General features: G+C 42.5%; 1 protein-coding gene, 1 non-coding gene and 1 pseudogene across 4 annotated transcripts; all 3 read right to left on the bottom strand.

The window, feature by feature from the left end:
• Window positions 1–32,000: 32,000 nt before the first annotated feature.
• LOC121486039 lies at window positions 32,001–32,139 on the bottom strand. Its single transcript, XR_005986514.1, has one exon. It is a non-coding gene; the product is annotated as a U4 spliceosomal RNA (small nuclear RNA).
• Window positions 32,140–44,127: 11,988 nt separating this feature from the next.
• Window positions 44,128–86,780, bottom strand: PPP2R1A (protein phosphatase 2 scaffold subunit Aalpha). 3 transcript variants are annotated; one of them, XR_005986038.1, is made up of 16 exons: window positions 86,605–86,780; window positions 73,262–73,352; window positions 69,298–69,398; window positions 64,948–65,180; window positions 63,875–64,022; window positions 63,598–63,753; window positions 60,820–60,934; window positions 60,641–60,711; window positions 60,069–60,203; window positions 54,775–54,948; window positions 54,452–54,512; window positions 53,660–53,814; window positions 52,524–52,666; window positions 49,915–50,006; window positions 48,237–48,308; window positions 44,128–44,322 (listed from the first exon to the last, which is right to left on the bottom strand). XR_005986038.1 is itself a non-coding variant. In XM_041743725.1 (15 exons), exons 1-15 carry the CDS (start codon window positions 86,680–86,682, stop codon window positions 48,289–48,291), a joined length of 1,773 nt encoding a protein of 590 aa, XP_041599659.1. In that variant the 5' UTR covers window positions 86,683–86,780; the 3' UTR covers window positions 47,216–48,288. The 3 variants fall into 3 exon arrangements, 2 of the variants coding, with proteins under 2 accessions (XP_041599659.1, XP_041599660.1); XM_041743725.1 differs by lacking the exon at window positions 44,128–44,322 and having other exon boundaries at window positions 47,216–48,308; XM_041743726.1 differs by lacking the exons at window positions 44,128–44,322; window positions 48,237–48,308 and adding an exon at window positions 48,684–49,758 and having other exon boundaries at window positions 86,605–86,779.
• A 6,513-nt stretch (window positions 86,781–93,293) lies between these two features.
• On the bottom strand, window positions 93,294–95,436 carry LOC121484474 (annotated as a pseudogene).
• Between the last annotated feature and the right edge of the window lie 48,743 nt (window positions 95,437–144,179).

Below are 144,179 nucleotides of genomic sequence, written 5' to 3' on the forward strand. Positions count from 1 at the left end.
GCCAACATACAGAATAACACCCAGTGCTCATCCCATCAAATGCCCCCCTCAGTGCCCATCACCCAGTCACCCCACCCCCCACCCACCTCCCCTTCCCCCACCCCTAGTTCATTTCCCAGAGTTAGAAGTCTCTCATGTTCTCTCTCCCATTCTGATATTTCCCACTCATTTTTTCTCCTTTCCCCTTTATTCCCTTTCACTATTTTTTATATTCCCCAAATGAATGAGACCATATAATGTTTGTCCTTCTCTGATTGGCTTATTTCACTCAGCATAATACCCTCCAGTTCCATCCACATCGAAGCAAATGGTGGGTATTTGTCATTTCTAATGGCTGAGTAATATTCCATTGTATACATGAACCACATCCTCTTTATCCATTCGTCTTTCGATGGACAACGAGGCTCCTTCCACAATTTAGCTATTGTGGACATTGCTGCTAGAAACATCGGGGTGCAGGTGTCCCGGCATTTCATTGCATCTGTATCTCAACTAATATTCGACAAAGAAGGAAAGACTACCCACTGGAAAAAAGACAGTCTCTTCAATAAATGGTGCTGGGAAAACTGGACATCCACATGCAGAAGAATGAAACTAGACCACTTCTTGCACCATACACAAAGATTAACTCAATATGGATGAAAGATCTCAATGTGAGACAAGATTCCATCAAAATCCTAGAGGAGAACACAGGCAACACCCTTTTTTGAACTCGGCCACAGTAACTTCTTGCAAGATACATCCACGAAGGCAAGAGAAACAAAAGCAAAAATGAACTATTGGGACTTCATCAAGATAAGAGGCTTTTGCACAGCAAAAGATACCATCAAAAAACTCAAAGACAACCTACAGAATGGGAGAAGATATTTGCAAATGACATATCAGATAAAGGGCTAGTTTCCAAGAACTATAAAGAACTTATTAAACTCAACAGCAAAGAAACAAACAATCCAATAATGAAATGGGCAAAAGATATGAACAGAAATCTCACAGAGGAAGACATAGACATGGCCAACAAGCACATGAGGAAATGCTCCGCATCACTTGCCATCAGGGAAATACAAATCAAAACCACAATGAGATACCACCTCACACCAGTGAGAATGGGGAAAATTAACAAGGCAGGAAACCACAAATGTTGGAGAGGATGCGGAGAAAAGGGAACCCTCCTGCACTGTTGGTGGGAATGTGACATGGTGCAGCCACTCTGGAAAACTGTGTGGAGGTTCCTCAAAGAGTTAAAAATAGATCTGCCCTACGACCCAGCAATTGCACTGCTGGGGATTTACCCCAAAGATGCAGATGCAATGAAACGCTGGGACACCTGCACCCCGATGTTTCTAGCAGCAATGTCCATAATAGCCAAACTGTGGAAGGAGCCTCAGTGCCCATCGAAAGACGAATGGATAAAGAAGATGTGGTTCATGTATACAATGGAATATTACTCAGCCATTAGAAACGACAAATACCCACCATTTGCTTCAACGTGGATGGAACTGGAGGGTATTATGCTGAGTGAAATAAGTCAATCGGAGAAGGACAAACAATATATGGTCTCATTCATTTGGGGAATATAAATAATAGTGAAAGGGAATAGAGGGGAAGGGAGAAGAAATGGGTAGGAAATATCAGAAAGGGAGACAGAACACGGAAGACTCCTAACTCTGAGAAATGAACTAGGGGTGGTGTAAGGGGAGGAGGGTGGGGGGTAGGGGTGACTGGGTGGCGGGCACTGATGGGGGCACTTGACGGGATGAGCACTGGGTGTTATTCTGTATGTTGGCAAATTGAACATCAGTAAAAAATAAATTTATTATTTAAAAAAGGATAAAAAAATAAAAAATAAAAATAAATAAATTAAAACAAAAAACAAATATCAGTCTACATAAAAACACTCAGGACTCCTTGAAGAAGTGGCCTAATATAGGCTAGGGAAGGAAGAATTTGAGGAAAGGGCAAGATGGTGGAGGAGTCGCGTCCTCAACTCACCTGGCCCCACCAACTTACCTACATTACTTTCAAATAATCCTGAAAACCTATGAATCTGACCTGAGATTTAAAGAGAGAATAGCTGGAATGCTACAGAGAGAAGGGTTTTTGCTTCTAACAAGGTAGGAAGGTGGAAAAAAAATAAAAAAGAATCAAGTGGGGGAGAGGCCCCACGAGGAGCAGGGCTAAAGCCCAGTGACAGGAAAACCCAGTCCCGGAGAAGCAGGAACTCTAAAAAATCCACACTGGATTCTTCCCAGATGGAAAGGCGCTTAGCAGGGAAATCGGGCAGAATCGCAGGAGGGGCAGTGGAGCCTCCAGTCTCCGGGGGTCACTAATACAGGAAGTGCACCCGGAGGAGAGCGCGCCAAACACCGCAGGCTGATCTTGGTAAAGGGCTGGAGCACCCACCCGGCGGGTCCTCGGGGAGAAGCCGGTTGGCCAGGCGGGGGCTGTGGTGGGAGGGGTCTGCGCCCTGCTGCCTTTGGGAGCTGCGGCCCAGGAGCACGTTCCAGGAGTACAGGCTCCAGATCCCAGGGCCTCGATCAGACACTGCCCAGGATCCTGCGTTCCCCCCACCCCCAGGAGAGGGGGAGGCAGGGAGGGCACAGGAGAGTGAGGACTCTCCTGCCGCTAGGGGCCCCCAAGCTGTGTAGATCAGCGCCCTCCCCCCCTCACCACCCGTGGAGCATCTAGGCCACTGCGGACTGGGAGACTGTGGTAGTTATGGCGGAAAGCTGACTCCAGAGCTGGAGACCTGGCCACCGCCAGTGTTGTTGTTCCTCCTTGTGTCACCCTGTGCCTGGGAGGGGGGGCCTCCAGGGAACAGAGGTCTCACGGGGTCAACAGCTCCCACTGAGCTCAGCACCCAGCAGGGGTGGGGGGCAGCTCCCCCAGGTGCACACATCTGAGAATCAGCACAGCAGGCTCTTCCCATAGAGGGTCCACTGGAAGAACAGGGAAAGAGCAAGTTCTGGACGAAGCAGCGCTGGAAAGCTCCAGGGGAAGTTGAGAGATTTACAGTATATAGAACCACAGGGTACCCCTCCTATTCTTTTTTCTTCCATTTCCAGTACAACTCGTAAGTCCCCAATTTTTTTCTTTTTTTTCCCACCTTAACTACAATATTTTACCACCTTTTCATTTTTAAGATTCTTCCTTTTTGACTTTCATATTTCTACAATTACAGGTCCTAGATATATTTTCCACTTCTAGATTCCCTTCAACATACTCAACTTAATTTTAGGAGATATACAAGGTATGTTTTCTTGTGTTTTGTTTTGTGTTTTTGGTTTTCTTTGCCTCATTTTGTTCTACAATGGCCAAAGTTAATACCTTCTAAAAAGGACCAGCACGCACCCAGAACCAAGTGGTAGACCATATGGTTCATTCAATGAGATTCCTTATTCCCATTCTGCCCCCCTCTTTTATCTCATTTATGTTTTGTGGTCAATGTTGGGACCTTCTACAAGTATTTGTGGTTTATATAAATTTGGGACTGAGTATCTTCTAACATACAGAACTTAATATACTCAGAAACAAGAGGATCACCCTCTAGAACCCCTCAGGTAGACTACATTCTCCCTCCACTACAACTTCGTCACCACCACCGTTATCTCCCAGTCTCACCCCCATTTTTATTCTCCTTTTTTATTCTTTTATTCTTTTTTTCTCTTCTTCTTTAGGATTCTTGGCCTTTTATTTTTTAGTACTTTGTTTTAAAATTTGTTTTTCACTTTAGTGGTCTTTTTGTTTTATTTCATTCTGATCTTTGTTTTGAATTTCTGGTCTCTGACCTTGGCAGAATTATCGAGGATGAAATTTACTTAGGTCATGGTTGATATTCTTGACTCAGCCGGCTCATACAGCCACTCTGCACTGAGCAAAATGACTAAAAAGAAGAACTCACCACAAAAGAAAGAATCAGAAACAGTACTCTCTGCCAAAGAGTTACAGAATTTGGGTTACAATTTGATGCTAGAATGCCAATTCAGAAGCACAACTATAAAGCTACTTATGGCTCTGGAAAAAAACCTAAAAGATTCAAGAGACTTCATGACACAGAATTTAGATCTAATTAGGCCAAAATTAAAAATCAAAACTGGAGGTCCAAACGATGAGGGTTAATGAGATAGAAGAAAGAGTGAGTGACATAGAAGACAAGTTGATGGCAAGGAAGGAAGCTGAGGAAAAAAGAGAAAAACAATGAAAAGATCATGAGGAAAGGTTAAGGGAAATAAATGACAGCCTCAGAAAGAAAAATCTACATATAATTGGGGTCCCAGAGAACACTGAAAGGGTTGGAGGGCCAGAAAGCATATTTAAATAAAACATAGCTGAGAACTTCCCTAATTTGAGGAGGAAATAGGCATTCAGAACCAGGAGATAGAGAGGTACCCCTCCAAATCAATAAAAATCATTCAACACTCCAACATTTAATAGTGAAACTGCAAATTCCAAAGACAAAGAGAAAATCCTTATGGCAGTGAGAAACAAGAGATTCTTTTTTTTTTTTTTAACTTATATGGGGAGAAATATCAGATTAACAGCAGACCTCTCCACAGAGACCTGGCAGGCCAGAAAGGAGTGGCAGGATATATTCAGGGTCCTAAATGAGAAGAATATGCAGCCAAGAATACTTTATCCAGCAAGGCTCTCATTCAGAATAGAAGGAGAGATAAAGAGCTTCCAAGATAGGCAGAAACTGAAAGAATATGTGACCATCAAACCAGCTCTGCAAGAAATGTTAAGGGGGGCTCTGTAAAAGAAAGAGGAAGCCCAAAGAAATAATCCACAAAAAGAAGGACTGGAAAGGTATTATGATGACACTAAATTCATATCTTTCAATAGTTACTTTGAACATGAATGGGCTAAATGATCCCATCAAAAAACCCAGGGTATTGGACTAGATAAAAAAGCAATACCCATCTATTTGCTGTCTACAAGAGATTAATTTTAGACCTAAGGACAACCCCAGCATGAAAATGAAAGGTTGGGGAAAATTTTACCATTCAAATGGTCCTCAAAAGAGAGCTGGGGTAGCAATCCTCATATGAGATAAATTTAAGTTTATCCCAAAGACTGTAGTAAGAGAGGAAGAGGGACACTATATCATAATTAAAGGATCTATCCAGCAAGAGGACCTAACAATCATGAATATCTATCCACCTAATGTGGGATCTGCCAAGTATACCAATCAATTAATAACCAAAGTAAAGACATTTAGATAATAATACACTAATAGTAGGAGACTTCAACACAACACTTTCTGCAAATGACAGATTTTCTAAGCACAACATCTCCAAAGAAACAAGAGCTTTAAATGATACACTGGGCCAGATGGATTTCACAGACATACACAGAACTTTGCATCTGAATGCAACTGAATACACATTCTTCCCAAGGGCACATGAAACTTTCTCCAGAATAGACCACATACTGGGTCACAAATCAGGTCTCAACCGATACCAAAAGATTGGGATTGTCCCCTGCATATTTTCAGACCGCAATATTTTGAAACTTGAACTCAAGCACAAGAAGAAACTTGGAAGAAACTCAAACACATGGAGGTTAAAGAGCATCCTGCTAAAAGATGAATGGGTCAACCAGGAATTAGAGAAGAATTTAAAAGATTCCTAGAAACTAATGAAAATGAAGATACAACCGTTCAAAATCTTTGGGACAGCAAAAGCAGTCCTAAGAGGGAAATACATAACAATACAAGTATCTCTCAAAAAATTGGAAAAAACTCAAGCACACAAGCTAAGCTAACACCTAAAGTAACTGGAGATAGAACAGGAAATAAAATCCACATCAAGCAGAAGACAATTAATAAAGATTTGAGCAGAACTAAATGAAATAGAGACCAGAAGAACTGTAGAACAGATCAACAAAACCAGGAGTTGGTTCTTTGTAAGAATTAATAAGATAAACCATTAGCCAGCCTTATTAAAAAGAAAAGAAAAAGACTCAAATTAATAAAATCATGAAATGAAAGAGGAGAGATCACAACCAAGACCAAGGAAATACAAATGATTTTAAAAACATTATGAGCAGCTATATGCTGATAAATTAGGCAATCTAGAAGAAATGGGTACATTTCTGGAAAACCACAAACTACCAAAACTGGAACTGGAAGAAATAGAAAACCTGAACTGGCCAATAACCAGGGAGGAAATTGAAGCAGTCATCAAAAACTTCCCAAGACACAAAAGTCCAGGGCCAGATGGCTTTTCAGAGGAATTCTACCAAACATTTAAAGAAAAAACAATACGTATTCTACTAAAGCTATTCTGAAAGAAAGAAAGAGATTGAATATTTCCAAACTCATACTATGAGGCCAGCATCACCTTAATTCCAAAACCAGAAAAAACCCCACCAGAAAGAATTATAGACCAATATCCCTGATGAACACAGATGCAAAAATTCTCAACAAGATATTAGCCAATAGGATCCAACAGTACATTAAGATTATTCACCAAGACCATGTGGGATTTAACCCCAGGATACAAGGCTGGTTCAACACTCATAAAGCAATCAATGTGATAGATCGTATCAACCAGCAAAAAAACAAGAACCATATGATCCTCTTCAATAGATACAGAGAAAGCATTTGACAAAATACAGCATCCATTCCTGATCAAAACTCTTCAGAGTGTAGGGATGGAGGGAACATTCCTCAGTATCTTAAAAGCCATCTATGAAAAGCCCACAGCAAATATCATTCTCAGTGGGGAAACACTGGGAGCCTTTCCCCTAAGATCAGGAACAAGACAGGGATGTGCACTCTCACCACTGCTATTCAACATAGTACTAGAAGTCCTAGTCTCAGCAATCAGACAACAAAAAGAAACAAAAGGCACTCAAATTGGCAAAGAAGAAGTCAAACCCTCCCTCTTTGCAGATGACATAATACTGTACAGAGAAAACCCAAAAGACTCCACCCCAAGATTGCTAGAACTCATACAGCAATTCGGCAGTGTGGCAGGTTACAAAATCAATGCCCAGAAATCAGTGGCATTTCTATACACTAACAATGAGACTGAAGAAAGAGAAATTAAGGAGTCAATCCCATTTACAATTGTACCCCAGAGCATAAGATACCTAGGAATAAACCTAACCAAAGAGGTAAAGGATCTATGCCCTACAAACTCCAGAACACTTCTGAAAGAAATGGAGGAAGACAGAAAGAGATGGAAAAATATTCCATGCTCATGGATTGGAAGAATTAATATTGTGAAAATGTCCATTTTACCCAGGGCAATTTACACGTTTAATGCAATCCTTATCAAAATACCATGGACTTTCTTCAGAGAGCTGGAACAAATTATTTTAAGATTTGTGTGGAATCAGAAAAGACCCCGAATAGCCAGGGGAATATTAAAAAAGAAAACCATAGCTGGGGCATCACAATGCCAGATTTCAGGTTGTAGTACAAAGCTGTGGTCATCAAGACCATGTGGTACTGGCACAAAAACAGACACATAGATCAATGGAACAGAATAGAGAATCCAGAAGTGGACCCTGAACTTTATGGTCAACTAATATTCGACAAAGGAGGAAAGACTATCCACTCTTCAATAAATGGTGCTGGGAAAACTGGACATCCACATGCAGAAGAATGAAACTAGACCATTCTCTTATACCATACTCAAAGATAAACACCATATGGATAAAAGATCTCAATGTGAGACAAGATTCCATCAAAATCTTAGAGGACACCACAGGCAATATCCTTTTTGAACTTGGCCACAGTAACTTCTTGCAAGAGTCATCCATGAAGGCAAAAGAAACAAAAGCAAAAATGAACTATTGGGACTTCATCAAGATACGAAGCTTTTGCCCAGCAAAAGATACAGTCAACAAAACTAAAAGACAACCTACAGAATGGGAGAAGATATTTGCAAATGACGTATCAGATAAAGGGCTAATATCCAAGATCTATAAAGAACTTATTAAACTTAACAGCAAAGAAACAAACAATCCAATCATGAGTTGGGCAAAAGACATGAACAGAAATCTCACAGAGGAAGACATAGACATGGCCAACAAGCACATGAGAAAATGCTCCGCATCACTTGCCATCAGGAAATACAAATCAAAACCACAATGAGATACCACCTCACACCAGTGAGAATGGGGAAAATTAACAAGACAGGAAACAACAAATGTTGGAGAGGATGTGGAGAAAGGGGAACCCTCGTGCACTGTTGGTGGGAGTGTGAACTGGTACAGCCATTCTGGAAAACTGTGTGGAAGTTCCTCAAAGAGTTAAAAATAGAGCTACCCTATGACCCAGCATTTGCACTGTTGGGGATTTACCCCAAAGATACAGATGCAGTAAAACACTGGGACACCTGCACTGCAATGTTTCTAGCAGCAATGTCCACAATAGCCAAACTGTGGAAGGAGCCTCGGTGCCCATCGAAAGATGAATGGATAAAGAAGCTGTGGTCTATATATACAATGGAATATTCCTCAGCCATTAGAAATGACAAATACCCACCATTCGCTTCAATGTGGATGGAACTGGAGGGTATTATGCTGAGCGAAGTAAGTCAATTGGAGAAGGACAATCATATGGTCTCATTCATTTGGAATATAAAAAATAGTGAAAGGTATTATAGGGAAAAGGAGAGAAAATGAGTGGGAAAAAATCAGAGAGGGTGACAAAGCATGAGAGACTCCTAACTCTGGGAAACAAACAAGGGGTAGTGGAAAGGGAGGTGGGTGAGGGGTTGGGGTGACTGGGTGATGGGCACTGAGGGGAGCACTTGATGAGATGAGCCCTGGCTGTTATATTATATGTTGGCAAATCAAACTCCAATAAAAAATACACAAAAATTAAAAAATAAAAATAAACAAAATAAACAATAAATCATAATGAAACAGCATTATCTTGTCAATACTTTTATAATTGAAGTTTTCTTAATACTGCCAGAAAAGGAGTTCAGAATTTATGCAAGAATAAACACCAGGTCTTGTTACAATCTGGCTATTACAGAGAAGTCTTTGAGTGTGTGGCTTTCAATCTAATGCAATAAATTTCCAAGAAATGAAACCAGCATTACATTTTAGGAAAAAGTACATGAACATGAGTTGGAGCATGGTCTTGTCATTCCTCTAACTAAGAAATAATGTCCCCACTATATACAGAATAGCCTGGGCGGACTGGAGGAAACATTCTTGGGCAGCAGCATCTCTTGGAGCCAGTTTTGTAGGTAAGTCATATCCTTACAGAGTGGCACTGATTTGTTTTAAATATTATGTGATGAAGGGAGATGAGCATGTTTATCATATTTTCATGTAGAAATGGCCCAATTAGGGATCCCTGGGTGGCGCAGCGGTTTGGCGCCTGCCTTTGGCCCAGGGCGTGATCCTGGAGACCCAGGATCGAATCCCACATCAGGCTCCCGGTGTATGGAGCCTGCTTCGCCCTCTGCCTATGTCTCTGCCTCTCTTTCTCTCTGTGACTATCATAAATAAATAAAAAATTTAAAAAAAAAGAAATGGCCCAATTAAAGAGAAACAGGGGAAAGGAAAGCACAAAAACAAAAATATATTTCTGCTGATATTTAAGGACAAGTGAATGTTGATAATGTAATCAGACATGTGTTGAGATTCTGGAGAAAGAGTTTTCTCTATTATGTTAAGATGACTTGGGCATATTGGCAAGAACAGGCACATTCATGCCTCTGAAGTAATTAAGTTCATTTCTGGAGGAGATTTCCATAAAACCTGGAATACTCAGCCAAAGAAAGGAAAAGATATAAATCCATTCTGTTTACATAGAGTATGTAGATTTAGATTTCCAAGAAGTACAGTTCATATTTCCTGAATTTTAGGGGAGATCAAATATAGCTCTCTGATGCAAAGTATGCATTAGCTTCATATTTTGCATATGTGTGTACACATGCATCTGTATACACATACATCTATATGCCTTTGCTTCTTTCTTTTGATCTAATATGTACTAAATAATTTAAATTTCTGATGTGAGCTAAAGCTATGGGTTTCTCTTTATGGCACAAGAATTTATAAATATATACACACACAATAAATCATGATAATTCTTTTGTGTTTCACATTGCTGATTTCTTCATACTTTATAAAGTAAATTATATTGTTTCCCCTCAATCAATATGCTGAAAAGCTGTTCATTAAGAAATTTTTAAAAATACTACTACTAATAATAAGAACAAACCTTCAAGTTTATGCTACCTGAAATGTCTACGGTTGTGCTAAATTATTTAATTTCAATAAAATCTATTTTCACTTTTCTATTTCAATTCTTACTTTTGACTTTATTCTTATTTTCTACCTCAATTCCTGCATGTCTTGAAAAAACTTTCATTTTTTACTTTTTTAAAAGATTTTATTTATTTATTCATGATAGACACACAGAGAGAGGCAGAGACATAGATAGAGGAAGAAGCAGGCTCCCGGTGGGGAGTCCAATGTGGGACTCAATTCCAGGACCCTGGGATCAGAACCTGACCCGAAGGCAGATGCTCAACCCCCAAGCCACCCAGGTGCCCCTGGAAAAAACTTTTAAAAACAAGTATATATTTGACCTTTTTTCTCTGTTTTATACTTAGTATTTATTAGTTTTGTTAACTTAGAAATTTCAGTATGATTTGATAACTAAGCAGAGTCTTTTTATTTAATGCATTTAAACTCCTTTTTTTTTTAAAATTGTTATTTATTTATGATAGTCACACGGAGAGAGAGAGAGAGAGGCAGAGACATAGGCAGAGGGAGAAGCAAGCTCCATGCACTGGGAGCCCGACGTGGGATTCGATCCCGGGTCTCCAGGATCGCGCCCTGGGCCAAAGACAGGCGCTAAACCGCTGCGCCACCCAGGGATCCCCTAAACTCCTTCTTGACAATATAAGACATTCTGTATAAATCTACTCACACTATCTCATGTTTTTTATTGGTGATACGTATTTTTAAAATTTAAAAATACAGATATAGTACAGCTATACAATATTCAGATTAATGAAACTGTATACACTGATCACATTTTTCTGTATGCAGCACTTTTATCAATGCACAGAATATCATCAGACCCCTGGAAGCCCCCATCTGTGGTCCCTCTCAGTCATCACTCGTAGGGTAAACACTGCTGTGACCTCTACCAGCGTATGTTATTTTTGCCTCTTTGGTATTCCATGTAAAGGGAATAATAGAGCATTAACTCTTTTGTATTTGACTTTTTCACTTCTTATGGTTTGTGTATGTGTGTGTGTGTGTGTGTGTGTGTGTGTGTGTGGTTGCATATTGCTGTGTCTCATCTACTGGCATTGCTGTATAGGATTCCATTTTAGGAATATCAAACAACTAACCATTCCACTGTTACCAAGAGTGGCTTTAGAGAAACAAAATTTTGAGGATGAGTTTTTCTGAATTGGTTTTGGGTTTCTGGAATTGGCCTTCTAATCTGATTAGATTTTAAAATGCTAAAGAGAGGACTGCTAGCCCAAGCAGAAGATCTTTCCCTGACACTCCTAATCACCCACTTATAAGAGTCAAATATTTGGGTGAGTATATATTTGATACTTGCAAACAGTTTTGGAGAACTAATCAACATGAGAACATTGGCTGATTGCTCTTTATGTTGCTGGACAAAGAAGTCAAAGAAAAGGATGAGCTCAGGGATTTGAATTTCCAGCTCAAGCTCTGTTTAAGTGACCCAGAGACCTGTGTGTGCCCCAAAGGAGACCCTCATCTCCATAGCCGTGGCTGAGATTGCCAGAGAAAAAGGCAAAAGTTCAACCCACCAGTCTGAACTACAAGGCAACCTGTACACCCAGCCCTGCAGGGATCTTCTGTTACAGAGAGGGCACTGACTGGGAAGAATGGGATTCTCTGACACAGAATGAGGTGTGTGGGAAGATCCTGATGAAGCTGGGGACACTGAAACCCTAAATTCTGATTAGTCTTCCTTACCAGTGCAAGTGGCCTCTCACGTTCAGCAGAGGGACAGCCTCACCCACAGTGGTACTGGCTTTTCAATTTTTGTCTGAAGGGGTTAACCATGCATAACCTGAGGAAGCTCACTGCCCCCCACCCCCAAAGCAGTTGCCATGTCATAGATTCTGCTTCTTCTCAAGACCTATCCCCACCCCCTTCTTTGCTTCTAGGCCTATAATTAGGCTCAAATCATAGCAGGATCCTAAAGGTGAGGTACAAAGTGTGACCAAAGAGGAGGTGCACTACCCTCCAAAAAGCTACTTGAGTTTTCTAATTTAGACAATCGGAAATCCTGGGGACATGGGTGGGAATATTATGGCTATGGGATAATAGTGGAAGGAACATAAAGTTGAGTAAGGATGAATTCATCGATCTCTGCTCACTAAGCAGAGATTGATTCTGCATTTAATATCACAGTTGACAGAGTTGAAGAGGGCTCTAACAGTTTGGTTGGTCCACTGAACTACAGACCAAAAGATGGTTTGCTGTGAGCTAACTGGAAGTGCCTAACATGCTTTACTGAGGAGGAATGGATTCAAAGGCAGAGGGAGTGAGAAAAGCAGCCAAAATGTGGGGCAGGTATAATGGTGATGGCAGGGGGACAGTGGTGCCACTCATTGCACTGCTAATAAGCATGTGGGTGGTTTTCAGTTCATGGCTATTAGGGATAATGCTGACATTCCAATTCTAGAACATGTTCTGATGACACACAATGTCTGTTGGCTACAGAGAGAGGGTAGAGTAACTGCTGGGCCACAGGTTTACATCTTCTTAGTTTGAAGACATAGAGCCAAATAGACTGGGAAAAGTTTGTACTGATTTTTCCACCTACCAGCAGAGTGTGAGACTTGGAGTTTATCCATAGCCTTGTCAACATCAACACTGTAATTTTTTAAAAGATTTTATTTATTTATTCATGAGAGATAGATATATGATAGATAGATGATAGATAGATGGATAGATAGATAGATACATAGATAGATAGATAGATAGATAGATAGATAGATAGAGGTGCAGAGACACAGGCAGAGGGAGAAGCAGGCTCCATGCAGGGAGCCCGACATAGGACTCAATCCCAGATCTCCAGGATCAGGCCCTGGGCTGAAGGTGACGCTAAACTGCTGAGCCACCTGGGCTGCCCCAACATTTGTAATTTTATTTCATTTTCACTTTAGCCTGCTGGTTGGTGTGTCATGTAATAAGTCATGATTTTATTTTATTTATTTTTTTAAGATTTGAGAGAGAGCGAATATGTACACTTGAGAGAATGGGGAAAGAACAGAGGGAGAGAATCTTAAGCAGACTTCCCATTGAGCACAGAGCCTGGTGGAAGTAGGGCTCAATCCCAAGACCTTGAGATGATGACCTCAGCCAAAACCAAGAGCCCAAAGGTCAACTGAATGAGCCACTCAGGTACCCCCTAAGTAGTGATTTTATTTCCATTTCTTTAATTACCAAGGAACTTTGGATTTTTTTCTCATGTTTACTAGACAGAAGGTAAACGCTTTTTGATGTATATGTATTTTGTTCATTGTCCCTGTTCTGTTGTGTTTCTTTTTTCTTTATGGATTTGTAGGTCTGTGTATCTGCTATGTATTATGCTTTTCTTGTTTCTCTCTCCTTGTCCCTCCCTCCCTTTCTCCCTTCTCTCCCTCCTTCTAGGTTTCTCTCTTCCTCCCTCTTTCTGTGTGTTTATCTTTTAATGAAAAGAAGTTTCTTAATTTTAATTTAATTGATCTGACTTTTTCCTGTTGTACATAATCATTATTGTTCTGTATCAGAAATATATTCCCATTCTAAGACCACTAAAACGCTAAAATGTGTTATTATTATTTAGCTTCAAAATTTAGATCAGCAACCATTCAGTATTTATTTATTCTGTATGTGGTCAGTTGAATATTCTTTCCAATAAACTAATGACCTTCAGTTTATTCTAAAAATGTGGTATTATTCCTTCTTTTCATTTGTTTTCACCTCTCACTGCTCACAAGATTGACATCACTGGCCTTGGCTCTGTCTTTCCCATGAGACGCCTGGTAAATGTGTGTGCCTTCCTGTTCCTTTCATCTTTCATAGTCCAACACCACATAACCAAGGGAAGTCTCAATATCTAACATCTTCAGCAGACTCTCTTATTCCCACATTTGAAAGAGGAAGATGCACTTTATTAAGAAACAATTCTCCATGGTCATAGCAAACTTGTCACATTTTTAAAAAGACTTTATTTATTTATTCATGATAGACACAGAGAGGCAGAGACACTAGGCAGAGGGAGAAGAAGGCTCCCTGCAGGGATCCCGATGTGGGACTAGATCCTGGATTCCAGGATCACACCCTGAGCTGAAGGCAGACGCTCAATGACTGAGCCACCCAGGCATCCCAGTTTGTACACATTTTATATAAGTCTCTGTTCTGGACTCTCTTTGAAGAGCCTCTGAAAAGGGCAATACTGTCTCTCTCAGGATTAGAGCCAATTCGCCCCTGACCAGTATTAAAAAAAAAAAAAGAGTACCTTAATGACAAAAGTTGGGCATGTGCATTGTTAACTGGAATTTTATTTCTAAAGATTACTTATTTGAGAGAGAGCAAGAGGGAGCAGAGCAGCACGACCTAGTGAGGGGAGGCAGAGAGAGAAAGAGAGAAGCAGACTCCCTACTGAGCAGGGAGCCTGATGCAGAGCTCAGTCCCAGGACCCTAAGATCATGACCTGAGGCATCTGTTTAATCCACTAAACTGCCCAGGCACCCCTTAACAGGGATTTTAAAAGACTGGGATTTCTTCAACAGGCATTAGCAAGGATGTGGAGAAAAAGGAACACTCATGCACTGTTGGTGGGAATATAAACTAGTGTAGTCATTATGGAAAACAGCATGGAGGTTCTCTAAAAAGTTAAAAATAGAATTATCTAATGATCCAGCAATCACACTACTAGGTACTTACTCAAAGTCTATAAGAACACTAATGCAAAGGAATATATGCACCCCTATGTTTATAGCAGCATTATACACAACAGCCAAGATCTGGAAACAGCACAAGTATCCACTGACTGATGTACACACACACACACACACACACACACACACACACACACACACACTGGAATATTATTCAGCCATAAAAAATGAAATCTTGCCATTTGCAATGACATGAATGGAGCTAGAAAGTATAATCCTAGGCAAAATAAGTCAGAGAAAGTCAAATACCATATGACTTTACTCATATGTGAAATTTAAGAAACAAAACAAACAAGGAAAGGGAAGAAATACATAGAGACAAAGCAAAAACAGGCTCTTAATTATAGAGAATGATCTGATCCTTATCAGAGGAGAGGGGTGTAGGGGGCATGGGTTAAACAGGTGATGGGGAATAAGGAGTGCAGTTGTGATGAGCACCGGATGATGTATGAAAGTGATGAGTTACTATATTGTACACCTGAAACTAATATACACTGTGTTAACTAACTGGAATGAAAATAAAAACCTAAAATAATGAAATGACATGACATGACAAGACATGAAATGAAATGACTAGAATTTCTTAACTTGACAGTTCTCCAGCTGTGACATGAATCTACTGTGTGTGCAGCATCTACCTAGACTTCTTCGCATGGCCCTCGTGGGGCTAGTGTAGCAAGTGGAACAGATGTAAACATGAAGCTCTTGCTGCCTGTTTATATGAACAATAATGCCTTTTGTCTCCATCTCAGGAGTCTTAGGTTTCCAACAAGCATTCATGATACTGGAACCTAATTTCTTTACTTGCAAGTAGGATAAAATCTTGCACCTTTCCCATTTCTTGAGTCTTAATTACAGGATGGGGTCATAAGAGAGCCATACAACTCATAGTTTTCATGCATTGTCACAGTAGTGGAGAGAAGCTAACTCAATGAGGTAATTGGGGTCCTCTGGAAGAGTTCAAGAACCGGTTATTGTTTCTAGATCAGAATGTGTTAAGAATTGTTGTGTTATAGGCTTGTGCTTCCCCAGAAATATGAGGGGATCATCCACATGAGAGTGAGATGCAGGTAGAGTAGTGTTAGTGGGACACACTGCCAATCATTTGCCACCAGAGGGGGTATAAGGAATTAGGTCAACCTCTGATGTAACGGGTTTTCATTACACACATGATGTTCTCTCTGTTGTCAAGTTAGAGGCCTCAATCTCAATTGCCCTAATGTGTTATCATCTTTCTGCCAGTAGGGATGACTGATATAACCCAACCCAATTCAGAGTCCTGTTTCCCAGGGAAAGTCCAATGGAACCCTGTGCACAGGTACATAGTGCTCAATCCCTCCAGTGGTGAAGAAAAAACCCTTGTATCTTTGGCTTCCCATCACCTAACAGGAGGCCCAGTCCCTACTGAACTCCTGGCAAATGGAAGATGGCACAAGTCTCTGTGAGAATCAGTCTATATTTGGAGCCTCTGGCAAAGACAGGCAGCCTCCACCTGGAAGCTCTACTGGTGTAGGAATCTGGGGCCTCGAGGACACAACTACAAGTTGTGCTTTTTAAAAAAGCAGTGATTAGGTTGTTGGTGAGCTCTCCTCAAAATGACCCTTAAGAAGCCTTGAGTATCTGGCTGGATATTCCAATTTTGGATGTGTCAACATGGACTCCACTTCTAGCAAGAAGAGTACCAAAATTCCATGTCCCGTGTAACATGCGTATTCACAAATGAAGGCAGATGGGCCCCAACAACATGTCAACTGGAGAAGACTAAGTGGTACCTATCCCTTTAGAGGAAAGTTTAAGCCCCACACTGTAGCCAAAGCCAATGGTACTAGGAACCCTCAGTCTGAGAGTGCCCCAAGTGCATGGCTCTGATCACTGATGGTTTAGGTCAGCTGAAACCTAATGGTGTTCCCTGCGCAACTGGGTCCAGTTAGTCTCAGGGCCAGCTCTGCAGAACTGAATCAGAGGCAAGTTCTTCCTTCATTGGTCAAATGTCAGATTCCTGGACTGCTGCCAAGGGTCTAGCTGTTTAGTGTGTGTCACTTGGAAACTATGAACTGGAAAATTAAGGACCGCCCCTGACTTTCCTGGGCTGTGAACTGTGGAAACCAACTGCAGTGCTGAAATACTTATCTGGGTCACTCTTTTGGATGCCCACGGTAAGGGCCTGTTCTTCGTAGAGACTGAACAGAATCAAGTTGCTGATTGGGCCTATTTGTGAAGCAGAAGCGTCTGTGCATGGCACACTTGTGACTCCTGCTAAAAGTTGACCTGTCTCATGACTACTGAGGCCCCAACCTGTTTGTGAGACCACTGATACCACTCCCCTCAGAGTTAATGCTGGTGCCTTATCACAGATGATGCTTTCAATACACTGTCAACTGGCACAGGCCTCACCACCCATGCTCTTAAAAATAAACTGTGTCATTCCAAACTTTCTGGGGCATTTTGCACTATGAGCAAGATGTGCCTTTTAAGGTAAAACCAGCTCCAAAAAGTGGACCAGTAGTCTGCCACCACCTCCTAACATCCATAATGTTGCTATTTAAATTCCAATTAGTTGACATACAGCATCAATATGATGTGTACAATGTAGTGATCTGACACTTCCATCCAGCACCCACTGCTCATCACAACAAGTGCTCTTCTTAATTCCCATGCCCTACTTAACCACTCCCTCCACCCACTTCCCCTCTGGTAGCCATCAGTTTGTTCTCTATTGTTAAGACTCTGTTTTGTGGTTTGCCTCTCTTTTTTTTGTTGTTGTTCCTCTTGCTCATTGGCTTTGTTTCTTAAATTCCACACGTGAGTGAAATCATATGGTATTTGTCTTTCTCTGACTTATTTCACTTAGCATAATCATCTCTAGCTCCACCCATGTCCTTGAAAATGGCAAGATTTCATTCTTTTTGTTGGTGGAGTAATAGTCCATTGTGCATATATATCACATCTTTATTTATTCAACAGTTGATGGACATTCGGGCTGTTTCTGTAACTTGGCTATTGTAGATAATGCTGCTTATAAACACTGGGATGCATGTTTCCCTTTGAATTAGTATTTTTTTTGTGTTCTTTGAATAAATGTCTACTAGTGCCATTGCTGGATCATAGGGTAGCTCTATTTTTAAGTTTTTTGAGCAACCTCCATACTATTTTTCAGCTTGGCTGCACCTGTTTGCATTCCCATCAATAGTGCGTGAGGGTTCCCCTTTCTCCACATCCTCACCAACACCTGTTATTTCTTGTGTTGATTTTAGCCATCCTAACAGATGTGAGGTGATATCCCATTGTAGTTTTCATTTGCATTTCCTTGATGATAAGTGATGTTGAGCATCTTTTCATGTGTCTGTTGGCCTTCTGGATATCTCTTTTGAGAATATGTTTCTTCATGTCTTCTGCCCACATTTTAATTACATCATTCACTTTTAGGGTGTTGAGTTTTAGAATTTATTTATATATTTTATCTGATATAAAGGGATACTAACCTATCTTTGGCTCAGGTCATGATCCCATGGTCCTGGGATTCCTGCAGGGAGCCTGCTTCTCCCTCTGTGTAGGCCTCTGCCTCTCTGTCTCTGTCTCTCACGAATAAATAAATACGAATAAATAAATACAATATTTTTTTTTAAATAAAGGGAGGGACTCCTGAGTGGCTCAGTGGTTGAGCGCCTGCCTTCGGCTCAGGGCGTGATCCTGGAGTCCCGGGGTCGAGTCCCATATTGGGCTCCTTGCAGGAGCCTGCTTCTCCCTCTGCCTCTCTGTCTGTGTCTCTCATGAATGATTAAATAAAATCTTAAAAAAAAAGGGATGCTAACCCTTTATCAGATACTTAACATCCATCTTAATTAGAACCTTTGGTGAGGGGCACCTGGGTGGCTCAGGGTTTGAGTATTTGCTTTTGGCTCAGGTCATGATCCAGGGGTCCTGGGATCGAGTCCTGCATCAGGCTCCCTGCTCAGCGGGGAGCCTGCTTCTCCCTTGCCCTATGTCTCTACCTCTATCTTTGTGTCTCTCATGAATAAGTAAATAAAATCTTAAAAAAGAAAGAGGCTTTGGTGATTAAATGCCTTTCCTCAGAATTGCAGGTCTCCTCTCAGTTTCTTCTAGGATTAATGAACAGATTAAGAAACTAGGATGTTATACTAATATATTTTGAAAATCTAAGGGCTGATTTGACCATTTCTTGGGAGGCTATGCCTTTCTTTTCTCCTAACAGCAACCATAGGGCATCCTAATTGGTTCATGTTCTGAAGGGTATCACAGAACAAGGAAGCCTACGGGGTTCATTCAATTATGTATTAAGAATTGTTATTTTGTTTGAGTGTTTTCTTAAATATACTTTATTTCAGAACAGCTTTAAGCATGCCAAGATTTCAAAGACCATACAGGTTTCCCACAGTTCCCAAACTTCATTTCACTGATTACTAATATCTTACATCAGTATATACACTTGTTATAACAATGAACCAATATTGATGCATTTTTATTACCTAAAGTCAAAACTGTATTCAGATGTGCTTAGTCTTTACCTAATGTCATTTTTCTGTTCCAAGCACCCACTCAGGCACCGAATCAGGTTTAGTACTCATGTCTCCTCTGGCTTCTCGTTGTTGTGACAATTTATCAGATTTTCCGCATTTTTAACCATCCTGACTAACCATCCTGACTAACCATCTTGACTAATACCCCTCAAATCGAGGGGTATTAGTCAAGTATCTTGTAGAAGAGCCCACAGCTGGGATTAATGTGATCATTTTCTCGATTGTCATGGGATTCTGTGTACTGGGGAGGAGGGATGCAGGGTATAAGGAAGGCACCATTTTCAGTATGTCATACCAAGGGTACAGCCCACCAACATGACTTATCACTGTTCACATCAACCTAGGTCACCTGGATGAGGTCATGTACATGAGTACCAGTCACTAAAACTTATGTGACCCCTTTTCACACATACCAATTGCAAGGAAGTCACTGTGTACAACCTAGTTTTACAATAAGGATGATATGTCCTACCTCCTTAAGAACAAAGTTTCTTAGATTATGTAGAATTCTTCTAAAAAGGAGATCTCATTTCTCAGTGCATTATTTATTGTGATTTCTTCATATTAGTGTATACTCATGCACATTTCTTTTCTACTCTGAATTACAATCCAACACTGTTTCTTATGTTCTTTTTTAAAATCAAATTGTCCAGCTTGACTACTGGGAGCTCTTTCACATGACTCCTGTATCCCTCTGACATAGCTCTTTATTTAATTGTTTTTTGTTAGCACTTCCTGGCTTCATGGCACCGTGGCTCTCCAGGCTGATTTCATAAACATCCCATTCTAGTCCTGGATGCACCCATCTCTCTTAAGCAGTCTTGGTTGCTATTGTGAGAGAACGGTGTCATGATCAAAGATATGGATGGTAGGTATGCTCATTGCTCCTGGGTGTCATGGTTTTCATGCCTCCTTACCTCAATCACCAAGAAAATACATGTGTGTGTGTTGGACCATTCATATATGTGTATGTATGAACATGTCTGTATGTAATCATTTGTGTCCACATTGAGCTTACATAACTTCATGCTAGTGTCTCCAATTCTCCCTCATTCCACATGGGTCATTCTAACTTCCTGCCCTTGCTTATCTGTAACCGGTCTCTCTGTGAGAACTGTGGATCTCACTATCTGCCCATGTATTCAAGCTCATTTGTGGCTCAATTTGTCTAAGTACACTGGCCCTCTTGCACCTGGTGCTTTCAGACAAAACATTTGAGTGAAACTATGGGATGACTGTAAGAAAGCTGAAGTGCAGGGATTTGCATGGAACAGTCTGAGGTGAGGATGAGGAAAAACTAGATGGCAGGAGATACCAGGAGAGAGTATCAAGGATCATATGTCTTCCAGGATTTCCCTCTGACAATGGCATTGAAGGGGAGCTGCACAGCAGGGATACCAGCCCATAGGACCCAGACGACAACACATGCAGCCAAAGAGGATAACCCTCAAGCTTTGAAATCTAGGAGAGTTTGCCCTCCTAGGTTTTCTTACTCACTTGTGACAGGTGATCTGTTTCTTCTTTCCAATTTCTCCTTTTGGAATGGGAATGTCTATGCTGTTCCCATCCTACCATTGTATTTTACAAACAGAAAACTTGTCTGCATTCACAGGTTGACAGCTGGAGAAGACAGCTTTTCCTCAGGATGAATCGAATCTCAAGTCTCAACCACACTTGGCTTAGATGATATTTAGATGAGATTTAGGACTCAGAGTTGTTTATAGAATGAGTTAACACTTTGGGGCTAATGGAAGGGGGAGAGAGGTGAATGTATTTTCCCTGTTGCAACATGAATTTTGGGGTCCAGAGGGCTGAGTGTTATGAACTGACCTGTTGTCCTCAAATTGATAGGTTGAATCCTAAATCTCAGGATCTCAGAAGGTGACTATATTTAAAGATAGAGCTTTGAAAGAAATGACAGAATTAAAAAGAGGCCATTAGGGTAAGCCTCAATCCACTCTAAGTGGTGTCATTATAAGAGGGAATGTGAGACACAGACAGACCTCTGCATACACAGATGACACTATAATTAAGCACTGCTCATATGTAAGCCTTAATGTTATGTTCACAGAACTTCCGACTTTGTACCCTAATTTTCTGATGCTTTCAGATCTTAAAGTTAGGGGACTCCAGCCAAGTGGAGTATTCTCCTCAACTCCCTCGAAAACCCTGGTCTTGTATTTTCACCACCTCTACACTAGGTACCTATCTCCTTTCTTGGAGAGTATTTTGCGCCTAGTTGACAACACAGAGAACGTAATGTCAACTGAAAGAAGATTTTCAGTCTCTTCAATAAGTGGTGCTGGGAAAATTGGACAGCCACGTGCAGAATGAAACTGGACCATTTCCTTACACCATAGACAAAGATAAACTCAAAATGGATGAAAGATCTAAATGTGAAACAAGATTCCATCAAAATCCTAGAGCAGAACACACCCATTTTGAACTTGGCCACAGCAACGTCTTGCAAGATACATCTATGAAGGCAAGGGACACAAAAGCAAAAATGAACTATTGGGACTTAAGATAAAAAGCTTTGCACAGCAAAAGAAACAGTCAACAAAACTAAAAGACAACCTACAAAATGGGAGAAGATATTTGCAAATGACATATCAGATAAAGGGCTAGTATCTAAGATCTATAAAGAACTTATTAAACTCAACAGCAAAGAAACAAACAATCCAATCATGAAATGGGCAAAAGGCATGAACAGAAATTTCACCAAAGAAGACATACACATGGCAAACAAGCACATGAGAAAATGCTCCACATCACTTGCCATCAGGGAAATACAAATTAAAACCACAATGAGATACTACCTCACACCAGTGAGAATGGTGAAAATTAACAAGACAAGAAACAACAAATGTTGAGAGGATGTGAAGAAAGGGGAACACTCTTGCACTCTTGGTGGGAATGCAGACTAGTACAGCTACTCTGGAAAATGGTGTGGAGGTTCCTCAAACAGTTAAAACTAGAGCTACCCTATGACCCAGCAATTGCACTTCTGGGGATTTACCCCAAAGATACAGATGCAGTGAAAAGCTGAGACACCTGCACCCCAAAGTTTATAGCAGCAATGTCCACAATAGCCAAACTGTGGAAAGAGCCATGTTGTCCTTTGACAGATGAATGGATAAAGAATATGTGGTATATATATATATACCATGGAATATTACTCATCCACTAAAAAGTATGAATACCCACCATTTGCTTCCATGTGGATGGAACTGGAGGGTATTGTGCTGAGTGAGGTAAGTCAATCAGAGGACAATCACCACATGATTTCACTCATACGGGGAATATAAAAAATAGTGAAAGGGATCATAGGGGAAAGGAGAGAAAATGAGTGGGAAAAATCAGAGAGGGTGACAAAACATGAGAGACTCCTAACTGGGAAATGAACAAGGGGTAGTGGAAGGGGAAGTAGGTGAGGGGATGGGGTGACTGGGTGATGGGGACTGAGGAGAGCACTTGACGGGATGAGCACTAAGTGTTATACTATATGTTGGCAAATTGAACTCCAATAAAAAAAAATACAAAAAAAGGAGATTTTCAGAGTACACTTCCTTAAGGGGGGTTGACAGCATCTCCCACAGGCACATGGGGAAACTGTAGCCAGAGCCTTTATTAGGGTTTCCTGGGGAAAGGGAAGGCAGGGCAGGATATACAGTTTAGAATTAGCTAGTTTGTCCTGAGGTGTAGGGGCTGTCCCTAATTATCTGGTAGCTGGTCAGGGTGTGATTTAGTGTAGTGGAAATAAAAGGTTTGGTGTGCTAGAGCTTGATAAAAAGATGGTTGGGGGAGTGAAATCTCTACTGGCTAGTTGGCATAAGAAGGGGTGTCATGTAAAGCCCTTCCCTATTTGTATGAATTAGTTAGCCATGGATCAAGCAGTCTCTCCCTCAACAGGAAGGTCAGGAAATTCAGAGCCTGAAGACCACAGAAACCAAGAAAACGCTGTCAATATAACAGGCCCTGTAATGGATTCCAAATGCAGACATGCAAAGTCTAATCAAACTCAATTACAAGAGAGAATTTAACAGAAAATAAATCAGATACTGTAGGATCTTCTTCCTTTTACAGAACTTCATGCTTTCTCTCTTTCCTGTATCTGTGTTGTCAGGCTAGATGAGATTCCCAGAATCTCTATTTCGCAGTGATGTTCTGGGTTGACACGAGACAGAGAGAACCTATATGGAGGGGGAAATCTCTGGCTTTTAGGGGTGGCTTTTTGGATGCTGGAGGTAGCACTCAACATTGTCCTTGGCTCGAGGTAAGAGAGAGGCTTCTGGTCACTAACAAGTCCATCCATGGTCTCCCCCTTGTCCTGGAACCACTACTGAGCAGACCCCCTTGGATGTTTGCACTTCATGTGTGCACTCACTTCTTCCCTAGGACCAGGCCAAGGACTGTCTGGCTCTCCTGAGTTTCACTGTCCCTACTGTTCACCAAGAAAGATCTACTACTTTGAGTGAGGTTGGACTTTGTCTGAGGCTCTATGTGGCTTTTTGAAAAGACATTCCAGTCATTGCTTTCCTGGGCTCAAGTTACTGATACAGATGCCTGACCCTTTCTTAAATTTTAAATTCTAAAAGGGCTTGCTATTTCCATGGCAGGAATAGATTATTTTGTGCTCACTGTTTGCTTTGTGTTTGAATGAATCCCCTGACATCTTCCCTCTGAAACAGGAGTTCCTACTTCTACATTCTGTCCTCAATATTATCCTGAGTTTCAATCCCCTAAAATCATCTATCCCTTCGGCTGAATTCTTATCCAACATCCTTAGGGTCTGCATCTTAGCAGTACAAGGGATCCAATAACACCTGGCCCTTCACATGGCTCTAACGGTACCTGGAAAGTGACCTGATTTCTACCAAGAACAGTCTGGAGAGGAGCCAATGACACAGTAAAATCCAAGGTGGCTGAAGAGGACACTTTAGTGGAAAAACACTGAAACTGGCCCTGGGGCTCTACCTCCAATTTTACCTTCAACTCACTAGCAAGACAGATTGTAAGGAATTACTTCCTTGGTACATTGGCAACGTGCCTTCAGGGTGGAGGACAGCATGGTGTGGTAACTGGAGCTCCTGGTGGCTTCCAATCCCATTTAACTTCTGAAGGGAGTCTACTCCATTTCAGGTCTTCTCTTAGCCAAGGAGTGGGGAACATCTCAGCCTTATACCTACATGCATCTCAAAATTTGTCACATTGGACTTTAATTTTCTTAGCTGGTGTCTCTTTTTCCTTGTACAGCAAAAAAATAAAAATAAAAATAAAAAATCTATCCTCTGCCTCAAAAGCTCAGACCACCTCTACATTATAAACATCTTTTTAAAAAAATACATATATATCTATAAACTACAGTCCAGAATAAAGTTGCTCATGCCTCTGCCCATAAGACCTGCACATACAAAGGAAACTATGCAGAACTGCCTTCCAACAGTATCCACCCCTCACTACCTGATTGTCTTCACTTCTACTGATATGCGCATGAGTACACTCCTGGGAAACCACTCTGATTCATCTCACTCTGGAGTCAAGACAAAATCCAAGCATATTTATTCACCTCCATTCTACCCACGTGTGTCCATCTTGAACCATCTGATGAAATGCCAACACGCAGCTGTGTCCATCTTACAAAGTCCTGTGTTTTCTTCTTAGAATTTCCATTGACTTTCCCCAGAAGGGTAGTAAATTAGGAACTGGACACTGTGCAAAAAAGTATTTTATTTTAGTTTATTTTTTAATAAAAATTTTATTTTTTATTGGTGTTCAATTTGCCAACATACAGAATAACACCCAGTGCTCATCCTGTCAAGTGCCCCCCCCCGTGCCCGTCACCCATTCACCCCCATCCCCTGCCCTCCTCCCCTTCCACCACCCCTAGTTCATTTCCCAGAGTTCGGAGTCTTCATGTTCTGTCTCCCTTTCTGATATTTCCTACCCATTTCTTCTCCCTTCCCTTCTATTCCCTTTCACTATTATTTATATTCCCCAAATGAATGAGACCATATAATGTTTGTCCTTCTCCAATTGACTTACTTCACTCAGCATAATACCCTCCAGTTCCATCCACGTCGAAGCAAATGGTGGGTATTTGTCATTACTAATGGCTGAGTAATATTCCATTGTATACATGAACCACATCTTCTTTATCCATTCATCTTTCGATGGACACCGAGGCTCCTTCCACAGTTTGCCTATTGTGGACATTGCTGCTAGAAACATTGGGGTGCAGGTGTCCCAGCATTTCATTGCATCTGTATCTTTGGGGTAAATCCCCAGCAGTGCAATTGCTGGATCCTAGGGCAGGTCTATTTTTAACTCTTTGAGGAACCTCCACCCAGTTTTCCAGAGTGGCTGCACCATTTCACATTCCCACCAACAGTGAAGGAGGGTTCCCTTTTCTCCGCATCCTCTCCAACATTTGTGGTTTCCTGCCTTGTTAATTTTCCCCATTCTCACTGGTGTGAGGTGGTATCTATGGAAACTAATGAGAATGAAGATACAACCGTTCAAAATCTTTGGGATGCAGCAAAAGCAGTCCTGAGGGGGGGAAATACATTGCAATACAAGCATCCATCCAAAAACTGGAAAGAACTCAAATACAAAAGCTAACCTTACACCTAAAGGAGCTAGAGGAAAAAACAACAAATAGATCCTACACCCAGCAGAAGAAGAGAGTTAATAAAGATTCGAGCAGAACTCAACAAAATCGAGACCAGAACTGTGGAACAGATCAACAAAACCAGGAGTCGGTTCTTTGAAAGAATTTTTTTTTTGAAAGAATTAATAAGACAGAGAAACCATTAGCTAGCCTTATTAAAAAGAAGAGAGAGAAGACTCAAATTAATAAAATCATGAATGAGAAAGGAGAGATCACTACCAACACCAAGGAAATACAAACGATTTTAAAAACATATTATGAACAGCTATACGCCAATAAATTAGGCAATCTAGAAGAAATGGACGCATTTCTGGAAAGCCACAAATTACCAAAACTGGAACAGGAAGAAATAGAAAACCTGAACAGGCCAATAACCAGGGAGGAAATTGAAGCAGTCATCAAAAACCTCCCAAGACACAAAAGTCCAGGGCCAGATGGCTTCCCTGGGGAATTCTATCAAACGTTTAAAGAAGAAACCATACCTATTCTACTAAAGCTGTTTAGAAAGATAGAAAGAGATGGAATACTTCCAAATTCGTTCTATGAGGCCAGCATCACCTTAATTCTAAAACCAGACAAAGACCCCACCAAAAAGGAGAATTATAGACCAATATCCCTGATGAACATGGATGCAAAAATTCTCAACAAGATACTAGCCAATAGGACAGCCAGTACATGTGAGCGGGAGGCAGCTAGACTCAGAGAAAGGTTTGTCAATCTGTGATCTCACCTCTTCTCAGAACTGACATTTCTCCTGTAGGTGTAATGTCATTGAAAAAGAAGGAAGGGCTGAATTCACAGGACAAAGCATGAAGTTGGACCCTTTCCTAACACCACATGCAAAAATTAACCCAAGAGGGGAGAATCTCAAGCCGACTTCCCCTGACCACGAGGCCCCTCAAGGGCTTGATCTCAGGACCCTGAGACCCTGACCTGAGCCAGAACCAAGAGTCAGACTCTTAACGGACTGCGCCACCCAGGCGCCCCTACTGGCTGTTATTTTTATCCTACTGTTCCAGCAGAAGGGTTCCAATTTCTCCACATCCTTGCTGTCCTTGCTATTTTCTGGTTTTGTTTGTTTGTTGTATAGTAGTCATACTAATGAATGTGAGGTGGTATCGCATTGTGGTTTTGATTTGCATTTCCCTAATGAATTGCGATGTTTCATGCGCTTAATGGCCATTTGTATGTATATCTTTGGAGAAATGTCTGTTCAAATCGTTTGCCAATTACTGAATTGGGTTTTCCCCCCCTTTTATACTGTTCAGTAGAGTTCTCTCTATATTCTGTATACAACCCTTAACGGATATATGAATTATAAATATCGATTCCCATTTTGTTGGTGGCCCTTTCACTTCATTGATAGTGACTTTGATGCTCAAAAGTTTTCAATTCTCATGTAGCCCGCTTTTTTTTTATGTTTCCTTTTGTCACTCGTTCCTTTGGTGTCACACCCAAAAAATCATTGTCAAATCTAATGTCATGAAGATTTTGACCAATGTTTTCTTCTAAGACTTTTATTGTTTTAGGTCTTACATTTAGACCACAATGCAATACCACTTCACATTCATTAGTATGACTATTATACAACAAACAAAATCAGAAAATAGCAAGGACAGCAAGGATGTGGAGAAATTGGAACCCTTCTGCTGGAACAGTAGGAATAAAAATAACAGCCACTAGGGGCGCCTGGGTGGCGCAGTCTGTTAAGAGTCTGACTCTTGGTTCTGGCTCAGGTCAGGGTCTCAGGGTCCTGAGATTAAGCCCTTGAGGGGCCTCCGTGGTCAGGGGAAGTCGGCTTGAGATTCTCTCCCTCTGCCCCTCCACCAGCTTGCACGCACACACTTTCTCTCTCAAAATAAATAAATAAATAAATAAATAAATAAATAAATAAATAAATAAAAATAATAGCCATTGTAGAAAACTTTGGCAATTCCATAAAATATTAAAAATAGAATTACCACAGGATCCTGCAATCCCACTTCCAGGTATGTATTGAAAAGGATTGGAGGCATGGTCTTGAAGAGGTATTTGTGCACTCATGTTCATAGCATTATTCACAATAGGTAAAACATGTAAGTGACCCAAAAGTCCAACACCAGATGAATGGATAAGCAAACAGTGGAATACTGTTCAGCCTTAAAAAGGACATCCTGTCATAGGCTACAACATGTATGAACCTTGAGGATATTATGATAAGTAAAACGAGCCAGTCAAAAGAAGACAAATCCTGTATGATCCCACTTATATGAGGTGCTTACAATAGAAAATCATAGAGAAAGTAGAATGGTGGGTCCCAGGGTCCTGGGGGGAGGAGAGATGGGGAATTTGTGTTTAATGGGTATAGTGTTTCAGAATTGCAAAATGAAAAGAGTTCTGGGGATGGACAGTGGTGATAAGGTTGCATAAAAAAATATAAATATACTTAACCACTGAATTGTACACTTAAAACAGCTGAGATGGTAAAATTTATGTTACATTTAGATTTGCTACAATTTTAAAAATTAGAAAAAGTTCTATGAGCTCTGCCATATGAGATGAAGTTGGAGAGTGAGTGTGACTGAGTATGGTGGTGATGGAGAGGACAGAGGGACAGGGGACAGAAGGGTAAGATGGCAGGGTTCATGATGATAGGGTTTGGGGGGATATAGAATGCGGAAGGAGAGGGTACATACACACAGAGGTTCAGAGGTGGTGTGCACCTAAAGTGCATCGAAGTATCTGAGGGCACACAGAGGGTAAGTGTGCAAAGCAGTGAAGGTGGAACACATATTGGGCTCTGTGTGCTAAGGGCTACAGCAATCATGAAGACAAAGGGGCTATCTGGGAGGGGACAGTGTAGAGGAATGAGGAAGGGCAGGGCTGGGCAAAAAGGCACAGGCAAGTTCATGTCCACAGAGGTAAAGAACACAGGGGAGGAGAGGTCTCTGTTATATAAGATTTAAAGACTCATTTGATGGGATAAAAGAGTAACACACACAAAAATTGAAGGCAGAACTCTATTACTTATGGCTCTGCACAAGAGAAGGACAGACAGGCTACACAGGGGACTGCCACCTAGGAACAGGTACCGTAAGCTGAGGCTGTAGGGACAGCTTCTGCATGGCAAGTGATATGGGGTTAGTTAGGGTTAGAGGGCACCCTTTGCATTGGCTAATTTAAATCATCTTACAGGTTCCAAACTAGAAGGCTGTCCCTAGTTGTCTGGTACCTGACCCTGGGTGGGCACAGCTGCTACAAAATGGCCCAGTGTTGGAGACCCCAGTTAGGGAAGTGGCTGAAGTATAGAATTGGTCAGCTGCTTAAGAGAGGAGCCAGAGCCCCAAAACTAGGTCAAGACATCTGCAACACAAAACAAACTATAGTGTGTTGTCAGGGTATGGCTGTGGCTGTGGTCCAAGAGAGAAATAGAGGGTCGAAGGAAAACTGGAGCCTTGCATGGGGGGTAATGGGCTCAGGAAAAATGGGTGGGTGATGAAATCAGCTGGGGAGATAGTGGGCATGAGGAAGCTAAGGACAAATGTGGGGGTGTGTATGGGGTACACAGAGAGCTGAGAGTGCCCCATGTTTCACAGCTGGAATTTTGAGGGATGCACCATAGGGGACACAGAAAATAGACTGAGGTCACTGGGATGGGGGCAAATATAGCTTGAGGAGGAAGGCAGATATGGAGGTGATAGGAGGCAAGGAATATTGGGTTGAGCTCTCTGGAAGGGTTGGAGAGAAAAGTGGAAGGAAGGATGAGGCAGGGGCAAGTCAAGAGATGGAAGCCTAGGGGATCGATAAAGATATGAGGGGTTGTGAGGTGCAGGTCTTGGGGGCTAGAGAGGTGGGAAGAGGGGCAGCATAAAGATTGAGGAAATGGAGATATACCTACTATGACCTTATTTCCAAATACATTCTGAGGTACTAGGGGTTAGGACTTCAATATATGAATTTGGGGAAACACAATTCAAACAGATGCTATGATTTGAACTGTATGTTAACTCCATATACAAGGCATAGTTAGTTTCAAAATGCAGCTGTGATTTTTCAAGACAATGAAAAAGAGGGCAAGAGAAGAAAAGGGAATGTCTTTCTCAGGTAAGTGCTGAGTTCCAGGATGGATGCTGTGCCCTCTCTTCCTTCTAAAATGGCATACCATTTTTTTGGTTTATTTATTTATTTTTTTAGTAATCTCTGCACTCAATGTGGCACTTAAACTCATGACCCTGAGGATGGAGAGTCATCTACTCTTTCAACTGTGCCAGCCAGGCGCCCCAGCCATACCTCTTTTTATACAACTTGAAAAACATTACTTTTCTACCATGGAGATATTGACCCAAACAAAATATGGTGTGTGTGTGTGTGTGTGTGTGTGTGTGTGTGTGTGTGCAGTGTGATTTTGATACAAGTTCTGACATGTTCTGAAACTTCGTAAGGAGGGTACAGCTCAGTGATAAAAGAAAATGTTACACCTGGAGATCATGGGTAATTCAGGAATATTTTTACTCTATTGCTTAAATATTTTACAATTAAAATTGTTTCCATGTGTATTACTTTTATATTACTGATATAACAATTTACCACAAACTTAAGCATTTTTTAAAAAAAAGATTTTATTTATTCACAAGAGACACAATGAGAGAGAGGCAGAGACACAGGCAGAGGGAGGAGAAGCAGGCTCCACGCGGAGAGCCCTATGAGGGACTCAATCCCGGGACTCCAGGATCACACCCTGGGCCAAAGGCAGACGCTCAACCACTGAGCCACCCAGGTGTCCCCAAACTTAAGCATCTTATCACATCTATTTTCTTCTCCTCCTCCCAGCTTTGTTCAGGTATAACTGACAAATAGAACTTATACAAGTTCAAAGCAGATGTGATGTTTTCATATACCTATTTATTTTCTTACAGATCTTAGATCGGAAATCTGTGGGATCTGGCTGAGCAACCTGATTAGGGTGTCACAAGTCAACATTAAGGGGTTACCAGTTTGGGTTGTATTCTTGAGATGCTGGGGAAGGATCCACTTTCAGAATCTTTTAGGTCGTTTGCAGAATTCATTTCCTCCTGAATGTTTGTGTGCCCACCTACACTCTACCTTCAATGCCAGCAACCGTGTGTGTTCAATCCTCATGCTTCAACTAATTTTCTCTTCTATTCCATCTCTCTGGCTTCTTTCTCTTTTAAGTACTCTCATTCCATTACACTGGATCCACCCAATAAGCCAGGACAATCTCTCTCTTTGGAGATCATCTGATTAGTAATCTTAACTGCACCTACAAAATCCCTTTTATCATGTACTATACAACATAACCACCCAGTCTCTATTACATCCAGGGTTGGAAAAAAATGCCTATTATTTTTTAAAAATTAAGAATGTACCTACAACTCTTTCACCACTGGTTACCACTTGTGATGGTTTCTCAGAAGGAAAAAACAATGAGAAAAAGGTCCCTACAATTTTTAGTTGTCTTATTTTCTTACAGTAAAGTTTACAAATAAAAGCTCATGAAAGCTCATGTAGCTTAAAGTGTTAGACCTTAGAAATACCACAACACACATATACACAGAGCTTGGGACAGGACAGTTCTTCTCAACACTTCCAACTGGCTAGATACCAGTCAATCGCCTCTCCAACCTGACCCATCCAGGTCACGTCCTACATCTGATTTCCCAATGAACTGTTGAGTATTGTTACCCCAAACTGCATTTTTTCCTCTCATATTGTAATTTCTATTTCATGATATGGAAGAAGTTTTACATGAGTAAAAGTTTGCCTCCTAAGCTGAAGTTAGAAACTGTACATGACGCTTGTAATTGGACTATAAATTGGGAATAAATGAGGGTAAAACAGTGGCCTCCAATCTGCCCTGTGTCATCCATCCCTCCCATCTCCGTTGATCCTTTACCTTACCATACACCCCTCTTTTTCAAGTCGTCACGGCGGGGTATTGGGAAAAGTTTTCAATTAGCAATAATCGCGCCTCGGATAAACCTCATTGGCTACGATACTGCCACTGCGCAAAGCTACACCCCTCTTTTTAAAAAAAGATTTTATTTATTTGAGAGAGAGAGAGCATGAGCAAGGGGGAGGGGCAGAGGGAGAAACAGACTCCCTGCTGAGCAGGGAGCTGGAAGTGGGACTCCATCCCTGGGATCATGACCTGAGCTGAAGGCAGACATTTAACCAACTGAGCCACCAAGGTGCCCATCACACATCCCTCTTCTATTGGCATCCTCCACATCTCCACCCCAGGAGCCCAAACTACCTGCTAAACCTCCACACACCCCTCATCCACATGCAACCCTGTTAGACATCTGCATTGTACCCCAACCTCCTTCCCATCATCTTTCTGACATCTGTCCCTACAAGACCACTACTCCAGGGACTTGAGTGCAACCCTCCTCACCTTCTATCACCTCCTCAAACCACACCATCTTCATCCTTCGTGTCGCTGAACATCGACTCCCAATTCCAGTATCTCCCCCCGTTCCAAGTCCTCTACACTCCACACCATCCACTCCCTCAGCCTCAACTCCTACACAAACCCATTCTGCACCCACATGCCCTACTCCATCACCCTTGACCCCTTCTCCTGGCTCTCTAGCTCCCCCACTGCCTATCACCCTCCCTGGATCCCTCACTGCCCTATGCCTCTTTTGCCTCTCTCCTCAGGCTCATGGTCTCCTCCAGGAGACTCCTCCCTCTCCTCTTCTGACACTGTCTTGGACCACACTACCTTCCTTCAAAGTCTGCCTACCACACACATTCTCCCCTTCTCTCCCACCATGATTTTAACCCCTCGAAGCCCTTGTCTCCTGTGAATTTCACCAAACACAAACCATGAATATCTTCCCTGCAAAGTGCCTATCCCCAATACCCCCTTCATTTCCATGAAACGATGTCTTTCTCCAGATCCCAGTATGCCTCACCCTCTTCACTTTCCAGCGCTTTGTCTCCTTGTACCCTCAAATGTGGCAATGCTCCTTGTGACACTGAGCACACATCTTTTTTCCCCTCTGTCTTCTTTCTTCTCCTGCGCTCCTGTCCCCTCATCCCAGAACCAGTGAACAACCATCTTGTCCCTGGTTCCTGTTTTCCCTGTGCCTCTCACCTGCTCTGTCACATACCTACGCACTGCCACTCCCTCTCACACCCTAATATTCCCACCACACGTCCCAACCTATTATAAATACTGCCTTTGTACGCTCTTACAGGATTAGGATCATAAAGGGGGAGGAGAAGGCTCCTTCTTAGGCATCCAAAAGTATGGAGATATAACTATTCTTCTGTGTAAGAATATACTATTGAGATTCACACAAACCTGGTGACTGTGTGTGGTTTCATGAAGAGGAACTGTGAAGTTGTGTGAATGTCATTATCTGTTTATAAATAAGTGTAAACTTGTGCGTGGTGTTTCAGAATGTTTGAGTGTGCAACTAAGATGGTGTCACAGTGAGTGCATGAGTATTTCACTGTGTGCATGCATTTGTCTCTCTGCATAAATGTGTAAATGAATTTGTGTATATGAGACATCTGAATTCCCCACCATTGTAGCTCTAAACCCTGACTTGAACATTGGGGGTGACTGGATAGTGAATCTGGATCAAATTGTGGATTTGTTTGTAGGAAAAATCAAAGAATCAACTTGAACTTTGAATTTATTTTTAAAAAATATTTTACTTATTCATGACGAGAGAGAGAGAGAGAGAGAGAGAGAGAGAGAAGCAGGCTCCAGGCAGAGCCCCCAACGTGGGACTCGATCCCAGGTCTCCAGGACCACACCCTGGACCGAAGATGGCGCTAATCCGCTGAGCCACCCGGGCTGTCTTGAATTCATGTTTCTTAATTACCAAAGTGTCAAGTGCTCACACAGTAAATTTAGGCAAAATAAGTATGGAGAATTAGTAACCATTTTCTTCTCTGGAATCAGGTAAGTAGCACTGGCTTTTCTGATAGTTTCAGGAATTGTAGAATCTACCTGTTAAACCATCTGATCCCAGTGCTTTTATTTGTGAGGGGCTCTTTGGGGGTCTCTTTTAGAATGTTCTCTTTCTTCTGTGGCTACTGTTCTACTTCCTATCATTAGAGGAGGGAGGTCAACAATGTTAAAGTATATTTTCCTACAAAATTTCCATTAATAATTGGCATTGAATTGAGTGAATGGGTCCAAAGTAGTTGAACCTGATGTGTGCTGAGTTCAATGGTTTGATTGTAAATTGTTGGCATCATATTCTTCCATCTATTTGCATCTTTGAAAACTCTTCCTAAGTATTTTGTCTTATTCCATTTCTTTGCTAATTACTTAAATTATGGTTCAGCTCAGGGGAATGAAGACTGGGAAAGAACTAGACATTGGGGAAACTTCTAGAGGAAGCAAAGAGCCCAGAGACAAACATAATCACTGCCAGTCCTTCATATGGCAGACCTCAGCATTTCCCACTGTCCCCTGTGTGAGACTGTTTGCCTCCAGGGATAATGGAAAAGAGTCTCTCAAAATCATTCTAATACTCTCTTAGGAGATGCTAACTAGAAACTTCTAATTGTTTTTGGTAATTACCAACAGGAGAAAGTTTTCTGAAACAGTCTCAACTCCCAAAGCCTACACTGCAGACAGATGAAATGACAAGCGCAGTTCCAAGGGAGGTAACTTCACAGAATCAAAACCCCCATGTCAGATTCTAGCTACCTATGTTCTGCCCATAGTGGCCACTACAGAGCCCACTCTCCTGGCAGCAGGAAAGTATTTTCTATTTCACTCTGAGAGGCAGAGTCTATAAGGGAAGGAGGCAGATCGGGATTTGGCATAAGTGTTCATATCAGAAAAAAAAGGCATTCTCTGGTTTTGAATCTGGTCCAGTGCCAAGGCACACAGGAAGAATTAATTCCTGAGGAACAGGGTGAGGAACAGGTAAAGAGAGATGGGAGTCCTAGACCCTACCCAATGGATTCTAATACAATGTAATATAATCCTCTCTGACAGTGATTGCTGGTGTTTAATGCAAGGAATAAAACCTGATTTTTAAGGTGCTTAAGGATGTAGTGGTAAGATCAGTCTGCTGTTCAGCCTACTTTAAAGGGATCTTAGACCAAAATTTCAGGATTACTAGAAGTATACCTATAACACCTCTTTATAAACCTTATAACTCCCTTAACACCTTATAAAGAGTAAGATGAATTTATAGGACTCACCTGTCCCTGTGTAGAAAGTGTATCCAAATGGTAATGGCTTGAATGGAAAGGTTTTCTCTAACTCTGAAGATAATTTATGGAGATCCTAATTGTCTCTTGAAAACACTACAGTCTGATTATGTCGAGGCTATTTTTACCCTTAAATTTAGGGGAGGAATATTAAAGGAGTTACCATAATTATGTATTTCACACAACTGTCTGGCTCATATCATCGTTTCCCCGTTTGAAAATATTTTCATCAATTGTAACAAAGGTAACACTCTGGTGTGGGATTTTGACAGTGAGTATATGGGAAATTGCTGTAGCTTCCACTCAATTTTGCTGTGAGCCTAAAACTGATGTTAAAAAAAAAAAGTACCATTTATATTCTCATGACAATCCAAAAATCTCTATCAACTCATAAAATGCACAAAATTTCATGCCTTACACAATGCCATTTTGCATATATGTCATCATTTATAAATACTGCATTGTTGCAAATAATTTTACTTAATTCAGGTATTAATAGGCAAATATGTGATCTAAAATTAATAATTTAGTTTTTAGCCTATAGCATTGTCATGTATTAGTATTTTATGTCCCCAAATGTAAGGTATGATGTGATTATAGAACACTTCCTGTGATAGGTACCATTATACTTGTGTTGATACAAAAGCAATTTTTTGTTGCCACCCTAATATCTAGCCAGCCTTACATCCATTATACACAACTTGTGATGGAGCAGTTTCCTACAGTATTCTACTGCCAGCAGTGCATCTACATTTATTAAGGTATCTAAAGCTTTATTCGTAATTGATATTGGCCTATAAATCTTTACAAATAAATGGAAACTTGCTACATCCAACACTACAATAACAAAAATCTGAAGTCAAATGACAAGGTGTAAAAATCAAAACTAAATATAAATCTGGGGCAGCCCGGGTGGCTCAGCGGTTTAGCGCCGCCTTCAGCCCAGGGCATGATCCTGCGTCACTCGATCCCAGGATCGAGTCCTGCGTCAAGCTTCCTGCATGGAGCCTGTTTCTCCCTCTGCCTGTGCTTCTGCCTTTTGCTCTCTCTCATGAATAAATAAAATCTTAAATATATATATATATATATATATACACACTTATATATAAAAATCTGGATTTGATGAACACAGCTAACTAGCTTTTAGTAGAGGATGGTAGTTTAACACATTGTTAGCAGCTATGAAATTAAATACAAAATGGACACTGGACTTAAAATTTCCCTGATCAGACAGAACCTTTTAAGCCACATAAGAAAAACTTAAAACCTAGCTTATTTCATGAACATAAACAATATATAGGTTATTTCCTGTGAATGCCTCTAATAATCATTAAAAATTTATCTTCCTAAAAAAGGCATAAGATAATTACTTTTAACCAATCTCTTGTAATCCAGAAAGCCCCATTATAATACCATTCACTGTAATCAGGTTATAAACCATCCTGGAACATCATGCCCCTGATCTTCATATGTTTTAAATTTGAAAGCTTCTTGTTCATGAATAGTTCTCATATGCACAATACTATTTGTTGATTTGGGTGTTTTAAATCTGCTATTTCTGGAATTTTGACACATCCCAATTCATTTCAAGTCCCTGCTCTGTCACAAGCAGCAGATTTTGACAAATACTTAACCTTTCTGTGTCTGTTCTCTCCATCTTTTAGTTACAGCCATAGTGGCGCTGGCTTCGTAAATTTGTGAAGCGTGAAGTTCTCACGAGTGCCTTCACAAAAGTGATTTTACATTAAGAGGGCTCTTTAAAGGTTACACATTCAACCTGTGGAAAACTTAGTTAAGATAAACTCAGTGCAAACTGACAAGATGACTGCTGGGTATCTGGCAATGGGGATGATCTCATCACAGACTATGGCTGGAATACTGGGCAATTTCTCTTCTTTACCATTTTATAATCCTTTACTTTATTGGGTGCAGGCTAAGGTCCCAAGATTTGATCCTCAAGCACCTGATTTCAGCCAATTCCTTGGGCATTCTGCCTAAAGGAGTCCCCACTCAATACCTTTTGGGTTGAGACATTTCCTTAATGATTTTGGTTGCAAACTTTTCTGTACAGTTGTGTCCACAGTATCACCTGCCCCTGGAGTGTCTTCCAGACCATCATCATCAGTCCCAGGAACTCCAGGTAACAGAGCTTAAAGTGAAAGTTCCTAAGGACATAAGCACCTCCATAACCCTGTGCTAGATCCTGCATATGCTGGTAAATACCATTTTTCTTATGTATATCACCAGTAAACAGAGCAACAAAAACATCACAATTTTGGAAACTGTTCTTTGGTTCATCATGACAAAGCCAGAAACTCAAATTGTATGCAGTGTTATCATTCCCTGATGTGCTATGTTTGGGGCTCAAGCTCTGGGCCAGTAGCTGCATGGTCTTCATCCTGTACAGGCACAGGCAGAAGGTCCAACACATTCACAGAACCAATGTCTCCTCCACATCATCACCTGAATGAATCTACAGCCACCAAAACCATCCTTCTCCTGAATATCTTTGTCTACTTTAACATCCTCTCCTCCATCTTTCAAGTCATTTTGTCTCTTTTTGATAATCCCAACTGGATCTCTTGAGCACCATTTCAGTAATCAGTTTCCCAACCGTCAACCCCTTTCTGTTCATAAGCCTGACCACAAGGCATCCATGCTGTTTTGCCTACAGAATACAAAGGCCCTCATCTAGGAAGAAAATGTAAACAATGTTTTCACCCAATGTTTTTTTTTTTTTTAAGATTTTATTTATTCATGACACACACACACACACACAGAGGCAGAGACAGTCAGAGGGAGAAGCAGGCTCCCTGCAAGGAGCCCAATGTGGGACTCAATCCTGGATCCAGGATCACACCCTGAGCCAAAGGCAGAAGCTCAACCGCTGAGCCATCCAGGCATCCCTTACCCAATGTTCATTCACTTATTCACTCATCCCCCTTGGAATCATATGAAATAGTGACAAGAGTGGTGGTAAACACACACACGTGCACATATCAATCTGATTATGATTACCCATCAGGCAATAATACTGGAAAATTGCATGTAAGAATGTAAAACTCAGAATTTAAAATACTTATTTTTATCATTCTAGTTGATTATCTTGCTAACATACATGAAATGCATTTTTATTTATCTACTTTAGTTCTTATGTCCTACATGTACCTCTTGATAAAAATATCCAAATGAATGTGGTCAAATAATTTGACTTTAACAGAATTAGTCTTTCGTGTGTTTTTGTTTTTTTTTTAAGATTTATTTATTCATGAGAGACAGAGACACAAGCAGAGGGAGAAGCAGGCTCCCTGCAGAACCCGATGTGGGACTCGATCCTGGATCCCAGGATCATGCCCTGAGCTGAAGGCAGACGTTCAACCACTGAGCCACCCAGGCATCCCAGTCTTTTGTGTTTAATAATGGGCAAATTTGGGAAGCATTTACCAACTTATTGTATTTGCGCTTCATGGTATCTGTTCTATTTTATGTTGACTTCTGTGTTAATGTAATAATTTCACATTTTACTTTTGAGGTATAGATTTAATATCTTACATTTCAACACAATTTACAAAATACTTATAAAACCTTATCACGACGTAATCTAATAGTTAACCACCTAGACAATATAAGATCATTGCATACTATCTACTACCTTCTTACAACTAATTTTTTAGTTGCTGCTTTTAAAAAATATTTTTTATGCACAGCTCATGAGAGCACTGCTCACTAAAATTTCAAACTGAACACACTTGTGTATAGATCCTTGATTAAAAAAGAGAACACTGACCTTACAGATGTTTCCTCATGCCTTCCCAGTCACTATCCCCAATAACCACTATTGTGACATCTTCTACATACATCAATTTCACCTCTTTGTAATTCAAATGAATGGAAATCCTACAGCATGAGCTCTTTTGTATTTGGCTTTTAAAATTCTATTATGTTTGGGGGAACCTGAGTGGCTCAGTCAGTTGAGCATAGGACTCATGCTTAGGTCATGATCTCAGGAGTCGTGAGATTGAACCCCAAGTCAGGCTCCGTGCTCAGTGGAGAGTCTGCTTAGGATTCTCTCTCTTCCTCTCCTTCTGTCTCTCCCCCAACTTGCACGCACTCGTCCTCTAATAAATAAATCTTAAAAAAAAAATTCAAGTATGTTAATTTATCTGTGGTTTTTCATGCTGTTGGTGATAGAATTCCATTGTGTTAACATCAATTTTTTTTAAATCAATCAATTTAATCATTCTTCTGTCCATGCATGTGAGTGGGTTTCATTTGGGGGCTATCATGAATAAATAGCACTGGTCTGTAAGTTCTACAATGTGGTTTGGCAATACATGTATGCATTTCTGTTGGGTATGTATGTGATAGAGGAACTTTTGGGCCACAGGCTTATATCTACTCAGCTTTTGCAGGTAACAGCCAGTTTTCCAAAATGTTTGTTACAAATTTCATACCCACCAACAGTGTAGGACATGCCTGGTTTATATTACTTAATCCACGCTTAGTGTTTTCTGTCATTTTCATTTAGTCTTATGGTTGGTGTGTGATGTTAAACCAGGTAGTGGCTTTATTTGCAGTTCCTTTATTAGTAAGGAAGTTGATCCTTTTTTTTTTTCTTTTTTAATGTTTATTAGATACTGGGTACCTTTTCCTGAAGTGTCTGTTGCTTTATTTTGTTCATTTTTTTTCCATGCTGTGTTTTCTATCATTTTCTTACTGAGTTTTTAGAAGTTCTTTATGTATACTGGATTAATCTTTTTTGGGCTCTACCTCTAATCCTAGTGTTTTTTGACAAGTAGATGCTTTCCTCCTTTATAGTTATTCTGTTTACAAGAAGTCTTTTCATGAAATCTCAGATGTGTTGTTTCCTTCTCAAAACATCATTCATACCTTTAAAATTTCCATCAGCATCTATTCGGAAACTATCCCCCCACACACACACCCATTAAGAGAATACATTTCAATTTATTCTGAAAGTGTGATATTAGGCTTTTCATTTCTTTTCTGTCACTGATCACTGCCTCACCTGGTTTAACATTACCTCACCCTCACAGCTTTCTCTCCAGTCTGTTGGAAACTTACGACCCCAGTGCACCATACCATCAAGGTTACTCTTGGTGCAGGAATCTTCAGTGAACCTTTCTGTTCAGAGGACTAATTATTTGTCTGCTTTAAAGGGAAAGCTGTACGATGCTGAAATGGTTCTCCATTGGTTCCTTTAGTGTTTTCACAGCTTGTATCAGCTTTTGTCCAGAGTTATCTTTTCAAGGTTTTTTTTTGTCAGCCTCAGGCAATGCCTGCTTCAAGGGCAGATTTACTTCTTGACTATCATAAAAATAATGCCTCCCTCTGAGGCAAACTTTGGGCACTTTTGCATGTGAACAACTTTAATAGGTTGGGATTTCTTTTTGTTTGTTTGTTTGTTTGTTTTTTATTTATTTATGATAGTCACAGAGAGAGAGAGAGAGAGAGGCAGAGACACAGGCGGAGGGAGAAGCAGGCTCCATGCACCGGGAGCCCGACGTGGGATTCGATCCCGGGTCTCCAGGATCGCGCCCTGGGCCAAAGGCAGGCGCCAAACCGCTGCGCCACCCAAGGATCCCCAGGTTGGGATTTCTTAACCTTGACATTCTTCAGTGGTAATGTAAACCTACTACATACACAGCGTCCACCCAGGCAGGCCTCTGTGTATCACCTCCATGGGACTTGAGGTAGACCATGGGAACAAATGCAAACACAAAGCTCCTGCTGTTTACTCTGTTATGAATAATAAAATCTTAATCTTAAACCCAGGAGTCTCATGCCCTCCTCCAGTATCCCATGAAACAGAGAGGATAATTTATCTTGCAAAAGGGGGTAAAAGATATTTACCCCTAAGATATATTTTCACATTTCTTAACAGTCTTGATGAGGATGGGATACTGAGAGATCTGTTTTCAAAGAGGAAATTATGAATTATGAAGACCTTCCTGAGCCCTGGATAGGGCATACGAAAAGGCTTCCTGAGACATGTAGTAAATTTACCCAAGATCTGGGCAAAGTGGAATTAGGGCCCTGGGCTGTCCTACATGTTACCAAAGCTGACGGGTGAGAGGCAGGCCTGAAATAAGCAACTTGACTGTAGTTTGTTATTTTCTCTCCTTCTGGCAGGAGGAGGAATTGCGGAGTTATCCAAGTTGATACAAAACTGGATGAATGAAAAGCATTATACCTTCATGTCACTTACCAGTGAATAGCCAGAGGCTGCTGGAAACAAAAAGGAAATGTGCCCAGAACACTCCTTCTCCCAACAGACACAGTGATTTAATGATGAACAGATGAATTCCTTCTGTTTGAAATCCATAAACTATTTGAGAGGTTCCTGAACCTTGGGTAAGTGTCAAACCAGTCACACTGAGGCTGGTACAAATATTTGAGATACCTTCTTGCCATAATCCATACCCCTGGCACAGCTCCCAACTTCCCTGAAGAAAGAAAGAACTGGACCACACATCCAAAAGTACCAACTTTTCCAAGGACTACTCAAGAGATTGGCGTGTTTTTGGCCTCAGAGCTGATGGAACCTGGCATACTCTAGATACCTAAAAGCTAAAGGGAGTAAAGAGAGGTTTAAACAAGAATACAAGCAGGCACCTTAATTCTTCTTCCAGCGCAATGCATTGTGAGCAGAAAAAAATGTTTGGATTCCACACTCTCCCTGGGCAGAGAAGAGTTGACCACATGTCCAAAGTCTCAACTTCTCTGGGGGATGCCTGAAGGACTGGTCTCTGTCTCAACTGTCTCAGACTGACAGGATCCAGCATGTTTTAGATGCCTGGGGCCATTACAACAAAGATGGTACTTCAGACTAGTGTGAAGATTTCAGAGGCTCCCAGAATCTACAAACCCAGTCTATGAAGACTGGTACAGGTGGCTGGTTTTTTTCCTAATGCACAGATACCAACACAGAGTCAAGGAAAATGATGAAACAAGGAAACATGTCTCAAACAAAGGAATGAGATAAATCTCCAGAAACCAACCCTAATGAAATGGAAATAGATGATTTCTCTGACAAAGAATTCAAAATAACCATCATAAGGTTATTTAGAGAGGTCAGGAAGAACAATGCATGAACAAAGAGAGAAAATATTATGTATCAAACAGAAATCCTGGAGCTGAAGAATTAAAGGAACTATAAAATTTACTATAGTGGCTGAACAATAGTCTAGAGCAGAAGAAAGGATACACATAGGCTGAAAGTGAAGGGACAGAAAAAGATATTTCATACAAATGGAAACCAAAGAGAGTAAAAGTGGCTATATTTACATAAGATAAGATAAACTTTCAGTCAATATCAGTCACAAGAGACAAAAAACTTCATTATAGTGATAAAGGGGTCAATTCATTCATCAAGAGGATACAACAAATGTACATACATTTAACCCAGTACTGGTGCACCTAAATATTTAAAGCAAATATTGACAGATCTGAAGGGAAAAATGGACAATAATACAACAATAGTAAGAGATTTCAATACCCCATTTTCAACACTGATGCATCATCCTCACAGAAGATCAACAAGAAAAAAGCAGACTTGAAGAACACTACAGACCAAATGGACCTAACAGATATATACAGAACGATCCATACAACAGCACTAGAATAAAATCTTTTCAAGGGTAAATGGAACATTTTATAAGGTTTATCATATGTTGGGCTATAAAGCAGTCTTAACAAATTAAAAAAAACTAAAGTCATATTTCTTCTGAAATACATGAAACTAGAAAAAATAAAAGAAAACTGAAAAAGTCACAAAACTGTGAAAATCAACACACTCCTAAATAACCAACAAGTCAAAACAAATCAAAAGGGACATCAGAAAGCATACTGAGACAAATGAAAATGGAAACACAACATACCAAAAGTTATAAGATGCAGAAAAAGTTCTAAGAGGGAAGTTTACAGTAATAAATATCTACATTAAGAAAAAAGCTCTCAAATAAGCAATTAACATTATGCCTCAAGAAACTAAAAACAAAACAAAACACTAAGCCTTAACAGGAGGGAGGAAATAATAAAGAGCAGAAATAAATGTATAGAGACAAGGACAACAAAGAAAAATCTGAAACTACGGTTTTTTGTTTTTTGTTTTTTTTAAAGAAAATGACAAATCATGAGCTAGACAAACCAGAGAGAGAGAAAGAGAGAGAGAGACTCAAAAAAGTTGTATATGAAAGAGGAAACATTAAACTGGTTCCACAGAAATACAAAGGATAAGAAACCACTATGAAAAATAATATGCTAACAAACCAGATAATCTACAAGAAATAAATTCTTACATACATATAACCTACCAAGACTGATAATGAAGAAACAGAAAATTTGGACAGACCAATGAGTAAAGAGAGTGAATCAAAAACCCAACAAAAGCCCAGGTCCAGATCATTTCACCCATGAATTCTACCAAACATTTACAGAAGAATTAACACCAGTCCTTCTAAAACTCCTGCAAAAAATTGAAGAGGAGAGGAACACTCACAAACTCATTTCACAAGATCAGCATGACCCTGATACCAAAGCCAGAGAAGGACACTGTAAGGAAACAAAACTACAGATCAATATGTACCTGATGAATATTGATGCAAAAATCCTCAAATTATTAGCACACTCAGTTCAAAAGCACATAAAAAGTTCCATACACCATCATCAAGTAAGATTTACCCTTGGGATGTAAGGATGGTTCAGCATATGCAAAATCAACAAATGTGACAGACCACATTAACAGAATGAAGGATAAAAATCATACGATCATCTCAGTAACTGTATTAAGCACTTTAATAAACTTCAATATCCTTTCATGATAAAAACAAATTGAGGAATGTACCTCAACAATATAAAGGCCATATATGATAAGCCCATAGCCAATATCATATACTTAGAAGTTAAAGTAAAGCTTTTCCTCTGAATTTAAGAAAAATGTGCCCACTCTCACCACTTCAACACAGTACTGGAAGTCTTGAAGAGAGTAAATCTGTAAGAAAAAAAGGCATCCAAATTGGAAAGGATCTTCTATGTAGAAAAGCCTAAAAATTCCAGAATAAAACTGTTAGAATAAATGAATTCACCAAAGCAGCAAAATAAAGTCAACAGAAAAATCAGCTGCATTTCTATACGCTAGCAATGAACAATCTGAAAAGAAAAATATTTTTAAAATTTTATTTACAATAGCATCAAAAATAAAAGAATCAGAAGTAAAAGACTTCAAGAAATAAACACATAAATAAACGGAAATGTATCCCATGTTTATGGATTAGAAAACTTACTATTGCTATAATGTCACTACTACCCAATCTACAGATTCAATGCAATTCCTATCAAAACCCCAATGATGTCTTTTGCAGAAAGAGAAAAACCTATCCTAATCTTCATATGGAATCTTAAGGAACCTCCAATAATCAAAACAATCTTGAAAAAGAACAAAGCTAGGGCTCACTTTTCTGATTTCAAAACAAGTTATTGTAATCAAAGTATTGTGGTACTGGCATTTATGGTCAAATGATTTTTTAAAAGTGCCAACACTATTCAAGAAATGGTACTAGGAAAACTGAATACCCATAGGCCAAAAAAAATTGAATTTGGATCCCTAACACCATATACAAAAATTAGCTCAAAATCAAAGACCTTTAACTATAAAACTCTTAGAAAACATTGGTCAAAACCTTCATGACATTGAATTTGGCAATGATCTCTCAGAAATGACACCAAAGGTACAAGTAAAACAGAATCCTACGATACTCGACCTTTTGTGTCTGGCTGCTTTCATGTGACGTGTTTCCAAAATTCATCCATTGTTTTAAAAAAGATTTATTTTGAGAGGAAGGGGGTGGGAGAGAACATGAATAGGGGGAGGGGCAGAGGGAAAGACTCGCAAGCAGACTCCCTGCTGAGCAAGGAGCCTGATACATCAGGTATAGGGCTCAACCTCATGACCCTGAGATCATGATCGGAGTCGAAATCAAGTCAGATGCTCAACCTACTGAGCCACTCAGGTGCCCTAATACTTCATTAATTTTTATGGCTGGGTAGTAACATCCATTATATGGCTACACTACATTTCATTTGTCCATTCATCAGTTAATGGGCATTTGGGTGGTCTCCACATTTTGGCTATTGTGAAGAATGCTGTTACAGTATTTATATATACACGTTCTTACAGGGATATAGGTTTTCAATTTTCTTGGGTATATAACTAGGAGTGCAATGGGTGGGCAAAATGGTAACTCAGTGGTACTGCCATTGTTTTCCAAAGTAACTGTACTATTTTACATTCCCACCAGCAGTATGAGGATTCTAGTATCTCCTCATTTTTACCAACACTATCTGCCAACATATAGACAAATTATTTTTGTATACTTGTGTCCTGCAATCTTATTGAAATTTTTTTTAGTGGATTCCTTAGGGTTTCCTATATACACGATTATGTCATCTGTAAATATAGTTCTATTTCTTTTTTTCCAATCTGCATGCCTTCTTTTCCTTTTATTTTTCTTGCCTAATTACCCTAAACTACTACTATATTTTTGAAAAGAAGTGGCAGGAGTGAGTACTTTTGTCCTGTTCATGATCTTTGGTAAGCACACAGTCTTTCACATTATGTCACCTGTGGGTTTTTGCAGATACCTTTTTATCAGATTAAGGAAATTCCAATTTCTAGTTTGTTGAGTGTTTTTATAGTCAAAGTGTAGATTCTGTCAAATGCTATTTAGCATCAATGGAGATGATCATGTGGTTTTTGTGTCTTATTGATAGGATGTATTACACTGATGCTGGCCTCAGAAAAAATTGGGAAGTGTTCTCTTCCTGCTTTTGGGAAGAGTTTGTGAAAAAATGGTATTAATTTTTAAAATGTTTTTAGAATTAACTGAAGCCATCTGGGCCCAGACTTTTGTGGACAGTCTTTTGATTACTAATTGAATACATTCATGTATTTCTAAGATATTTCTGCTGCTGATATATGTTCCATGTAGGAGGGACAAAAACTCTAAAGTCAAAGTTGGTTTTTGCTGCTATAATAGTTCAGATCAGGTTTTGGCCCTAATGACTCATTAAAAAGCCTACCATGGGTTTCAACATTTTGCATCACAGTTAAGAGATTAGGACTCAGATTTCCTAGAGTGCCAGCCATGCCCTGCTTCTCATCTAACTTATGGGGCCAGCTTCCATCCTTGAATGGGTCCTGAAAGGATCATAAGCTATCAGAGGAAATTAAGGCATTTTTTTTCTTGTGGGAGAGATTTGTGGAGCTCTGATCTGGTTAAGTCCATAAAAAGCCACATCAGACACCCAAAACACTCTTCTGCATCCCAGCCTCCTCCCTCCCTGGCTCCTGGCCTCATTTGGCCCTGGAAGGACCCAACCTCCACCCCCCTCCTGCCCTCTGTGAGTCTTAATCTTGTCCCTCAGGTTGACATTCAATCCCTTCAATGTATCTGGAGGCTCCTCAAAATCTGCATACTTCTGCACGCTCACCTAGGCCATGCCACCTTTCCCCTTACTCTGTACTGAATTACTTCTGTTTCCCAATAAGCCTGGAGGGAAAGCTTTCCAGGTAGAGGTTCATGTCACGTACAAAAGGCTGGGGATGTTAAAGCATGTGTGGATTTCCAGGAACCCTCCTTTCCCAGAGAAGAGCAGGTGACTTGAATCCTGGTTCCCAAGATGACTGCATCCTTCCCTTTACTCTCCCAGGTGTCACCAAGTCCCAATCTGTCTTCTTGAGAAGCTTTTGTTTCCTTTTACCTACAACTTCCCCAACTCCACGGTATCTCCCTCTAGCTCAAAACTCCTCTCTTGCTTAGACCACATCCCCCCCAGATTCTCCCCCTTCAATTCTGATAGTGTCACTCCTTTACCAAAAACCCCTGTGGCTGCTGTTCCAGGATTAAGTTTAAATCTTCAGCTTGTTCCAAATGCTCTATATACTCTGTAATCAACCTCCTCTCCTTATGCTGTTGATGCCTCTACCTATCTGTGGCAGAGCTAAGAACTCAGTTTCTCTCTGGAACATGTGTTGTTGGCATCCCCAGTGAACCATATCTCTAGATTTGGCATCCCCAGTGAACCATATCTCTAGATTTTTCACATCTTACGAGGTCCCCTCCTGCACTGATTCTGGGATTAGCCATGTGACTTGGTTCATTCAGCTTGTGATGCAAGCAGAGGTTTTAAAGCACTTGTAAACCGGGACTTGTTCTCTTGGAAACTGCTTTGGAACCATCAGATAAAGAGATCCAGCCACCCTGGAGAGATGTTGTACCAAGCCTCAACTGAGGTGGTACTCCCAGACATGGGGTTGAAGAAGTCATCTTGAAAATTTCCAGTCCCACTAGATACCATATAGAGCAGAGGAATCTTCCAACTGAGCTGAGCCCAGACCACAGAATTATGAGGAATAATACATTTTCATTGTTTTAATCACTAAGTTTTGGGTGTGAGTTGTTATCTAGTAAAATAAAAATGAAAGATGATGGAGCATTCATTTGAATGTTCTTTCAGCAATTAGTAGTAGATTGCTGACTGAACTTGAACATTCAGCATGCTAAGAGTGACCATATTGCCCCACTTCCCAACCTCAATTCTTCACTCAATGAGTCCTTCAAATATTTATATCCTAGGGGAGTATAGTACATATGTGTTTAGGTGCAGGGTGGGGGACCAAACTTAAACCACAGGTCCTCCCTTATGAAAACATAAGCCAATAATGGGAGGAACAAGGTCTCCTTCACCCTTATCCCCCAGGACTCAGCTGGGCCTAACAAACAGTAGGGACTCAGTAACATGAGAGCTGGGCTGGTGAAATCACTGCCACCCAGTGCCAATTTCCCCTCCACCCTACTGAGCAAAATTTCACTCAGTATTATGTCCTTTGTGAAACCTTACACGTACCACCATCCACTAAGTCTCTTGCTCCTCTCTCCGGAGCTCTTTGGCCCCTGCATCAGTTAGAATTCGGGTGACCTGCAAGTGATGAAACCCCAAATAAACAGTCATTCAAACAGTTTAACTTTCCCGGGTAACTAATACTGGTGTAGGTTTTCACAGCATCAGGGACCCAGGCTCCTCTTATCTGGTTCTGCCACCTTCCTGGGCTTATGCTCATAAAATCACTCCCTGGCCCAAGATGGCTACTCCCACTCCACCCATCTGATCTACAGTCTGAAGTGCAGCAAGAAGGAAAAGCAGGGGGCATATGTCTCCTCCTTTAGGAACATTTCCTAGAAGCAACACACACCACTTCTGTCCACATGATATTGGCCAAGATTTAGTCAACACCACACCGAATGTCAAGAGACCTGGGAAAACGCCTTGAAACCAGGCAAACATGTGCCCAGCTACATACAAATCAGTGTCTTTATTAGTGCAGAAAAGGGAGAACAGATATTAAAGGACAATGGATTCCATCTTGCCAGTCCCCTTCTCATTCTGTTACACCCTGATTTTCCTGAGACTTCCTCAGGGGCAGGGACTAATCCACGGTGGGGCTCTCCAGCAAGTTACAGCTGACTCGACTGCTTCTCACATGCCATGCAGCAGTTTACCCATTTTACATGTATTAACTTATTTAGTCTTTATGCTGTGATCTAGATTCTATCATTATCCCCAGGCTACAAAGTACAAAACTGAATTCAGAGGAACTTGGTAACCTACTCAAGGTCAGGAAGCCATCAACTAAAAGAACTAGGATCTGTACCAGGCAGTTTGGCTTTGAACCACCACATGCTCAACTAATGTCTGTGAAACTAAGCTCCACCACGGAACTCTGCGGGCCAGAGCAGAGACCTCATGGGCCTTCTACAACATAGGCCACCTACACTTCTGGTGGTTCCCAGAGAAATTCCAAGCCAATAATTAGGTCTTTTTTAGAGAGAGTAGAGACCATGGCCTGGTGTGGCACCCCTCCTCCATGCTATTGACTAAAACCAGAGGACCAGCTATTTCTACACCTTTATTTCTCTGTGAAAAGGGAAAACAGGAATAAAATAAAAACGGCACAGTTGACACACACATACACACAAAAACCACTGAAGGGGAGGGAGAGAGAGGAAGGGAGAAAGGAGGTGGAGAAGTAGATGGGGTACAGGTCCCCATTACAGCAGCAGGAGCCAGTGACCTGGGATGCTCACATCTCTCCCCTGCGGGCAGAAGTGGCCCCTTCCTCCCAGGGTCACTGCCCTGTCCCACCTTGTGCTCCCCAAGCCTCTTAAGGAGGTGGACAGTGAGCAGTCGGATTCCCAGGCTGGGGAGAGGAAGAACCGTGCTGAGGGAAGGCGCCTGGGGTCAGACCATGCACAGGGAGTGACAGCCAAAGGCCCCCCACCATCTCCCAGAGGAAGGGACTTGTGGGGAGGGAAGGTGGACACCAGAGGCCGGCGTTGGCTCCTCTTCCAGCATCAGGCGAGAGACAGAACTAGGGGAATAGGAATAGGCGGGAGTCAGAACCACAGCTAGCCTTCTGCCCACAAACTGCTTCTGCATATCCTCCCTCCCAGGAGCTGCTATTCTCAGGCCTAGGCCCATCCTTGCATACCACCCTCCCATTGGGGTCTCCGAGTTCACGCCTTACCAGTCAGAGCCTCCTGGGCAAAGTACTTGACATCCACATCCTGGTCCTGGGTTAGCTTCTCTAGGATGGGCTTGACCTCGCTCTGCAATGTGCTAGAAGGAGAAAGGGAAGGCAAAGGAAGGGTGAGCCACGCTAGGCTGGGTGAGGGCTCCTGGGCAAGGAGGGGGCCACAGATACCGATGGCACGTGAGCCCGGAGATTAAATTACTTTGCAGGCTGAAGTCTAAAACTAGCACAGAGATCTCAGGGGTCCAGAATAGGCAAAGGGAGGTCAGACAATCTGGGAAAGTGGAATACAGAATCATAAAAATCTCAAGTCTCTGAGGCTCAGCAAATGGACATATTTATCTGACATATTTACTGAGGCCTACTCTGCATTAAGTGTGATCAGAGTGGTAAATCCAACATCTGATTCTTGCCTGTGTAGAACTTGGGCTAGGAGGAAGACACAGACCAAACTGACAATAATTAAGAGAGAAGTATTAAGTGCCGAAGGAGAAGTACCCAGCCTGAGAGGAGCCAAGGGGAGGTATCTACTCCTAAGTGAGGGGCCCTTGAAAATCTACCACCATTGACAGTCAAGCGTCTGGGGAAATGAAGGCATGTCCCTCTCCAGTTAAGAGGCTGTTCCTCTGCCCCATACAACTACCATTCTTACTTCTACCACCTAGATCTGTTTTGTCTATTTTAGAACATAATATAAATGGAATCAGACTATGCTTTCTTGGGTCTGGCTTCTCACCAAACATGATGTTGGGGAGAATCATCTGTGTTGTTAAGCAGAGCAACAGTCGCACTGAACAGTCTCCCATTGTATGAACAAACCACGATTTATACCACTGTACTGTGGACAAAGACTTGGGCTATTTTCAGTTCATGGCTAATATAAAGAAAGCTACAACAAACGACCTTTTGCTAGGAAAAAAAGCACTCATTTCTCTTGGATATATGCCCTTGTATGAGGACTCCAGTCATTCTACCAACACCAAATGTTCCTGAGGTTTTTGTTTGTTTGTTTTGTTTTTAAAAGTTAGCCATTCTGGGGTGTCTTTTCATTTACAATTTCCCAATGGCTGATGATGATGAGCATCCTGTCACATGCATATTGACCATGAGATCTTTTGAAAGTGCTTGTTCAAGTTGGGTTCTGCCCATCTCTTACTTGGGTGTTTGTCTTATTGATTAGCAGAAAAGTAATCTGGATGAGTTAGTCCTCTGTCACAAATATGTCTTACAAGTACATCCTCCCCATGAGTGGCACACCATTTTGCTCTCATAATGTTCTCTTTTAATGAAGTTCTTTTTACTCAAGGTGAAATCACTCTTCTCCCTGGGGAGCTATTTAACAGATCTGAGTAATTTAACAAATCCTTTCAAATCTTCAAGATGTTGGGATGCCTGGGTGGCTCAGCAGTTGAGCATCTGCCTTTGGCTCAGGGTGTGATTCTGGGATGTGGGTGGGACAAGTCCCCAGTCAGGCTCCCTGTGGGGAGCCAGCTTCTCCCTCTACCTACCTCTCTCTGTGTGTCTCTCATGAATAAATAAATAAATCTTTAAAAAAAATCTTGAAGATGTCCTGTTTTCTTCCAGAATCTTTTTTTTTCTTTTTTTTTCCAAAAGATTTTTATTATTTATTTATTCATGAGAGACAGAGAGAGAAAGGCAGAGACATAGGTAGAGGAAGAAGCAGGGAGCCCGATCTTGGGACCCCAGGATCATGCCCTGGGCCAGGCAGGCGCTAAACCGCTGAATCACCAAGGCATCCCTATTTTTGTATTTTTTTGATTCTGGTCTGTTACCTCTAATTTGCTTATGCATTGAAGTGGTGTTGTTCCCTCCCACCCATAAGCATATCCAACTGACCTGGCTGTCTATGAAAATACCTACATTTCCCTCCTGAACTGCAGTGGCACCTACTGTTATATACACACAGGTCTGTTTCTGGGCCCTTGATTCTGTCTCATTAGGCTATATTATTGTGCCAATGCCTCACTTTTTAATTACTGTGGTATCATAGGTATTGATATGTGGTAGTAGTCTTCAAACGTTTTTCTTTTTAGGACCACCTTTGCTACTCCAGATCTTTTCATTTCCATGTTAATTCCAGAATCAACTTATCAAATTTTCAATAAGGAACACACTGATACTTACTGAAATTAGAGTGAATCTATACGTGAATCTGGGGAACCATCCCAATCATGAATATTAAGTAGATCTTTAATTTCTCAAAGCAATGTTTCATAGTTTTCACTAAAGATGTGGTACATCTTTTATTAAATTCCTTGGTATTTGATAGTTTTGGTGCAATAACAAATTATACACACATATGTACAAAAATTACTTATATTTGTTAATTTCATTTTCTAACCTGTTGCTACTAGTATATAGAACTGCCACCCTCCCACCCCCTCCCACTGTGAGATAGGCCATGGGAATTCTTATTCCACATTTGAGGAAACTAAGATCTTGGGAAGATGAAGAGATAGGCCAAGCTCACACAGCAAGCCAAGAGCCATACAGGGTCTCAAACCCCAGGCTCCAACTTCAAAAGTCAGATTAAGATGCCTAGAACCAGCCCTGCCCATGATGGGGGACGATCCAGGCCTCACCTGTTGTCGAGGATAGGCCCTATCTTCTGTAGGGACTTGGCCACATTGAACCGGACATTGGCGACAGGGTCCCCAGCCATACGCAGGACTGTAGGGAGCATATGCTTGGTGGTGATGTCCTGCCCACAGACCTCAGATAGCACCTGGGGGCGGTCAGTGACAGAGATGTGATTATGCAAAGTTCATGACTAATTTCCATTTCCCTCTCCTCTCACCAGGCCACCTCAGTGATTATCAGGCCTGAGGGTGATGCTGAGCAATATGGGGAACTCTGGGCACAGGTTTACCCACCCTGGGGACAGCTGATTCTTCCAAAGCTACCATCTCCACTAATACCCTCCTAATGCCCCAATACCACTGTCTCCCTATTCTGGAAACCCCCAGCCCAGACTGTCCTGGTCTCATTTCTCCATCCTCAGAATTCCTTTTATCCTCTGGGTATGCTTGATTCCTAACCCTTGGGGATGCTTTCCTTAGCGCGATGCTCTCCAAAGTGGGATATGGGAAGAAATCAGAACACTAAGTTCTATTAATATTTTAAAATTCTATCTTTTTAATTTCTAGTTATGTATATGATTTACTTAAACACATAAAAAGGAGCCCTTGCTCCATTTAACATAACTGCTCTAAAACCTTTGCACATATAGCCAGATTAATCTTCACCACTTCATGAGTAAGGTACTGCAATTACCAGCATGAGTGCTCTATTGGTAAGAAAACTAAAGCACTGTATTGGTAAGAAAACTAAAGCACTGAGCAGTTAAAAAGCATCCCAAGGTCTATGACTAAAACATGGCAGAGGTAGAATTAAAGAGTAGCTCTGACTGTAGAACCTGTACACATAACCAACTATCATAAACAAATATACAAATACACTTTGTGGAGGAGAGGGATGCTCAGAAGGGTATGACAGTCACTGTTCAGCAGGCCAAGTCTCCCCAGTCCTGGGTTTCTCACCATACAGGTCCCCACCCTCTGGCCTGTTGTTCCCCCAGGGAATCATCCTTGCCCCATCCAAACCTCACCATGTCTGGGCTCCTAAGCCAGACGTCTTCCTAAAGACTCTTGCCACCACTCCTCCCCTACATACTCCCAGGTCCCTGGGCACAGGCTAGAGGTCAGATGGGGGCGCTCACATTGATGCAGAAGAGCGTAGTCATGCGGTGCAGGTAGTTGGGGTCCCCGGACATGGCCAAGACCTTAGGGATGATAGTGGCATGGGCCCACTCCTTTCCAAATTTCTCCACCAGCTTCTTCAGGTTGCTGGTGGCTGCCTCACGGATGGCATAGACTGCAAAAGGGCAGGGATTCAGGAGGTAAAGGAATAAGCAGGCAGGGAGTAGCAGTCACCTAGGTACTGGGCTACAGGTGAACCAAAGGGTTTGCTGTGTGCTAAAGATAGGGTTTCTTTTTGTACAGTACCTCCCAATGACTCTAAGACACAGGTTTCACTATTGGCCTCCTTTAGAGATGGGTAAACCGCAGCTCTGAGAAGTGATTTGCTCAAGCAAATCATTCCGTAATTAATACTTGGAATTGTTCCGATACAGACAAATGTTAACCTTAATTTTTACCTGTCACTGAAAACTGTTCATTAGCACTTCTCACAATGGCCCTGAAAAGACTGAGAAGCCCCCTATTTCACAAAGGAGTGTGCTTGAGATTCCATAGCCAGGGATAGGATTCCAGCCCAGGTCATCCACCCAGTAGCCCTCGCACCCTCTCTCCACTGGACCAGGCCACCCCTATGTGATCTGCTCTGTCCCCCTCCCAACCTGCACTTCCCTAGGATTCTAAAAGCAAGGGAATAGGTCCACACAGCAGCAGATAGCCTGGGAAAGTGACTCCACACCCGTCGGCCCCAGCCAATGCCCATCCAGCCTTCCTGGAATACCAACATCCTCCTTTGTCCCACTAGAGAGACTAACCATGATCCACAAGCCAGGCCATGCACAAGGAGTTGAGCTTCTCATCAAAGAATTCTACCCCCTGCAGGAGAAAAAAAGGTTAAGAAATCAAGTTTCCAATGATACCCTAGGGAAACACCCACCCAAACACATCGGACACTTCTCAGCTTCACCTGGGGAGCTCCTTTCCCTTTTTTCTAACTAAAGTCTACTCTCCTTATAAGCCCCATTTCCCATGCCCCTTCCTCCTTCTCCTCAGATAGCCCTCATGGGCCCCAAGGACATTGTCATAGCCCTAGACACACTGCACACAATGGTGCTTGGTCCCAAGCCACCTTACTCACCAGCTGTCCAGCCAGCAGGGGCATGTACTCAATGATGGCCAACCGCACTCGCCACTTGGCATCTTCAGCCAGTTCCACAATGGCAGGCAGCAGGGACTGGGACAGCTGCCGGATGCCGATTACCTCATTCACACAGTCCAGGTTGGAGATAATGTTGAGCCGCACCTCTGGACACTGAGGAGACAAGAGTCTGAGAAGATGTACCTGGCCCAGAAGAGGGCTGAGAGTTGCCCCTCATCAACTCCATAGAAGTCACACTTCCTGAGGGCCTGCTACTGCCCTGCCCAGCTTCTCCTGAGCAAGTAGCATGCATGGGTTATTATGTGAGGCAGCGTTTTGAATCTCACCACAGACCACAAGACATGCGTAGTTGTTCTGAAGAACCTGCAGGAATTACTACAAAAATATGTTGCTCTGGAAAAAAAGAGATGTGATTAACATTCCCACTCTGCTGCGTGTCAGTTGGGAGCCCATCAGCAAGGGGCAATAACTCCCTGGATATTAATCTGTGACAGAGAAGCATACATCTAGCCTTGAGGGTGGTTGAGGCCATCAAAGTGCCTGCTGGCATCTGATCCACAAGATGCTTGATGTGTGGGAGCTCATTAGTATCAGTTCTCTGATTTTTGTTCTCCCTGCTAGTCTTTGAACTCTGTTAAGGAGCACATCTCATTCATCCTTTATGTCTCCAGTAACTGGCATAGTCTCTGGCCCATAGCAGGTGCTCAATATGTTTCTGCTAAAAGAATGCACAATGGGATAAAGAAATACTTTTGAGCTGCCTGTTGACTACCAGTATTACGAGCACTGACTTACTATATATGTATACACATATATGTTACTATACATGTACTCACACATACACAGATGTACGTACCCCACCTACTTCCATAAAGTATGTGAACAACATGTACGAAAAGATACATAAACACAGTTAGTTCTTATTAATCAAACAGAAGCCCTACTAGATCCTTGTGTCAAATTACACATTCCTAGATGGCAGACATCACAAGGAATCCTAAATTGAACCACATAAGACACAATTCAGTGACTCAAGTAAACAAGTGTGCAGTACAATAAAGGGTTAACTCAGCAGGTCCAGGTTGCTCAAATGAGGCACATTCCTAACAAGGGTTGGGTCCTTGACCAGCTTCTGTGAGAATATCTCTAAGTCCCCGGAATATCCTGCCTGATGAGAGGTCTTTGTGGTTACCTGGGAGACTTGGGCTGTGCCAGACAGACTATGCTAACAACATGACTCCACAGCAAGGATCAAGCAATTAACTTGACCTCTAGAGGGCCTTGGAGACAGAGTAACTGAGGTCAACATACAGGCAGCTCCATTCTATGGGTATGTGACCAATTCCCAATAAAATCCCTGGAAATCAAGGCACAGTGACCTTCAACCACCTTCTGTGGTTGGCAATACTCTATGGGTGCTGTCACATGTCACCCGTGGGGGATTCAAGAAGTGTCCACAGGACTCCATGGGAGAAGACACTGGGATCCTCATGCTGAGGCTCCCCAGGGCACCTGTTCCCTTGCTGACTTTCATTTGTCCTTTGCCTGTGACCAACAGTAACCACAATTGTAACAGCTTTTCTGAAAGGGTTTTATAGCAAACCACTGAACCTGAGCATGGTAGTGGGGACACAGATGCAGCAAAAGCAGTGAAAAGTAAGGCAACTGCTGAGAAGACAAGACGGGTTCGGCTGGCACCTCTCAAGTAAACTCCCCAGAGTCCTGCCAACAAGTGCCTCTTTCCTTTACTTAACACAGTAAGGCTCTCATTTAGGAACACAAGGCAGACAACTTCCTGCTGGCTAGTCCAATGGCTAAAAAAGAATTCTAAGAACCAACCCCATTTCCCCTCCCAAGATGGTATTAGTTCATTTCTTTCTAGAGCCAAGGATACTGAAAGAGGGCAGAAATATCCCAGTACTGACCACTGTGTTGGTTTCCTTTTTCTGTGACAGCTGTTTAAATCTTATAGAGTGGTTTCAGATGTTTGCAAAATGCTGATTACATAAGTTACATAAACTCAGGTAAATAACTAAACATTAAGTTAACTTTTTTCTTTCTTTTTTTTTTTTTTTAAAGAGAGAGAGTGTTGGGGGGGACTGGAGGGGCAGAAAGGAGAGAATCTTAAGCAGGCTCCACATCCTGCACAGAGCCCAATGCAAGGCTCAGAGCTTGATCTCATGACCCTGAGATCATGATGTAAGCCAAAATCAAGAGTGAGACACTTAACCAGTGGAGCTCCCAGGCGCCCCTCAGTTGCTTTTCTTAAATTAACATTGTACCTCACATTTGTAAAAGCCTGAACTGTCATAATGGTTAGAGATTGTATACCTATTCTTTGTTTTCCTTAGAAAGATTTCTGGAGTGAGAACAGCTCCATCTGCCATGCCACTCTAACCCCAGTCTAGGAAAGCGAGTTAGTCTGGATGTGCATGTGTCAGAATCTACTCCAGCAGAATATAATGAAGATGATCCAAGTCAACTGGGTGGACCAAGATGTGGTCAGAGTCAGGGCTGAGAAGGGCAAGGAGAGAGTCTTTCATACTTTCCTCACTTAGTATGAAGGCATCTGTAACACCCAATATAGAGGGAAATTTCTTCTTTGAATATGTTGAAAATTAACTAGATTGAGGTTTCACTGAATAAAAAAACATTTGAAATGCATATAAAACCATCATGATGGCCTTTCTGTACTGTGTGGAGACCCATAGGCTGAGTCTGGCCTATTTTCAAATATGATGAAGAATTAAGGGAGTTACAGCACCTATCCAGGGCTGTGAGAGAAATGTCCTGACAGTGAATGGGCCTCTTTCCTTTTTCTGAATGTTACAATTCTAAAGATGGAAAATACTACATGTATTTATGTACATGTAGTACATAAAGACTTACAACCCACATAAGTCTCACCTCTGGAGGCAAAAAGAAATGAGGACCCAACAAAACCTACTAGGGCTTGCCGCAGCACAGGAGCCAAATCACGCCTCCTGCGTCAAGAGACTTACTTCCCCCCATTCCCAAGCATCAGAGAGCCCAACTCAGAAGGCCCAGTGGAGGAACTCTGAACCAGAGCTGAAGAGCAATCCCTGCTGGGGCATCTGAAAAGGTCAGGTATAATTCTGAGACTGAGTGTCAGCCAGAGACCAGAGACAGGAAAAGCCTTTCTCAGATGAGGGCTTTCCCACAAACCACAACTTACTCTCAGAGAAGGCAGAAAAAAACATTTCTTTGTTGAAACTATTCTGATCATAAAAAACAAACAACAACAACAAACAAGGCTCAAAAATCAACCAATAAACCAAGTGAGTGTGTACAGTGAAAGGTTAACTCAGCAGGCCTAGACTGTCCAAAACCTACCCTTCCAAAGACAGGGCTGGCTTTTGCCTCGCTCCTAGATCACCTCTGAGCCCTTGGTATGTAAGGAACAGTGTCCTTAACACAAAAGAAGAGAAGGCGCAAATACAATGCTTTACCCCATTTAAAAAAAACAAAACAAAAAAACTCCTGTTTAGGCATACCCAGAAAAAGGCCCTTTTTATTTGGGTAAGTTTATAAACCTTATCAAACATAAAATATAAAGTTTATAGATCTAAAACTGAAATTTTAAATATAAGCCAAGAAAACCATGATGGGTTTTTCTCTTTCCTTCTTTGCAAGGGAAACTGCCCTGGTGCTGTAGGAGAAGATCACCGTGAAGCACTTGCTAAAGGTGCAGCAGGACCAGAAACTGGCTCTGGCTCTGTTTTTGCCCATGTGGGCTCACCTTCACACTCAGGCTGAATGTGGATCTTTCCTTGATGCCAGAAAGCAAAATGCTCCCCCAAACTCTGGTGAGGTGTTAAAAGGACACAGGAGCCAATTTGAGGGACTCTCACCAGCCAAGCTCTTCCCATTTAAGCAGAAGTATATACAAATTATATTTATAACAAGTTATAGCCACAGAAAACATGCCTATAAAAGTAAACGTGTGTGAAGCACTTTACTTGGGTCCTAAAATTTAAGTCATAAAAATTAATTATGGCTTAAACTTTAACAAGTGATACAAATAAATGATCAAAAGTAAGATTACTAAGGTTCTTTTTAAAAGGCACACTGTCTTCCACATAAGAAAACCCTGCTTTGTAATTCTGGGGCTGAGAGATTATCCCATCATAGGCAGAATTTTAAAATGTGCTATTTTGGGGCAGGGCAGAGGATTCAAAGCTGACATGATTTCCAAGCACTGCGTGGGCTGGAGGTGCTGGTGGAAAGAGACTGAGGCCTTTGGCAGCATGGAAGTCACACACCAGTGAACAGTCTCACCATCTATCTGCCTGATCAACCACCAGGACAAAAACCATGGAGCGTGCAAACCACCCCCTGCCCCACATGGTCCTGACCACATCTCTGCAACCACACCTCCCCCACAAGTTTGGTCTCCCTGCACCTTTTCTGGCTTCCCCACTGCAATCCTTCTTTTTGACAGTAACCCCAGGGTTCCTTTCTAACACCCAGATCTGTTCCAGTTCCTCTGGCTGCCCATAGTTCAAGTCCAAACTCCCTCCCTGGCTATCACCCCACAACCTGTCTAGCCATCACCTGGCACATGCTCAGATTCCCTGTACTTTGGGCCAACTGAACTGCAAGGTGTGGTCACAGGACTGGCTCTGGCCAATGAGGAATGTAGGGTGCAAAGAGATGGATGATGGGTGCTCTCTTCTGAGCCTTGCCCTTAACGAGGACTACACTTCCTGCTGTCTAATCCCTTCTGCCTGTATGCTAGCTGGGGGTGGTGAAAATCAGAGCAGCTGCCTCATACCCAAAGAGTACAGAGGTCAGCAGGGCTAACTCCCAGTGTAGGCCCACCTAGCTGTGAACTCTTGTGAAAAAATTATCTTACGTAAGCTACTGTATTATGAGGGTCTTCATTACAGCATCTTCACCTAAATCCCAAGACCTGAACATATCACAGCACCTATGTATCATAGAATCATGGGATTGCCCAACTGCCTCTCTCACCATTAATCTGAAGGTCTCTGAGGAGCAAAACTGTCTTAGTCTTTTCTGATATGCTTGATACCCAGAAGAAGAACTAGCACAGAGCAAAGGCACGCAAAACCATTGCCTAATAAAGTGAATGAGTGAATGCACAGCCCGGCGTGCCCACCAGTATTCAACTCATTCTAGACTTGAGTGTCAGTTAAGATTCTAGGAGATTTCTGGCCAATCTGGCAAAGTAGTTGACCTACCTGTCACCTCTGCCAACCCAGGTCTCAAGGCCTTCCCAGCACCCTTACCTCATCCTTCAGCTGAGCCAGAAAGAGGGGCAACAGGTGCTCAATGGTGTTGTCTTTGCCCAGGATGGGGGAGAGGCCCATGATGACTGAGGCCAGGGCTGACTTCACGTGTTGGTTGGCATCTGACACCAGCTCCTGGGAGGGAGAAGGAAGTGGGTGCCACAGGGTCAGAACGACCCCTGCAGCAGCAGGTGACCAAGCAGACTTCCACCTCCTAAGAGGCCTGAGCCCTTCTCCTTCACAGAGCAGGGATGATTTAGGGTACAATGGTATAAGGCAGTTTCTTACCTGTCTCACCTACTTCAAGCTCCATGAGCCCTGCTCCTGAAAGCCTCCCACCCTCATCCCAAAGCTCTTGGAACTTTTGAGGGGAACCATTCTCACCTCCAAGCTCAGCCCTAAACTTCAGATTCTGCCTGCACTCGGGGACCCCAACTGCTTCCAACCCAAGACTGCCTGGTCCTAGAAGGCTGGGGATTGTCTGCCTCTGAATGTCCACAAAGCCCAATGTCCACCCCTTCTCTTCAGCAGGCTAAGATCTCCCCTATTCCTCCTACCAATCTCCCCATTACCTTGATGCAGGGTAAGATCTGGGTCATGATCACATTCTCCCGACAGTCAGCAGAGAGATTTTCACAGAATTCTGTGGGAGGGGAAAGGGAGGCAGAGGCAGGTGAGACCTGATGTCCTGGTTCTGCCTCAAGCCCCTTGGACACCCCCCATTTGCTGTTTTCTGGTTGCCAGCACCAACCTTTGACCTTGTGGGAGGCTGCGGCCCTCACCTCAGCCTCACAGTCTTTCATTAGGTTCTGGAAGGCGGGCACCAGGTCTGTCTTGGTGATCTCAGGCCCCACAGCTTTCTGGAGCTGCAGACAGAAAGCAGGGAGAGTGAGAGGGCTGGGCAGGTACTCTGGGTGAATGAGACCAGAATCAAAGTTAAAGGCACCAGAACTGGGGTAAGAAGAACACAGCCCTTGGAATCACTGCTGAAATATACTCCTAGCACCATGGGGTGAGCTTGAGTGAGACTCCAAGCCTCTCTGAGCCCATTTCTTCAAAAGCAAAATGAGGGCCATGACAGTACCTACTGCATAGTGGTGCTGTCTGCATTAAAAATAATAGGTCTCCTTACTGCTCAAGCTCTTTGGGATAGCGTTTTCTATTATCTGATCCAAAAACATTCTAGTGATATAATGGCTCTTCGGGGTTTTTTTTGTAATTTATTAATTTTAATATTAAACATTCATTTTAATTTATATTCTATATTTTTCAAATTGGTTATCAAACCACATATTACTCATGTCATATAATTAAACGCATCAAGTTTGATGGGGTAAGGCATGCCAGGGAAGGCACCTGTGTTCTGCTTCAAAGCTGGCTCCTGAAGACTTAGTAGGAAGCAGGATAGCTCATGACTAAGACAACAATGAACAGAAACCCTGATGGGCCCAACGCTACCTGGGGCAAATGTTGCCTGTTAGACATTCAACAGACATTTACTAAGTGTCTCCTGGGCACCAGACATTGCTTGAATCTAAAATACTTGCCTTTGTTGAGCTTTTATATAAAACCCAATGTAGGGCAGCCCGGGTGGCTCAGCAGTTTAGTGCTGCCTTCAGCCCAGGGTGTGATCCTGGGGACCTGGGATCGAGTCCCATGTCGGGCTCCCTGTATGGAGCCTGCTTCTTCCTCTGCCTGTGTCTCTGCCTCTCTCTCTCTCTCTGTCTTGCATAAATATATAAATAAAATCTTTTAAAAAATAAAATAAAATGAAACCCAACATAATCCCGTTCATGCTGTCCAGAAGCCAAGGATGGAAGAATTGTCTTTAACCATGGTACTGAGCCTCCTGGGAACAGTTTCACAGGAACATCAATGGTCCCAGGAAATGTCATCCTGAGGCTCTGAGTCCTTCCAGCGAACATGATGTAAATAAGCACACTTACGGGAACATGGAGCCACAGGGTGGAGTGGCTCCCATGGCTCAAACCCCGAGCTTCTCTCCAGCTTTCTCTCACATGGGGACCTTAAGAGGAAGCCCTGTGTGCTCTCTCACACTGGCTTTGGACTCCCAGGACCCCACACACATGCCGTCCTTTTTGCTGGAACACAGTCCTACCCCAGCTCTCACCCATCTGTCTTCTAAAACTAGCTGCAGCACCATCTCCTCTTCTCAATGCCCCATGCAGGTTTGTCAGATTGGCACTGACAGTTTCCATCTAGCTCTGTGGACCTTCCCCTTCAGGCTACCTGCTCTTTGGAGGCTAGGAATGTGCTGAATCCACTGAATCCCCAGCACTCATAAAAGGGCTGGTGATCAATAAACATGATGACAGGATATGCAAACTTGGGTCTCTGTGGAAAGAGCACTGTCTTGGGATCTTGCCCCTGTCCTGTCTGCCTGGTGATGTCACTCTGACCAAAGTTTTGAGCTGTGCAACAGGCTGAACTACTGAGCCTCCAAAATTGGTATATTACAGTCCTAACTCCTCAGTACCTTAGAAAGTGACTGTATTTGAAGACTGGATTTTGAAAGAAGTAATTTAGGTGGTCCTAATCCAAAATAACTGGAATTCTTATAAGAGGGGGAGGTTGGGATCCCTGGGTGGCGCAGCGGTTTGGCGCCCGCCTTTGGCCCAGGGCGCGATCCTGGAGACCCGGGATCGAATCCCACATCAGGCTCCCAGTGCATGGAGCCTGCTTCTCCCTCTGCCTGTGTCTCTGCCTCTCTCTCTCTCTCTCTCTGTATGACTATCATAAATAAATAAATAAAAATTAAAAAAAAAAAAAATAAGAGGGGGAGGTTAGGACACAGGTGTGGCACAGAGGGGAGACCATGTGAAGATGCAGGAAAAGAACATCTACAAGCCAAGGAAAGAAGGCTTGGAGGGGCACCTGGGTAGCTCAGTTGGTTAAGTGCTGGAGTCCTGGTTTTGGCCCAGGTCATGATCTCAGGGTCCTGGGACTGAGCCCTTGGTGGGCTCTGTGCTCAGTGTGGAGTCTGCTTGTCCTCTCCCTCTGCTCCCCTGACCCTGCGCTCCCAATAATTAATTAATTAATTAATTAATTAATTAATTTAAAAGGGGAGATCTTGCTTGGAAAAACCATCCCAGCTGACGTTTTAATTTCAAACTTCTAGCCTCCAGAACAGCAAGGGAATAAAGTACTATTCCAGTCTGTGGTACTTTGTTATGGCAGCCCCCAAAACTAACACAGGCCAGGCCTTCTCTTTTGTAAAAGGAGCTGTTCGATTATGATGAAAGCACACACACACTACCATTCTCTGCTCCCAGAGCTCTCCACAGAACAACCTGGCCTCAGAATCCTTCCCTACACAGCATTTTAGGTTGCCACTATTACTCAACGAGCATGGGCATTATGAAGTGAGACCCGGCCAGATGATCAGAGATCTTATTGCTCAAACATCTGATAATCTGTTTAACTAAAACCCCAGCTCCTATATGTGGCACCATCCCTACCCCTCTGAGGGCCTCAGTTTCCCGATTTGTGAGTTGTTAACAATCCTCACTTCTGTGAACTTGTCGGCCACCATGTATCGGACACGCCATGACTTGTCCTCAGCAGCCTGGCGAAGGGTGGGCATCACCAGGGCTTCCAGATCTTCCTGGGGCAGTAGCTGGGCGATGTTCACACATGCCTCCACTGCCAACAGTCGCACTGAGTCCTAGGGAGAGGATCAGAGCAGGGTTAGGACACCAGAGGCCCATTAGCTCTGGGACTCCCTCTCAGATACAGGGTCTGCCAGGGGAAGGAGATGGAGTAGGCGGCTGGGGAGCAGAACCCACCTGCTCGTCAGAGGCCAGGTTGGAAAACATGGGGATGATCTCACTCTTGACATTGTCCAGTTCCAGCACCTTGGCAAATTCCCCCAGTTTGGAGGCTGCGGCCCGCCGCACCATGGGGGTGTCATCTGAGCACAGGTTCCGGAAGTACCTAGGAGTTGGAAGTGGGACTCAGGAGGAGGAATGCCTAGGATCCCACAGCAGCATGGAGAGGCAGTGAGGAGAAAGCACAGACTAATCATGCAAGTCTGGCTTTGCCTGAGTGACCATGGGCAAGCAACAAGCTCTCTTAAGTCTTCCCAGGCCTATAAAAAGCTAATGGTGACCGTTCCCACCGCACAAGGTCATGATGAGATTTAAATGAGATAACGTGTATAAAAGCAGATCTATACATTGTTAGGCCCAGTGAATGGCAGGTGCTGACCCTATAAAGTTGTTGAGCTAAGATGCTGGTCAGGAGTCCCCCAAAGGTTTTAATTTTACTTTTCAGGAGTGTGGGGGAATGCATGCATGCACATACACATGCAGATCTCTAAGCACATATGGGCAGCTTTAAGCCAGTATTCTGTCCTGTGTAAGAGCTCAGGGCCTTGGCTTGCAGCTCAACAGTCTGTGGAGTTGGTGAGTAAAAACAGTGCAGAGTGGGGGAACACATACTAATGGGAAGTTTTAAACCATTAAGTTTTTAATTTTCATTCACTGTTCCTGGAGGTGAGCCTTACATACAAGGAATTCTCTGGGGTATCAAGCCTAAGGGCAAGAGGGTGGAGCAAGCAGCCAAACTTCACCAGTGTATCTGTGCAGGTTCTGGACCAGCGGCAGGTCTAAGATGGTAACGTCACAGGGTGGGGTGCTTTTATGGGCCAGAGTCTGTTCTAAGCACTTTATATGTGGTAATTCTTGTAAATCCTCACAATGCCCAAAGGGAGAAAGGAGCTATCAATTCTTCATTTCCTAAATGAACAAGAGGCTGTGTCTGGATCAGCCCTGGGCACACAGGCTCTCTAAGGCACGGGTGTGGGAGTGGGGGCAGAGCCTGAGAGAAGGGGTCAAGCTGAGGGGAGGCTGAGACTCACTGTCGAAGTTCTGCCTTGACGGCACTGGACACGCGGGGGTAGCAAACAGAGAAGAGGCCACAAGCCGAGGTGCGGGAGGTGAACCAGTCGCCACCCGCCAGCCGCTTCACCAGTGGCACGAAGTGGGCCTCGAGGTCAGAGGGTGAGTGCTCATGCGAGATGGCCCGCAAGGACTCCACCGCCTTGTCCCGCACCACCGTCTCCTCCACCGTGGCCAGCGACTCCAGGGGTGGCTGCAGCACATAGTACAAGGTCACAGCAGGTCTCCTCCCCACTACCCCAGCCTTGACCCCAACCCCATGCCCTTTGTAGCTCATCTCTTCTGAGAAACCTTCTGTGACTTCTCCATCCCAGCCTTCACCCAGCAGGCCTTCCTGAAGAGCCCTAACAAAGAACATCACAAAGAGGTCCTTGAAGAAGCTTCACTGGGGGCCATGAACCTCACAATTATACACATCGCTTTCTGAGCAGAAGGCCACAGCTGTCATTAGTTCCTCACAGTGCACAAACAAATTGTGGATACTGACTGGAACATCTCTTTGCTAGATGTTCTAAGCAGGGTCACTGTGTCACACAACTTGGGATGGGGGAGGGGACAACGCTGGCTCTGTGAAGGTCCCATGACAGTCTTCATTTTACAGAAGCGGAAGCTGAGGCAGATAAGTTCAGTAACTTGCCCACGCTAGCGCTAGCTCCAAGCCAGGATCCAAACCAGGCCACCTAGCTCCTGAGCTTGCAAAGGGTTGAAAGCATGGCTGTGGCTTCTGATAGGAGACTGCCCCCAGGAGCTCACGTGACTGGGGAACCTGGGGCTCGGACTGCAAGGCCTTGAGGGGTTGTGCTCCTTTAGGGACATTGGACTGGCTTATCACTACGTCCCCAGAGCCCAGCAGAGCTCCCCAGGCAGGGCGGGAACTCAACCATTAGACTGTAAAAAGAGAGGCTTAAGTGATTCTAGTCTGTTCAAATGAAAGTGTGAAGGTCTGCACTCTGAAGTCCAGTGTGGCCTGACATGTGTAGAAGGCAGGAAATCATACCTGGAAATGGCTCCAGGGCCCAGGCAGGCAACAAAATGGAGCAAGGAGCAAAGGTGGTGGGTGGGGACAATGGAAAGAGGCAGAAACTGTGGCAACTAGCCTCAGGAGGACAGCTGCTTCCCAGCTCCATCAGCTGCCACCGTAGGAAAACACAGCTGGTAAAAGCAAATTATTTTCCAAAAGCAGCCAAAAGGGCCAGTTGTGTATATGCCAAAAATCTCATTTAACATGTGCTATACCATGAACACTGAAGCCATTATGCTGCTTGAAATAAGGCAGTCAGAAATGGTCACTCGTTGTAGGATTTATTTATATGTAGATCCTAGAGTTACCATATTCATAGACACAGAAGGTAGAATGGCAGGCTCCAGGGGCAGGGGAGAAGAAGATATGGGAAATTACTGGTTGATGGGGACAATTTCAGTTTGGGAAGAGGTTAGGTGGCGGTGATGGTTGCACCACAATGTGAATATACCTAATGCCACAAAACTGTACACTTAAAACTGGCTAAATTTGTATATTTAAACACAATAAAAATGAACAAAAAAAAATCTCATTTACAAAAGATTGACAACGATTCAAAAGGAAAACATTAACACTAGGCCACCAAGTGTGTGGCCTCTGTCATAATACCATGCTATCACAGGGTTCCTGATTCTGGACTGGTTCATGGAAGTATGGCCGAAGGTGGTGTCACTAGGCTACCATAGGAACTGTTCCTCCTCATTCTGGGGTTTTCTGCTTCCCAGGCTGGCATATGGGATGTGGGTACTCAATCAGTATGTGATGAGTGATTCTGGGTGGAGCTTAACCTGTTCCATTCAGAGAGAGTAACTGGTCATAATAGAGGCCTGGGGACCAAAGCCAAGCAGTGTTTAGGTCACATGATGGTGTCTGCCCTAGTGGGTTGCTATAGGCTGTGGTTCTCGCAGCGAGGTCTGGACCACAACAGGATCACCCAGGAGACCAGGCTCAGCACAAATAAAAAAAAAATCAGTGTGGGGCCCAGAAAGATGCAGGTCTAGGAAACTTCAAGTAATGCTTTCCCACAATGAAAAGCTATACTGGGGGGCCTCCCTATGAAGGAGAGAGGGTAGAGTTCTCAAACCCAGAGAAGATACAGGGGAGGGGAGAGGTGTGAACCTCCTAAAATCACTGTACTTTTAGGAGAGGCTCTAGAGTTTTCATCAGATTTTCAAAGGGATCCACAATTCCAAAAGGGTTAAAAGTTGTGGATACAGAATCAATCCTTGTGCTGTAGCTACATGGATCCCTATGAAATTAACTCCATTTCACCTCTACAGAGAACAAGGGCTGGGATTGGCTCTGACACACCTCTGGGTTCCCAAGGCCCATAGCTGGTACTCATGTTTGTGGAATGAACAAACTGCACAGTAGCCATTTTCCATTTCTCTTTGTCAAAATCCAGATCCACTGCCACCTCCTCCAGGAAGCCTTCACTGACAGCTCCCCCATCCCATCTGAAACAGGTGAAGGGCTTCCTCCAGGTTCTAAGGTCCCCCAGCTTCTCTCTTGTCCAGCTCTAATCAGCCTATAGAGCAACTGAGAGCCCCTGAGAGGGTAGTAGAAAGGAGCAGCAGTGGTTAAGAGGCAGGGGACTGGGTTCAAATCCTGACGGTCTCTTCTCAGCTCAGGCAATTCTCGTAAACCAGACCTTGAGCCTGTTTCCTCATCTGTGAACTGGGGCTGGTACGAGTATGTATGTCACAGGGTCACTGAGGGACATGACAGGTGACTGTGTGCAAGGTACCTACAGGCACCAAGGAGCACTAGCATTCGGACCTGGGACCTGGCCTCTGGGTTTCCAGTGCTCCCTGGACCAGGGCCCTCAGGATATGTCTGCCAGCTGATGTGAACATCATGAACACCAGCCCCAGAGGCCTTGTGACTCTCCCTCAAAGTAAGTGTGGGATGACCCTGACCTGGTAAGGGAAGGACTCCAGGGTTCCAGTCCTGCTCCCCAGCAAGCCTGAGTCTTATACCACCTGAGGGCCCAAGGGACCCTTGTTAAAGCTACAGGATCAGCGTTTTCTGTTCCCAAGTCCTTTGAGGTGCTGCTGAAAGCCACAAATTCTCTCAGAAAAACTGATAAATGTTAGGGCTTGCAGAAAGTTTCAAGGGACACACAGGACCCTTTTCAGGCTGGTCCCCAGACCTCATCATGTTCCTTGTGTTAAACAGCCCTAATCTGTGTAAAATGTAGGAAATGATCACATTTGCATACAATTGTCTACGTATACATACACATCAATTATACACGCACACACAGATGAAAGCTGACAGACTAGAATTTAATGATAATTATCCAATTTCTTCAGACCTAATACTGCTTGGAAGAAAAGTTACCATATCTGCTCAAACCCCAAATTCCCCCAATTTTAAGAAGTGCCATTATTTCACACAATGCAAGGAGGAAGAAGGCTGCTAATGAAAAGTGTTAAGGCATCATTAAGCGCAGATGTCAAATATAAAGCTGTGTCTTTAGAAACCATGACATACAGAATTATTGGGGCAGGGTGAGGGGAGGGGAGCAGGTTGTAGCAGTGGCCGCGGGCTCTGAGGAACAATGAAAACCAGGGGACTGGGAAAGCCCTGAGGCTTCTCCTTCCCAGATCACAGGACTGGACTCTTTCCCTGGTGACAATGGAATTCTCCTTTGTCTTCTCACAAATAGCAGTTACTATTAATATCTGACCCATCTTTGTGTCCCTAGCCATCACCAAGAACAGGGGTGCATAGGCAGGCACCTAGAATCCCAACTCTGCTACTACCTGTGAGGCCTTGGCCAAGACACTTAATCTCTCAGATGCCCAGTGGCTCATCTACAAAATAGAAATGTCTCTACCCCAAAGGGTGGACATGACTTCAAAACATACAGCTTAATGACACTGGCAGCTAATACCTGATGGTACTTGCCATGTGCCAACGGCTTAAATTAATTTTTTTGGGGGGGGGCTTAAATTAATTATAAAGATGTTTTAATGACTCCCATTTTACGGATGAGTAAAGTTTAACAGAGAGGTTAAGTAACTCTTACAAGTCACACAGCAAAGAAGTGGTAGTACTCAGATGGCTTCCACACCCAGAGCCCTATATGTACAGTGCCAGGTAGGGCCTGGCACTGGTCAGGCGTACCCAGCTAACAGTAAGGTAAACAAGTACATCTTTGGTATTGCTATATGAATGCCACTACTAATCTACTGGATTAAAGAGAATGTCCAACGCTTGCCTGTTCCTTGAAGGTGACCCCCAAACGGGTGGGCAAGGGGACCTCCCTGCCTCCCAGACTCACCAGCAGGCAGTGGACGTACTCGGGGCCTCCCACCAGCGTGGTGAAGGTTCCCAGCTGTTCCGCCAGGGCCAAGAGGACCTCATCCTCATCGTAGATGGTATCTGTGGAACCAAGACAGACTCTGTTATAGCCCCACCCCAAAGCTGACCCAAGACTCTGGGTGACTCAAGCTGGGAGCAAGCAGGCTCCATTCTGTAAGCACTCAGTCTCTCCCCCCTCCACTTGAGCTGGTACACAGATCGGAGATGCAGACTTGGGTCAGGACAGAGCACCAAAGGCCCCCTTCTGCCCTTTACTAGGTGAGGGACACTGGGGGAGTGAAACCAGTCTGCAAACCCACTTCTGCACCTGCACCCACTTCTCTGAGGGAGAATTACAGAGGAGCACACAAAACCATGCATATAAGCACAGAGCCTGGTCAATGGGGGCTTTTCGCTTTGGTCCAGCTTTTTTCTTCAGCACTGCCCTCTATGCCAAGAATTAATTTTTCTCTTTAGCCTGAGAAATTCTCCATCCTTCTAGACTCAGTTCAGGTTTCCTGACCAGACCAGAGCACATCCTTTCTCTACACTCCCCTAAACCCCAAGCCACCTCTATGAAAGTCCTTATATTTGGAGTCCAGGACTGGCTCCTCTCTGTACCCCAGTTTCTGCTAGAGATGAGCACAGTAGCTCAGTCCAGGTGTGTTAAAAGAACGGATGACTATGTAAAGACAGAGCTGCTGAGTCCTAATGCTCAACCCAAAGGCCTTTTTCAACTGCTGACCCATATGGCAGAAGATGCTTCCATTAGAACTGCTGACTGCTATGGCAGAAGATGCTAGCATCCCTGGCCTCTATGCTGGTATTTCAACTTTCTGAGATTAAGCCAAGTATACAGCAACCCAGCCAGGCATCCCAGGCCCCCCTGCAGCTGGAATGCCACGTGACCATGCCCTGGTCAATGCTACTTCTATTCACACGTTCAAGCTCTGAGTCGCTTCCTCACCACCACCCTCTAAGCTCTTGGGGCTGTCATCATCTTCCTCACCTTGGGGTGGTTCTCTGCTCTCTCTTGGCTGAGTGTGTGGCCATTCACTTCACCTGTGAGTCTGTTTTCTCACTCTACATCCCAACAGAGCTGTGTGAAACCAAAGCGAAGTGATGTTTTCTATGAGGAGCTTAGCATGGGGCCTGGCCCAAGTCAGTGCTTCAGAGAACACAGGCTAGCATGGCTCCAGGGCCACCAGGCCTGGGTCCTTCCTAGCCTCAGTTTCCCTGGCCCTCTCTGTACATGGTTAACCTCACCTGATATTCAACTCAGTATGCGATCCAGACTCCTTGGTGAAGCCATGTTCCTGGAAAGCCAAATCGGAAGGAACTGCCAGCACTTTGTATTTTCATGGTCCCCACCTCTACAGAACAGCCTTCCCAGTCTCCCTGTTCTGGACTCAAAGGCTTAGGGCCACCTCCTCCCCACTGCTCTGAGGCTGACCTGTTGACCTTCCACTTCAGTATCACTCTGACGACCATCTCTTGCTGGGTCACTGCAACTGCTTCCTAACTGGTTTTTCTGCTTCTACCCTGGCCCCCAAACCACTCAGCCTCCTCCCAGAATCCTGAGTGATTCTTTAAATCATGACACTTCCCTACTTCAATCTTCCAATGGTTTCTGAGAAACATGAATTAAAATCTAGACTCCATATATCATGATCCCACATTATGTGGCCACTGTACTAATCTCCAATTCACATCTTCCCCCTAACACTCTGTCCATCCTGCTCCTGCCTCTCCCCATACTTGGAACATTCTTCTCCTAAAGTCCTATAAAGTAGGTGCCATTCAGGTCACATCCCCAGGAATATTTGCCCTGACCACTAGCAGGAATCTCTCTTACCATTATTCCCACTTTCTCTCTCTAGCCTCATCACTACCTATTTCCCTGAAAAGGAGCTCCATGAAGACAAACTTTGATTTGTTCTCCATCTCATAGCACATAGTGGTGTGCATTAGATATTTATGAAATATGCAACAAATGGCCTACATCAAAGTATTTTTTAACTGTACCATGTATTAGCTTAAATGAACCCAGATCTTTTAAATAGAAAAAATACTCTTTCTTGAACTTGAAGAAATGCGATGGCCACAACTAAAGGCAGGTATCAAGCCACTCTCCTCTGCCTCAGGGAACCTGCCTTCGTATACCTTCCCAATAAAACCACAAGGTGTTTAAGACAAATCCAGGACTTCTGGGGATACTTTTCACCAGTTTTTGCCTAGGTACAAGTCTTTAAATGGCAAGTGACTTTTTAGCCACCAGCACACATAGGTGATTTGACTCACCTTGGACACATCCACATCTCACTATGGCCAAAAATTACCAACACTGGTTTCTAACACAGTGAGACATCAGGCAGTAATTCTCCCCTCATAACACTGTGAATGTTCCATAGGCCTGAGCTCAGAGAGGGCTTTCATCTTGTTCTATCTGAAACAGTAGCATCTTTTCTGAAAGATGCAATGTATCTATTGCTATTTTGAATATTTTGCAATGGGTAAAGCCAAAGCAAAGAAAATCTGCCATCACTTAAGGACAGCAGCCCAAAGAAATCTGTCTTGAAAAGTCACTAAATCTTAACAATGGCCCACATATTAGAGGATTCCCATTTCATGTAAGAAATGAAGCACATCATAGCTGGGACAAAACCAGGCAGCCCAACCCCACAGTCTGTGTTCTCAGCCACTGACCCCAAGCTGGCTGCCTCTGCTATTTTTTTGCCCATCTCACCCTGCTGTGTGCACAGGAGGTTATTTTCTACATCTTGGCCGCCCACCCTCCAGCACTATCTGCCTTCACCTACAGGATTAATCCCAGATTGCTGCTTGGCACTCAGGACTGGCAAACCCACCACCCTACCACCCACCTGTCCCTGTACCTCTGCAGGCCTTCATGTCCCCACATGTCAAAAGAAGGAACAATAATCTCCGCTCCCTTCCTCCCCAGCATCTCCATTACACCCCAATGACAGGATCAGATAGGAGTCTCACTAGTGACTGAGACTTCAGCTGCAATTTCAACTACTATACAGTAGTAATAGGAATAGTGGGAACAGAGGATTTACTACTAACTGGTGGACTGGTGTGCTTTAGATACTGTGCCAAGTGCTTTGCACACATCTTCAGTCAGGAGTGCATGGGGTAGGGCAGTCTAAATGCTAACACTTAGGAGCTCTTCCCATATGCTGAGCACCGTGTGAGCACTTTACATAGCATCTTATTTAATCTTCGTATTGGGTTGTTCTATTAAGCCTATCTCACACATGAAGAATCAGAGGCAGGCAGCTGTGAAATACCTCGTCCAAGGTCACAAAGCTAGAAAGTGGTGGAGCCTGGATTTGAACCAAGGTCACCAGGATCCTGAGTCATTAACCAGTGCTGTAAAGTCTGCAGCTAGCATGACTAGAGTCACCTCCTCACTGTAGGCAAATGCACTCCTTCACCTCTTCATCCTTAGTGTCCTCACCTACAAAGTGGGGTCTTCCCCACCTTAAGGAACCGTTGTGAGATTAACACAGGGAACAATGCTGATGTGCACTTACTGAGCACAGTAAGGACCATGAGCTAACCCAATCCTCAGGAGAGGGTTTAGAGCACCTCCTGGCAAAAGGCAGGCAGAGGACAAACGTCAGCAACTACTACCGTTACTCAATGCTCACATCAATGCTATATAGCACATGCATGTTTATCTGTACTTTATATGTAAACACTGTAAGGAACAGTTAGGTTAAGTAACTCATCAAGATACCAGCTTCTGTTAGTGCTGTGATTCAAACCTGGCTCTATCTGCCTGCAGAACCCTTTCATCAATCCTGCCCCCATCCCACCATGCTTGGCACAGGGTGGATACTCACAATCTTAAATCCCCAAAAGGAACCACCTCCCAGGTGTCCCCACTCCGCCTGGGCCCCAGAAGTCCACCTCCTTACCTGTTAGAAAGGGCAGGAGCTCGCTGCGGGTCCTTTCCACCCCAAGGGCCAGGGCAATGGTGGACAGTTTCTTGATGCTGTTGAGACGAAGCTAATGAGAGAAGAAGAAAAGCAGAGGAGTATGTTAGCAAGTCCAGACTTAGGGGTACGTGACAGCTCTGGATCCAGGCAGCTTCTGGAAGCCTCATGTGGGTAAGGATGTGGAAGAGTAACTTGGCACACGCCTACCAAGTGACAGAGTCAATAAATTACAATGGTAGCAGCATCCTCAGCAAAAGTACCTACTGAGTCTTACTGAGCACCACTCAGTGGTGCTTTCCAAGACCACTCTCTAAAACTATATACACTGCACCCCCACACACTTGATCCTTCTCCTCTCTTTGGCCCCCTCTTGCATTCAGCACCACCTGACATGCTCAAGTAGGAGCGGCCATGTTCCAGCAAGTTTATTCTGAGCCAGATCAGAGGCTGGGCACTCACACACATAGGTGCTCTTGACAACCTAGTCGTCAGAGATATTATAAGCCCCATTCTACTTAGGAGGAAATAGGCTCAGGGAGCAAAGTCCCTTCTAAGGGTCACACGGTACATGGTGTGGGGCAGGGACTGAAACCCAGGACACCAGCTAGCAGTGATAATTGCAGAACAAACAATATTATAACAATGTTGTATATAAACAGGAATACTATTAGCTGTAGTAATGATAGCACTAGCCTAATGGGTTGAATAGCGGCCCCCAGAAGATATGCTCTAGTCCTACCTCCCAGTACTCAAAAATGTGAAAATAGGGACTTTGCAGGTGTAATTAAAACAGCATCTCATGATGAGATCATCCCAAGTTTAGGGGGAGCCCTTGTGAAACAGAAAAAATGTTTACTGGTATCTGCTCTGCACAGAGCTTCTAAAATCCTCACAATTTCCTAAGTGATAAAAACACTAGGAGTATCTTCTATTCTAATACTTAGTTTATAACCCTGATTCCTAACACAGAGCTCCTTAATCCCTTACAATTTCCCGAGTGACAGCAATGTCTTTTTTTCTAATGAAGCAAATATTGGTGGGCTCCTTGGTGGGGACTGGTCACGAAAAGACCAAGCCATTTCCAAGTGGCTGGGAATGGAGTTAATAATCAATCGTGCCTCTATGATGACACTTTCATAAAAATCTTCAAAGTACAGGGTTTGAGGAGCTTCCAGATTGGTGAAAACAACCACATACCAGAGAGTGGCACATCCCAACTGCAGAGGAACAGAAGCTCCTGTACTCAGGACCCTTACAGACCTCACCCTATAGCTTCTCATGTGGGTGTTCATTCGAATCCTTTATCATTTTTTTAATTAGATAATAAGCTGAGAGATGTTAAGTTTTTCCCTGAGTTCTGTGAGCTGTTTTGGCAAATATCCAAATCTAAGGACAAGTAAACCTCCAATTTTTAGCCAAATCTGACAGAAGTTGTGGGTAACATGAGGGACCTACTGCCACAGGCATCTGAAGTGGGAGGCAGTCTTGGGAGATACAGCCCTTAATCTGTGGGGTCAGTACTGACTCTGGTTAGTGCTAGAACTGAAACAAATTATAAGACATCCAGCTAGTATTACAGAGAATTGCTTGGCATGAGAAAAACCTTACATGTGGTGTCAGAAGTGTTGAGTGTGGTAGTGATTTGAGAGTCAAGGAGACACACAGGAGTGCAAGTTTTCTCTACACAGCCAATGATCGTATTTTTATGAGACAGAAAAGAAGACATAGAGACACATGGAGGGGAAGGCCAAGTGAAGATGGAGGGAGAGATCAAGGAGATGCATCCACACAAGCTAAGGCGCATCAAGAATTGCCAGCAGCCACCAAAACCTAAGAAAGAGGCATGAAACCAATTTTCTTCACAGACTCCAGAACTGTGAGAATAATTTTTGTTACAGTAAGCCACCAAATGAGTGGTGATCTGTTTTGGCACCCAGGACTCTAATGCATTTGGCTAACACAGGATAAGTCTCACATGAAGCACTTAGGTGTTAGGACCTTTCTCGATCCTCTCACTCCTAGGGAGGTTAGCATCCAACACCCCCCGTCATGTGGAGACAGGCTCAGACAGGCAGACACATGCCAAAGCGAGCACTGAGAGAGTTGGGACCCAAATGCTTCGATGGCACAGTCCACTGGCAATGGAAATCCTTACTGGTTTCTCCAGCTCAATGGTGCGGCCTCTCATCCAGGCTCATTGGGCTGCAGCAGAATTAAGTGAAGTTATGCATGTGGGAGTGGAAGGAAACACCCCCGTGAGTAAGCCACATTGCTGGGCAGAGCGGACACCTTCTTCCCGGAAGGAAAGGCACAAGGAGGGATGGGGCTCCCTCAGCCAGTTCTTTTCCTAAAGAGGTCTGTGAGTGACTGGTATCCTACATTAGTTCCTTGGTCCGTGGGTTTAAAAATCTGAGATCACAGACAATAATGTGATCTAAGGAAATGCTATGGTGGCCTCTCCTCTCAGAAAAATGCACTCACATTTCTCCTACAATGTCACTGGGTTTTTGGGTTTAACATGGTCCAAACACTCTCTTCTCTGACAGCAATGAATCAAGAGATTAAGTATTATGAGGTCCAAATCATACTTAGCCAAAAAATAAAACACATATAGAGACAAATCAATGAAAACATAATAAATGAAATATGATGAACATTAGCAGTTAATGAATAGAGGTGGTAAATATAAACCTTTTCTGTAAATTGCCAAAACTACATATTTTCAGCATGTGGGGCCACACCATCTCTATCCTAACTATTCAACTGTGCCCTGGCACAAAGGCAGCCACAGAGCCAGACAATATGCAAACCAACAGGAAGAGCTGTGTTCCAGCCAAACTGCATTTCCTTTTGGAGGCCATGGGCTGAATCTGGTCAACGGGTGGTAGTCTCCTGGCCCTTGTACAAGTCTTTAAATGTTCTGTAGGTTTGAAGTTTTCCATAATAAAATACTGGGGGGAATATTGACTTAGTTGCCTGTTTCCTCCAAGTTGGATCTTTGGATTCTTCTCTAGCTGAGCTATGGGGAAATGCACACAAGGGCCAGGGCGACAACAGCTGAGCAGCAACAGTGAGATGCTAGCAAGAAATGAGCCTAAGCATAATGCCAGCAACAATAGCTGCTAACATTTATTGCTTGCTTGCTATGTGCTTGACAGCATCCAAGTACTTGATGGGGAAAAGTAACACATTTGATCCTTAGAACTGAGCTCTGAGAGAGGTATTACCTTTTTAAAAAAATATATTTTATTTATTCATGAGAGAGGCAGAGACACAGGCGGAGGGAGAAGCAGGCTCCCTGCTGGGAGCCTGATGGAGGGACTTGATCCCAGGACCCTGGGATCACAATCTGAGTGAGCCAAAGGCAGACGCTCAATCACTGAGCTACCCAGGTGCCCCTGAGGTAGGTTTTGTTTTAAGGGTGAGGATACTGATGTACAGAGCAGCTGTCATTTGTCAGAAAGCAGCAGAGACCAGACTGGAAGCCAGGTACCCAGACTCTTAATCTCAACACCTCTGTAGTTTAGGAAAGATGCCCAAGAGGTGGGCGCATAAGAATCAGGCCATCCCTGCTATGGTGGAGAAGCCCCTTCCCTCCTGCTGTCCCTGGAGAGTCTGGCTTTGGTGTTGTTGAGAATGTCAGCCTGCTTTCTTCAGCACAGACAGCACCATCAACACTCAAGACAGGCAGCACAGGATGGTGCTCTGGAGCCACATCACTTTGGGTTCGAGGCTAATAAGCAGCTTTACATATTAGCTATGGGATCCTGGGTCACTCTTTGTACCTTTCTGAGCCTCAACTTCCTCACCTGTGAAATGGGAATTATAACATCACCTATCCTCAGAAGGTTACTGTGAGTAGCAAGTGACATAAATTTGACTAACAAAGACAATAATGACAGCTATGATCTCATCCTGTTGACAGCATCCTGACTTTGTTCAGCTGTCAAGAAGGGCACAAGTGGCAGCAGGCTAGCTGTCCACTGACTCCTTTACTTTTTCTCATAGCAAAAGAAAAATAGCAAATATTCTCATGGTGCATACTGTGTGCCAGGCACCGTTTTAGGTGCCTTAATGTCTTGTTTGATCCTTGCAACCTCCTGAGTATTCAGGATCACCCATTACATGGCTGAGAAAACAAAGGCACAGGAAGGTTAAGTAACCTCATACTGCTTATAGGTGGCAGAGCCAGGATTAGAACACCAGTCAGCTGGTGCTTAACTGGTACCATCAATTTGTAATTGTGTTTTTAATTGTGTGTGTGTGTGTGGGGGGGACACGGGATGAGTGCCCTTAGCAGGTCTAATAACCAAATTTTGAAATAGAGAACACATGAAACTCTAGAAGTACCTGCAACAGTTGACATCAGATGTGAACAGTTATGATTTCCACAGGCTTTACTAAAACTATACTTTGCTATTGTGATACAATTCATAATAGGAGGAAAGTTAAATTGGAGCTACAGGCTATTGAAAATGAAGATGTTATTTTTCCCATCCAAATTCATGGACCTGCGTTGGAATTCTAGATGGACCTCAGGTTGAGAGCTCCTGCACTGGGTTATGCTGACGCTTGTAACCCCTAGTTTTCAGCTGTGCACATAACCCCCTGGAAGAGACATTTCTGAACTGCCTTTTCATCCAACGTGACCAGGAAATTAATACCCAGCCAGTGAAATCCAAGTGGGAATGCTGGGTGTGACTTCTAGGAAGTATTCTTAAGGGGATCTGCAGTCACACAGCGATCTTGGGGCCATCGGGCAGGTCAAAGAACAGCATACTCTGACCCAATTCTGTGATATAATCCTTGAGCTGCCAAACTGGTCATGGAAGGAAAAAATGAACCCTTAACTTGAAACAACTGTTCGCTGGATTCTCTGTGACATTCCTGATGGAGCAGCTATGAATAACATCAATAAGAAATCCTTACTGTTCCTTGATCATGGCACAATGCTGGAAGATTATCCTGTACGGATCCCAAAGCAGGTCCCTGTCAGTCACCTATGACATTCCACAGGCATGGTTTTGCAACAGCCACTGTCACTCTGGACTGAGGCTGCCTTTATACCCAGCAGCCCTCAGCACACAGCCCAGTACATGGAGACACAATATCTAAAATCTCACTTCCCACCACTATATTCACCTGCAGAAACACTCCTTTTTAAAGCCCATATTCCCGTTGGATCCACAAAGCTTCCCTGACACAAACACGTACAGTGTGACCCCAGGGAGCTTCCCTGTTACAAAGGTGTCCAGTATGAGCTACATGCAGTCCACCTTCTCTTCAGAGAGAAATCTGAAGGCCTGGCTGGCTATGGCCTCTGAAGCCACATAATCTAGCCCCCTCCCCACCAACTCTCACCACCTACTGTCCCCTTACCCCTGGAAATCCTGCCTTAAGTTTCCTTGACAGTAAACCAACAAACCAACAATGCAACACCACTCTCACCCAGCTCTTTGCACTCACTGATGTACTGTCTCCTCAGCCTGAAACACTGTCCCTCCAGACACCTCAGAGCTCCCCCTACTTTACCCAGGCCTCTGCTGGATCCTCACAACTGCCCAGGGAAACAGCACACCATCACTCTCCACATACATGAACGCTCGCCACTTTCAACACAGACTTCTTTGTTCAGTTTGTCCTTCCTCACCAGGACGTAAGCTTCACAGGGCAGGGACCCTGTCTTCTTCACCCTGTGCCCCAAGAACCCAGGACAGCACCTGCTCAGAGTTAGAGCCCAATAAATATCTGCTGGGTTTTTTTTTGTTGTTTTTTTTTTTAAATAAAGGAAATACAGATGTTAATACAAGCAGAGACAAGCATCTGGAGGATATCTGGAGCAATCTTTTTGTTTGGGAAACCTGGTGGCTAGCAAAAGGGTGGTGGGTCTGTAATGTAATGTGTGTGCTTTAACAAGGAGCTGGGGGGAAATGCCCAGTGAGAGACAGAGTCTATCTCCTATAAAGTCCTGAAGTTTACATATCTTTCTTCCTTATTTCATAAAGGATCACTTTTTTAAATGAATATATGTGTGTGGGTGTGAAAAACAAAGCACCCACTTGGTAATCATTTAATACTGCTGAAGAGAGAAAATGGGCATCACAACCTGTATTTCTATATCATTTGAATTTGTGTGTGTTTTTTTTTTTTTTTAATTTATTTTTTAAACAACAAATGAGCACATACTCTGGCTTTACCCACTAGCTAAGGGTCCCTGGACAAGTCTGGACACTTCAGAGCTTCCGTTTCCTCCCAGTAAAATGGGAAATACAACAGGGCAGACCTCATGGGATTGCTGGGATGATCAAATTAAGGAAAACCTAGAGACAGAGCCTGGCAGGCAGCAAACACGTCAGTGTTAGCTGTTATTCTTTACCATTGTTTCTCATGTATTTGGCATTGGCGGGGAGGGGGAGGGGGATGGGTCAGTAATCTCTCCACCTTCAGAAATTGCAGCACTAGAGTGAACAGTTCTCACAGCAGTTTGCCTAGCATAATTATTTATGGATATGCCTGTTTCCCTCATTTAGAAGGTGACTTGTCTCTGGGACAATGGTCAGGACTGTTCAACTATTTCCAGTGGTGACTCCTGAACCTAGTACAGGGCTGGGCAAGCTAAAAAAGCATAAATAGAAATAATTTCAGTGTTTTAAAACAACTACAATTCAGAGTACTTATGTGCCAGGTACACAGCTAGGTACTCTACACAGGTTCTCCCTTGTAATTCTTATGACAACGCAAGAGGCAGACCCCAGCCCCACAGTCATCCTACAGAGAGGTAAGTAAGACACAGAGAGAGGAATGCAGGCTACTCAGTGAACTGTGGCAGAACCTGCAACTTGAACCCAGTTCTCTGCCATCCTACACAACTCTTTTTAGTTTAAACTCTCAGGGAACCACCTTATTTCTAACTTCTCATTCACCAATTCCCCATGTGTTCCATAAAAAGTCGGAGCTTGGAACTCCATGTTTCTGAGACATACACATGGAGCAAGCTGCTGCAAGATCTCGGATAGTGGTTAGCAACTGCAGGGGCTTTATGCAGAACATCTCACTAACCCACACAACCCAGCCTGTGCGTCTTCCATTCTTTTTTCATTTAACAAGACAATCAAGGCCAGAAGGGCTGAGTAACTTGGAAAGTAGCCAGGCCAGGATTTGAAATCCCACTCTGCTTCCACCCATGGCTGTGTTTCCCTGTGTCACTTCCAGGCCTAGACTTTTTCTGCACAGGGGACTCAGCTTGGTGGTGAGGAGGGCTGCCCTGAAACCTAGTGCCCTTGGCTAATTCCTTGTGTCATTACATTACATCTGATATATAACTATTAAAAAATCTTTTAAAGGAAAGTAAATTAGCACCTATCTCAGATATCTTTTGTGAGGACTTTATTAACACATACAAAGTACACATTATGAGGCTGGGCACATAGTAGGGCTTCTAAACCTCAGCATTACTAACATTCAGACCCGGGTTACCTTTGTGGTGGGGGCGGTCCTGTGCATTGCAGGACACTGGTCATCACTTACCTCTCCCCATGGGACCCCAGATGCACTATACCCACCAGCTGTGACAATCAAAAAGATCTCCAGACATTTGTCTCCTGGGGAAAACAACATCACCCCAAGTTGAGAAACAATACTCTAGAGTAATCATGAAAAGAACAGTCTTTAAAGGAGCGCCTGGGTGACATAGTTGGTTGGGTGTCCAACTCTTGATTTCAGCTCAGGTCACAATCTCTGGGTCCTGGGATCAAGCCCCATGTTGGGCTCCACACTCAGCAGGGAGTCTGCTTCGCCTTCTCTTTCCTCCCTCTGCCTCCACCTCTGTGCCTCTCCTTGCTATCACTCATGCATGCGTGTTCTCTCTTAAATAATGAGAATAGTCTTTAAAATACTCAAGCACCACCTCTTGACAAAGACCCCATTATCTCATCACCAACATAACTACTATAGGCCAACACTACTGAACACCTATAACACACCAAACACTGTTCTAAGGATTTTCCATGTACCATACTACTTAATCCTCACAACCCCCTTACAAATTCCTAAATTACAAAATCACTCCCATCTTATAGATGAGAAAACAGAGTCTAACAGAAACCTTGCCTCTCAACCAGTGGACCACAGTCTAAGTAATGTGGGGCCCCAAACACATGTGGATATTATAATCCAGCCTCTGCCTCTTACTGACTGGGAAGCCCTTAGGTAAAGGATGCAATCTCTTTGCACATCACTCTCCTAAGTATAAAACAGTAAGATACCACAACAACTGAACAAGGTCATCACTTACTGAATGCCTACTTCTAGGCAGCCACTTAACTTGCCAATTCCACTGCATCTTCAAACCTCCAGGGCAGATGTTGCTTCCTCATCATTATTCTCCCTCCACAGGTGAAGAATCCCGGCCCAGTGAGGAAAAGGAGTTGGTCCAAGGACACACAGGGAATAAACTGGCAGAGCCAGGATTCAAAGCTCAGACATCCTGGACTCTCCCCTTCATCACCCAACACATTACATCCTATCCCCAAAAGGACTCCTCTTAACATACCCAGAATCTAACCTCTTCTCCCTACATACATGCCATCAGTCCTAGGTGCTCTGCAATGACAACCCAACAGGTCTATCTGCTCCTGCCCAGCCCCTACTCAACAGCCAGGAGGATCCTTTAGAATTAAGTCAGAACATGTCATTCCTCCACACAAAGCCTTGCAATAGCTCCCCAATCTTACAGAAGCCTTTGCTCTGGTCCACAAGCCTTCACTTGATCTCATTCCAGATGAGTCCTCACCTCTTACCACTTTGCCATTCTTTCTGCTTTAGCAACAAAGACCTACACTAAGCATGCTTCCACCTCAGGACCTTTGTACCAACTGTTTGGATTGCCCCCCTCCCCCATTAATTCTCCCTCATTTCATTCAAGTCCTTGCTCTCTATCACTTCCTCAGAGAATCTTCTCTAACTACCCTATCTAAAAAGCAGCTCAGGAGGCTCAGTTGGTTAAGCAGCTGACTTTGGCTGAGGTCATGATCTGGGTCCTGGGATTGAGACCCACATCTGGCTCAGTGGGGAGACTGCTTCTCCTTGTCCCTCAAATAAATAAAAACTTTAAAAATAAATAAGTGGAATTAAAAAAAAAAAAAAAAAAGGCAACCCTGGGCTTGCTCTAGTCCCTGGTCCCTGCCTTATTTTTCTAGTAAGCAATTACTGCCACTGACTTCACATTCTTGATCTACTGTCTGCCTCCTCTACTAGAACATAAGCCCCATGAAGGTGGCAGCTTTGCCATTTTACTCCCTGCTGTATTCTAGCATTTAAAACAGTCTGACACATTGGAGGTGCTGAACAAGTATATGCTGAGCAAATGAATCAAGACTAGAGGATTCTAAATTCCATGTTCTTTCTAGTATCCGAGATTGTCTCATTAAAGACCAATTAAAGTATCTGGCATATGGATATAGTCAGCCAGTTTCTGTCCACCCCAAATTCTATTCTCTCCTCAGGTCTTATACTTCCTCTGGGAACCTTTCCTGGATCCTCCACTTCCCAGCTCCATGAATTTGGCCAAGTTACTAACTATGCTGTGCTTCAGTTTCCTCATCAGGAAAATGCAGGTACCCACAGGACCTACTTCAGAGGGTGGTTGTGAGAATTCAGTAAGCTTGTAAATATACTTCCCTTTGTAGCAGTTAGCTTAGAGCAGGGACCCAACAGATACCAGCTATAATTTATTTAACCCTTTCTGGGCTCCTCTATTCTGAGGTTTATAGTGAGCCACTAAGTCCTGAGAGATGAATCAGAGCCAAGCCGCATCCTCGGAAAGCCCATACACATGGGCACAGTGTGAGAGTGGGCAGTCTTTTTTGTCTCTGATTCTTATGAAAATATTCAAACTCCTTTTAAACACAGATTTGTATGTACCTGCATGAAAAAATATGGAAGAAATACTAAGTGAAAAGTGCAAGTTGTAAAACAAAATATTTAGTGTTTAAAAAAAATAAAAAGGGATCCCTGGGTGGTGCAGCGGTTTGGCGCCTGCCTTTGGCCCGAGGCGCGATCCTGGAGACCTGGGATCGAATCCCACGTTGGGCTCCCAGTGCATGGAGCCTGCTTCTCCCTCTGCCTATGTCTCTGCCTCTCTCTCTCACTGTGTGCCTATCATAAATAAATAAAATTAAATTTAAAAAATTAAAAAAAAAACCCATTAGCTTGCTTCTTCGATATATGAATAGAGCATGAGCTAGAGTCAGCATACTCCAATAGAAATAATGAAGGCCAAAAAGAAAAAAAAAGAAAAAAGAAAAAATATAATGCAGACAATAAATGCAAGCCATACACATAAGTGTATATTTTCTGGTAACATTAAAAAAAAAAATAACAAGCAAGCAAAATTAATCTTAACATATCTTATTCAACCCAATATAACATTTTTATTATTTTAATGGGTAATCAAGATAAAAAGTTTCACTGAAATGTTTAATACCCTCCATAATATGTCTCTGAAATCTAGTAATATATTATACTTATAAGCATATCTCAACTCAAACTAGCCACATTTTATGTGTTCAACAGCCACATATAGAGAGTGGCTAGCACAGTGAACAGCACATACCTACCAAGATTTGTAAGGACCTCATTACATAGGCTACTTTGGGGGTGGAGGTGGGGGGAAGAGAGGATAGGATTTAATACAGAGGTGGTTCAAGTCGAGTTTTCATATTTTGTTTAATTATCTATTTTTCAGGATCCCTGGGTGTCTCAGTAGTTTAGCGCCGCCTTTGGCCCAGGGTGTGATCCTAGAGTCCTGGGATCGAGTCCCATATCAGGCTCCCTGCATGGAGCCTGCTTCTCCCTCTGCCTGTGTCTCTGCCCCTCTCTCTCTCTCTCTCTCTCTCATGAATAAATAAATAAAATCTTAAAAAAAAAAAAAAAGGTTGGCATCCTCTTTCCTATTAAGAACTAGGTGGTAAATATTTTAGGCGTTAAGGGGCCAAAACTGTCTGTTGCAACTACTCAACTCTACCCTATTGTTTCACAGAGCAGCCATGGATAATATGTAAATGGAAGAGTCTGTGTTTTCAATAACACTCTATTAAAAAATAAAAAGGCAAAGGGCCACCCTTGGCCATTTGCCAATCCCTGTGATGAGGGATAGAAGCAGAAATATGTTCATTTTTAGCCCAGAAGGCTGACCTACAGCTGCAGTTTCAATAAGGACAAAAAACCTGTTTGCTACATTCTTAAAGAGTGCCTCTATATCTCACCAATAGTTAATACCAAACCAGAGAAATCTTGTGAAAATAGTTTTACAATTAGAAATTCGAAAACATTTATGATCTAATACTCCCTCCACATCCCTTGCCCCTTGAGCACCATGCATTTAACCACTGGCTTCATACAGAAGTACAGCTCCTTCTATCCACAGGTCCTCATGCTACTTAAACTTGTTAAGCTGTACCATAAAACATCTCAAAAACTTTCTTAACCATTGTGCTCAATGATCTGGCAACACCTAGTTTAAGTGACTGCTCACAAGTTCCCTCTGAGTCATAGTCCCTTTTATCTTCATCTCCTGACACCCAACAGCTCATTCTCTTGGCTCCTGTCACACTGGCTTCCTGCAGTTCTCAGAGCATGCATTACATATTCCTGCTGCAGGACTTTTGCGCTTGCTTCCTTTACCTGGAATGCTATTCCCCCAGATATCTATGAGGCCTGCTTCTCATTCACATTTCTGCTAAAATGTCCCCTTCTCAATAAGGACTTCCCTAGTCATTCTAAACTTGTAACATTCTCCCGTCCTCCCCATCCCTGCTTCATTTTTCTCCAAAGCATTTATTGCCATCTTACATGGTACACATTTTAACTTAATTGTCTTATTGTCTGTTTCTCCACAGGCAACATAAAAGTTGTAGGAGTCCACGAGTTTTTGTCCATCTTGTTCCTTTTTGTATACATGTGCCTAAAACAATGCACTACCTAGAGCTAAGGCCCAATAAATACTGATTCACTATCACCCTGTTTCCTTCCCACATCTCACAACTGTTAATAATGTATTCAGCTGTTTCACATCTGCCTCTTGTATAACAACTGGTGTCACCATTATCACCATAACTGACATGGGGCAGGTGTTTATTGAACAAATGAATTCATACAAGAGCCCTATGAACCAGATAATTACCTCCATCTGAGAGAAGAGGAAAGCCAGGGCCAAGAGGATTAACAAACTTGCCCATGTCAATTAGCAAGAAGTACAGCAGCAGCCTGTCTGACTCCAGAATCAGTGATCTACCTGGAACTTCAGAGGCTGGGCCTAATGCAATCCGCTCAATTTCATAACAGAAAAATGGAAGCTCCTATAAAGGAATGGGACCTCTTCCATTACTACTCCCAATAATTGCAGCTAACATTTATTGGGCCCTTATAACAATTAGGCACCGTTCTATTTTACTTGCAGTATTAACTCGTCCAGGCCATCACAACCACCCAGGGAGGCCTGAACTATTATTAGCCTACATTGCAGAGAAAACAGGCCCAGAGCGATGAAGTAATTTGCACAAGGTCACACGGCGGGTGGGAGGTAGGGCCGGGATGGGCAAACCGTGGAGTCCTCAGTCTTCTCAGCCCTTCACCAGAAATGTGCTAGGCTGTTTAGTCAACTGCCCACCGCAGCCCGGCAGGGCCCCAGAAGGCGGGAGAATCTCAATCTCGAAATCCGTGCTTAAATTTGGCTAGCTGCCCTGGTGGGAATGGGGTGTTCTCGCCGCACCTCCCCTCGTGGATTCTACACCAAAACTGAAAAGGGAGGGAGAGCAGGAATTGGAAGGGCAGCCGTCACCGCTCAGGCCCCATTCCGAGAGTTTACCCCACGGCGCTGAGGCCCAGCCGCCAGAACACAGTAAGGAGAGAACCTACCCGAGCCCCCACACACCGGGGGCCCCTCCCCCACTCGGAATAGGCCGCGCGCCCCATCCCCAAGGGGCCATTCCGGGGCCGCCGCCAATCACCGAGCCCTTCCCTCCGCCCCACCCAGTGGCCTGACCCCCTCCCCAGTCGCAGCTTCCCAGGACCCGGGCCGCCGCGCGCACTTGGCAGGCCCGGGCGCCTCCAGGCTGGCCTGCCTCCCGCCCTCCAGTGGGCCAACACCCAATCCCGGGCGCCCTCTCATCCAGTCCAGGGACATGGAAACGTGAAAGCCGGACGCTGATTGGCCGCCTCCCCCTTCCGCCACTCCTAGCGAACACCGAGCCTTCTCCGCGAGGGCCGTCCGTGCCCCCATTACCTCTTCCCGTAATTCCCCAAGACCCCCGTAGCCTCCGGACCTGAACATCCTCGTTGCGAAGCTCGTCTATCAACACTGCGATGGGGTAGAGCGAGTCGTCGCCGTCGGCGGCCGCCATCTTGGCTCCGTCCCGTTCCTGTCAGACTGCAGCCGGCGCCGTGCTGAAACCGGGGCAGGAAGGGTAGGGCTGGGAAGAGGACGGAAGACGAGCGTGGGGCTGCCTGAGCCACTTTACAGGGGCTGCCCCACGGTCATTGGCCGCGCGACGCCCGCATTTCGTTGGTCCGGATAAATGAAGCCCCGCCCACTGCCCATTTTGCCATTGGTTGAAGGGACGAGGTCGGCTGTCTCAGTATAGCAGAGAGGGGAAGGAAACGGAAGTACGCGGTATCTTAGCGACCAAGATTGTACCCGCCTACGTCGCCGCTAACGACGAGGGAGACGAGCAGTTGTACCTAACCAATAAATGGAGGGATTCCAAGGAAGCAAAGCCTGCCCTTGGCCGGTCCAGCACAAAGCTTCTGTGCATGCGTCGCTTGGAGTGCGTGACGTCATGTGAGGACCCGGAGAGTCTGCAAGTTTTGGCTTGTGAGGCAGGCAGTGGTCCTGGTTCCTGGTGGACGTACTGCTGGCAACTCTGTGAGGGAGGAGATGGGAATGAGCCTTAGGTTTTTGCGTTATTATGCGGAGGCCCAGCGAAGGTTGGTGACTTGCCTTACTCTCTCGATGAAACTCAAGCCCTTCAGGCTGATAGTCAAGGCCCTTGTGAATCTGGTTCCTAGACCGTACTTAGGCACATCTTCCACTTCTCGTTTTACACTTCAGTGGCCCTGAAAAATTAGAGCCCTCGCAGTACATCATGCTTTTTCACGTCAAACAGCATTTGTCCAGAACATCCCTTTCCTTGGAGAGCAGATCTCTGCGTAAATGTCTCCCGTTCACTGCTTCACTGCCGTCCAGCCCTCAGAACCACATACGACTACCACTACCACTGATGAAGTTTTGGAATTATAGGTGAGGTCTAGAACCGACCACCAAGAATTCTTGAAACGTCTTTGGTGCAAAATGGTGGTTTTAGTAAAGCACGGGGACAGGACCCGTGGACAGGAAGAGCTGCTGCCCCAGGCCTGTGAGGGGTGGCTGATTATATACCTGGGGGTTGGGAGGGGTTTGAGGATAGCATACTCTCTAAGGAATTTTGGAAGCAAGGCTTCCAGGACCTTGAGGGGGCTAGCTATTGTTGAGAAAAGGTCACTTATTACGGTCTAATAAAACCTGAGTCAGGAGACCCTTCAAATGCATATTGGTGAGCCACGTGCTTGTGGGATGATTGCCAACCTGTTTCTTGGGGGTTTAGAGATAAAGGGAATTTCTAAAGGAATTTTTATATGTTAAAGTAGACTTACAGGATCCTGGGTGTCTGGCTAATCTTGCCTTTTGCCCTTAGCAAAGTATGAACATCAAGGCAGTTGAGTCTGTAGAGGAACATCACTCTCCCTGTTTCAAGGACTTGTCAATGTACTTCCCAGGGCTTGTGCTTTGTCCTTAGCTAGTCCTTTGTTCCCCATCAAAAATACCTCTGCATCAGAAACAGGCTCAATCATCAGCTTGATTCTAGGCAGTCTCTGTGAAGAACAGGCCCTCACCATGGGCATCTAAATGAGTGACCCACGCAAGCATTTCTGCACTGCAATTGGTTTCCACAGTTCACAGCCCAACAAGGCAGTGGATGGAGGGGGTTCTTAACATGCTGGTCCATACTTTTCCAAGTAACACACTGAACAGCTAGACCCTTGGCAGCAGCCCAGGTTTTTGAGATGTGACCAAAAGGAAGGAGCTGAAGGAAGGGCCTGCCTCCGATTCGGTTCTGCAGAGCTGGCCCTGAAACTAACAAGACCCAGTGGCCCAGGGGACACCATTAGGTTTCAGCTGCCCTAAACCATCAGTGATCAGGGCCATGCATTTAGGACAGCCTCAGAGGGTTCCTAGCACCAGTGGCTTTGGCTACAGTGTGGAGCTTAAAATTTCCTCTAAATGGAGAGGTACCACTTATTCCTGTCAAGCTGAGACGCTGCTGGAAAAAGTCTGCCTTGATTCTTGAAAATGCACTTTCCATGACACATAAGACTTTAAAAAAATATTTTATTTATTTATTCCTGAGAGAGAGAGAGGCAGAGACACAGGCAGAGGGAGAAGCAGGCCCCATGCAGCGAGCCCAATGTGGGACTCAATCCCGGGTCTCTAGGATCAGGCCCTGGGCCGAAGGCAGCACTAAACCGCTGAGCCACCAGGGCTGCCCCGCGTAGGACTTTGGGGGCTCTTCCTATCCTGTTACAAGTGAGTCCATGTTGACTCATTCCAAAACTGGAATATTAAGCCAGACAGTTGATGTAGTTTTTCAGTGTTGGTAAGGTCTGGAGCCAATGACCAAGAAAGAATTCTTGAAGTGTCTTTGGTGCAAAAAGGTGATTTTATTAAAGCAGGAGAACAGGACCTGTGGGCAGAAGGAGCTGGTGCACCTGGGCTGTGAGAGGTGACTGATAATATACTTAGGAGTTGAGGGTAGGGACAAACGGAGGTTTTCAAAAGAACTTTCATACACTAAAGAGGACCTAGAAGATAATGGAGGACTTGACATTGTCAAGATTGTTTTTCCACCTAGCACAGCATTAACATTAAGACACTTGAGAGTTTCCTTCTGGAAATTTGGTTATTGTTAAGAATGCTTTTTTTTCTTGTAAATCATTAAGACATTTGTTTTTGTTTTTTTTAAGATTTTGTTTATTTATTCATGACAGACATAGAGAGAGAGAGAGGCAGAGACACAGGCAGAGGGAGAAGCAGGCTCCATGCCGGGAGCCCAATGCGGGACTCGATCCTGGGACTCCAGGATCACGCCCTGGGCCAAAGGCAGGCGTTGAACCGCTGAGCCACCCAGGGATCCCCATCACTAAGACATTTGTAAACTGAAGGAGTCTCATGTCTTGCAGAACTATAATCTCTATAAGTTAACCATTTACTTTTCTTTTTAAAAATTTAATTTAAATTCAATTAGCCAACATACAGTACACCATTACTGTCAGATGTAGTGTTCAATAATTTATCAGTTGCATATAACACCCGGTGCCCCTATTACATCACATGCTCTCCTTAACCATTTGTTTTTCCTTTCCTTGGATTTAGGGCAGTCAGGAGTTCCTGAGGAATGTCACACATATCCAAGGGTCAGTTTTGAGGAGAGCTCCGTAATAAGCTAATACTCTTTTTTTTTTAAATTAATTTAGTTTGGTTTTTAATTACTGCTATTTTTAAAAAGAGCATCTGTTAGTTATGTCATGGAGGCCACAAATTCATACAGCAAATGTGGCTTCTAAGTGAAGGCTGCTTCCTTTTGCCAGAGGTTCTAAATAATAAATTCATTCCTCACAGACACTTGTACCATCTCCTGTATGCTAGGAGTCCAATAAGGGACCTCCTTTTAGGTGATGGAAGGCAAAGAGACAAGAACTTTTCCTTCACTGCTGGAGGGATTGAGCATTGTACACCTGCCCAGAGGGTTCCAGTGAATTTTCACTGGGAAACAGGACTCTGAAATTAGAATTATCAGCCACTCCTACTGGCAAAAAGGTGATAGCAACTGAGACAAGCCTTTAATTTTGCCAACAGAGAATATCATGGACATTCTGAAACCTTGGTACATCAGAGGCAAACCTAAATCCTTAACCCCCCACTAGTGGCAAGTGAAAGGCCCTGTGTCCCCGTATCACTTCTCTACCTGTCCCTCACCCTGATTGGGAAAATCCCCTCTATCACTTCTGGGATGCGGAAGCACAAGTCTATAGCACAATAATGCCTATTACTTCCTGATGTAAAAAGAACTACTAGTGTTGAACTTTTTCCAAAGTGCCCTGGTATGGTCTGTTTGTGTCCCCTCAAAATTCATATATTGCCCCTAAAGTGATGGTATTTGGAGGTGATACTTTGGGAAGTGATTGGGAGGTTCTGCCCTCATGAATGGAATTGGGGCCTTTTACAAAGAGGCCTAGACCTATGAGCTCTCTAGCCCCTTTCACCTTGTGAAGATACAAGGTGAGATAGAAGATTCAAGATAGAAGGCTGCAACCCACAGAAAGGCCCTCATGGACCACATTGGCACCCAAATCTCAGATTTTTCATCCTCCAAAACACCGAGATACAAACTTGGCTATAAGGTAGCCAGACTGGCGTTTTCTTATAGCACTGCACACAGACTGTGAGAGGCCCAAAGGACCATATCAACTTAGCTTCCCTCTGCTACATGGCAACTCACAAAGGCCAGTGCTTGTAGGGTACACCTATCCCATCTTCATTGCCAAGACTGTCAAGATATGTAAAGGCTTGTAAATGTTACCCCATTTGCAAAGTTGCAAGTTGCCAGTTGCATGGATGCTGGGAGAAGACCTGAGACTCCATGGAGGGAGACATAAGACAGTATTATTCATGCACACAGGGAGTAAGAGCTTTGTAGTTCACATCTGTTCCCTTCAGTTCCACATATAATATCCTATATTCTGAATGAATTGAAATTTGTTAACTTTTCAGAAAAAAAAATGGAATTTACCATACATGCAACAAGTCAACTCTAGATGGATTGACGGTCTAAATTTTAAAACTACATAGAGATTTAAAAATAACAAAGAAGAATATAGTCTTAGTATAAGAAAGTATCTCTTGAATAGAATGATAAACATTATCTATAAAGGATAAAACTTATATTCACATTAACACTTTCTCCTCATTTGGAAACACACATGAGAGACAGACAGAGGATGGAGAAAGACCCCAACAAAGGAAATGTGTCCAGCACATATAAAAAACCATTACAAATTAATAAAGAAAGGATGGGGTGATTGGGGGCTCATTTGATTAAGTGTCTGCCTTTGGCCAATGTCATAATCCCTGGGCCTGGGATGGAGCCCCATGTCCAGCTGCCTGCTCAGTGGGGAGTCTGCTTCTCCCCCTCCATCTGCTCTGCCTCCTACTCCTGTGCTCTCTTTCTCTCAAATAAATAAATAAAAATTTTAAAAATGGATAAAATGAATTAACATATACTTCAAAAAAAGGTTGCCCAATGTCAAATACATGAAAGGATACTCAACTTTCCTAGTAATCACGGAAATGAAATCACTACTTGGTACCATCCCACACCAACCAGAAGTCAAAAACATATTGTGGAAAAAATGACAATTTTGACAAGGATGTGCACAAAACAGAAAATCTCCTACACTGCTAGTGGGTGTGAAACTTCCTACAAACATTTTCCAACCCCCTGGGCACCATCTCCTTAAGCTGCCAAGATGTAGATTTGTCATCCACCAAGTGCATTGTTACTTACTTGTACAGCAAACAAATTTGTATGTGTGCCAACAGGACATGATCTAAATTTATATACCAGCACAACTTAATAGTCTCAAAGTGAAAACCACCCATAGGCTAATTAGCAGTGGAATGATCAAATTGTTTTATATACACAATGGAACCCTATAGAGCAATGCCAATGAATGATCAATAACAGCATGCAGCACTAAATTTACAAACATAGAAGGAAGGGCAAAAGTAAAATATAGAAGAATTCAAGCTCTATTACTTCCTTTATATCAAATGTGAAACAGGCTGAAGTGACCTATAGTTGTCTCACATCAGAGCAGTGATGGCTCTGATGAGTAGTGATAGGTAAGGAGCACCAGGGGCTTATGAGGTCTGACAATATGCTATTTAGTGAAAAAGGTGCCACATACAGAAAGGTGATCCTTGTGTAAACTGTCAATGAGCTACACACTTACACACTTATGACCACTGAATGTGCCTTTAAGTTTTTAAAACACATCTCAGCAATCAAATTGAAGGGGTAAAGTAAATGGATTAGTATTGTCCTTAAATTATAAAGGTGGGGTTTCATAGTACATAAAGAAATGACACTGTGATTATTTTTTAAATATATGATGAAATTAACAGGTTAAACTAAGACATAAGGATACAACTCAAAAGTAGAGGTCAATTATTATGTAGGATTATAACATAAATTATGTTGAAAATTGACAGACATGTACATACATAAAAAGAGGAAATAAGCTCCACTGATATGTAAATGTCTGAGTTACTCTATTAATTGTAAGTAGACTATTCCTTTATTGTCTTTTGACAAAAAATACACATTGGTTATTAAAGTGTTTCTTTCATGATAAGAGTAGGAAAATAACACTGATCTACAAAAAAAATTTCTGGCATTCATCTCTGAGGATCAAGGTGAGAGGCTTTTGTCTCACCCTGGGAGCAGACCACCCTGAGGCTCTCTACGCTCAAGTGACAGGTGTGACACAACACATATAGAGAGTATGTGGCTGTGGTCTTGCTGGTAGTCCAGGGATCCTACAGGGTCCACACAAGATGCTCTAACTAGGAGGTTCAAAGAGAACTGGAGGGCAGCGAGAGAATGCTTGTGAGAAGGGCCAGGATGGGACAGCCTTGACCCTCCTGAGGCTGAAGTTAGAGCAGTCTCTTGAACTCTTGGTCCTGCATTAAAAGAGGACGCCCAGTGGCCTCATGCTCACTGTTACTCAAATGCCTATACAGAGGGAAAGCTGTGACCTTTCCCAAGACAATCTGACTCACAAAATCTCACTGGTGTGGCTAAAGGCCTGAAGTATCTGGTGTGAGCCCATGAAAAATTCTGGCTGAAATTTCTGTATTTCAAATCCTGTCTATCCTGGAGAAAATAACCAGGGTGAGCACCTCAATCAGCAGCCCTGAACCACAGAAGAAGAGCAGGATGCTGTTCAGGATGGCTTCCAAGCAGAGCACGGAGGGAGGTCTGCAACAGCAGGCAATAGGAGGACATCATGGCAGATGGAAAGGTCAAGTCCACACTAATGCCAAGTGGCATCTTTCAATGGCAGAGGTTTCCTTTTGTACCAAAAAAGTTGAATTCCTTCATTTCCAAAGTAAAGGACAGGCATCACCACATCCACTACTACCTGGGTTGTTGGAGATGGCAGCAGGAGAGCTTTCTACAGAAATATGGAAAGTTCCAGCAGGAACAACATAATACTATTGACTCAGAAAGAACAGGATTTCCAGAGGGGTGGAGGACAGCCCTTTACCTCTGGAATATCAGCTAGCACTGTCATCTTCACTCTAATTACCCCTCTTAGAATCAAACATGTTTTCCTGTGTTCATTGAGTGCTACTTCAAGAGATACGGCAAAATAAATGAATTAAAGTAGGGATGAAAAACACATTTCATAGAACTTTAACAATGAAACAACTAGCACTCCAATATATACATCATATAACATATGCCTTGGTTTGGTCATTATTATAATTAGTACTATTGAAAAATGTCCCTAGTGACAATGCTCCAATACATTAATTGGTGGATGAAAAACATGATTGACTCTGCATCTAAGTGTGTATTTTCCCACACAGAATGGGAGCAGTGTTGCCTCCGGCTACTCTGTTCCATGCCTCACTCAACACAGATCCCCACTCACCTCTCAGGACCACCTTAACAGAGGAATTTGGGGGATGGGAAGCGAAGGACTCAGATGCTTCTTCCACCTTCGTTGCACCCTTTGAAGGGCAAGGCTGAGCTAGGACTCCTGGACATGTCTGAAGAGCCCAAGTTTCTTTTCCAAAGACTTCTCCCCACTCCACCTAGGAAACTTCTCCCCATAAAAAGGGAATGGTGGTGGGGTTACATATTTCAATCCTTGTACTCCACGTACCCAATACCGCCCCACCACACCACCAGTTCCCTAAGATTTGGGTCTTCTTAGCTAAGGCTGCATGTTAAATATTTTTTCAATTTTATTTGTCATGTGTACCACAATAAAGCCAGGTATGAGGAGTCACAACTGTGCCATACAAAGATACCTCCATGTCACAAACAGGCTCAATTAGCAGCTTGTTTCTGGACAGTCTCTATGAAGAACAGACCCTCACCAGTGAGTGTTAAGTGAGTGACCCACATAAATCTTTCTGCACTGCAACTGGAAGGGGGGGTGAGGAGGAATGGTCCTTCAGCTGCCAGTTCATAGCTGTCCAAATGGCACACTGAAGAGCTACACCAATGGCAGCAGCCCAGGTTTCTGAGAACAATGAAGGAAGGACCTTCCTCTGATTCAGTTCAGTGGAGCTGGCCCTGAGACTAATCAGAGCCAGTGGCCCAGGGGACACATCTGGTTTCAGCTGACCTAAACCATCAGTAATCAAGGCCAAGCATTTAGGGCACTCTCAGAGGATTAAGGGTTTCCAGCGCCTTTTGATTTGGCTACATGGAGGTTAAAATTTCCTCTCAAGAGATAGGTACCCCTTATTGCTACCAAACTGATAGGAATATCAGTTATTCCTATCAAACTGCGGCAGAGTCTGCCTTCTTTCTTAATATACACCTTCCATGACACACGACAGGGCCTTTGTGGCCCTTCCTACCTTGTTAAAAGTGAGTCTATGTTGACTCATTCCATAATTGGAATATAAAGCCACATAGATATGATACATCTAAAGGTCAATTTTGAGGAGAGCTTACCATAAGCTAAACACTGCTTTTCAAAAAAAATTTATTTAGTTTAGCTTTTAATCACTGCTATTTTATAGGAGCACAACTGTCATTTGTCTCACAAAGGCTCCAAAATTCATACACCAAGTTGGGGCTTCCAGGTGGAGGCTGCCTCCCTTTGTCAGAGGTCTGCAGCATCGGGCAATTGGAGGACATTAAGGCAGGTGGGAAGTTCAAGTCCATATTAATACCAACTGGCGTCTTTCAATGGCAGAGGTTTCCCTTTGCACCAAAACAGAGTGAAATTCCTTCAGTTCCAAGGCACAGGAGAAGCATCACCACATCCACTACTAGATTGGCTGTTGGAGATGGTAGCAGGAGAGTTTTCTATAGAAACATGAAGAATTTCAGCAGGAACAGGTAACACAATACCAACCACTCAGAAAGAACAGGATTTCCAGGGGAGTGGAAGTCAGCCCTTTGCCTCCAGAATATCACCTCCTAAGGCCAACTTCAGTCTAATTACCCCTTTTAAAATCAAACATGTTTTCCTATGCTCACTGGGTAGCATTTCGAAAGATGTGGCAAAATAATAGAATCAATGTTGAAATGAAAAATACATTTCATGGAACTTTAACAAACATCTAGCATGACAAGGATGTATACATCAGATCACATACACCTTAGGATTGGTTATTATTATAATTGGTACTATTGAAAACTGTCCTAATGCACAGATTTCCAAATCACTGATTGGTGGATAACAGACATGATTAACTCTACATCTGTATGTATATACAGATGCCCATAGATCACACAGATATAGATACAGATATAGATCCCTAAACGTACAGTATTGGGTATGTATGTGTTGATATTTCATTTTTTCTGTTTCTTGTGTTGGATTCCATTTTGTGGTACAAGGTTCTATATATAATTTGTAAATATATATATTCATTCAATCAAATACTACTTTTTTCTCAAATTACTGATTTCTCAACTTTGCCTCTGCTTCAGAATGTAAATTCAGAGAAAACTATGTAAAAATCTCTCCTAAAATTGAGGGAAAATTAAAATCATGGAGCCATATCCTCACATGAACAGAATGGATTCATGTCTCTCCCTTTCAAATGGGTCTCCCTTCAGGACCCAAATTCAGTGAAAGTCTACCATAAACTAATCTCTACACCTCGGAGACCCGAGGATTCTCCTCCAAACTTCTTTCTTGCCAACAGGCTCAAATCATCTTCACAAAGGAGAGAAAGATCTGTCTTCTCTAGATACTAGTTTCTATTATACCTATTTCTTTTTTTAAATTTTTATTTATTTATTTATTCATGAGAGACACAGAGACAAGAGAGAGAGAGAGACAGAGAAACAGGCAGAGGGAGAAGCAGGCTCCATGCGGGGAGTCAGAAGTGGGAGTCGATCCCAGGTTTCCAGGGTCACACCCCGGGCTGAAGGTGGCGCTAAACCGCTAAGCCACCCGGGCTGCCCATTATACCTATTTCTTTAAAATTGTCACAATCACCTGCTGTTGTTTAAGAATCAGCTATAATGGGGCCCCCTGGGTGGCTCCATTTGTTGAGAGTATGCCTTTGACTCCAGTCATGATCCCAGGGTTCTGGGATCTAGTTGGGCTTCGTGCTCCCTGCTCAGAGGGCAGTCTGCCTCTGTCTCTTCCTCTCTCCCCGCCGCTCATGCTATCTCTCTCCCAAATAAATAAATAAAATATATTTTTAAAAGAATCAACTAAAATGTAATTCTATGCTCTCTACTACCCATTCCAATACAATCTGTTCATTTCTACCTGAAAATATTTACGCATGCTTATCTCCAATGCTTCCATGACATTATATTTCATATGACTGACTACTGCATCTCTAGTATAAAATGTATGAAGTTGCAACTGGCTCCCCAAAGCTTTGCTCACTGACTGAATTTTTCACTCCATCACTACTCCCTTCAGTTTCAGTGGTGACCTGCCACATGCTGATCCATTTTCATGCTCCTTCATAATACAAAGCCTACTTCACTTCTGGGAAATATACTATGATAAATTTACATGACACACTCAAAGACTTCTCCATGTATCCAGATTATTTCAGGTTTGGTGTTTATACTTGCATAATTTCTAACTCCTCCTGCAAGCACTAGCAACTTCAATCACATGATTATTTAAAGATAATCCTATTTCACAGCCATTAGTATTATAACTTAGGTTCACTTTGAAGAAGATGATCAACATGTTCTATTTACCATTCTTCTCCAGTTAGCCTCTCATAATTGTAGTGGAGGGCATGCATGAATTACCAAAAAAAAAATAGTACAGAAATATTTAAAATTTACATACTATTCATAGGTTGGAGGTACTTTATGTTCTTTGCACTGACAAAGCAGACCATGGATTCTCTGCTCACGGGCCATGAGCAAAAAGGGACTGATAGATGGGAAACAGAGAGTGAGTCCTGAATTAATGTTCAAGAGCAACTTACTGGGATTATCAAAAAGAGACAAAACAATATAAAAGGTAGTGGAAAGGGTGTTACAGCAGACAAAGGTGCTCACCAGAAGAAGGATGGTTTTGGTGGCTCTGGACTCAGGTGATGATGTGGAAGAGACATTGGTCCTAAGAATGTGTTGCATTCTCTGCTTGTGCCTATGTAGGATGAAGACCATGCAGCCACTTGTCCAGAGCATGAACACCAAAAATAGCACATCAGGGAATGACAACAATGCTGCGTACAATGAGTCTCTGGTTTTGTCATGACGTTCAGCTGAACAGTAATTGAAACTTTTTCTGTTTGTGATGTTTTTGTTGCTTAAAGAGCTACTAAGAAACATAGGATATATGATATTTACCAGTATCTGCAAGACCCAGCACAGGACAATAGAAGGGATAATGCACTTGGCAGCTTTCCCTTTAAGCACTGCCCACCTGGAGTTCCTGGGGCTGATTGTGATGGCTTGGAAGACACTCAAGAGGCAGGTGGTGCCAATGGACACTCCCCTGCCCACCCCACGAGCATAGGGAAAAAGTTTACATCCAAAATCACTGATGATATGATACAACCCAAAATGCATCATTGTGTCATATATTCCAGTAGAGAACAGGACCAAAATGTTGGCTACAATCAGATTCTTAACAATCAAATCTGTGGACCTTGGCCTATACCCAGTGAAATAAAGGAAGAAATAATGGTAAAGAAGAGAGAAGTTCCCCAAGATTCCAACCACAATCTGTATTAAGAAGATCACTCCTACTGCCAGATCCCTGGTGGCCATCCTGTCAGGTCTCAGTGACTGATATTTGTCTCCTGGGCTAGAGGATCCTGTGCGGGAACATGAGGAAGGGGCCACATGAATCATGTCAACTGAAATCCAATATCCTACACTAATCAACACTTCCTACTTTGAAATTATACTTACAGCTCTTTTATCATTTAGGGCCTTTCAAGGGTTGCATACACAAATATTACCAAATACTTGAAATGTTGACTCACTGGTATAATGGCTACCCATGTTGTAACTTCTTATTTCCCACAAATTCACGAGGCACCAAGTAATTCATTCCTCATAAAGATGAAGACAACATAGGCACAGAGAGGCAAAGTGCTTTGCCTGAATTCATTCACTCTTTAGGGGCAGAGTGGAGATTGGAACCTATCCAGGCTGGTAACAAAATTAGTGTGTTTAATACATAATATACAAAAATACTAGTTAGCTGTGTTCTTTTAAATAAACCAGATCTCAGTTTAGTTTTATGTTTGCATTTTATGATTTCAATTTAGATTAGTGGTATTTTATTTCAAATTTTTGCTAATGACAAGTTCCCACTTATTTACGAAGCCTGTTTCTATAGCCAAATAGGAGCTTGAATAAAGCTTTAGAGATCTTAATAAACTGTAGATGCACTGATTGCAGTACTAGAGTTTCAGGTACCTGCCCCATGACAAGATTTCATGATTGCAAGAATGGCTCAATATTAGGATGGCAACAAAAGTACAATACCGCAGGACATAGGAACCCAAAACAGAAAGTGCTGGTGCCCAATTAAATTGTGTGCATTAGAAACAATATTACTAGTGTCTTCAGATCATATTTGTATCAATTAATTAGTACCTGAGTTAAATAAAATTAATAGCAATAAAGCAATATTTGTAAAAGATAATGAAATATAGGGGCACCTGAGTGGCTCAGTCAGATGAGCATCTGACTCTTGATTGTGGTCAGGTCAGGATCTCACAGTCTTAAGGTTGGCACCGCTCTGGGCTCAATGCTCAGCAAGATGACAGCTTGATATTCTTTCCTCTCACTCTGCCTCTCCTCCTGCTCATGCACTCGCTTGTGCTCCTGATTTCTCTCTCTTAAAAATAAATACATGAAATCTTTTTCAAAAAGATATTAAAATATAAGACATACACAAAATGGAATGTTAAGGCACAAACCTTGTATATTGTATAACTGACATAACTTTTAGGATTGGTATTATAATATTGAAGAGGAGCAGAAATATCACAAGATATGTTTGAGGTTAAAAATCAGTGAAACTTCAGAACATTTTTCTTAAAAGCTGTTTCCCTAACTTTACTTGGAAACATCTCTCCATAATCTATTGAGACACAATTTTTTAATCTGCTAAGCATTTCACAGACCCAGAGTTACAGAAAACATGTCCATTCCAGCAACTGTGAACAGACACACTGTTTCTGCATAGGATCCAATGATTACTATAGATTCAATTGACTCTTTATTACAAGCATGGAAGTGTTATGAGTGCACCTTATATCCAACTATTATCTCTGTGGTTCATGCAAAGTAGGCTGTACAGGACACTTACTCCAGAACCACCATCCTTAAGGACATTAAAAATGAGATATGCTAACCACAGATAGATGAAACCACATCACTGTCAGTGAGTATTATACTATATTGACTTAGGAGCCATCAGAGATGGCTGAAGGGCTAGAAGACCCACCTCTTTAGCATCTTAGTTCCTGCCTTAGGATGTATTTCACCTTCATGCCTGGCTTCGGCACTGGACCAGATTCATATGCAGAAATCTCCCTTGTCTAATACATTCCCTTACCTGGACTCCTGATACCACTCCTTCCCTTACAGATTCTACTGCTCAGATAGAAATGCAAAGAAAATCCACCAACTTGATCTTGTTGCCCACATGGCGGGCTCAGTGGATGGGCAGAGCAAGCGGTATGTGTGCAAGAGGGGCAGCTGGGGTCTGAGATATGTGTTTATAGCTCAGGGAGCTCCCCTGCCCTCACAACTGCAATTATCATTTCACCTGAAGCAGCATTAGCACTGACAGGCTTGGGAGCTGAGAATATTTTTGAAAACTTTTCTCCCAGCTGCCAATTACCAAGAACAACTATAAGTTTCTAACACGTACCTCTTAAGACATTCTTGGCGTGTGGGACAAGGACACAAAGCCTGGGGGAAAAAAGAAGCAGGGGAGGAACCAGAGGCATATGACAGAGATCCCTGGAGAGAAGAGTGGGTGTGAGTGAGCCAAAGAACCCAGGGAAAAGGGCCAGTGTGACAGGCTTGAGAGAGAGAAGGAAAGGTATTCAAGGTATAAACCGATGGCCTCTCAGGAGGATGGAAGGATACAGGGTCTCACCTGGAACTCACTCTTTGTCTCAGAAAAACATCTCTCCTTTGCTCTCCAGATCTCCAGGCCTCTTTCTCATTATCTGGAAAAACCACATTTTGCAAATATGCCTTTTATGGCTTCAACACCAGCCCTTCTGTTATGGGTTCCAATGAGTCCCATCAAAATTAATATGTTGATGGAACACCTGGGTGGCTCAGTAGTTGAGCGTCTGCCTTTGGCTCAGGGCATGGTCTTGTGGTCCTGGGATCAAGTCCCACGTCAGGTTCCCTGTGGGGAGCCTGATTCTCCCTCTGCCTATCTCTGCCTCTCTCTCGGTATCTCCCATGAATAAATAAATAAAATCTTAAAAAATTAATATGCTGATGTCTTAACACCCAGAACTTCAGAATGTGCCCTTTTTAGGAAATAGGGTGATTGCAGATGAAATTAGTTAATTTAATAAGAGGTCATATGGAGTAGGCGGCCCCTAATCTAACATGACTGGTATCCTTGCAGAAATAGGAAATTTGGAGGAAGACATTCATATGGGGAGAATATCAAATGAAGACGGGAGTTATACTGCCAAAAGCCAAGGATGTAGAGCTGGGAGAGTGGCCCGGAGCAGATTCTCCCCCAGGACCTTCAGAGAAATACATGGTTCTGAGGACACTTTCATCTTAGACTGTAGCCTCCAGAACTCCCATATAATAAATTTCTATTGCTTCCAACACTCAGTTTATGGTCCTGGCAACCCCATCAAACTGATACGCTTTCCCTTGCCCCCGTCTCCCCACAGGTGGAAAGAACTTGAAATACAGAATAGCATGCCCTTCCATGTCCTTTTCAACAGGAGGGATTCAAAGACAGACAGCTCTGATCTCAAGGTCATAACATGAGTTTCTTCACCCCGGTCATCAGAGGCATTGCCCTCCAGAAACACCCTAAATCCTGCTACAGCACTGGGGATGTGCCTGTACTGAATCTTCCTACAAAACCATGCAAAGCAGACAGTTGTTATTTCCCCATTGGCAGAGCTTCAGCTCCATTCTCAGATGTGTCCTGAGGACACAGCAACTGACATAAAAAGGGGGGAGTGAGTAGAGCACAAGTGATGGTTTTCGAAACTCCTTCCAAATGATCCTAAATGTGAAACTAGCACGCAGGACCTTTTAGCTCCACACTACTTCTCAAATTGTAATGAGCCTGAGAATATCTGGAATCTTCCCGAAAGACATTCTTTAGGATATTCCACTCTAGTAATTGGCTTCCAATCAACCTGCATCTGAGAGCTGACTGGGATCCTCCAGGAGCCTGAATGTCTGTGGGCACACCGTTTCTCCCCAGCTCACTGCAACAAACCACATCTTCTGCTCCTCCCTGCAAGAAGCTCATCCACACATCTAGTGCACTGACATTTCCTCATAACCTTTGCTTCTGAGCAGATGCCCCCAGGAGGACCCACCATCACCTTTGTGTAGAAGTTCTGCTCCAAGGTGGTGCCTGAGATTCTGGATGACAGACACAATCAAAGAAACCCACACTGAGAGACATTCTGCAAAACAATGACAACCATCCCAAAACTTTCCCTATCACTGAAGACAGAGAAAAGAAAGAGTGGCAACTGATCTGATTAAAAAAATTAAGAGATGAAGACAATAAAATAAATCCCTGACACGCCTGGATCCTAGATTTCTGAAGAGGCAAAAATGACATCATTGTATCATTGTGAAAAATTTGTATGTGGATAGTTCCATTCCTAAGAGCTACCCCCATCATCCTCCAACTCCTTACTTTACTTATCCCTCCATCTTGCTTGGACATTTCTACTACCTCCATCCTTCACCCATTTAGGATTTCTCCCCTCTGTCAAATCTCTCCCTCATATCATTACTGTGACTTCAGCCAAACACTGCTTCTGCAGTCCCCCAGATATATATTTCCCCCATTCCAGTGAACTCAGCCCAATTCCAAACACTTTTCACACCTCCATCAAAATCCCAGCTTTCACATATTCAGTGCCATCACCTCCCTGTGTTCCCCATTCACCTGCCTACTACATCTGCTGTTTTCCTCTGGGTTCCTTAGTCTACTCAAATCCACTACACTCCACCACTGATTTCATCATGCAGTCCTCTTATCTCCACAACTATGAGCCTCCTGTAAGACTCCTACTCCTCGTCCCTCGTCTGGCTTTATCGTGGACTTTAGCTATCCTCAGGACATTCATATCCCAAAATACCCTGTAGTATAGTCTTGAATTTCCTGTTTTATGTTGCCTCAACCCAGTTGGGAGTCCCAGGCTAGGGCAAAGTAGGCTGCCCTTCTTTAGCAACTTATCAAATCCATACACCACCACTCTCCTTATGGACTCTCCTACTTCTGGTCATCATGCACCAGGTTTTTGTTTTGCTTTGTTTTTTGTTTGTTTTTGTTTTGTTTTGGTCATGCACCAGTTCTAATTGTTCTTGAGCCAATGACCACTGGAAGAGGAACCTCCATATGCCCTGGCACATAGGGAATTATCCCAAACTGCCAATGCTCAGGGAGCTTTGAAACTCAACTACCCCCACTCTATTTCTCATATATTAGCTGCCCCATCCACTTCCAGACTTCTGTTACTCTTCCCAAGAGGGGGCACTGTGGCCCCCGTCTGGTGTGAACCCCCTCTGGTTCTCTGGTGTGAAGCTGCTAGTAATACGGTTCTGCCTTTCATCTCTCATTGTGTTGTGTCCAACCACCAAAAGAATCTTTCAGACTTGAAGTGAATAGGATTGTGACATCTGTCACAGCATTGATGGCCAGGACTGATTCTGCTGATCTAGCAGGCTAGGCACGGGGGTCCCCTTTCTTCCTCTCAGCTCCATGTGCATCCTTCCCAAAGCTGTACACTCGGCAGAAGAGGACAAACTTTCCTGATAAGGGAGGACCTTTCTTTGGTCAAGGATATGTAAGTAGCTGTGCTCCCCTGCTGGAACCTCAAGATTAGCTCTCAAGGTCCATTTGTAGGAGACTGGGGGTCAAGGTTCTGAGACTCCTGCTACATACAACTGACGTGCTAATGTGTAGCCTGCCTTTCTTATGAAGTGAAATGAAATAAAAAAATAAAATAAAATAATGTAAAACAAAATGCAATAAAATAAAGTAAAAAAATGAAATCAATCTTATAAAAGACACACTGTCATTCTGCTGTGCTCATTAACTTACCATGGACATAGATTTTCCTGTGCCTCTTACACAGTCCTACCCCTCACTTACTTGTGCACACTCTCTCATCTCTGTCGTATCTTTGATTTCTTGATCTCTGTACCCCTTATCCCCACAGAGCCCAGTATGTGCTACATCCTTAATTTCCCTGCACATCTTGTCCACTTGTGCATGGAGACCCACAGTACCATTAACACATTCCCTACACTTTACCCCTTGCACAGTTTCACCTCCTGACTCATGACCACACCCCATGCTCTCTGCACCCCCTTCTACTATACACCCTTTACTAGTGCTCTATTTCTTACCCAACTCAGTCAGACCCCACAGACTCAGAGTTTCTCACCACACCCTGCAACTTCAAGTGGCAAAGCCCAGAACACTTTTTCAATGTTGTACACTTCAAATGTTGCCATTGTTGCTTTGGTGGGTGAGGGGTGTAAAGGGCAATTAGGATCCTCTTGTCTTGTTACCCAGATTTGGAGATCTGCATGAAACTTTCACCTACAAACATATTACTGAGATACATATCCACCTGGCGACTGTGTGAGCGACTGTGGGAAGGTGAGTGGGACAGTGACATCTGTGTGGGTGTACTGTGTGTCTGCATGTGGTGAGTGAGCATGTGATTGAGAGAGTGTGAGGTGACTTAAATACATATTTCAGTGTGTCTGGGTCCTGAGTGTGCATATGTGCATTTACACACATGCCTCAGTAACCACTGTGTGTGGATTTGTGTGTGAAGAATGTTTGTCATTCATATGGCTTTGTTGTGGGATATGGCAACTAAATAAGAGAGAGAAGAATTTGCCTCCCCAAAGGTAGATCTGTAGATCAAGAAGGAAAATAAGTAATTCAATTAGTACAAAATTATGAAAATCTATGTAATGATACAGAAGATGGATTAGCTGTTTATTTTTTTAAAGATTTCATTTATTTATTTCAAAGAGAGCCAAGTGCACAAAGAGGAGGAGGGACAGAAGTAAAAGGAGAAATAGGCTTCCCGCTGATCAAGGAGCCTGATATGGGGCTCAATTCTAGGACCCCAGTTTCATGACCTGAGCCAAAGACAGATGTTCAAGACCCTGAGCCACCCAAGTGCCTTCATTAGTTTTTACTTTAAATATATTCCTCCAACTGCTTCTTCCAAATGTGAGGCCTATTCGTACTCATACTTGCCAACTGTCCTATAACCACTTTACCATAGGTAGAGATCCAGACAAGCATGTATACTTTGCTGTGAGACAGCCTTGCACAGCCACCAGGAGGTGAACAATCTAGAAAAGAATTAGCCTCCCACAGAGGGAAATCTGCCCTTTGCCCTTTGATCCTGAAGGTGATCTCTAGATCTTTCCAAGGCCATGCCTGATAGGAATGTTTGTGTTTGCTTGGAGGCTTGGTAACCAGACTGTCTAACAATGTTCTTTAGGATGAGTCTTTGAGCCCAAAGTATCATCAGGTCAGCCTCTGGGAAGGCTGGAGATGAAAGGCATCAGCTCACCTGGAGACAGAATGAAGACTAAGGTCAGCCATCCAGAAGGTAAGTGGCAGAGTTGTAGTAAAAACTCTGGTCACCAAGGCTTGGGTGAGTCTCCCTCCTTGGCAACACTCCATGAGTGTTAGCCCATATCAACCCCAGACAGTAACACTCCATGACTCCACAGAGAGAGAACAACCAGAAGATCTACAGTGGGTTCTTTTCCCGAAATTTAATCCTATGAACCTCACTATGTTTGTTGTTAATCTGTATCCTTTGTAACAAAACAAAACAAAACAAACCCAGAAAACCATGACAATGAGTAGAATATCTCTGAGCGAGTTCCGTGAATACTTTTAGAGAACTATTGAAGCTGAGCCAGGTTTTGGCAAGTTCTCAACTTGCTACTGCCATCAGCTGCAAGTGTGGTCTTGTGTTCATCATGGTCCTCTAATATCTCAGTTGGAATACAACTCTCACAGGGAGAATGGATGGTAGACGTAGACCAAATGGTGGATATTTGTTCAGAAAACCCGAGGAATCTAATCTGGCTCTTAAATTTTATATTTCTTCACTAATTACATAATTAACATTTGTTTCTTGAGGAAATTTCAGTATAAAGAAATTCTAGAGTACTCTGCTAGCTATTCAATGCAGTTGAACTAAGAAAGGAGTTTGGTTTCTCTGATACTTCAAAGAATGAGGGAATCTCCCTCTTAATCATTTGACACTGGTGCTTTTACTAATGATGGACATTTCTTCAACATCTATTTCTATGGATTGTATAAATATATATATATATAGTATATATTGTATATATTGTGTGTGTATATATATATATATATATATATATATATATATATACCTACTACCACAGGTGGGACTGATATTTGTAGTTATCTTCCTAGAAAATTTCTGTATCATCATTTCCAAATCAATCTGCATTTACTTCTTTTTAAATGTTTTGTTGGGGGCGGGGCAAGATGGCGGAAGAGTAGAGTCCCCAAGTCACCTGTCCCCACCAACTGACCTAGATAACTTTCAATTCGTTCTGAAAACCTACAAATTTGGCGTGGGGTTTAAAGAGAAAACAGCTGGAAAGCTACAGAGAGAAGAGTTCCCACTTCTAATAAGGTAGGAAGACAGAAAAGAAATAAATAAAAAAGAATACAGTGGAGGAAAGGCCCCACGAGGAGCTGGGCTAAGGCTGGCAGCAAAAGCCTCCAAGACAGGGAAAGCCCAGTCCCGGAGAAGCAGGAACTTTAACAATCTTCCTGGACGGAAAGGCACTCCCAGGGAACTCGGGCAGGATCCCAGAAGGGGCAGTGGAGCCTCCAGGTTCCCGGGGTCACTAACAGAGGAAGTACACCTCGGGGGAGAGCACCACACACCAGGGGCCGACTGCGGTAAAGGGCTGGAGCACGCGACCTGCAGGGCCTCGGGAGCAGCTAAGGCAGTGGCTCCGGGTGGAGGGGGCTGTGAGGTCCCGGGAGCGTGATTCCAGTGGCACAGGCCCCGGATCCCAGGGCCCCAGGGGACACAGCCCAAGATCATGTGCTCCCCCCGGGACAGGCGGAGGCTGGGAGGGCACAGGACAGCGAGGACGCTCCTGCCGCCGTGGGCGCCCAGAGCTGTGCAGATCAGCGCCCACCGCCCCAGAGCATCCAGGCCAGTGCAGACTGGGAGACTGTGGTAGTCACTGCAGGAGCTGACTCCAGGGCTGGAAGGCTGGCCGCTGCCAGTTGTGTTGTTCCTCCTTCTGTCACCCTGTGCCTGGAAGGGTCGGGTCGTCAGGGAACGGGGCCTCACAGGATAAACAGCTCCCACTGAGCCACGCACCTGGCAGGGGGCGGGACAGCTCCCCCAGGTCCACACAAGCGAATCAGCACAGCAGGCCCCACCCCCTGAAGACCAGCTGGAAGGACAGGGGAAGAGGAAGTTCTTGCCTGAGCAGCACTGGAAAGCTCCAGGGGAAGTCAAGGGATTTACAGTATATAGAACCAGAGGATACCCCTCCTTGTTTTTTTTTCTGTTGTTGTTCTTTGTTTTTTTATTTGTTTTTTGTTGTTTTTTTCTCTTTTTTCCTTCCTTTTTCCAGTACAACTTTTTTTAAAATTTTTATTTATTTATGATAGTCACAGAGAGATAGAGAGAGAGGCAGAGACACAGGCAGAGGGAGAAGCAGGCTCCATGCACCGGGAGCCCGACGAGGGACTCGATCCCAGGTCTCCAGGATCGCGCCCCGGGCCAAAGGCAGGCACCAAACCGCTGCGCCACCAGGGATCCCTCCAGTACAACTTTTTTTTAGCCACTCTGCACTGAGCAAAATGACTAGAAAGAACTCCCTACAAAAGAAAGAATCAGAAATAGTTCTCTCTCCCACAGAGTTACAGAATTAGGATTACAATTTGATGTCAGAAAGCCAATTCAGAAGCACAATTATAAAGCTACTGGTGGCTCTGGAAAAAAGCACAAAGGAATCAAGAGAATTCATGACTGCAGAATTTAGATAGAATCAGACTGAAATTAAAAATCAATTAAATGTGATGCAATCCAAACTGGAGGTCCAAACGATGAGGCTTAAAGAGGAAGAAGAAAGAGTGAATGACGTAGAAGACAAGTTGATGGCAAGGAAGGAAGCTGAAGAAAAAAGAGAAAAACAAGAGACCATGAGGAAAGGTTAAGGGAAATAAATGACAGACTCAGTAGGAAAAATCTACGTTTAATTGGTGTTTCAGAAGGCGCCAAAAGGGACAAAGGACCAGAAAGAATATTTGACAAATCATAGCTGAGAACTTCCCTAACTTGTGGAGGAAAACAGTCATTCAGATCCAGGAGATAGAGAGATTCCCCCCCGCAAAATCAATAAAAACTGTTCAACACCCTGACATTTAATAGTGAAACTTGCAAATTCCAAAGATAAAGAGAAGATCCTTAAAGCAGCAAGAGACAAGAGATCCCTAACTTATATGGGGAGAAGTATTAGATTAATAGCAGACCTCTACACAGAGACTTGGCAGGCCAGAAAGCACTGGCAGGATATATTCAGGGTCCTAAATGAGAAGAACCTGCAGCCAAGAATACTTTATCCAGCAAGACTCTCATTTTGAATAGAAGGAGAGATAAAGAGCTTCCAAGATAGGCAGAAACTGAAAGAATATGTCACCACCAAACCAGCTCTACAAGAAATATTAAGGGGGACTCTGTAAAAGAAAGAGGATGCCCAAAGAAATAATCCACGAAAACAGGACTGAGTAGGTATCATGATGACACTAAATTCATATCTTTTAATAGTAACTCTGAACGTGAATGGGCTTAATGATCCCATCAAAAGACATAGGGTTTCAGACTGGATAAAAAAGCAAGACCCATCTATTTGCTGTCTACAAGAGACTCATTTTAGACCTGTGGACACCTCCAACCTGAAAATGAAAGACTGGAGAACGATTTAACCATTCAAATGGTCCTCAAAAGAAAGCAGGAGTAGCAATCCTCATATCAGATAAATTAAAGTTTATCTCAAAGACTGTATAGTAAGAGATGAAGAGGGACACTATATCACACTTCAAATGTCTATGCAACAAGAGGACTTAATAATCATGAATATTTAGGCCTCTAATGAGGGAGCTACCAAGTATATAAATTAATAACCAAAGTAAAGACATACTTAGATAATAATACACTAATAGTAGGAGACTTCAACACGGCAATTTCTGCAGATGACAGGTATTCGAAGAACAACATCTCCAAAGAAGAAAGGGTTGATACACTGGGCCAGATGGATTTCACAGATATATACAGAACTTTGCATCCAAACAGAAGCTGAATACACGTTCTTCTCAAGTGCACATGGAACTTTCTCCAGAATATACCACATACTAGGTCACAAATCAGGTCTCAACCAATACCAAAAGATTGGGATTGTACCCTGCATATTTTCGACCACAATGCTTTAAAACTTGAACTCAATCACAAAGAAACTTGGAAGAAACTCAAACACGTAGAGGTTAAATAGCATCCTGCTAAAAGATGAACGGGTCAATCAATAAAGTAGAGAAGAATTAAAAAGATTCATGGAAACTAATGAAAATGAAGACACAACCGTTCAAAATCTTTGGGACAGCAAAAGCAGTCCTAAGAGGGAAATACATCGCAATACATGCATCCCTCAAAAAATTGGAAAAAAACCCAAGTACACAAGCTAAGCTCACATCTAATGGAACTGGAGAAAGAACAGCAAATAAAACCTACACCAAGCAGAAGAAGAGAATAAAGATTTGGGCAGAACTCAATGAAATAGAGACTAGACGAACTATAGAACAGATCAACAAAACCAGAAGTTAGTTCTTTGAAAGAATAAATAAGATAGATAAACCATTAGCCAGCCTTATTAAAAAGAAAAGAGAAAAGATTCAAATTAATAAAATCATGAATGAAAGGGGAGAGATCACAACCAATACCAAGAATCTGTAGTTATGAAATCCATCTGCCATTCACATTACTTTACAGGAGAGATCACCACCAATACCAAGGAAATACAATTATTTTGAAAACATATTATGAGCAGCTCTAGGCCAATAAATTAGGCAATCAAAAAAAAAATGGATGCATTTCTGGAAAACCACAAACTACCAAAACTGGAACAAGAAGAAATAGAAAACCTGAACAGGCTGATAACCAGGGAGGAAATTAAAGCAGTCATCAAAAACCTCCCAAGACACAAAAGTCCAGGGCCAGATGGCTTCCAAGGGGGAATTCTACCAAACGTTTAAAGAAACCATACCTATTCTACTAAAGCTGCTCTGAAAGAAAGTGACAGAATACTTCCAAACACATTCTATAAGACCAGCATCACCTTAATTCCAAAACCAGACAGAGACCCCACCAAAAGGGAGAATTATAGACCAATATCCCTGATGAACACAGAAAAAATTCTCAACAAGATACTAGCCAATAAGATCCAACAATACATTAAGAAGATTATTCACCATGACCAAGTGGGATTTATCCCCAGGATGCAAGGCTGGTTCAACACTTGTTTTTTTTTTAAGATTTATTTATTTATTCATTCAGAGAGAGCGAGAGAGAGAGGCAGAGACTCGGGCAGAGGGAGAAGCAGGCTCCATGCAGGAAGCCTGATGTGGGACTCGATCCTGGGTCTCTAGGATCACTCCCCAGGCTGCAGGCGGCGCTAAACCGCTGTGCCACCGGGGCTGCCCTGGTTCAACACTTGTAAAGCAATCAATGTGATTGATCATATCTACAAGAGAAAAAACAAGAATCATATGATCCTTTCAATAGATGCAAAGAAAGCATTTGACGAAATACAGCATCCATTCCTGATCAAAACTCTTCAGAGTGTAGGGATAGAGGGAACATTCCTCAGCATCTTAAATGTCATCTACGAAAAGCCCACAGCAAATATCATTCTCAATGGGGAAGCACTGGGAGCCTTTCCCCTAAGATCAGGAACAAGACAAGGATGTCCACTCTCACCACTGCTATTCAACATAGTACTAGAAGTCCTAGCCTCAGCAATCAGGAAACAAAAGAAATAAAAGACATTCAGATTGGCAAGGAAGAAGTCAAACTCTCCCTCTTCCCAGATGACATGATACTCTGTATAGAAAACCCAGAAGACTCCACCCCAAGATTGCTAGAACTCATACAGCAATTTGGCAGTGTGGCAGGATACAAAATCAATGCTCAGAAGTCAGTGGCATTTCTATACACTAACAATGAGACTGAAGAAAGAGAAATTAAGGAGTCAATCCCATTTACAATTGCACCCAGAAGCATAAGATACCTAGGAATAAACCTAACCAAAGAGGTAAAGGATCTATACCCTACAAACAGCAGAACACTTCTGAAAGAAATGGAGGAAGACACAAAGAGATGAAAAAATATTCCATGCTCATGGATTGGCAGAATTAATATTGTGAAAATGTCAATGTTACCCAGGGCAATTTACACGTTTAATGCAATCCCTATCAAAATACCATGGGCTTTCTTCAGAGAGTTGGAACAAATCATCTTAAGATTTGTGTGGAATCAGAAAAGACCCCAAACAGCCTGGGGAATATTAAAAAAGAAAACCAGAGCCGAGGACATCATTATGCTGGATTTCAGGTTGTACTACAAAGCTGTGATCACCAAGACAGTGTGGTACTGGCACCAAGACACTGTGGTACTGGCACACACACACACACACACACACAAAAAGACACATAGATCATTGGAACAGAACAGAGAACCCAGAAATGGCCCCTCAACTCTATGGTCAACTAATACTCGACAAAGCAGGAAACACTATCCACTGGAAAAAGGACAGTCTCTTCAATAAATGGTTCTGGGAAAATTGGACAGCCATTTGAAGAAGAATGAAATTGGACCATTCTCTTACACCATACACAAAGATAAACTCAAAATGGTTGAAAGATCTAAATGTGAGACAAGATTCCATCAAAATCATAGAGGAAAACACAGGCAACACCCTTTTTGAAATTGGCCACAGCAACGTCTTGCAAGATACATCTATGAAGGCAAGGGAAACAAATGCGATAAATGGACTATTGGGACTTCATCAAGATAAGAAGCTTCTGCACAGCCAAAGAAACAGGCAACAAAACTAAAAGACAACCTACAGAAAGGGAAAATATGTTTGCAAATGTCATATCAGATAAAGGGCTAGTATCCAAGATCTATAAATAGCTTATAAAGAAACAAACAATCCAATCATGAAATGGGCTAAAGACATGAACAGAAATCTCACAGAGGAAGACATAGACATGGCCAACAAGCACATGAGAAAATGCTCCGCATCACTTGCCATCAGGGAAATACAAATCAAAACCACAATGAGATACCACTTCACACCAGTGAGAATGGTGAAAATTAACAAGGCAGGAAACAACAAATGTTGGAGGGGATGTGCACTGTTGGTGGGAATGTGAACTGGTGCAGCCACTCTGGAAAGCTGTGTAGAGGTTCCTCAAAGAGTTAAAAATAGATCTACCCTATGTCCCAGCAATTGCACTGCTGGGGATTTACCCCAAAGATACAGATGCAGTGAGTGACGGGGACACCTGCACCCCAATGTTCATAGCAGCAATGTCCCTAGTATCCAAACTGTGGAAGGAGCCTCAGTGTCCATCGACCGATGAATGGATAAAGAAGAAGTGGTATATATATATATATATATATATATATATATATATATATATATACCATTCAGCCATTAGAAACGATGAATAGCCACCATTTGCTTCAACGTGGATGGAACTGGAGGATATTATACAGAGTGAAGTAATTCAAACAGGGATCCCTGAGTGGCGCAGCGGTTTGGCGCCTGCCTTTGGCCCAGGGCGCGATCCTGGAGACCCGGGATCGAATCCCACGTCGGGCTCCCGGTGCATGGAGCCTGCTTCTCCCTCTGCCTGTGTCTCTGCCTCTCTCTCTCCTTCTCTCTGTGTGTGTGACTATCATAAATAAATAAAAAATTAAAAAAAAAGAAGTAATTCAAACAGCAAAGGACAATCATCACATGTTTTTACTCATACAGGGAATATAAAAAAAATAGTGAAAGGGATCATAGGGGAAAAGAGAGAAAATGAGTGGGAAAAATCAGAGAGGGGGATCCCTGGGTGGCGCAGCGGTTTGGCGCCTGCCTTTGGCCCAGGGCGCGATCCTGGAGACCTGGGATCGAATCCCATGTCGGGCTCCCGGTGCATGGAGCCTGCTTCTCCCTCTGCCTGTGTCTCTGCCTCTCTCTCTCTATCTCTCTGTGACTATCATAAATAAATAAAAATTTTTAAAAAATTTTAAAAAAAAGAAAAATCAGAGAGGTATCAAAACATGAGAGACTCCTAACTCTGGGAACTAACAAGAAGTAGTGGAAGGGGAGGTGGGTGAGGGGATGGGGTGACTGGGTTTCTGGCACTGAGAGGGGCATTTGGCAGGTTGAGCCCTGGGTATTATGCTATATGTTGGCAAATCGAACTCCAATAAAAAACATACAAAAAATTAATAAATTAAAAATGCAAAAAAATAAAAATAAAATCAAGTACATTGAAAGGATACAATGTTACTGTTAAATTGAAAATTTTAAAAAAGGTGGAAGGGGAGGAGGGTGGGGGGTGGAGGTGAGTGGGTGACGGGCACTGAGGGGGGCACTTGACGATGAGCACTGGGTGTTATTCTGTATGTTGGCAAATTGAACACCAATAAAAAATAAATTTATTATTAAAAAAATAAATAAATAAAATGTTTTGAAACAGAAAAAATAAAAAAAAATTAAAAAGAGTGTAACAAAACAGAAAAAAACTCCAAAAACAAAGAGGAATAAATGAAAGAAAAGCAAATATGATCATACAGGTGAATAGAAAAGAGCCATATAGTAGATTTGGTGTGTATTTTGGTTTGTTAGAAGAAAGTGCATCCCAAAATTGTGATAAAGGAAAACTTATATATATATATACAAAATAAAATTAAATATACTGAAAAAGTAGAATGTAATTCTAGAGATATAATTTAAAAACTATTTAAAAATATGAGTTGATAAAATAAGAAATTGGTTGAAAAAAGAAAGAGAAAAATATTAAAACGCAAGTCTAAAGAATTATAGAGAAAAAAACCCCTGTTGATTTTTATATGCTGTATTTGCCTAGCACTGGAGTTTCGCAGTTCTCAGTGATCTGTAAACGTGGACTTGCCTGGATGATCTTTCTGATCTTGGGGAGAGGCCTGTTGAGGTGATTCTCAAGTGTCTTAGCCGTGGGTGGTATTGCACCACACTTAGCAAGGGGCCAGGCTAAGTAATCTGCTCAGGATTGCTCTATGTGGCTTTGTTTCCTGAAGGCTTTCCACACTGCTTTACAGGATGACAGTGAAAATGGCAGCCCTCTCAGCCTCCGAATGTCCTTTTCAGCTCTGGGCCCTATCCTCAATGCACCCTCAGGGAGCAGTACCCAATCACTCTTGTCTCCCCAGTCCATCTGCACTCCATGCTCACCCAGCCTATGACTGAACATTCGTATCAAAAATACACCACCTGGTTTGAGTCCCAAACTCTAGACGCTGGCAGCGCACTCTTGCCCTGCTCTTCCTAGGGAAGGAAGTTGGGGGCAGGGAGGTGTCTCACAGGTTCTGCCATTTTGTGGGCTCCTGCTTGGAGAACAGTCATGCCAACTGTGTGGCAGTTCATGCTTTATGGCAACCCTGAGCTGAAAGACCAGTCCTGGGCTTGCTGATTGCAGCCATTTTCCCTGCTGCAATGCCTGGGAACTCTGCTGCACTCAGGCACCATAAGTCTTCCTGTGACCTTCAGGATCCTGAGATCCCCCGTCCCACCAGGATTCTACCCCTGCTTCGGCACCTGAGCACCTTTCATGCAGTGACATCCCTCAACAGAGCAGATTTCTAAAAATTCTGAATTTGCACTCCCTCTGCTGCTATATCATTTTGTGGTAGCCATCTTAGAGAGGTTCCCTTTCCCCACAGAACATATTGCTAATAATACAGTAATAGTAGGGGACTTACACCCCACTCACTGCAGTGGACCAATCATCTAAGCAGAAGATCAACAAGGAAAAAAAGGCTTTGAATGACACCCTGAACCAGATGGACTTCACAGACAGAATCAGAGTATTTCATCCTAAAGCAACAGAATACACATTCTTCAGAATACACAAACTCAGCACATGGAGAATTCTCCAGAATAGATCACATACTGGTTCACAAAACAGGTCTCAACTGATGCCAAATATTGGGATCATTCCCTGCATATTTTCAGACCATAGGGCTTGGAAACTGGAACTCAGTCACAAGGGAAAATTTGGAAAGCACTCAAATACATGAAGGCTAAAGAGCATCCTACTAAAGAATGAATGGATCAACCAGGAAATTAAAGAATTTTTAAAATTCATGGAAACAAATGAAAATAAAAACACAACTGTTCAAAACAATTGGGATGCAGCAAAGGCGGTCCTAAGAAGGAAGCATGTAGCAATATAAGCCTTTCTCCAGAAAGAAGAAATGTCTCAAATACACAGCTTAACCTTATAGATAAAGGAGCTGGAGAAAGAACAGCAAATAAAGCCTAAACCCAGCAGGAGAAGAGAAGTAAAAAAGATTAGAGTAGAAATCAAGGAAATAGAAACCACAAGAACAATAGAACAGATCAAGGAAACTAAGAGCTGGTTCTTTGAAAGAATTAATAAGATTGATAAACCCCTGGCCAGCCAGACTTATCAAAAAGAGGAAGGACCCAGATGAATAAAATCCTGAATGAACCAACACCAAAGTAATACAGATAATTATAAGAACATATTATGAGCAACTCTATGTGAACGAATTAGGCAATCTCAAAGAAATGGATACAGTCTTAGAGACATATAAACTACTCAAACTAAAACAGAAAGAAATAAAAAAAACCTGAGAAATGGGAAGCCTTGTACACTTTTGATGGGAATAGAAGTTGGTGCTGCCACTCGGGAAAACAGTATGGAGGTTTCTCAAAAAGTTGAAAAGAGAGCTACCCTATAACCCAGCAATTGCAATAAGGGTATTTACCCTATAGATAAAAATGTAGTGATCCAAAGGGGTACCTGCACCCTAAAATTTATAGCAGCAATGTCCACAATAAATCTATGGAAAGAGCTCAGATGACCATGGATATAGATGAATGGATAAAAAAGATGTGGCATATATATACTATGGAATACCATTCAGCCATAAACAAAAATGAAATCTTGCCATTTGCAATGACGTGGATGGAACCAGAAGATACTATAGAAGATACTATACAGTGTGAAATAAGTCAAGGAGAAAGACAAGTAGCATATAATGTCACTCAGATGTGGAATTTAAGAAACAAAACAGAGTATCAAATGGGAAGAGAGGCAAAAATAAAACAAGACAAAATCAGAAAGGGAGACAAACCCTAGGAGACTCTTAATGATAAGAAACAAACTGAGGGTCGCTGGAGGAATAGGCAATGGAGGGATGGGGTAACTAAATGATGGGCGCCAAGGAGGGCACGCACTGGTCTATACCTCTGAAACCAAATATATATTATATGTTAGTTAACTGAATTTAAGTAAAACTTAAAAAATAAAGAATTCTAGCTATCTATGTATCTACCTCTATCTGTCATCTAGGTGTCTATCTCTGGATCTGTCTAGTGGTTTGGTTTGAGCCACACCTCTGGTTATTTCAGGAACTGAATCTGAGATTAGCCTGCAACTCTTCTAGCTACCAGTAGAAGGCAGGAGTTTCCTGGATTGAAAACAAAACACTTTATTACTGGGCACACACAGCAGGCAGCAAGAACATCCTGATTGCAACAGTTTCCCTTGGCCCCCTTCCTTGTCCTGACCTTATTTCAGTTATGGTGCTGCAAGGAGGCCCAGATGAATGCTACACATGCAGTTCGTTTGCATCACACCTGAGGAAGGGTGAGTATATGTGAACTGAATCTTTTATTTATTTATTTATTTATTTATTTATTTATTTATTTATTTAAATTAATTTTTTAATGGTGTTCAATTTGACAACATATAGAATAACACCCAGTGCTCATCCCATCAAATGCCTCCCTCAGTGCCCGTCACCCAGTCACCCCCAACTCTCACCCACCTCCTCTTCCACCACCCGTAGTTTGTTTCCTAGAGTTAGGAGTCTCTCATGTTCTGTCTCCCTTTCTGATATTTCCCACTCATTTTTTCTTCTTTCCCCTTTATTCCCTGTCACTGTTTTTTATATTCCCCAAATGAATGAGACCATATAATGTTTGTCCTTCTCCGATTAACTTATTTCACTCAACATAATACCCTCCAGTTCCATCCACGTTGAAGCAAATGGTGGGTATTTGTCGTTTCTAATGGCTGAGTAATATTCCATTGTATACATAAACCACAACTTCTTTATCCATTCATCTTTCGATGGACACCGAGGCTCTTTCCACAGTTTAGCTATTGTGGACATTGCTGCTATAAACATCGGGGTGAAGGTGTCTCGCCGCTTCATTGCATCTGTATCTTTGGGGTAAATCCCCAGCAGTGCAATTGCTGTGTCATAGGGCAGATATATTTTTAACTCTTTGAGGAACCTCCACACATTTTTTCCAGAGTGGCTGCACCAGTTCACATTCCCACCAACAGTGCAAAAGTGTTCCCCTTTCTCCACATCCTCCCCAACATTTGTTGTTTCCTGCCTTGTTAATTTTCCCCATTCTCACTGGTGTGAGGTGGTATCTCATTGTGGTTTTGATTTGTATTTCCCTGATGGCCAGTAATGCGAGCATTTTCTCATGTGCTTGTTGGCCATGTCTATGTCTTCCTCTGTGAGATTTCTGTTCATGTCTTTTACCCATTTCTTTTTTTTAATAACTTAATATTTTATTGGTGTTCAATTTACCAACATACAGAATAACACCCAGTGCTCATCCCGTCAAGTGCCCCCCTCAGTGCCTGTCACCCATTCACCCCCACCCCCCGCCCTCCTCCCCTTCCACCACCCCCAGTTCGTTTCCCAGAGTTAGGAGTCTTTATGTTCTGTCTCCCTTTCTGATATTTCCCACTCATTTTTTTTTCTTTCCCCTTTATTCCCTTTCACTATTATTTATATTCCCCAAATGAATGAGAACATATACTGTTTGTCCTTCTCTGATTGACTTACTTCACTCAGCATAATACCCTCCTGTTCCATCCACGTTGAAGCAAATGGTGGATATTTGTCGTTTCTAATGGCTGAGTAATATTCCATTGTATACATAAACCACAACTTCTTTATCCATTCATCTTTCGATGGACACTGAGGCTCATTCCACAGTTTGGCTATTGTGGACATTGCTGCTAGAAACATTGGGGTGCAGGTGTCCCAGTGTTTTACTGCATCTGTATCTTTGGGGTAAATCCCCAAGAGTGCAATTGCTGGGTCATAGGGCAGATCTATTTTTAACTCTTTGAGGAACCTCCACACAGTTTTCCAGAGTGGCTGCACCAGTTCACATTCCCACCAACAGTGCAAGAGGGTTCCCTTTTCTCCGCATCCTCTCCAACATTTGTGGTTTCCTGCCTTGTTAATTTTCACCATTCTGACTGGTGTGAGGTGGTATCTCATTGTGGTTTTGATTTGTATTTCCCTGATGGCCAGTGATGCAGAGCATTTTCTCATGTGCTTGTTGGCCATGTCTATGTCTTCCTCTGTGAGATTTCTGTTCATGTCTTTTGCCCATTCATGATTGGCTTTTTTGTTTCTTTGGTGTTAAGTTTAATAAGTTCTTTATAGATCTTGGAAACTAGCCCTTTATCTGATACGTCATTTGCAAATATCTTCTCCCATTCTTTTAGTTTTTTTGACTTTTGCTGTGCAAAGGCTTCTTATCTTGATGAAGTCCCAATAGTTCATTTTTGCTTTTGTTTCTCTTGCCTTCATGGATGTATTTTGCAAGAAGTTACTGTGGCCAAGTTCAAAAAGGGTGTTAACTGTGTTTTCCTCTATGATTTTGATGGAATCTTGTCTCACATTTAGATTTTTCAACCATTTTGAGTTTGTCTTTGTGTATGGTGTAAGAGAATGGTCCAGTTTCATTCTTCTGCACGTGGCTGTCCATTTTTCCCAGCACCATTTATTGAAGAGACTGTCCTTTTTCCAGTGGATAGTCTTTCCTCCTTTGTCGAATATTAGTTGATCATAAAGTTCAGGGTCCACTTCTGGATTCTCTATTCTGTTCCATTGATCTATGTGTCTGTTTTTGTGCCAGTACCACACGGTCTTGATGACCACAACTTTGTAGTACAACCTGAAATCTGGCATTGTGATGGCCCCAGCTGTGGTTTTCTTTTTTAATATTCCCCTGGCTATTTGAGGTCTTTTCTGATTCCACACAAATCTTAAGATGATTTGTTCCAACTCTCTGAAGAAAGCCCATGGTATTTTGATAGGGATTGCATTAAATGTGTAAATTGCCCTGGGTAACATTGACATTTTCACAATATTAATTCTGCCAATCCATGAGCATGAATATTTTTCCATCTCTTTGTGTCTTCCTCCATTTCTTTCAGAAGTGTTCTGTTGTTTGTAGGGTATAGATCCTTTACCTCTTTGGTTAGGTTTATTCCTAGGTATCTTATGCTTCTGGGTGCAATTGTAAATGGGATTGACTCCTTAATTTTTCTTTCTTCAGTCTCGTTGTTAGTGTATAGAAATGCCACTGACTTCTGGGCATTGATTTTGTATCCTGCCATGCTACCAAATTGCTGTATGAGTTCTAGCAATCTTGGGGTGGAGTCTTCTGGGTTTTCTATGTAGAGTATCATGTCATCGGCGAAGAGGGAGAGTTTGACTTCTTCTTTACCAATCTGAATGTCTTTTATTTCTTTTGTTGTCTGATTGCTGAGGCTAGGACTTCTAGTACTATGTTGAATAGCAGTGGTGAGAGTAGACATCCCTTTCCTCTTCCTGATCTTAGGGGAAAGGCTCCCAGTGCTTCCCCATTGAGAATGATATTTGCTGTGGGCTTTTTGTAGATGGCTTTACGATGCTGAGGAATGTTCCCTCTATCCCTACACTCTGAAGAGTTTTGATCAGGAATGGATACTGTATTTTGTGAAATGCTTTCTCTGTATCTATTGAGAGGACCATATGGTTCTTGTTTTTTCTCTTGCTGATATGATGAATCACACTGATTGTTTTACGAGTGTTGAACCAGCCTTGCATCCCGGGGATAAATCCTACTTGGCCATGGTGAATAATCTTAATGTATTGTTGTATCCTATTGTGTAGTGTCTTGTTGAGAATTTTTGCATCCATGTTCATCAGGGATATTGGTCTATGATTCTCCTTTTTGGTGGGGTCTTTGTCTGGTTTTGGAATTAAAGTGATGCTGGCCTCATAGAATGAGTTTGGAAGTATTCCATCTCTTCCTATCTTTTCGAACAGCTTTAGTAGAATAGGTATCATTTCTTCTTTAAACGTTTGACAGAATTCCCCCTTGGAAGCCATTGGGCCTGGACTATTGTGTCTTGGGAGGTTTTTGATTACTGCTTCAATTTCCTCCCTGGTTATTGGACTGTTCAGGTTTCCTATTTCTTCCAGTTCCGGTTTTGGTAGTTTGTGGTTTTCCAGAAATGTGTCCATTTCTTCTAGATTGCCTAATTTATTGGCTTATAGCTGTTCATAATAAGTTTTTAAAATCTTTTTTTATTTCCTTGGTGTTGGTAGTGATCTCTCCTTTCTCATTCATGGTTTCATTAATTTGAGTCTTCTCTCTCTTCTTTGCTAGCATATATCTTCTACTCTTTTGCCTCCAAAGAAGGTATTATTTTTATTTCCCTATACAGCAACTAAGTCAGGTCTAGAGAGTGACACTGTCCCTATCTTTCAAGGTACTTTTCTTTATCTTTTTAGTTTTCCTTTTTCTTTTTTGAGAGAAAGAGAGAGACAGAAACTTAAGTGAGGCTGCAGAGAGGACAAAGCCACTCCCTTCCCACAGGCCTCATTCTCATGACCCTGAGATCATGTCCTGAGTGAAAATCTAGAGTCAGAGATAGAGTCAGATGTTTAACCAACTGAGCCACCCAGGTGACTCCAAGATTCTTTTCTTAACATACATAAGGAAACATAGACTAATATAAAAGCTATCCATGTGTCTGTTCATAACACAGGAACATATATGTGGAACCCATGGTAGGCCTGTCTTCCTACAATATCCAGCACTCATTTCTGGAGTGTATTAGCTCCTGGCACAATTTCCCATGAATTCATCACTTGTTCAAATGCTATGAGTAATCTGATGTGGACCTAGGATCAAATCCATTCAATTTGCCTCAAGACCCATAAAACACACAGCCTAGATATTGTGGAGTCTTGTCTCATGGTTAGAAAGGGGCTGACAGTTGGAAAATCTATAGAAATTAGGTCAGTGTTGTTCACCAACCACCAGCTGGGATTATCCATAAGAGCAATACAAACATGAAAGATGGAGGAGAGGAAATAAAATGACACAAAGGGGCTCACCAGGACAAGGGTGCTCTGGAGCGGGGGTGGCTCTGGACTCAGGGAGGATCTGGGGAAGACATTAGATATATGAATGTGCTGGCGACATGCCTCTGCCTGTGCAGGATGAAAATCCTGGAGATGCTGGCTCAGATCATGAGGCCAGAAAGTGAAACTTCAGGGAATACTATCAATGCTACAAAAAGTGACCCTGCAATTGTCTTATGAGTGAGAGTAGAACAGTATCCAAAATCCCCTTTCTTTGTGATGTTTCTGCTGCTCCATTTCTGAGATACATACAACATGTACATAAGAATGTTAATAAGTTAACATCATATATATATATTCCCCCAGATGGAGATTGAGATGCCAACGTAGGTTGGAAGTTTGACCTTAAGATCTTTCCAACTGGAGTTCTTGGAGCTGAACATGGCCTGGAAAACACTCAAGAGGCAAGTATTGGCAATGGACACTCCTCTGCTCACCCTATGAACATACAAAAGAAGTTTGCATCCCAAATCATGGAAGGAATATTTCATACCAAAGCTGCCAATGTCAGGGGGACTTCCTTTGATAGCATCAGCAAGGATAATCTGGTGCTTGAGAACCAAACCTCTGAGTCTCAACATCCCTTCAGTTTGGTAATGGCAGAAATAGTAGTAAAGAAGAGAGAAGTTGCCCAGGATTCCAAATATCATCTGTGATAAGAAGAGTGTTGTCATTGCCAAATCCCTGGAAGCCATTCTGTCATTTAGCACATTTCCCTTTAAGTTATAGCAACCATCATTCCTGTGGGGAAAAAGGTTCACCGAAGCTTTTGATAGAAAGGTAACTTGGGTGGTTTGCTCCTGTGGGATTACCAAAGACTCTGAGAGCCAGGAGGAGAGAGAGGGAAGTAGCAGGATATTCCATGGAAAAGTCAGCACTAAAGCTGAGGTGGTTTCACCTGGAAGAAGCAATGATAAGTGATAGCAACATCTCAGAAAACTGAAATTTGTTAGCCACGTTGGAAAAAACACAATCTCGATCATTACCTATAGCATCAGACTAATCAATTCTGAATGTGTCACTGACTTAAACACTACAGATAAAACATGAAGCTGTCATTTCCAGGCCTGAGAGAAATGGCTAGAGATGTGGAAGAGGCAATCGAGCCATTGGACACACCATGCCGACATTGTGAGGATAAAAAACAGATACATCCCAAATCATGAAGAAATGTTACAACTAAAATCTGTTTTTGTCTTGAAGTTGCTTTTTAAGGAAAATGAGCAGGAAGTGGGTGCAAACAGGTGTATGGCAATCAACACTGTGGATCTGAATCTGTAATGGGGGTGGAAAAGGAAGAGATGATGATAAGGAAGAGAGAAAGTACCCATGATCCCTTTGAGAACTTCTTCTATGCCACATCAAATTCATTCTTAATGATGGGTCTTAAACTGCACCATTATTGAAATGTTGAAGAAAAGTGATATCAGACAGAGTAACTGAAAAAATTTCTAATGGGATAAGAGTAAAAGCAAATAATGACATCAATCAATTACCTTAGAACTCACTGGACTCATTAGTAGAAGTAAATGCGATTGACTCAGCATAATACCCTCCAGTTCCACTCACGTTGAAGTAAATGGTAAGTATTAATCCTTTCTGATGGCTGAGTAATACTCCCTTGTATATATATACCACAGTTGCTTTATCCATTCATCTGTTGAAGGATATCATGGATCCTGCCACAGTTCGGCTATTGTGGACATTGCTGCTATGAACATTGGGGTGCAGGTGTCCCTTCGTTTCACTACATCTATATCATTGGTTATGAAGTTAACTAAAATATTTCTAAAAAGAAAAATCTTGAAGCAAATAAATTTTTTTAATTAAAAAAACTTTTTATTGGAGTTCAATTTGCTAACATATAGCATAACACCCAGTGCTCATCCCATCAAGTGCCCCCCTCAGTGCCCATCACCCAGTCACCCCAACCCCCACCCACCTCCTCTTCCACTAGTCCTTGTTCCTTTCCCAGAGTTAGGTGTCTCTCATGTTTTGTTACCCTCACTGATATTTTAACTCATTTTCTCTCCTTTCCCTTTATTCCCTTTCACTAATTTTTATATTCCCCAAATGAATGAGACCATATAATGTTTGTCCTTTTCCGATTGACTTATTTCACTCAGCATAATACCCTCCAGTTCCATCCACGTCGAAGCAAATGGTGGGTATTTGTCGTTTCTAATGGCTGAGAAATATTCCATTGTATACATATACCACAGCTTCTTTTTTTAAAAAGATTTATTTATTTATTTGTGAGAGACAGAGAGAGAGAGAGAGAGAGAGAGAGAGAGGCAGAGACACAGGCAGAGGGAGAAGCAGGCTCCATGCAGGGAGACCGATGTGGGACTCCATCTGGGGACCCCAGAGTCACTCCCTGGGCTGAAGGTAGCGCTAAACCCCTGAACCACCCAGGCTGCTCCACAGCTTCTTTATCCATTCATCTTTTGATGGACACCGAGGCTCCTTCCATAGTTTGGCTATTGTGGACATTGCTGCTATAAACTGTGGGGTGCAGGTGTCCTGGCATTTCACTGCATCTGTATCTTTGGGGTAAATCCCCAGCAGTGCCATTGCTGGGTGGTAGGGAGGTTTTTGATGACTGCTTCAATTTCCTCCCTGGTTATTGGCCTGTTCAGGTTTTCTATTTCTTCCTGTTCCAGTCTTGGTAGTTTGTGGTTTTCCAGAAATGCATCCATTTCTTCTAGATTGCCTAAATTTTGGTATATAGCTGCTCATAATATGTTTTTAAAATCGTTTGTATTTCCTTGGTATTTGTTGTTATCTCTCCTCTTTCATTTATGATATTATTAATTTGAGTATTTTTTCTTTTTGATAAGGATGGCTAATGGTTTATCTATCTTATTAATTTCTTCAAAGAACAAACTCCTGGTTTTGTTGACCTGTTCTACAGTTCTTTTGGTCTCTATTTCATTGATTTCTGCTCAAATCTTTATTAATTCTCTTCTGCTTAGTGTAGGTTTTATTTGCTGTTGTTTCTCCAGTTCCTTTAGGCGCAAGGATAGCTTGTGTTTTTGAGTTTTTCCCAATTTTTTGAGGGATGCTTGTATTGCAATGGATTTCTTAGGATTGTTTTGCTGTCCCAAAGATTTTTAATGGTTGTATCTTCGTTTTCATGAATCTTTTTAATTCTTCTCTAATTTCCTGATTGACCCATTCATCTTTTAGTAGGATGCTCTTTAACCTCCACGTGTTTGTATTTCTTCCAAATTTCTTCTTGTGATTGAACTCAAGTTTCAAAGCATTGTGGTCTAAAAATATGCAGGGGACAATCCCAAACTTTTGGTATCAGTTGAGACCTGATTTGTGACCTAGTATGTGGTCTATTCTGGAGAAAGTTCCATGTGCACTTGAGAAGAATGTGTATTCAGTTGTGTTTGGATGCAAAGTTCTGTAGATATCTGTGTAATCCATCTGGTCCAGAGTATCATTTAAAGCTCTTGTTTCTATGGAGATATTGTGCTTAAAATACCTGTCATCTGCAGAAATTGCCATGTTGAAGTCTCCTACTATTAGTGTATTATCTAAGTATGTCTTAACTTCGGTTATTAATTGACTGATATACTTAGCAGCTCTCTAAAGATTAGGGGCATAAATATACATGATTATTAGGTCTTCTTGGATAGAAACTTTAAGTATGATATAGTGTCCCTCTTCCTCTCTTACTACAGTCTTTGGGATAAACTTTAATTTATCTGATATGAGGATTGCTACCCCAGCTTTCTTTTGAGGACCATTTGAATGGTAAATGGTTCGCCAATCTTTCATTTTCAGGCTGGAGGTGTCCTTAGGCCTAAAAATGAGTCTCTTGTAGACATCAAATAGATAAGTCTTGTTTTTTTTAATCTAGTCCAATACCCCACGTCTTTTGATGGGATCATTTAGGCCATTCATGTTCAGAGTTACTATTGAAAGCTAAGAATTTAGTGTCACCATAATACCTATTCAGTCCCTGTTTTTGTGGATTATTTCTTTGGGCTTCCTCTTTCTTTTACAGAGCCCCTCCCCTTAATATTTCTTGCAGAGCTGGTTTGGTGGTCACATATTCTTTCAGTTTCTGCCTATCTTGGAAGCTCTTTATCTCTCCTTCTATTCTGAATGAGAGCCTTGCTGGATAAAGTATTCTTGGCTGCATGTTCTTCTCATTTAGGACCCTGAATATATCCTGCCAGCCCTTTCTGGCCTGCCAGGTCTCTGTGGAGAGGTCTGCTGTTAATCTGATATTTCTCCCCATATAAGTTAAGAATCTCTTGTCTCTTGCTGCTTTAAGGATTTTCTCGGGATCCCTGGGTGGCGCAGCGGTTTAGCACCTGCCTTTGCCTCAGGGCGCGATCCTGGAGACCCAGGATTGAATCCCATGTCGGGCTCCCGGTGCATGGAGCCTGCTTCTCCCTCTGCCTATGTCTCTGCCTCTCTCTCTCTCTCTCTCTCTCTCTCTGACTATCATAAATAAATAAAAATTTAAAAAAAAGAAGGTTGAAATTTAAAAAAAAAGGATTTTCTCTTTTTCTTTGGAATTTGCAAGTTTCACTGTTAAATGTTGAGGTGTTGAACAGTTTTTATTGATTTGGGGGGGGTACCTCTCTATCTCCTGGATCTAAATGCCTGTTTCTCTCCCCAAATTAGGGAAGTTCTCAGCTATGATTTGTTCAATTATACTTCCTGGCCCTCTAGCCCTCTTGGCGCTCTCTAGAACCTCAATTATATGTAGGTTCTTCCTTCTGAAGCTATCATTTATTTCCCTTAACCTTTCCTCATGGTCTATTGTTTTTCTCTTTTTCCTCAGCTTCCTTCCTTGCCATCAACTTTTCTCCTATGTCTCTTTCTTCCGTCTCATTAACCCTTGTTGTTAGGACTTCCAGTTTGGATTGCATCTCATTTAACTGATTTTTAATTTTAGCCTGATTCAATCTAAATTCTGAAGTCATGAAGTCTCTATAACCCTTTATGCTTTTTTTTCAGAGCCACCAGTAGCTTTATAGTTGTACTTCTGAATTGGCTTTCTGTCATCGAATTATAATCCAAGTTCTATAACTCTGTGGCAGAAAGTACTGTTTCTGCTTCTTTCGTTGGTGGTGAATTCTTCCTTCTAGTCATTTTTCTCAGTGCAGAGTGGATGTATGGGCAGACTGAGTCAAGAGTATCAACTGCAACCTAAGTAAATTTCAGCCCAGATGATTCTGATGTGGTCAGAGACCAGAAAATGAAAACAAAAATCAGAACAAAATAAAACACAAGGACCACTAAAGTGAAAAACAAATTTTAAAACAGAATAGTAAAAAATAAAAGGCCAAGAATACCAAGGAAGAATTTAAAAGAAAAAGAAAAAAGAAGAGAAAAAGAGCAAAAGTAAAGAGAAGAAAAAAAGGAGGGGACTGGGAGGTGGTGGTGGTGAAGAAGTTGTAGTGGAGGGAGAATGTAGTCTACCTGAGGGGTCCTAGAGGGTAATCCTCTTGGTTCTGAGTGTACTGGGTTCTGTATCTTAGAAAATGCTCAGTCCCAAATTTATATAAACAAGAAATACTTGTATAAAATGCCAACATTGACCACCGAAGCAAAAACAAGATAAAAGATGGGAGCAGAATGGGAATGAAGAGGGAATATAATCTCATAGAATGAACCAGCATGTTATACCACTAGGTTCTGGGTGCATGCTGCTCATGTTTTAGGTGGTATTAACTTCTGCCATTGTAGAACAAAATGAGGAGAGAAAACACAAAAGAACAGATCTCATATATCTCCCAAAATTGAAATTTGTTGAAGGGAATCCTGAAGTGGAAAATATATCTAAGATATGTAATTGTAGAAATATGAAAGTCAAAAGGGAAGAAACTTAAAAATGAACAGGTGGTAAAATATTGTAGTTAAAGTGGGAAAAGAAAAAAATATTGGAAATCTTTCATCTGATATAAAAACGAGTTGTACTGGGAAAAGGGAAGGAAAAAAGGAGGGGTAACCTCTAGTTCTATATGGTATAAATCCCTCAACTTCCCCTGGAGCTTGCCAGCTCTGTTTGGTCAAGAACTTTTCTTTTTTAATTTTTTTTATTGGAGTTCAATTTGCCAACATATAGCATAACACCCAGTGCTCATCCCATCAAGTGCCCTCCTCAGTGCCCATCACCCAGTCACGCCAACCCCCTACCCACCTCCCCTTCCACTACCCCTGTTTATTTCCCAGAGTTAGGTGTCTCTCATGTTTTGTCATCCTCACTGATATTTTCACTCATTTTCTCTCCTTTCCCTTTATTCCCTTTCACTAATTTTTTATACTCCCCAAATGAATGAGACCATATAATGTTTCTCCTTTTCCGATTGACTTATTTCACTCAGCATAATACCCTCCAGTTCCACCCACGTTGAAGCAAATGGTGGGTATTTGTCGTTTCTAATGGCTGAGCAATATTCCATTGTATACATAGACCACATCTTGTTTATCCATTCATCTTTCGATGGACACCGAGGCTCCTTCCACAGTTTGGCTATTGTGGACATTGCTGCTATAAACATCGGGGTGCAGGTGTCCTGGTGTTTCACTGCATCTGTATCTTTGGGGTAAATCCCCAGCAGTGCAATTGCTGTGTCCTAGGGCAGTTCTATTTTTAACTCTTTGAGGAACCTCTGCACAGTTTTCCAGAGTGGCTGCACCAGTTCACATTCCCACCAACAGTGCAAGAGGGTTCCCCTTTCTCCACATCTCTCCAACATTTGCTGTTTCCTGCCTTGTTAATTTTCCCCATTCTCACTGGTGTGAGGTGGTATCTCATTGTAGTTTTGATTTGTATTTCCCTGATGGCCAGTGATGCAGAGCATTTTCTCATATGGGTGTTGACCATGTCTATGTCTTACTCTGTGAGGTTTCTGTTCATGTTTTTTGCCCATTTCATGATTGGATTGTTTGTTTCTTTGGTGTTGAGTTTAAGAAGTTCTTTATAGATCTTGGAAACTAGCCCTTTATCTGATACGTCAGTTGCAAATATCTTCTCCCATTCTGTAGGTTGTCTTTGTTTTGTTGACTGTTTCTTTTGCTGTGCAGAAGCTTTTTACCTTGATGAAGTCTCAATAATTCATTTTTGCTTTTGTTTCTCTTGCCTTCATGGATGTATCTTGCAAGAAGTTGCTGTGGCCAAGTTCAAAAAGGGTGTTGCCTGTGTTCTCCTCTAGGATTTTGATGGAATCTTGTCTCACATTTAGATCTTTCATCCATTTTGAGTTTATCTTTGCTCATGGATTGGAAGAATTAATATTGTGAAAATGTCAATTTTACCCAGGGCAATTTACACATTTAATGCAATCCCTATCTAAGTACCATGGAGTTTCTTCAGAGAGTTGGAACAAATCATCTTAAGATTTGTGTTTGGTCAAGAACTTGCTCTTCCCCTGTTTTTCCAGCTGGTCTTCTGGGGGAGGAGTCTGCTGTGTTGATTCTCAGGTGTGTGCCTGGGCGGAGCTGCCCCCACAGCCTGCCAGGTGCCTGGTTCAGTGGAAAATGTTTTTCCTATGAGGCCTTTGTTCTCTGGTGGCCCCGCCTCTGCCAGGCGCCAGGTGAAACGAGGAAAAACAACAATGGCTGCAGCCAGATTTCCGGCTCTGGAGTCAGCTCCCCACTAGTAACTAATGCAGTCTGCCAGTCCTCACTGGCCTAGATGTTTCCTGGGCGGCGCAGGTGTGCTGATCCGCACAGCTTGCAGAGCACCCAGCAGCAGGAGAGTTCTCGCTGTCCTGTGGGGGAGTGCAGGATCGAGGGCTTTGTCCGCTCAGGTGCCCTGTTATCCAGGGCCCTGTGCTGCTGGAATCACGCTCCCGGGCAGTGTGGCTCCCAAGAGCAGCAAGGCACAGGAACCTGTGTCTGGAGCCGCCTGCCTAACAGACTGGCTTCTCCCAAATGCCCCGCGGGCTTGAGAGATCGGTCTACAGTTTGTGGTGCACTTTCCCCCCAGGCGCACTTCCCCTAATTAGTGACTCCAGGAAACTGGAGGCTTCACTGCCCCTCCTGCGATTCTGCCCAATTTCCCTGTTAAGCACTTTTCCTTACGGGAAGAATCCAGTGCGGATTTTTAAAGTTCCCCCTTCCCTGGGGCTGGGCTTTCCTGTCCTGGAGGCTCTCCCTGCCAGGTTTCAGCCCAGCTCTTTGCAGTGCCCCTCCCCCACTTGATTCTTTTTTTATTTTTATTTTTTTCTGCCTTCCTACCTTGCTAGAAGCAAAACCCCTTCTCTCTGTAGCATTCTGTCTGTTCTCTTTTTAAATCTCAGGCCAAATTCGTAGGTGTTCAGGATGATTTTAAAGTTGTCTAGCAGGTGGCGCAGAGGTTTAGTGCTGCCTGCAGCCTGGGGTGACCCTGCCTGCAGCCTGGGGTGACCGGGGATCAAGTCCCACGTCAGGCTCCCTGCATGAAGCCTGCTTCTCCCTCTGCCTCTTCTCTCTGTGTGTCTCTATGAATAAATAAAATAAAATTATCTAGGTAAGTTGATGGGACCAGGTGAGTTGAGGACTCCTACTCTCACACTTAGTAGTTCTTCTCTTTTACCATATTTTTCCATCATCTCTCCATTGCCATTATTCCCTTTGCACCCATTACACCCTGTATACCTTTTCCACGGAGATCCTAATGATTCTCTTACCCTTAACTTTCCAGCAGGCTTTGTCCTTTTGTAATCTTAATTCTGGCCTTGCAGTTTCATTCCTAAACCACATGTAATACCCTTTTGCCTTTTATCCATTATCGCTTATCACTTTCTGGCCTCTGTCTATACCCCACATCTCAGAACTCTCTGCCCCACTATCTTATCCTAATCTATTGCTCTCAATATACCTTCTTATTACCTAACTGCATCACATACCCATTCACTGTTTCTTTCCAAGTACTGCAGTGTTGAACAATTTCCACTAATTGTCTCTAACGAATGCCCAAGAGTAAGCCTGTTTTCACAGATAAGACTCAGAGTCAAAACAAATAGACAAAAACTAGAAGAATATCTATTTCCAGCAAGCTGGTAGATACATTAAAGTGTGACAATTCTGTTGGGTTTGGCTTTTGGGGAGTTCCAGAGCATTTCTAGCCTACTCCAGTGGTGGCCAGATTACTGATTTTCACTGTTACTGTGTTCACAAAGTAGTTGGGTTTAACCTTTCCTAACCTGGGAAGGGAAACAGGCATTCAGATCCAGGAAATAGAGAGATCCCCCCCTAAAATCAATAAAAACCGTTCAACACCTCGATATTTAATAGTTAAGCTTGCAAATTCCAAAGATAAAGAGAAGATCCTTAAAGCAGCAAGAGACAAGAAATCCCTGACTTTTATGGGGAGGAGTATTAGGGTAATAGCAGACCTCTCCACAGAGACCTGGCAGGCCAGAAAGGGCTGGCAGGATATAATCAGGGTCCTAAATGAGAAGAACATGCAACCAAGGATACTTTATTCCAAGACAGGCAGAAACTGAAACAATATGTGACCTCCAAACCAGCTCTGCAAGAAATTTTAAGGGGGACACTTAAAATTCCCCTTTAAGAAGAAGTTCAGTGGAACAATACACAAAAACAAGGACTGAATAGATATCATGGTGACACTAAACTCATATATCTCAATAGTAACTCTGAACGTGAACGGGTTTAATGACCCCATCAAAAGGCGCAGGGTTTCAGATTGGATAAAAAAGCAGGACCCATCTATTCGCTGTCTACAAGAGACCCATTTTAGACAGAAGGACACCTACAGCCTGAAAATAAAAGGTTGGAGAACCATTTACCATTCGAATGGTTCTCAAAAGAAAGCAGGGGTAGCCATCCTTATATCAGATAAACTAAAATTTACCCCGAAGACTGTAGTGAGAGATGAAGAGGGACACTATATCATACTTAAAGGATCTATCCAACAAGAGGACTTAACAATCCTCAATATATATGCCCCGAATGTGGGAGCTGCCAAATATATCAATCAATTAATAACCAAAGTGAAGAAACACTTGGATAATAATACACTTATACTTGGTGACTTCAATCTAGCTCTTTCTATACTCGATAGGTCTTCTAAGCACAACATCTCCAAAGAAACGAGAGCTTTAAATGATACACTGGACCAGATGGATTTCACGGATATCTACAGAACTTTACATCCAAACTCAACTGAATACACATTCTTCTCAAGTGCACATGGAACTTTATCCAGAATAGACCACATACTGGGTCACAAATCGGGTCTGAACCGATACCAAAAGATTGGGATCATCCCCTGCATATTCTCAGACCATAATGCCTTGAAATTAGAACTAAATCACAACAAGAAGTTTGGAAGGACCTCAAACACGTGGAGGTTAAGGACCATCCTGCTAAAAGATGAAAGGGTCAACCAGGAAATTAAGGAAGAATTAAAAAGATTCATGGAAACTAATGAGAATGAAGATACAACCGTTCAAAATCTTTGGGATGCAGTAAAAGCACTCCTAAGGGGGAAATACAAGCATCCATTCAAAAACTGGAAAGAACTCAAATACAAAAGCTAACCTTACACCTAAAGGAGCTAGAGAAAAAACAGCAAATAGATCCTACACCCAGCAGAAGAAGAGATTTAATAAAGATTCGAGCAGAACTCAACGAAATCGAAACCAGAAGAACTGTGGAACAGATCAACAGAACCAGGAGGTGGTTCTTTGAAAGAATTAGTAAGATAGATAAACCATTAGTCAGCCTTATTAAAAAGAAGAGAGAGAACACTCAAATTAATAAAATCATGAATGAGAAAGGAGAGATCACTACCAAGACCAAGGAAATACAAACAATTTTAAAAACATATTATGAACAGCTATACGCCAATAAATTAGGCAATCTAGAAGAAATGGATGCATTCCTGGAAAGCCACAAACTACCAAAACTGGAGCAGGAAGAAATAGAAAACCTGAACAGGCCAATAACCAGGGAGGAAATTGAAGCAGTCATCAAAAAGCTCCCAAGACACAAGAGTCCAGGGCCAGATGGCTTCCCAGGGGAATTCTATCAAACGTTTAAAGAAGAAATGATACCTATTCTACTAAAGCTGTTTGGAAAGATAGAAAGAGATGGAGTACTTCCAAATTCGTTCTATGAGGCCAGCATCACCTTAATTCCAAAACCAGACAAAGACCCCGCCAAAAAGAAGAATTTTAGACCAATATCTCTGATGAACATGGATGCAAAAATTCTCAACAAGATACTAGCCAATAGGATCCAACAGCACACTAAGAAAATTATTCACCATGACCAAGTAGGATTTATCCCTGGGACGCAAGGCTGGTTCAACACTCGTAAAGCAATCAATGTGATTCATCATATCAGCACGAGAAAAACCAAGAACCATATGATCCCCTCATTAGATGCAGAGAAAGCATTTGACAAAATACAGCATCCATTCCTGATCAAAACTCTTCAGAGTGTTGGGATAGAGGGAACTTTCCTCGACATCTTAAAAGCCATCTACGAAAAGCCCACAGCAAATATCATTCTCAATGGGGAAGCACTGGGAGCCTTTCCCCTAAGATCAGGAACAAGACAAGGATGTCCACTCTCACCACTGCTATTCAACATAGTTCTGGAAGTCCTCACCTCAGCAATCAGACAACAAAAAGACATTAAAGGCATTCAAATTGGCAAAGAAGAAGTCAAACTCTCCCTCTTCGCCGATGACATGATACTCTACATAGAAAACCCAGAAGACTCTACCCCAAGATTGCTAGACCCATACAGCAATTTGGTAGCATGGCAGGATACAAAATCAATGCCCAGAAGTCAGTGGCATTTCTATACACTAACAATGAGACTGAAGAAAGAGAAATTAAGGAGTCAATCCCATTTACAATTGCACCCAGAAGCATAAGATACCTAGGAATAAACCTAACCAAAGAGGTAAAGGATCTATACCCTAAAAACTATAGAACACTTCTGAAAGAAATTGAGGAAGACACAAAGAGATGGAAAAATATTCCATGCTCATGGATTGGCAGAATTAATATTGTGAAAATGTCAATGTTACCCAGGGCAATTTACACATTTAATATTTATTGTAGTGCTGGCTTGGTGACCACAAATTCTTTTAGTTTTTGTTTTTCCTGGAAACTTTTTATTTCTCAATCTATTTTCTTTTTCTTTTTTTTGTGGCTGTGATTTTTTAAATTTTTATTCATTTTTAAAATTGGAGTTCAATTTGTCAACATACAGCATAACACCCAGTGTTCATCCTATCAAGTTCCCCCTCAGTGCCCATCACCCAGTCACCCCCAACCCCCCCACCCACCTCCCTTTCCACCACCCCTTGTTCATTTTCCAGAGTTAGGAGTCTCTCATGTTCTGTCTCTCTCTCTGATATTTCCCACTCATTTTCTCTCCTTTCCCCTTTATTCCCTTTCACTATTTTATATTCCCCAAATGAATGAGAACATATACTGTTTGTCCTTCTCCGATTGACTTACTTCACTCAGCATAATACCCTCCAGTTCCATACATGTTGAAGCAAATGGTGGGTATTTGTCGTTTCTAATGGCTGAGTAATATTCCACTGTATACATAAACCACATCTTCTTTATCCATTCATCTTTCGATGGACACTGAGGCTCCTTCCACAGTTTGGCTATTGTGGATATTGCTGCTATAAACATCGGGGTGCAGGTGTCCCAGCATTTCACTACATCTGTATCTTTGGGGTAAAACCCCAGCAGTGCAATTGCTGGGTCGTAAGGCAGATCAATTTTTAATTCTTTGAGGAATCTCCACACAGTTTTCCAGAGTGGCTGCACCAGTTCACATTCCCACCAACAGTGCAAGAGGGTTCCCCTTTCTCCACATCCTCTCCAACATTTGTGGTTTCCTGCCTTGTTAATTTTCCCCATTCTCACTGGTGTGAGGTGGTATCTCATTGTGGTTTTGATTTGTATTTCCCTGATGGCAAGTGATGCAGAGCATTTTCTCATGTGCATGTTGGCCATGTCCATGTCTTCCTCTGTGAGATTTCTGTTCATGTCTTTTGCCCATTTTATGATTGGATTGTTTGTTTCTTTGCTGTTAAGTTTAATAAGTTCTTTATAGATCTTGGAAACTAGCCCTTTATCTGATACGTCATTTGCAAATATCTTCTCCCATTCTGTAGATTGTCTTTTAGTTTTGTGGACTGTATTCTTTGCTGTGCAAAAGCTTCTTATCTTGATGAAGTCCGAATAGTTCATTTTTGCTTTTGTTTCTTTTGCCTTCGTGGATGTATCTTGCAAGAAGTTACTGTGGCTGAGTTCAAAAAGGGTGTTGCCTGTGTTCTCCTCTAGGATTTTGATGGAATCTTGTCTCACATTTAGATCTTTCAACCATTTTGAGTTTATTTTTGTGTATGGTGTAAGAGAATGGTCAGTTTCATTCTTCTGCAAGTGGCTGGCCAATTTTCCCAGCACCATTTATTGAAGAGACTGTCCTTTTTCCAGTGGATAGTCTTTCCTCCTTTGTCAAATATTAGTTTACCATAAAGTTGAGGGTCCACTTCTGGATTCTCTATTCTGTTCCATTGATCTATGTGTCTGTTTTTGTGCCAGTACCACATGGTCTTGATGACCACAGCTTTGTAGTACAACCTGAAATCTGGCATTGTGATGCCCCCAGCTATGATATTCTTTTTTAATATTCCCCTGACTATTCGAGGTCTTTTCTGATTCCACACAAATCTTAAATTTTTTTGTATTTATTTATGATAGTCACAGAGAGAGAGAAAGAGAGAGAGAGAGAGGCAGAGACACAGGCAGAGGGAGAAGCAGGCTCCATGCACCGGGAGCCCGTCGTGGGACTCGATCCCAGGTCTCCAGGATCGCGCCCTGGGCCAAAGGCAGGCGCCAAACCCCTGGGCCACCCAGGGTTCCCGATTCCAAACAAATCTTAAAATAATTTGTTCCAACTCTCTGAAGAAACTCTATGGTATTTTGATAGGGATTGCATTAAACGTGTAAATTGTCCTGGATAACATTGACATTTTCACAATATTAATTCTGCCAATCCATGAGCATGGAATATTTTTCCATCTCTTTGTGTTTTCCTCAATTTCTTTAGAAGTGTTCTATAGTTTTTAGGGTATAGATCCTTTACCTCTTTGGTTAAGTTTATTCCTAGGTATCTTATGCTTTGGGGTGCAATTGTAAATGGGATTGACTCCTTAATTTCTCTTTCTTCAGTCTCATTGTTAGTGTATAGAAATGCCATTGATTTCTGGGCATTGATTTTGTATCCTGCCACGCTGCCAAATCTAAATGTGAGACAAGATTCCATCAAAATCCTAGAGGAGAACACAGGCAACACCCTTTTTGAACTCAGCCACAGTAACTTCTTGCAAGATACATCCACGAAGGCAAAAGAAACAAAAGCAAAAATGAACTATTCGGACTTCATCAAGATAAGAAGCTTTTGCACAGCAAAGAATACAGTCCACAAAACTAAAAGACAATCTACAGAATGGGAGAAGATATTTGCAAATGACATATCAGATAAAGGGCTAGTTTCCAAGATCTATAAAGAACTTATTAAACTTAACAGCAAAGAAACAAACAATCCAATCATAAAATGGGCAAAAGACATGAACAGAAATCTCACAGAGGAAGACATGGACATGGCCAACATGCACATGAGAAAATGCTCTGCATCACTTGCCATCAGGGAAATACAAATCAAAACCACAATGAGATACCACCTCACACCAGTGAGAATGGTGAAAATTAACAAGGCAGGAAACCACAAATGTTGGAGAGGATGTGGAGAAAGGGGAACCCTCTTGCACTGTTGGTGGGAATGTGAACTGGTGCAGCCACTCTGGAAAACTGTGTGGAGGTTCCTCAAAGAATTAAAAATTGATCTGCCTTACGACCCAGCAATTGCACTGCTGGGGATTTACCCCAAAGATGCAGATGCAATGAAACTCCGGGACACCCGCACCCCGATGTTTATAGCAGCAATGTTCACAATAGCCATACTGTGGAAGGAGCCTCGGTGTCCATCGAAAGATGAATGGATAAAGAAGATGTGGTTTATGTATACAATGGAATATTGCTCAGCCATTAGAAATGACAAATACCCACCATTTGCTTCAACATGTATGGAACTGGAGGGTATTATGCTGAGTGAAGTAAGTCAATCGGAGAAGGACAAACAGTATATGTTCTCATTCATTTGGGGAATATAAATAATAGTGAAAGGGAATATAAGGGAAGGGAGAAGAAATGTGTGGGAAATATCAGAAGGGGAGACAGAACACAAAGACTCCTAACTCTGGGGAACGATCTAGGGGTGATGGTAGGGGAGGAGGGAGGGGGTGGGGGTGAATGGGTGATGGGCATTGAGGGGTCACTTGACGGGATGAGCACGGGTGTTATTCTGTATGTTGGTAAATTGAACACCAATAAAAAATAAATTTATTATTAAAAAAAAGAATAGGAAAATGACATTATGAACTACAAAAAGAAGTTCTGGCATTCCTCTCTGAGAAAGGAGGTGAGAGGCTTTTGCATTACCCTGGGAGCAGACCACCCTGAGGCTCTCTGTGCTCTTGTGACAGGTGTGGCCCAATACATACGTGGAGTATGTAGATCCCCTCCTACTGTGGCAGGAAGCCCAAGGAGCCTACCAGGTGGTCCACACAAGATGCTCTGGCCAGGAGGATCAAACAGAACAGAAAGGCAGCAGGAAAGTGCTTCTGAGGCGGGCCAGGATGGGACAGGACAGCCTTGCCCCTCCTGACACTGGAGCATAGACTAGTCTCTTAGACTCTTGGTCCTGCATTAGAAGAGGATGGCCAGTGGCCTTGTGCTCAGTGCATTACCCAAATGTCTGTGCTTTGGAAAAGTGGAGACCTTTCCCAGGACAATCTCATCCACAAATTCTCACTGGTGTGGCTAAAGACCTAAAGTATCTGTGGCATCAGCCCCTGAGGGATGCTGGCTGAAATGTTTGGTTTTCAAATCCTGTCCATCCTGGAGAAAACAGCCAGGGTGATCACCTCAAGCAGCAGTTCTGAACCACAGAAGAAAAGCAAGACTCTCTTCAGAATGGCATCCAGGTGGTGTTTGGAGGTCTGCAGCAGCAAACACTAGGAGGACATCATGTCAGATGGGAAGGTCAAGGCCACTCTAATAGCAAGTGGCATCTTTCAATGGCAGAGTTTTCTTTTTGTACCAAAAAAAAAAAAAAGACTTAAATCCCTTCATTTCCAAAGTGAAGGACAGGCGTCATCACATCCACTACGGGATTGGCTGTTGCAGATGGTAGCAGGAGTACTTTCTACAGAAATAAGAAGCATTCCAGCAGGAAAAAGTAGCATAATAGCAATGCTCAGAATGAACAAGATTTCCAGGGGTGTGGAGGACAGCCCATTACCTCTGAAATATCACCTATCAGTGTCATCTTCAATCTAATTTCCTGTTTTAAAATCAAACATGTTTTCCTAGGTTCACTGAATGTTATTTCTAAAAATTTGGCAAATAATAAAATTAAAGGAGAAAAATGAAAAATACATTTTGGAGAACTTTACCAATCAAACAACTAATACAACAATATACACATCAGATCACCTCTGCCTTGATTTGGTCATTATTATAATTGGTACTATTCAAAAATTTCCCTAATGGATAAAGCTCAAACACATTGATTAGTGGATAACAAATATTATTACCTCTACATCTATATGTATGTATTCCCACAAAGATCACATACAATAAATCCCTACATGCTCAACTGTAGGTATGGGTGCGTGCATCAATATCTATTTTTCCTACTGGTGTTGTGATCTAATTTGTGGTAAATTTTTAAATACCTCATGTTAGCTACAGATACAGGTTATAATCTGTGATACACTGTGCTATATATAATCTATTTATATATATATATATATATATATATATATATATATATATACACATCTCTCCTAAGGATTCCAAGGTGGCTCAATCTATTGAGTGTCTGACTCTAGTTTTTGGCTCTAGTCATGATCTGGCAGTTGTGGGATGAAGCGCCACACTCAGTGCAGGGTCTGCATCAGGTTGTTTCTTCCTCTCCATCCCTTTTGCCACTCCATGAACACATGCATGGGTGATCTCTCTCCCTCTCTCTATCTCTCTAATAAATAATTTTAAAAAATTTTAAATCTCCCTCCTAAAATTGAGGAAAATTGAAAATCAAGGAGCCATAAATCTGTTTGAACAGAATGGATTTCTGTCGCTACCTTTCAAATGGCTCTCACTTCAGGGCACCAAATTCAGTGGAAGTCTCCACCATGAATTAATGTCATCACTTCAGAGACATGAGTGCTCACCATCAAACCTCTTTCTTGCCAATAGAACCAAATCACCTTCACAAAAAAGAGAAAAATATACCTTCTACAGATGCCAACTCTATGGAATTCATGTCATTTAAAATTGTTACATTCACCTGATGTTGTTTAAGAATTAGCTAAACTGTAATTCTGTGCATTCCACTATCCATTCCAGTTCAATCTATCCATGTCTACCTGAAAATGTCTGCACATGCTCATCTCCCAATGACATCATACTTCACATGAGTGATTACCACCCCTTTACTATAAAAAGGAAAAAATGTAACTGGCTTCTCAAACATGTACTCATTGAGTGAATTTCCCCTCCAGCACAAATCTCTTCAGATTAAGTGATACCCAGCCACATGCTAATCCATTTTCATGTTCCTTTTCCTATAATTCCATGCCCACTTCACTTCGGGAAATTTAGTGTGACTAATATACTTCACACACTCAAAGGCTTCTGAATAATATCAAGATCGCATCAGGACCTAGTGTTAATAATTGCATGATTGCTGCACTCCTCCACTGACCATTAGCACATCTTCAACCACATGAGTACTTACAAGAAAATTATATAACTGATATTACAATTGCAATTATAACTTATTGTTAAGTTTGAAGGAGATGCTCAAGATATTCTGTTAGGCTCGCAGAATTGTACTTGGGAACTTGAGTTTGAGTGCATTACTAACATTAGGAACATTATGGAAATTTGAAAATTTTACATATTTCTTATAAGATGAGGTGACTTTGTATTCCTTATCCAGGCAAAGCAGACCATGGATACCCTGGGATCACGGCTCAGGAGAAGAAAGGGGCTGACAGTTGAAAAACACAGACTGAGCCCTAAATTGGTGTTCAATACCGACCAGTTGAGATTATTTGAAAGACCCAAAATTGGGAACCCTGGGTGGTGCAGCGGTTTAGCGCCTGCCTTTGGCCCAGGGCGCGATCCTGGAGACCTGGGATCGAATCCCACGTCGGGCTCCCGGTGCATGGAGCCTGCTTCTCCCTCTGCCTATGTCTTTGCATCTCTCTCTCTCTCTCTGTGTGACTATCATAAATAAATAAAAATTTAAAAAAAATTTATAAAAAAAAATGAAAGACCCAAAACTATATGAAAGATAGAGGACAGTGTGTTAAAAAGGACAGAGGTGCTCACCAGGAGAAGGATGGTTTGGTGGCTGTAGACTCAGGTGATGATGTGGAGGAGACATGGGTCCTAAGAATGTGTTGTACCTTCTGCCTGTGCCTGTACAGGATGAAGACCATGGAACCGCTGCCTGAGAGTATGAGCCCCAGAAATAGTACATCAGGGAATGAAAATAAAATTACATTCAATATGTCTGTGTTTTTGTCATAATGAGTAGTCGAACAGTATCCAAAACTTTTTCTAGGGATATTTTTGTTATTCAAAACCAAAACCATAAATACAGGAATCGCGATATTTACCAGTATGTGCAAGACCCAGCACAGGACTATGGAAGGGACAATGTATTTGACAGCTTTCCCTTTAAGCACTGCCCACCTGGAGCTCCTGGAGCTGATAGTGATGGCCTGGAAGACACTCAAGAGGCAGGTGGTACCAAAGGACACTCCCCTGCCCACCCCACGAACATAGGGGGATATTTTGCATCCAAAATCACTGAGGATATAATACAACCCAAAAGATGGCATTGCATTGTGTATCCCAAAAGAGAAAAGGACCAAAATGTTGGCTACAATCAGGTTCTTAACAATCAAATCTGTGGATCTTACCCTATACCGAGTGAAATAAAGGAAGAAATAATGGTAAAGAAGAAAGAAGTTCCCTAGGATTCCAACCACAGTCTGTATTAAGAAGATCACTCCTACTACCAGATCCCTGGTGGCCATCCTGGCAGGTCTCAGAGATTGGTATTTGTCTTCTGGGACAGAGGATCCTACATGGGAACATGAGGAAGGGGCCACAGGAATCATATCAACTGAAATCTGATGTTTTTCACTTACCAACATTTCCTACTATGAAATAATAATAATACTTAAAGTTCTTCTGTCATTAAGGCCATCCGAGGGTTGCATACACAACCATTACCAAATATTTGCAGTGTGTGACTCATTGGTATAATGGTCACTTACACAGAAACTTCCTGCTTCTCACTAATACATGAGTCAGTGACTATTGTACTCAGTTAAATGAGAGGACAACTCAGATATACAGAAGTGAAGTGCTTTGTCCGAATTCTTTCACTAATTAAGGGCAGAGTGAGGCTTGGAACCTGGCCAGGCTGGTAACAAAGGTAGTGCATTTAAACCATAATATACAAAAGTACTAGTGCATTGTGGTTCTTGAAATAAACCAGATACAAATTCACTTTTAGGTGTGCACCTTGTCATTTTAATTTAGATTGCTGGCATATTTACATTTTTGTTAATGATGAGGTTTCACTTATTTCTGAAGACTGTTTCTATAACTAATAGGAACTTAACTAAAGCTTTAGAGCCTTAATAAACTGTAGATGCACTGATTGCAGTACTACAAAGCTGCAGGAACCTGAGCCATGACAAGCTGGATAAATGAATACAAGAATGGCTCAATATTAAAATGGTAACAGAAATAATCTTTGGCTTTTATTCCAGGAATAAATGTGCAAGTCATACAAACTCAGGACAAGAATCACTGCTGCTTGATTAAATTGTTTAAGGTGACAACTAAATTATGACTACATTCAGATCACATTTGTATCTACTTACTAATACCTGATTAAATAAAATTAGTAGTGGTAAAGCAAGATTTGTGAAAGATATTGAACTATAAGACTAAAAAAAACTTCTATCTTCAGAAGTGACATAATTTTGGATTGCTATGATAATATTTAATAGTAGCACATACATCACAATATATATTTGAGGATAAAAATCACGGGTGGTACTTATTAAGTTATATTTTTCTTAAATGCTGCTTCCCTCCTTTAATTGGAAGAGTCTCTCCATAACCAACTGAGACGCAATTATTTAACCTCTTAAGCACTTCGTAGACCTGCTTGAGCAACTGGGATCAAACACACTGTTTCTGCATAGGATCAGATGATTTCTATACAATCATCTAACATTTATTACAAGCATGGAGGTGTTCTGTGTGCACATGTAGAGATCTGAAAATGATGTCGATTTCTGATGGATCAGAGTCTGAACAGCAGCCTGTTTCCTGAACTATAGTACTTAAGCAAATGAGTGAACAGATTTCTTTGCAGAAAGTGTTGAATTCCTGTATTATACAACTGAAAATAACATTACACTGTATGTTAATAACAAGAATCAAATAAAAACTTTATTTTTTAAAGATTTTTATTTATTTATTCATAGAGACACACACAGAGAGAGAGGCAGAGACACAGGCAGAGGGAGAAGAAGGCTCCACACAGGGAGCCCGACGTGGGTCTCGATCCCGGGCCTCCAGGATCACACCCCAGGCTGCAGGCCGCACTAAACCGCTGCGCCACAGGGGCTGCCCAAACAAAAACTTTAAAAGTCAGTGTATATGACTCATTTTCTTGAAAACACAGCAATTACTGTCAGTGAGGATTATACTATATTGCCTTAGAAGCCATCAGGGATAGCTCTAGGGCTAGGACTTCCATCTCTCTCTCCTAGCTCTGCTCCCGCCAAAGGATGTATTCCACCTGCATGCCTGCTTTGGCACATAGAAATAGGCCCTTGTCTAATATGTTCCCTTACCTGGATTCCTTTTTTTTTTAGAGACTTTATTTTTTAAATTATTTTTAATATGTATATTTTTTATTGGAGTTCGATTTGCCAACATATAGTATAACACCCAGTGCTCATCCCATCAAGTGCTCCCCTCAATGTCCATCACCTAGTCACCTCATGCCCTCGCCCACCTCCCCTTCCACTACTCCTTGTTCGTTTCCCAGAGTTAGAAGTCTCTTATGGTTTGTCACCCTCGCTGATTTTTCCCACTCATTTTCTCTCCTTTCCCTATAATCCCTTTCACTACTTTTTATATTCCCCATATGAGTGAAACCATATAATGATTGTCCTTTTCCTATTGACTTACTTCACTCGAAGTGGATTCCTGATATCACTTCTTCCTTTACAGATTCGACCTCTCAGATGAACCTAGAGAAAATCCAGTAACTTGGTCCTGCTGCCCACATGTTGGGCTTGGTGTGACAGGTAGAGCCGGCAGTATGCATGCAAGAGGGGCAGCTGGGCCTTGAGGTGTATGTTTATGACTCTGGGAGCTCTCCTCCCCTCACAACTGCAATTATCATTTCACCTGCAGCAGCATTGGCACTGACAGGCTTGGGAGCTGAGAATATTTTTGAAAACATTTTCCTTGTTGCCAATTACCAAAAACAACTACAAGTTTCTAGCAAGCACCTCTTTTTTTAAATAAATTAATTATTTATTGGTGTTCTATTTACCAACATACAGAATAACACCCGTCAAGTGTCCCCCTCAGTGCCCATCACCCATTCACCCCCACCCCCCGCCCTCCTCCCCTACTATCACCCCTAGTTCATTTCCCAGAGTTAGGAGTCTTTATGTTCTGTCTCCCTTTCTGATATTTCCCACACATTTCTTCTCCCTTCCCTTATATTCCCTTTCACTATTATTTATATTCCCCAAATGAATGAGAACATACACTGTTTGTCCTTCTCTGATTGACTTACTTCACTGAGCATAATACCCTCCAGTTCCATCCACGTTGAAGCAAATCGTGGGTATTTGTCATTTCTAATGGCTGAGTAACATTCCATTGTATACATAAACCACATCTTCTTTATCCATTCATCTTTCGATGGACACCAAGGCTCCTTCCACAGTTTGGCTATTGTGGACATTGCTGCTAGAAACATCAGGGTGGCAAGCACCTCTTAAATCATTCTTGGTGTGTGGGAATAGGACACAAAGCCTGGGGGAAAGAGGAAGCAGGGGCAGGAACCAGGGGCACATAACAGAGAGCCCTGGAGAGGAGAGTGGTTGTGAGTGAGCCAAAGAGCCCAGGGGAAAGGGCCAGGGTGATAGAGTTGAGGGAGAGAAGGAGAGGTTTCCAAGGTAGAAAAACATGGCCTTTCAGGAGGAAGGAATGACACAGAGTCTCACCTGGAACTCACTACTTGTTTCAGAAAGACATTTTCCCTTTGCTCTCCAGGTCTCCAGGCCTCTTTCTTATTATGTGGAAAAACCACATTTTGCAAGCATGCCATTTAAGGCATCAACACAGCCCTTCTATTATGGGTTCCATTGAGTCCCCTCAAAATTACTATGTTAAAGTTTTAATAGCAAGTACCTCATAATATGCTATATTATGAAATAGGGTCATAAAAATGGAATTAGTTAAAATGAGCCATATGGAGTAGGGTGGTTTCTAATTCAATAAGACTAGTGTCCTTACAGAGTTAGGAAATTTGGAGGAA

Source organism: Vulpes lagopus, chromosome 2 (genome assembly GCF_018345385.1).
Source record: "Vulpes lagopus strain Blue_001 chromosome 2, ASM1834538v1, whole genome shotgun sequence".
Classification (NCBI taxonomy): Eukaryota; Metazoa; Chordata; class Mammalia; order Carnivora; family Canidae; genus Vulpes; species Vulpes lagopus.

What these genes read in the sequence shown, in the direction of transcription:
- PPP2R1A (XM_041743725.1), bottom strand. Translation starts at nt 86,682, where the DNA reads ATGGCGGCCGCCGACGGCGACGACTCGCTCTACCCCATCGCAGTGTTG. An exon ending in ACCTGGCCTCTGACGAGCAG is followed by an intron (nt 63,754 to 63,874) that starts GTGGGTTCTGCT and finishes TCCTCTCCCTAG; the next exon opens with GACTCAGTGCGACTGTTGGC. An exon ending in TGCCCAGGAGGCTCTGACTG is followed by an intron (nt 48,309 to 49,914) that starts GTAAGGCGTGAA and finishes CATCACTTGCAG; the next exon opens with GTCACCCGAATTCTAACTGA.